Source organism: Salvelinus alpinus, chromosome 16 (assembly GCF_045679555.1).
Source record: "Salvelinus alpinus chromosome 16, SLU_Salpinus.1, whole genome shotgun sequence".
NCBI lineage: Eukaryota > Metazoa > Chordata > Actinopteri > Salmoniformes > Salmonidae > Salvelinus > Salvelinus alpinus.
Window position 1 is genome coordinate 37,159,788 of NC_092101.1, and position 123,445 is coordinate 37,283,232.

General features: G+C 47.0%; 2 protein-coding genes across 2 annotated transcripts; one reads left to right on the forward strand and one right to left on the reverse strand.

The window, feature by feature from the left end:
* Positions 1 to 18,815: 18,815 nt before the first annotated feature.
* On the forward strand, positions 18,816 to 22,243 carry igfbp1a (insulin-like growth factor binding protein 1a). Its single transcript, XM_071346101.1, is given in 5 exon segments — positions 18,816 to 18,994; positions 18,997 to 19,315; positions 19,589 to 19,761; positions 20,333 to 20,461; positions 20,929 to 22,243. Coding segments are annotated over 5 exon segments (801 nt in total). The 5' UTR covers positions 18,816 to 18,940; the 3' UTR covers positions 21,055 to 22,243.
* Positions 22,244 to 28,029: 5,786 nt separating this feature from the next.
* igfbp3 (insulin-like growth factor binding protein 3) lies at positions 28,030 to 113,803 on the reverse strand. Its single transcript, XM_071346102.1, has 4 exons — positions 113,324 to 113,803; positions 101,455 to 101,735; positions 99,393 to 99,512; positions 28,030 to 28,339 (listed from the first exon to the last, which is right to left on the reverse strand). Exons 1-4 carry the CDS (start codon positions 113,685 to 113,687, stop codon positions 28,214 to 28,216), a joined length of 891 nt encoding a protein of 296 aa, XP_071202203.1. The 5' UTR covers positions 113,688 to 113,803; the 3' UTR covers positions 28,030 to 28,213.
* Between the last annotated feature and the right edge of the window lie 9,642 nt (positions 113,804 to 123,445).

Below are 123,445 nucleotides of genomic sequence, written 5' to 3' on the forward strand. Positions count from 1 at the left end.
TTGAATTTTGGATTAGAGATGCTTAGTGTGAGTCTGGAAGGAGAGGTTACAGTCTAACCAGACACCTAGGTATTTGTAGTTGTCCACATATTCTAAGTCAGAACCATCCAGAGTAGTGATTCTGGACGGGCGGGCAGGTGTGGGCAGCGATCGGTTGAAGAGCATGCATTTATTTTTACTTGGATTTAAGAGCAGTTGGAGGCCACGGAAGGAGAGTTGTATGGCATTGAAGCTCGTCTGGAGGTTAGTTAACACAGTGTCCAAAGAGGGCCAGAAGTATACAGAATGGTGTCGTCAGCAAAATGTGTGACCTGTTGCCACAAGAAAAGGGCAACCAGTAAAGAACATTGTAAATATAACATTGTAAATATAACCCATATTTATGTTTATTTATTTTCCCTTTTGTAACTATTTGCACATCGTTACCACACTGTAAATAGACATAATATGACATCTGAAATGTCTTTATTATTTTGGAACTTCTGTGAGGGTAATGTTTACTGTTTGTTTTTATTGTTTATTTCACTTTTGTTTATTATCTACTTGCACTTGCAATGGCAATGTTAACATATGTTTCCCATGTCAATAAATCCCTTAAATTGAATTGAATTAAATTCTCAGCGAGAGACAGAGACAGAGCGAGAGACACACAGAGAGAGAGAGCGAGCGACAGAGACAGAGAGAGTGCGGCAGAGAGAGAGAGAAAGAAAGATACATTAAAAAAAAGAGAGCGAGAGAGACTAACACACACACCGACAAAGTCCAGCTAAACAAACTGGTTTGTGTTGTACCTGAATATTAATTGCACCCATCTGGTGTCTCAGGTCTTAATCAGTCCCTGATTATGGGGTCAGAATGAAAATAAAGCAGTGGAGCTGTCATTGAGGTCCAGATTTGAATTTGAGGGGAAATCTTTCATGTCGCCAACCCAACCTTGAGAATTGCATGTGCAATTTGCGCAACTTGACAACCAATAAGTATTTTTTGAGAAACGTATGGCCCTGAGTGCCAAATCCAACAGTGTCAATTTCTCCAAGTCCAAGTATTCCTTTAATAGTGGACTACTTTTGACAGGATCCCTAAAGGCCCTGCACTATATAGGGAATAGGGTACCATTTGGAACAGAAACTCTCCTATTGATCCTCTTTATTGCATTGTTTATACCTGAATCATTGGTCCTGATCTTGTCCACATTCTGATCTTGTCCACATTCTGATTGTGCCCACATTTTCAGACGTGTCTTATGATACTATATGTGTCGCTTATCCGTCCACTTTGTCTTCATTGTGACAGGATTTCTTGGTCAATACCTGTATGTAAATTATTTTAAGGATATTCTTTCAATATCGTATACATTTCTTTATTTTAAACAATGAGAGTCTAAGCCCTGTCTAAGCAGGAAGAGGGGTTCTACTAAGCTATATGAGATTGTTTTAAGAAGCTCATGCCCTGAAGCTAGGATATGCATATTCTTGGTACCATTTGAAAGGAAACACTTTGAAGTTTATGGAAATGTGAAAGGAATGTAGTAGAATATAACACAATAGATCTGGCAAAAGATAATACAAAGAAAAAAAACAACGTTATTTTGTATTTTTTTTACCATCTTTGAAATGCAAGAGAAAGGCCATAATGTATTATTCCAGCCCAGGTGCAATTTAGATTGTTGGCCACTAGATGGCATCAGTGTATGTGCAAAGTGTTAGACTGATCCAATGAACCATTGCATTTCTGTTAAAGATGTTTGTATAAAGACTGCCCAAATGTGCCTAATTTGTTTATTAATAACTTTTCATGTTCAAAATTGTGCACTCTCCTCAAACAATAGCATGGTATTCTTTCACTGTAATAGCTACTGTAAATTGGACAGTGCAGTTAGATTAACAAGAAATTAAGCTTTCTGCCAATATCAGATATGTCTATGTCCTGGGAAATGTTCTTGTTACTTACAACCTCATGCTAATCACATTAGCCAATGTTAGCTCAACCGTCCCGTGGAAGGGACACCGATCCCGAAGAAGGTGTACCGACTTCAGACGAGTCCCAAGACATTTGTGGGGGTCGTAGAGCAAAACGGAGAACACCATGTTCTTTCTAATTGAGTTTGTAGACCAAACTGTTCAGATGCTAATCATTTTTGTATTCTGCTCATTTGATTTCCGTGGGGGCGCAGACATTGACCTTAGGGGGTTCAAGACACATATTGATGTCATAAGTCAATGGTGACACAAATGAAGGATTTTGATAGGCAGGATAATAATGATTTAAATTGTTTTACTTTTCAGATCCATCTATGTTTTTGAGCTATCCAGACGCAATGTGTTCCTGACTATATCCTGATGTGGTCAGGAAGATCTGATCACAATCAGATCACAATGTCTTCTGATCGTCTTCATCTGTCAACAAATGTCAGCACAATCAGGATGTGTACACAATAAAAAAAGTTAGCACCAGGTATAAACAAGCTTGAGTTGATGTCATGATGAGGAGTCCTGTTCTGTTTGCTCATTGGTGGAATCCCTGCCTGATGAAACAGGATGGAATGTTATGTACCTCACTTATAGAACAGGTTTCTGTTGTTGTTGTTGTTGTAGTAGGCTATTTCCATGACAACAGCCCAGACCCACAGCATAGTGACCTGAGCAAAGTGGCCTGGTAGACCCATGTCAAAGAGTGAACAGTTGCATGATACAGACTGAGTAGATTTACCAGTATAGAAATATACTACATAGAACAGACTGTTAATGAAATTCAGTAATTTCGCTAGCTTTTGACATTCAAGAAAGAAAAAGGTGGACAGTATGATGCAGATTAAAAGCTCTAACTTTTCCATCTTGCAGAACCATAGAATTAGAGCATTCTATTTCTAGAGGGTATGTCCCCATCCTCATCGACCAGCCTGGTTTCATAGAGTAGACTTAACATACTCAAATGAGTATGACATGTTACGTTTGGTATGGTTAGATAAGGGAGATTGTTACTTAAGGCAAAAATGAAAGTTAGGTGGTTGGTTGGGGTGGATGGGCGTATGACACAAAAGTGGACAACTTTAGCATTTTAGCTGATTAGCAGCTATTTACTACTTTTTAGCTACTTTGCAACTGCTTAGCATGTTAGATAGCACCTCCCCTAACCCTAACCTTAACCCTTTTAGCTAACCTTCCCCTAACCCTAACCTAACTCCTAAATTGAACCCTAACCTCTAACCCCTAGCCTAGCTAAAGTTAGACAGCTAGCAAATATTAGCCACCTACCCACCTAGCTAGAATTCGTAACATACTAAATGTTTTTCAAATTTGTAAGAAAGTACATTTTGCAAATTCGTAACATATTGTACATTAAGCAAATTCATAAAATATTATACGAATTGTAATTCGTAACATATCAGATGAAAAGGGTGGACTTCCACAAATTGATACATGCTGTACCATACGAAACGTACCATATCATACCGAATGGAGTGTCTCAGATTTACATTGAATAATACGAAATACTCTGAGACCATATTGCATTGACGGGGTCGCAGTGGATAGGGTCAAAAGCTTCAAGTTCCTCTATGTGCACATCACTGAGGACCTAAAATGGTCTCGCCACACCGACAATGTGGTGAAGAAGATGGTACAGTGCCTCTACAATCTCAAGCGGCTGAAGAAATTCGGAACGGCTCCTAAGACACTCACAAACTTCTTCAGATGCACCATTGAGAGCATTCTGTCGGGCTGCATCATCGCCTGGTATGGCAACTGCTTCCCCCTCAACTGCATGGCTCTCCAGAGGGGTGTGCGGGCATCCCATCCCATCACCAGGGGCATGCTGCCTGCCCTCCAGGACATCTTCATCACCCGGTGTCAATGGAAGGCCAAGTGTAGTTTTTAACACATTTTCGGGAGGAGAGCTTTAAGCTTCAGATGACACACCTAATCCACAACAGGAACTTCCATATATGGTCTTGTTCTTCTGTATTGGAACGCAGCCTTAGAGCAAGAACTCCATATATGTGCACTTACATTCATATTGGAACACGGCCCTTGACACCCATAATTGTAATGCGGACGCTCGGCAAGAAAGTCCATTTATGTATATATATATATGGAATTCCTCTGACCATGCCAATTAGCTCACCAACATCCAATCTTCTTTAGCCACTAGCTCGCCTCACTCACCTGAATCCAATTGCTTCTTCAACCACCCTCCTAAAAGTTAAACAGCATCCTTCTTCACACTTTGGTGTAACAAACAGTCGTACTGCAGTTTATGCTGAGCCAGTTATCCGCCCGCCAGCAGCCTCAGGACAACATCAGTGCACAACTGTGGCTGATCCTGCAGGGAGACCAGCTACCAAACTCGGTCCACAACCGGGAGCTGGCTTCACCATCAACTCATTCTCAGGCTTTCTGCACCATTGCGGGCCAAACAACCCCGGTCCATCTCAGCTTACAGCCAGCGGTTGGCCCAGCCAGCAGGCTCAGTGTAACCTCGGTTCACAACTGGAGTTCCATCCTGCCGGGAGGCCAGCTACCAACCTTGGTCAACTACCAGGGGCTGGCCTCACCATCGACTCACCCATCAAGCTTCTTGGACAATGGGGAGGGCCAGCACAACCTCGGCCTATGGCCGGGGGTTGGCCCTGCCAGCAGGCTCAGCACAACCACAGTTCACGACTGGGGGCTGACCCTAAAATTTTATCAAAATGTATTCGTCACATGCTTGGTAAACAACAGGTGTAGACTAACAGTGACATGCTTACTTACCCAACAATGCAGAGAGGAAGAAAATAGAGAAATTATGGAAAAGTAATAACACAAAATAATAAATACAGAGTAAAGATAATGTGGCAATATATATGGGGTACCAGTACCTAGTCGATGTGCAGGCGTATGAAGTAATTGAGGTAGATATGTAGATATAACTAGGACTAAAGTGACTAAGTATCGGGATAGATAATAAATAGTAGCAGCAGTGTATGTGATGAGTCAAAGTTAGTGTAAAAAGGGACAATGCAGATAGTCTGGGTAGCTATTTGGTTACTATTTAACTAACTACTATACTGAACAAAAATATAAACACAACACGCAACAATTTCAAAGATTTTACTAAGTTACAGTTCATATAAGGAAATCAGTCAATTGAAATTAATTCATTAGGCCCTAATCTATGGATTTCACATGACTGGGATTACAGAAATGGATCTGTTGGTCACAGATACCATTAAAAAAAGGTAGGGGCGTGGATCAAAAAACCAGTCAGTATCTGGTGAGACCACTATTTGCCTCATGCAGCGTGACACATCTCCTTTGCATTGAGTTGATAAGGCTTTTGGTAGTGGCCTGTGGAATGTTGTCCTACTCCTCTTCAATGGCTGTGCAAAGTTGCTGGATATTGGCGGGAACGGGAACACGCTGTCATACAAGTCGATCCAGAGCATCCCAAACTTGCTCAATGGGTGACATGTCTGGCAAGTATACTGGCCATGGAAGAACTGGGGCATTTTCAGCTTCCAGGAATTGTGTACAGATCCTTGCGACATGGGGCTGTGCATTATCATGCTGAAACATGAGGTGATGGTGGCAGATGAATGGCACGACAATTGGCTTCAGGATCTCCTCACGGTATCTCTGTGCATTCAAATTGACGTAGATAAAATGTAATTGTGTTCGTTGTCCGTAGTTTATGCGTTCCCATACCATAACCCCACCACCACCATGGGGCACTCTGCCATCTGCCCGGATTCATCTGTGAAGAGCACACTTCTCCAGCTTGCCAGTGGTCATCAAAGGTGAGCATTTGCCCATGGAAGCCGGTTACGACGCCAAACTGCAGTCAGGTCAAGACCCTGGTGAGGACAAACAAGCAGATGAAAAAACAAGCAGATGAGCTTTCCTGAAATGGTTTCTGACAATTTCTGCAGAAATTCTTTGGTTGTGCAAACCACCAGTTTCATCTGCTGTCCGGGTGGCTGGTCCTGGGCTGGGATGGTTACTCATGGTCTGTGGTTGTGAGGCTGCTTGGACGTACTACCAAATTCTTTAAAATGATGTTGGAGACGGCTTATGGAAGAGAAATGAACATCAAATTATCTAGCAACAGCTCTGGGGGACATTCCTGCAGTCAGCATGCCAATTGCACGCTACCTCAAAACTTCAGATATCTGTTGCATTGTGTTGTGTGACAAAACTGTACATTTTAGAGTGGTATTGTATTGTCCCCAGCTCACTAACAGGATGTAAACAAATTTGCACACAAAATTTGAGAGAAATAAGCTTTTTGTGCATATGGAACTTTTCTGGGGTCTTATGAAACATGGGACCAACACTTTACATGTTGCATTTATTTTTTTGTTCAGTTTATTTAGCGGTTTTATGGCTTGGGGGTAGAAGCTGTTCAGGGTCCTGTTGGTTTCCGACTTTGTTCATTGGTACCTGCCTCCCCTGATCCACGACATGGGCTGGCCTCCCCGACTGCCATCCATGTTAAAACCCTCATACGAAACTCTACCAACTACTACCCCTTCCGACATGTTAGTCAGATCTAAGTAACGTAATAAAAATCCCCATCAAAATCCATCAGTTTAAGCTAGAGATATCTGTTTTTCTGCATGGGCTGCATCTCAATTCACCACATCGCTTAGAAAGATGGCAGGAATATGAGCATTTGTGATTTCAGACTTTTCTGTTATGATACTTAATTTGCACACAAAAAACTAAAATATAAAAATTATACCTACGGAGGTCCTAAAATTCCAAATCAAATAGCTAAAAGATCCATGGTATGACCATTTTATAACAATCACATAATATGGAAATATTGGCAATTTGATTAATTGTTCAGCAGTCTTATGGCTTGTGGGTAGAAGCTATTTTAACTTAAGAAGCCTTTTGGAACTAGACTTGGTCCTCCTGTACCTCTTGCCGTGCGGTAGCAGAGAGAACAGTCTATGACTTGGGTGACTGGATTCTTTGACAATTTTTGGGGCCTTCCTCTGACACGCCTAGTATATAGGTCCTGGATGGCAGGGAGCTTGGCCCCAGTGATGTACTGGGCCGTACGCACTACTTTGTTTATTCTAGTCTCTGTGAAGTGTGTCATAGTTGCGTAAGGAAAATCTGGAAATCAAATCTACCAAGCCAGTTAACTTCCCCCCTGTGTTTTATGTATGTACTAATGAACTTTGGCAAATCTAACATAGTTCCCCTGATTCATTCATGGGATTGTGTCTAATCAAGTTGGCCAAGATGAGCCTCTAGTCTGGCTTCCTCCTCCTTCCTCTCTTCCTCTCTCTCTTATTAAAGCTGCTGCAGCGAAAGGGGGAGCGAGGGAGAGAGAGTGAGAGAGAGAGAGAGAGAGAGAGAAGGGGGGGGAGAGCACAGCAGCTACACACAGAAAGAGGAGGAAATCAAACACAATGGATGCTGGTGCATGGGAGCCTGGATTTCCTTAGTTTCCCACACACAAGTGTACAATCACACACACAAACACAGTTTTGTACAGCTAACCTTGTGGGGGGACACAATTCAGTCCTATTCAAAATCCTATTTTCCCTAACCCCTAACCCTAAACCTAAACCTAACCCGTACTCTTACCCTAACCCTAACCTTAACCCTAACCCTGACCTTAACCAAAAAACCGAACCTTAATCCTAACCATAAACCTTACCCTACCTAGCTCCTAACCCCAACCCTAAAACTAACCCTTGCTCCTAACATAATTTTAACCCTAACACTCATTCTAACCTTAACCCTAAACCCCCTACAAATAGCATTTGACATTGTGGGGACTAACAAAATGTCTCCAGTTGGTCAAATTTGAGTTGGTTTACTATTCTTATGGGGACTTCTGGTACGCACGCACGCACGCACACACACACACACACACACACTCACATCCATGTTATATTTACACATTCAAGTGCGTTATCCAACATACAACAAGACAGAGGAGATTAGAGATTAACAAATGTTACAGTAGAGATTAACAAACGCTACAGTAGATATTAACATGATTTACAGTAGAGATTAACAAGAGTTACATTTCTGACTAACAAGAGTTACAGTAGAGATTAACAAGAGTTACAGTAGAGATTAACAATATTTACAGTAGAGATTAACAATAGTTACAGTTCTGACTAACAAGAGTTACAGTAGAGATTATCTAAATGAAATGAAACACAACAGATCTTGAAAGTGTTCTTAAAGCGATTGTTCACCAAAATTATAAAATTACACATTGGTTTCCTTACCCTGTAAGCAGTCTATACACAAGGTATGACAGCAATCCATGCTTTGGGTTAGTTTCCCTGGCATTGGCTGGCACTGTTTCCAAATGCTAAACGTTATCATCTGGAAACAGTGCCAGGGAAACTAAACCAAAACCTGGATTGCTGTCAAACCTTAGACTGCTTAGAGGGTAAGGAAACCAATTTGTCATTTTATCATTTGTCTGAACTATCCCTTTAAGAAAAACACTTCCAATAATACTCTGGGCCACGTTTCCCGATAGCGATGGAATTTAGGCTTACAAACATTTTAATGATGCGTCTTTTCTACAAAGGCCAAAGATGTCATGTGTTTCCCAAAACAACACGCAGACAGAACAGTCACAAAGTGCTTATTTGAGGCATGTCGATACTGATAGGATCGAAAGAAAGACAGTTTTCTATTCAAATCTAACTTTAATGTTATAATTATTCCACAATACTGATTATGGATCAGCTCCTGGAGAGATATTATCACGTCTTTTAATGAAATCATCTCGTTTTTCATTTGCTTGTTGGTAACAATTGCAAAGCCATTGGCAACTTTGTATTTCTGGTCAACTTCATTGTGAAGTTATCAGAGATGATTCTATATTTAGTGGAGGTCTTCTGTGTATAAAGTGATGCGGTAGGGAAAATAACTGTTCTACGAGTGGTCTGAGGCATTCTGAAAAGAACAAGCGTTTTTAGGTGCAACATTAGTAAGGATGGTTTTGGGAAACAGCTCAGAGATTTAACGATGCTCCTACAAAGGTTATAACAAGGAATTCAGCCTTAACCTGCTTTTGGGAAACCAGGTCGTTTTGGACCCAAAACAAAACACACTCTACCAGCAGTAACCTCCTTCACCGGCCCAACCGCGTGTGACTCTATATCTGTTTCAATGTTTCTCTCCCACAGCTCAACGTGCTGTGACCTGTGTGTGTGTGTGTGTGTGTGTGTGTGTGTGTGTGTGTGTGTGTGTGTGTGTGTGTGTGTGTGTGTGTGTGTGTGTGTGTGTGTGTGTGTGTGTGTGTGTGTGTGTGTGTGTGTGTGTGTGTGTGTGTGTGTGTGTGTGTGTGTGTGTGTGTGCGTGTGTGACCTGTGCAGCCAGGCTGGTTAATAGGATGGGGATTAACTGATAAAAGGAATCTTGAGAGGGGTGGAGGAGAGAGAAATAACAACTCTAGGGGCTTAGTGTCATTGAGACCACTCACATCACATTCATCCTTATGAGCTGATTCTCATAGGAGGAGGGTGATGGTTCCATCCCAAATGGCAGCCTATTCCCTATGTGGTGCACCACTGTTGACCAGGGCTAATAGGTCTTTACTCTAGTATTTGGGATGCAGATTCGGATCATAGCCTGATCCCAGATCTGTTTGTACAGTCTTGTGTCTATGTGTTAGATCACCTCTGTTTTCTCTTTCTGGTTGTCCTCAGTTACCCTTGCTACTATGTCACACACAAGGCAAAGTTTAGCTTACCATAAATGGACATGTCCTTTACTTACAGTTGTGTATTTGTGTGTGTGGCTGTGTATGTGTGTGACATCAGGCCTCTTCTCTGTAGTAAACACAATCCAGTTGGATAATGTTCAATGCCAGCTTCACCTTTGATTGTGATTATGTGACTACAGAGAGAAAGACCCTCAAATACCCTCTTTACAGGGGAGCTACACTAGAGCTTTAGCAAAACAGTAGGATTTCTGTAGACTTTTTTTAGGTGTGACTTCTTGCCAGCGTGAGCAGAGCATGAGCCATTTCATCAAGAGTTCAGTCACGCGACAGCCACGTGGCAGCCACACATAAAATTATTGAAAAAATAACCAGAGCGTCATTTTATGCCCAGGTTTCATACAAATGAGTGGGTGCGTCTCACGCTCTGCAAAAGCTACGTAGCAGGCTTGTTACCCCAAAACACAAACTGAAGAGGTGAGGGGGGACTGTGACTAGTCATGCTTGTATTTTAAATGTCTTGTTGTTTTTGAGGGAACTGGGTCTGTCTGTCCCTGACCTGGGATGACTTGGTTTTGTTTGGTTGTTCGCCTCTTCTGATCTGACAGCAGAGGTAAGATCTTTCCACAGCTTGTGCTCCAAATGGCACCATATTCCCTATACAGTGCACTACCTTTCTTAGGGAATATGGTGCCATTTGGGACGCAGTTAAGGCCTGTCATGGAGGGGCAGTGGAGTGTGTTGTTCACATGCTGTGCTTACTGTATATTAATCCCATAGTTTTGTCTCCTTCTCTCTCCATCATCCGGACCTTTCCCTCTGCTGATTTCAGGCTTCATCCCAAATAGCACCCTAATCCCTTTATAGTGGACTACTTTTGACTAGTCCTATGAATACTGGTCAAAAGTGGTGCACTTTATAAGGAATAGGGTGTCATTTGGTACAAGTCCACACAAGTCAGCGAGGATGTTCTGAGGGGGCAACACGCGGTTCGAAGGGTGCTAGTTGTAATTTGGCGGTGACAGGGGTTTCAGGACCTTAGCCGGAGTATTACACTACGGAGCTATGGTGTGTGTCCCAATTGGAACACTATTCTCTTTATGTTGCCGTCCCAGGGCTCTGGTCAAAAGTAGTGCACTATGTGTTGTACTGTGCTTTCAGAAAGTATTCACACCCCTTGACTTTTTCCGCATTTTATTGTGTTATAGCCCAAATTTAAAATTGACTAAATATTTTTTTTCTCCCACTGGCCTATATCCTATAATGTCAAAGTGGAATTATGTTTTTGGAATTTCTTACAAACTAATGAAATATAAAAAGTTTAAATGTCTTGAGTCAATAAATATTCAACCCCTTTGTTATAGCAAGCCTAAATAAGTTCAGGAGTAAAAATCTGCATAACAAGTCACATAATAAGTTGCATGGACTCACTCTGTGTGCAATAATAGTGTTTAACATTATTTTTGAATGATTACCTCATCTCTGTACACCACACATACAATTACCTGTAAGGTCCCTCAGTCCAGCAGTGAATTTCAAACAGATTCAACCACAAAGACAAGATAGGTTTTCCAATGCCTTGCAAAGAAGGGCACCTATTGGTAGATGGATTTAAAAAAAGCAGACGTAGAAAATCCTTTCGCTCATGATGAACTTATTAATTACACTTTGGATGGTGTATCAATACACCCAGTCACTACAAAGATACAGGCGTCCTTCCTAACTCAGCTGAAGTTAAACGCTCAGGGATTTCACCATGAGGCCAATGGTGACTTTAAAACAGTTACCGAGTTTAATGGCTGTGATAGGAGAAAACTGAGGATGGATCAACAACATTGTAGTTACTCCACAATAGTAACCTAATTGACAAAGTGAAAAGACGGAAGCCTGTACAGAATATAAATATTCCAAAACATGTATCCTGTTTGCAACAAGGCACTAAAGTAAAACTGCAAAAAAAAGGGGCCAATCTAATACAACACATTACTGAGTACCACTTTCCATATTTTCAAGCTCAAGTAAAGTGGTGGCTGCATCATGTTATGGGTATGCTTGCAATCGTTAAGGACTGGGGAATGGAGCTAAGCACAGGCAAAATCCATGTTTTCATTATATCCTTATGGGTTTTTGTGTTTAGATGGATGAGAATTACATTTTCCATCAATTTTGAATTCAGGCTGTAACACAACAAAATGTTGATTAAGTCAAGGAGTATGAATACTTTCTGATGGCACTGTAGGGAATAAGGTACCATTTGGGCCACAGATGGTCTCTGGTGACAGATGATGACATATTGGCCAGGACGGTGCCAAGACGGAACTAATGGACGTATAGTTTATATGTGAAAATTCCAATAGCTCCTAATTTCAATCTCTTGAAAAACTAAAATCAACTACAAATTGTAGAAAATCATATACACATATAGAAAGCATTTAATTAGAAAATGAAAAGTTGTCCAACATGAAAATATTGTCTCATTTACATTGTGCAGTTTATTGACGGTCCCTAACTAGCCGCGGAGATAGGCTATCTAAAGTCAAACCAACTTTGCCACGGTCGCACACTAGCTGGCTGAAGCTAATTGGTAAAATAATTTTGCGTAACTCTTCCCAACTGTAAACACACACAAGGGTGTCACATCAAACCACAACCCGAAACCAACTCACGTCTGAATTCAGTCATGGCCACGAGCATTTCTTAATTAACCAAATCTAAAACTAGGCCCAATCAGGAAGTGCAGTCACCCATTAAACCAAGTTTGATGCAATTCTAAACATTTTGTCATAGGGCGGAGAGAAGATTTTGCATTTTCATAACTCATTTCATGCAATTCTACTTATTTTGCAATGCGGCGGAGAGAAAATATTTCAGTTTTACAGTTAATTTCCTACAATTGTACACATTTTGCCAAAGGGTCCAGAGAAATATTTGCCGTTTTTAAGCTAATTTTATTCAGTTCTACACATTTTGCCCCGAGTGGCGCAAGGTCTGAGGCACTGCATCTCAGTGCTAGAGGCGTCACTACAGACACCCTGGTTCGAATCCAGGCTGTATCACAACCAAATCAAATCAAATCAAATGTATTTATATAGCCCTTCTTACATCAGCTGATATCTCAAAGTGCTGTACAGAAACCCAGCCTAAAACCCCAACCGTCCGTGATTGGGAGTCCCATAGGGCAGCGCACAATTGGTCCAACGTCGTCCGGGTTTGGCCGGTGTAGGCCGTCATTGTAAATAAGAATTTGATCTTAACTGACTTGCCTAGTTAAATGAACCTTTCTGCGCACAGATCCCGATTACGGGATCATTTCCCTAAACAACCGTTGAATTGCAGGGCGCCAAATTCAAAAATATTACTAAAAATATTTATAATCATGCAATCACAAGTGAAATATACCAAAACACAGCTTAGCTTGTTGTTAATCCACCTATCGTGTCAGATTTTGAAAATATGCTTTACAGAGAAAGAAATCCAAGCTTTTGTGAGTGTATCAATCAATGCTACAACAGCTAGCCCCAAATTAGCATGGTCACGAAAGTCAGAAAAGCAATAAAATTAATCGCTTACCTTTGATAATCTTTGGATGTTTGCACTCACGAGACTCCCAGTTACACAATAAATGTTCTTTTTGTTCGATAAATATTACTTTTATAACAAAAAAACGCCATTTGGGTTGCGCGTTATGTTGAGAAAACTACAGCCTCGTTCCGGTGCTGAAAGGCAGAAGAAAATTCCCAAACGTATCAGATACAAAAATATTACAAAAAATATTTATAATCATGCAATCACAAGTGAAATATACCAAAACACAGCTTAACTTGTTGTTAATCCACCTATCGTGTCAGATTTTGAAAAGATGCTTTGCAACGAAAGCAATCTAAGCTTTTGTGAGTGTATCAATCAATGCTAGAACAGTTAGCCTTATATTAGCTTGGTTAGCTTGGTCACGAAAGTCAGAAAAGCAATAAAATTAATCGCTTACCTTTGATAATCTGCGGATGTTTGCATTCACGAGACTCCCAGTTACACAACAAATGTTATTTTTGTTCGATAAATATTACTTTTATAACAAAAAAACGCCATTTGGGTTGCGCGTTATGTTAAGAAAACTACAGCCTCGTTCCGTTCGACGAAAATTCCAAAAAGTATCCGTAATGGTCGTAGAAACATGTCAAATGTTTTTTATAATCAATCCTCAGGTTGTTTTTAACAAACATAATCGATAATATTTCAACCGGACCGTAACCTATTCAATAAGAGAGAAAAGGAAAATGGAGAGCTCCCCTCTCGCGTGCAGGAACTATTCAGAGGACACCTGACTACTTTTGAAAGATCTTGTTCATTTTTCAAAATAAAAGCCTGAAACTATGTCTAAAGCCTGGTCACAGCCTGAGGAAGCCATTGGAAAAGGAATCTGGTTGATAGCCCTTTAAATGGAAGAAAGACTGGCCAGGAAACACAGATTAAAAAATATATATATCACTTCCGGGTTATATTTTCTCAGGTTATCGCCTGCAGAATCAGTTTTGTTATACTCACAGACAATATTTTGACAGTTTTGGAAACTTTGGAGTGTTTTCTATCCTAATCTGTAAATTATATGCATATTCTACGATCTGGACCTGAGAAATAGTCCGTTTACCTTGGGAACGTTATTTTAAAAAATAAAAAATAATCTGACCCCTAGTGTCAAGAAGTTTTTAACAGTACAAACTAATACAAATGTTAATATGATATCTGAGTGAGAGTGACGTACAAAATCAAAGGGGGCCTCTACGTCCGTAATCCAACCATTACTGCAACAAATTTGATACTGTAGCTGGCTAGACTAACTTACAAATCTAAAAAATGTTAGCTGACATGGGCCAATTGATTGATTGCCAGTGACTGACATAACAAGAGGAAAACTGCTGATGCACAAACAAATTTTGAATTTGCAACTTGTGTATTTTACTATTCTAACTCTCAACAGTAAGTAGAGAACCCGACTGAGTTCCTAAAAATTGTTATTGCTATTTAAAATGTTTTCATTTTTGGAAATTGATCCGTGGGGCTACAAAAGGGGGCTGCCAGTTGCCCATCCCGCTGTATCCCCAATGGCCCCCTATTCCCTATACAATGCACTACTTTTGAGCAGAGCACATAGGCAGTAGTGTGCCATTTGGGACGATAGGCTCCAATGACCATTCCTTTGGCCATTCCACATCAGTGTCAGCACTTAAGCACACCTAATCTGAGGTTCGGAACCCAGAACCAAATGTCACGTGCTGTCACGAGAGACTATAGCAGCACAAGCAACGCTGATTTAAACGGATCATAAAGCCCTCAACTACAATAGTTGAATAAGGTGGGATAGACGTTAGAGCATGACTGGTGGAATAGAACACGTGTTTTAAATGGTTCAGGGAACACTAGGTCACTATGGCTGTGTTGACACGGGCAGCACCAAACTGATATTTTTTCACTAAGTGGTCTTTTGACCAATCAGATCAGCTCTGAAAAAGAGCTGATGTGAAAAAATCTAATGTGATTAGTCAAAAGTAAAAATATCAGAATTGGGATGCCTGTATAAACACAGCCTTTGGTCCAGATTCTCCAGTGCATTACAGGGCAGTTTACCTACTGACTGCCAGCCAGCCCATACCATAAGGGGGCAATCTGGGATTCAAACAATAACAAAGCGGTCACACCGCCACTGTTTTTTTGGTACTAAGCTAATGACCAGAGATCAATGAACAGAGGTGTAAAGTAACTAATTACAGCAACTCTTTACTGTATTTTTCAAAGTTAGTAATTTTACATCTAAAATTTCATTAAAGTAATAGTACTTCTACTTGAGTAGGATATATCAGTACTCTTTCTACCCTTTGGTCAGTGAACGAAAGAGGGAGTTTGTGAGTGAGTGAGTGAGTGAGTGAGTGAGTGAGTGAGTGAGTGAGTGATTGAGTGATTGAGTGAGTGAGTAAGAGCTGGAAAGGGGAGTGAGTGAGTGAGAGAGTAAGTGAGTGAGTGAGTGAGTGAGTGAGTGAGTGAGTGAGTGAGTAAGAGCTGGAAAGGGGAGTGAGTGAGTGAGAGAGTAAGTGAGTGAGTGAGTAAGAGCTGGAAAGGGGAGTGGGTGAGTGAGAGAGTAAGTGAGTGAGGGAGTAAGTGCTGGAAAGAGGGAGTGAGTGAGTGAGTAAGAGCTGGAAAGGGGAGTGAGTGAATGAGTGAGTGAGAGAGTAAGTGAGTGAGGGAGTAAGTGCTGGAAAGAGGGAGTGAGTGAGTGAGTAAGAGCTGGAAAGGGGAGTGAGTGAGTGAGAGAGAGAGAGAGTAAGTGAGTGAGGGAGTAAGTGCTGGAAAGAGGGAGTGAGTGAGTGAGTAAGAGCTGGAAAGGGGAGTGAGTGAGTGAGTGAGTGAGAGAGTAAGTGAGTGAGTGAGTGAGTGAGTGAGTGAGTGAGTGAGTGAGTGAGTGAGTGAGTAAGAGCTGGAAAGGGGAGTGAGTGAGTGAGAGAGTGAGAGAGTACGTGAGTAAGAGCTGGAAACGGGAGTGAGTGAGTGAGGGAGTGAGTGAGTGAGTGAGTGAGAGAGAGTTTTTTACATCAGTAATTTTACTTCATCTTGAGTCAAATGTCATTACATTAGCACTGCTTCTACATGAGTAGGATATTTCAGTACTCTTTCCACCCCTGTCAATGGCTATATATAATTAATTTTAAAGTAAAATAATGTATGTACCAATCCCAGATTGCCCCTTTAATTAATGGAGTAAAAGGAAATATAATGGGGAGATAGAATGTCAATGTTTAGACACAAAGAGGCTCTTCAATTTTGAATTGCAACATGAACTAGTCAACTCACTGCATAGTTTGACATATAAACCCATGAAATAAAATTATTGGCTGGAATTCAATCAGACCCTAAATACATTTTCATTATCACATTTTTTTTTACCAACATAAAAAGGAATGCAAAGTCTATTTCTTTTTCACCCTCTGCATTTACATGAATGGGCTTCTAGATGTGCCGTAGCTATAGATCAATGGTTCCCAAACTGTGGGTCTGCACGTGGGGCGGAACTCAGTCCGGCTTTAAACTTACTCTTGAATGTTGTAATAATACAATGCACAATGTGTAATTTCAGAATTGGGTAGTGTCATGAACAGTTCTTGTGCCCATATAAATAGACGTGGTGTGTGTGTGTGTGTGCGGGGGGACACGGGATGTTCCCCAATGCTGGAAAGTGGGGCCCTGAGTGAAAAAGAATGTGGAACCCCTGCTGTAGAGCATGCTTTCCTTCAATAAGACTTGAGTAGCACCCCACTGGGCATACACTGGTTGAATCAATGTTGTTCCCACGTCATTTCAATGAAATTACGTTGAACTAATGTGGAATAAACGTTGAAAAGACGTCTGTGCCCAGTGGGCTATTACTAGTATTGCATCATTCCAGAAGATCGTTGACTAGATCACCTTAGACTTCAACTGGTTTCAGATGTTAAAAGTCTCATTATATACAGTATTTATTCAGCTTGGGGCTATAGAAGGAGTACAAACAGTAAATCAGTCGTTACATGAGAAGTGGGTCTAAACTTAAAACCACTTGGTAGGCAGATGATGCAATCTTACAAGTCATTGCATGTAGCATGATGACATATTGCTTAGTGGTGACACAAGGAGACCCCTGGTCAAGAGTAGAGCTAGTGCACTGTAAGGCTAATATGAACTCATTTGGGATACAGGCCTTGTTTAAAAGTAGTGTGCTATAAAGGGAATAGGGTGCCATTTGGGACCCCCTTCATTCACCATTACAGTCATGGTTGATATACTCAGTTCACCCCTCTATGCATTGCTCACCATCTCTATCCCCTGGCGGTCACCCCTGAGAACATTCCCTAGCGTGACCAATTCCTAGCTGTAATATTGGCCTCTCCACTTTCAGCCTCCTAAATGAACAATACAGTCATCCACCAATGCCAGGTCTGTTGCCCTGTGACATAGGGTGTGAGTGTAACATGGTAATCTCTTTGTGACCCTACTTACTCTCCGCACTGTCCCCAGTACCCCTGTGGTGTGCCAAGAGCACTCACACACACACACACACACACACACACACACACACACACACACACGTGCGCGCGCGGGACTCGGGACGTGTCTCTGGCCATGTCAGTGCAGCCTCGTTCCGCACGGTCTATTATTAACACCGGAAAGGAAACGGGTAACTACAATGGTACTCCTCCGGTCAGCTCCGGCGCCGTGGAGACCAAAATGGTGCTTCCGTCAGTACCCGGGAGTGGAGGTCGCATTCCACGGTCGGCGACCCGCTGCCGTGTATCCCACTGGTTGAATCAACGAAATGACGTTGAATAACGTGGAATAGAGGTTGAATTGAAGTCTGTGCCTATTGGGGTGACTCAGAAAGTACTGTACACCGTGACCCCCATTTGCGCCGGATTATCTACGCGGTGCATGGATGCCTTCTCATGTTCAATTAGTGCTGGACATTTACAGTAGCCTACTAGGTGCAGCCCCGGCAGGCTAACCGGCGTAATCAGCAGTCATCATTCGTTTTTGCTGGAAGTTGTGTAAGAAGTTTGAAAGGATATTTAAAACAACAACTAATGAATAGCAGGCATTGTACCACACTGTGGCGGTGAAATAGGTCTTCACTTGTTTGCTGAACTAAACTGCTTCCGTTCAGCATCAGACTACTAAATACAACGATATAGCATGTCTTTTTTCTACTACAAAATCTATGTAGTTCTAATCCTGCTATAATGGTGAAACTTCAAATAGACGGTGATCAATTCTTGATGGGCTATATAGACTGACTGAAACTCGGTTATTCTGGCAGTAGTGTGAGAATACAGAATTCCTTTTCCTCACTTGCAACACCAAACGGTGATGTCGTCACACTGTCACTGGTTGATGTTGTGCCTACAGAGAGCGCGACGTGCGGGCACAGGCTGTTCCAAAATAAATACGCTATTGTGTTTTGCGTGTTGTATTCAAATAAGGTCTCTGACTGGACATATGAGGGCCAATCAGAAGCCGTCGGATCATTACACCTTCTTTTTAGAAGTCATTCATAATGCAGATGCGTCAAACGTTTTACAATGACCAGGGTATAAATAAGGCTGCGCGCAACGAGTAGTCATTTTTCCAAAATCAAAGGAAAGAAACTAAGGAACAGGAACGAATCGTGTTTTTTCTAACTCTCCTTACCATTGATAAACTACTATTCTTCCTTATTCCAGACTCTCCTTATACCATGAGTGGATTATTTCACAGAAATGTATTGGTGGCGCGGTATGCTGCTCTGTGCTGGTCCGGTCTGTCCTGGGGTCCCCGGTGTTAGCGCAAGAGCCGATCCGATGCGCCCCGTGCTCACCGGAGAAGCTGAGCGAGTGTCCAGCGGTGGCGCCCGGCTGTGCGGAGGTTCTGCGGGAGCCTGGTTGTGGATGCTGCCTCGCTTGCGCCCTGAAGACGGGGGATCTGTGCGGAATCTACACGGCGCCATGCGGGTCCGGACTGAGGTGCACCCCGAGGCCCGGCGACCTCCGGCCGCTGCATTCCCTCACTCGCGGCCAGGCTGTATGCACGGAGATCCCCGAGCCCGAGAGTAGCCCTGTGTCCCAAAACCCCGGTATGTAACACCTAATTGCATAATGTTTTGGCTATAGCTAGATTAGAAATAGCATATATGCAATATATATATAATGTCTATAGTTGACATAAGCTAATAATAACATATATTTTAAAAAGCCTATTAGCCTAATAATATGGATAATTATATCCCAATAGTAATTAGACTGCACATTATTCCTCATTTGCAAATGTACTTGTGCATAAGTACAATCAAGATTGTGATTTCTACTGGCTTTTCCCCTTCTTGACACTCATTCCCTCTTTTCTCCAGACCAAGGAGCGGCGGACAATGCCGAGACAGAGAACGCTGCCATGGTATCAGACCCCGGCTCCAGCCTCTATCTCCACGGCCACCGCAAGCCCTTCGATCCCCGAGCCGCCGCGGACGCGCTGGAGAGCATGAAAGCCAAAGTTAACGCAATCCGAAAGAAATTGGTGGAGCAGGTGAGCGCTCACGGAAAATGTACTAACAGTTTTGCAATTATAATTTAACGTTCTTAAAACTTTTGGAGAGTCAAAGAACGGTTGGGTTGTGGGTAATTAGCATCATACCGCAAGGGGGCCCTCGAGTGACTTTGAAGTGTGTGTGTGTGTGTGTGTGTGTGTGTGTGTGTGTGTGTGTGTGTGTGTGTGTGTGTGTGTGTGTGTGTGTGTGTGTGTGTGTGTGTGTGTGCACGTGCGTGTGTGGGTGTTTGTGTGCATTAGCCTACCTTATGACCTATCATGGAGCAATTTTACAAAATACCAGTGTTTTGCCACAACAGGCCTTGACTGTGTGGGTTGATTGGATAGAACAGCAACCTTTGATGACTAGTGAGAAGGCAGTGTTCTACTCTATCTAGCAGCACTACTTTGATAGCATGCCCTTAGACAGGTAGGGCCAGGTCTCCCATGTAGCCCCTTCAGAGACAGATTTAGAAGCAAGTGAAGATGAATAAAACACTTAAAATATGCCTACACAGTACACAGAAATACACTTAAAACTCCGTATCTCTCTCTTTCCCTCTCCTCCCAGGGTCCCTGTCATGTGGAGTTACAGAGAGCTCTGGAGAAGATCGCTAAGTCACAACAGAAGCTAGGAGACAAACTGATCAGGTTCTATCTGCCAAACTGTGACAAACACGGACTCTACAAAGCCAAACAGGTAGACACACTGTGTGTATGTGTGTGTGTGTGTGTGTGTGTGTGTGTGTGTGTGTGTGTGTGTGTGTGTGTGTGTGTGTGTGTGTGTGTGTGTGTGTGTGTGTGTGTGTGTGTGTGTGTGTGTGTGTGTGTCCAACCAAGATTGTGCCAACCACAGCTCCAGAAAGAATAATGTGTGTTCAGGCAGAGATTTGTACAGCACTGCTTACACCTTGGAGCACATTCAGCTCGTTTCACTCTAGTCCCCTTGGCGCGGCATGACTATACACGCGTGTGCCTTTCCGTGTGTGTGCCTGTACACACGCTTGTCTTGGAATGGGTGTATGTTTGCCCCATGAGGTGCGGCTGCACACAAATGAAGGTCATAGCATATCTGAACAGGTGTGTTAAGTGGAGGTGTGTTACGGTGTGTAAAACCCCCAGGCATTCTAATTTCTCTTTATCTCTCTCTCTCCTTCTCTCTCGCAGTGTGAGTCATCTCTTGATGGACAGAAAGGCAGGTGTTGGTGTGTGTCCTTCTGGAACGGAAAGAAGATTCTGGGATCCACTGATCTGGAGGGAAATGCTGAGTGCGCTTATGAGATCAACCACTGATGCAGAACACGCACGCATGCACGTGCACACACACACGCATGCACGTGCACACACACACACACACACTAAACCACTGATTTCCTTTCGATACCTGTTATTTATTCATTGTAAATGGTGGTGTTTGATATTCAGGTACACACTGTCATTGTTAATATTTTCATGCATTTACTTTAACTCTACAGCCTTATTTATTTCACACTATGTATCTCTTCATTTTGTTATGTTTATGTTAAGAATATTTATATAATTTTGCCTTATTGTTATTAGTATTGTTATCATTATTATTATTATATGTGTATTTTTATCAGTGTATGATGTGCACATATGTATCTATGCCCTAAGTTAGTCCATATTGCCGAGTTGATCTCGCTCTGGTCTTTAGGAGTTTGTCTGCTGGTTTACTTTTTAAAACAAACCAAACAAGAACAAAAGCACTGTGTGACCAAAATGTCTTTTAGAAGGATTTCTAATTGTTATTATGTTACTTGTCATTGTTTTTCATGTTCATTGCCATGGTTTATTTGTTGTGTTTTTTTTCTGATATGATTCATAGTTGATGACCCTCAACTACATCAGTGAATACAGAAAACGACTAATTTGGGCATACTTAACTTCTAAGAAACTCAATATCCTATGGTCCTGTGGGGTTTGCAGAATTGCATGATGGGTAATGCTCCTGTATTGCCCCTGTTCTGACGGGTATCTACCTTGACCTACCTCCTGGTGCTTGTTTGTCTCTGCTGACTGTCTGTCTTTATTATTTTGATACATCCTCCTGTCAAAGAGGACTTTCCCTTTACAAAGAGGACTTTTATTTTACTTTACTGACTGGCATCACTGTTCTTTATCTGACCATGAACGCATTATGACCACAAGAACAAATTGTTGTCGTTTGACTGTGTGGTTTGACCATGTTTCATTTGTGATGTGCGTGCTCTGTCTACATGCTGCTGTTGGAGAGAGAGAGAAGGAAAGAGAGAGAGAGAAAGAAAGAGCAAGAAGGAAAATGGAGAGAGAGAGAGAGAGAGAGAGAGAAAGAAAGAAAGAGAGAGAGAGAGAAAGATGGCATTTTTTTCCCAAAGTGACCGACTGCTCACTCATGTGTATGGACACTTTTGTAATTAAGTTGTATTGTAAAAAAAAGAAGGAAAAAAAAAGGGGGAATTTAATAAAAACATTTAACCTCAAATATGTTATCTTGTTCATCTGGGAAATAAGCCTTTGGGATTTATTGCATTTTTTAATCAAAAATCTCTTATGTACAGTTGAAGTCGGAAGGCTACATACACTTAGGTTGGAGTCGTTAAAAATCACTTTTCAACCACTCCACAAATGTTTTGTTTACAAACCATAGTTTTGGCAAGTCGGTTAGGACATGTACTTTGTGCATGACACAAGTAATTTTTCCAACCAATTGTTTACAGACAGATTATTTCACTTATAATTCACGGTATCACAATTCCAGTGGGTCAGAAGTTTACATACACTAAATTGACTGTGCCTTTAAACAGCTTGGAAAATTCCAGAAAACTATGTCATGGCTTTAGAAGCTTTACAAGTCTGGTTCATCCTTTGGAGCAATTTCCAAATGCCTGAAAGTACCACGTTCTTCTGTACAAACAATAATAGGCAAGTATAAACACCATGGGACCACGCAGCCGTCATACCGCTCAGGAAAGACGCGTTCGGTCTCCTAGAGATGAACGTACTTTGGTGCGAAAAGTGCAAATCATTCCCAAAACAACAGCAAGGGACCTTGTGAAGATGCTGGAGGAAACAGGTACAAAAGTATCTATATCCACCCTAAAACGAGTCCTATATCGACATAACCTGAAAGGCCTCTCAGCAAGCCAGAAGCAACTGCTCCAAAACCGCAATAAAAAAGCCAGACTACGGTTTGCAACTGCACATGGGGACAAAGATCATACTTTTTGGAGAAATGTCCTCTGGTCTGATGAAGCAAAAATAAAACTGTTTGGCCATAATGACCATTGTTATGTTTGGAGGAAAAAGGGGGAGGCTTGTAAGCCGAAGAACACCATCCCCACCGTGAAGCACGGGGGTGGCAGCATCATGTTGTGGGGGTGCTTTGCTGCAGGAGGGACTGGTGCACTTCACAAAATAGATGGCACCATGAGGAAGGAAAATTATGTGGATATATTGAAGCAACATCTCAAGACATCAGTCAGGAAGTTTAAAGCTTGGTCGCAAATGGGTCTTCCAAATGGACAATGACCCCCAAGCACACTTCCAAAGTTGTGGCAAAATGGCTTAAGGACAACAAAGTCAAGGTATTGGAGTGGCCATCACAAAGCCCTGACCTCAATCCCATAGAAAATTTGTGGGCAGAACTGAAAAGCGTGTGCAAGAAAGGAGGCCTACAAACCTGACTCAGTTACACCATCTCTGTCAAGAGGAATGGGCCAAAATTCACCCAATTTATTGTGGGAAGCTTGTGGAAGGCTACCCGAAACATTTGACCCAAGTTAAATAATTTAAAGGCAATGCTCCCAAATACTAATTGAGTGTATGTAAACTTCTGACCCACTGGGAATGTGATGAAAGAAATAAAAGCTGAAATAAATCATTCTCTCTACTATTATTCTGACATTTCACATTCTTAAAATAAAGTGGTGATCCTAACTGACCTAAGACAGGACATTTTTACTATGATTAAAAGTCAGGAATTGTGAAACACTGAGTTTAAATGTATTTGGCTACGGTGTATGTAAACTTCCGACTACAACTGTATGTAATCCGGCTGGAGCAGCCTACTATTTTAAATGATCAAATAATTATTGACGATAAAATAAATCTTGATGTCCTGGGCAGTGTGTGTGACTGTGTCATGTGGTGAATGCCTCAGTCATATAGGAGTATGTGCATAAACAGCCCTAGCATAAAGCTACAAACTTCGACTGCGTCTGAAATTGCACCCTATTCCCTATATAAAGCAGTACTTTGATCAAAGCCCTATTGGGATTAGGGTGCCATTTCAGACACAGCCATTATCTGTAACACAGAGGAATGCGTTGATAATAAAACTGTTTCCTCAATATATTGTGAAACTCCAACCAAACAACCAACCCAACCATATAAACACACATACACCTTGCTCAAACTTCATGATGTTCTGTCTTGTTACGCTGTAGCAGTGCCTGAGGCTCTAGGTTGTGTGTCTACAGTGTGCTGTGTTCTCTCTCTCTCTCTCTCTCTCTCTCTTTCTCTCTTGCCTTCTCTCTCTTTCTTTCTCTCTCTCTCGCCTTCTCTCTCTCTCTCTTTATGTGTGTGTGTGTATTTCCCTCAACCACCCCAACGTGCCCACTGCCAGCCTGCCTGGCACCACAGCTTTATTATTTTTGCCATATTCCAAGGCTGAAGAAGAGAGAGAAATAGAGAGAGCGAGAGAGAGAGAAAGAGAGAGGGAAGTAGAGAGAGAGGGAGGGATTTGGTAGGGAGGGAGAGAGGGAGCTGGGATAGAAAGGATTTGTGATGAGAAAAACAGTACCTCTGAACCTTTTCATCAACTATCAAAATAGATTCCTCTGGTCATCTTTTTGGTTGCCAACTGCCTCCCTGTCTGCTAGAACATTTGATGTAAACAGTTTATTGAATGTAGGCCTACTTACTATAACTCTGAAGTAGGACAGTATTGAGTACTGAATGTACTTCCCAGCTCTCTGAGGTAACACAGCCTAACTTGTAAAAACACCCTCGAGCCGTTCAACAGTAAATGAAAATAGTGTTTATTTTTTATTTTAAAAAGACATTAAATACAAATTATATTTTAACAAAATAATGTTCCTTTCTCAAAGAAAAGAATAGCTGTGTGATTTTCTAGTTTAGTAACATGAAAAGCTTTTTTTCTTTAAAGAATCAAAACTCTTTACAATAAAACTTGAAACAAAATGAAAAAATAAAGTACAATTACCCGTGAACAAAAGAGAGATTCTTACATGACCACCAGAAAAGTGACAAAATGTTACAGAGACAGAGGTGCCCCTGGATTTGCACAGTGGACCGAGACTGAGACGGGGTGGCATCGCGTGCACATTGCTGTGCACGTTTGTGTGAACGTTGGTGTGTACAGAGAGAAGTGCTGGAGCAGTGACCGATGGACTGACTGAGAGTTTCACTTGACTACAGACCCATTGGATTACACAACAGGATTGGGCTCCATTCCATTCAGTTCATTCAGAAAAGTCAGTTGAAATTCAAATTCAACATTTCCTCATGAAGAATTTCAGATTATTGTATTGACTGAATAGAAATAAAACTGACCCCAACTTTGTTATAAACCAATTAGATTACAGACCAGTGACCTGAGCGCCTGAGTGCCTGACGGACTGACAGTTACCGTGGGCAACAAACCAGAGATGTATAAAGTTTACAAAAATAATTATAGAAGAAAATGTTAATACATTTTTTTTAACATTCATTAGTGATTACATTCCCCAAAATACGCTGAATCAACTTGGAGTTTGCTGTAACATCAGTGAGTCACTGAATTGTTGGTAAGAAAAAACGTAGTTTGGATCAGTTTATAATTCTTTCTTAGATAAATAACTTCTTTATTTATTTAATTTGAAGTACCGTACATGTGTCAGCCACATAGCCACAAAAACATTTTGAATATAGAAAAAGACTAACAAAGAACTGGGAAGGGGCGGGGCAATAGCTTAAACATAATTGAATTATCCTCCCCCGAAATCAAGTCTTCAAATAGAATGGCTTGTAGCCTCAGCGGGTTGGTTGGTTTTAAGATGTTGTTGTTGTTGTTGCTGTTGTTGTTTGTTTTAAAGTGTGTGTGCATCCAATTCCATGCTACCGAGCTACTGGGCTAGCATTCCTTGTCGTGCACACTCCACTGTTCAAGTTTGCATCTGAAATGGCATCCTATTCCCTATATAGTGCATCACTTTTGACCAGGGCCCATAGGGCATTATATAGGAAATATGGTGCCATTTCAGACACAGGATATGTGAAAGCGTCATACAGGAAGCAGGGAGCACTTCTAGGAGGACCACGCACCCTCCCTCAGACCCCCTGTCTGCTTCTTCAATGCATATTTGGTGCTGCATCCACCTGGTGGAGTTATGTTGGCATAAGATCATACAAGCATCTCCAAGAACAAATCAACAAAAATAAAACACACTTTGCATAGAATGGAAATTCTGAGGGGCGTTTGTTCTCTAGGCTGAGTAAAGTCACTGTCAGAAGTGCTTGTGTAACATTGTTGTTTATTTTGTTGTTGTTGATGTTTTGTTCTACAGTGCTATAAACCTTGTTAAATGTTGCCACCAATGAAAAGGTATGACTACTACGCTGCAATGGGTACAAATTGTCTTTAACTGCGAGGAGCGCTGTAGGGAAGTTGGTTGGGTGCAGCTAAAGTGCTTTAAGTGGTTGTGCTTGGCCTCGAAGCTGGCACCTATGGCAGAGAGAGCAGCCCGGTCTCACCGAGCATGCCCAGTCTAAAGGACCCCACACCAGGTCATATGCACCACAGACAGGAAGAGTACTGCAGATAGAGGGACCATGTTGTCATGACAACACCACTGGCCCTATTTCCTGAATGAAGAAGTGGTGGTTTGGCTAACTATGCTAACCCAACCCGCCAGCTAGCTAACCAGACCAAGGCTGCAAGGTGGTAACGTTATGTGAGCACCTGTTTATTAATTTTTTTGAATCCCCATTAACTTTTGCAAAAGCAGCAGCTACTCTTCCTGGGGTCCTATGAGGACTGCAGAGGGCTAACCAAGGAATATGAGAAAGGGAGGGGTAGGGGTCAGGGATGGGGAAGAGGGGGAGAGGGGCAGTGTGGGTTTAAGGCACCGTCTCCATTCCATTCCTTCCCCCTAAACCTGTAAATGTGACGCAGCACATCGGGCGCGACAAGCTGGTTGCTATGGAGACAGTGGGGAAGGGCAGTGGTGTACAACATGGCAGGGAAGAGGTCAGAGGCCGGCCTACCCATAAGCCTTCACTTCATAATGATGGACCCTGAGAAAGGGGAGGAGTCTCTGCACGACAGGGTAGAAGGGGGCAGGGTTTGGATGTCAAGAGGTTTTCTTACACCTCTAAACTGAGCTTATTGAAAGACAGCATTTACACACACATACACACACACAAACACTCATACATGCTCGCACTCATGCTCACACGCAGGCATACACACATGCACGCACGCACACACACATGCATGCAAACACACAGACAAACATATGTAACAGTATAACTTTAGACCGTCCCCTCGCCCCGACACGGGCGCGAACCAGGGACCCTCTGCACACATCAACAACTGACACCCACGAAGCGTCGTTACCCATCGCTCCACAAAAGCCGCGGCCCTTGCAGAGCAAGGGGAAACCATACTTCAGGTCTCAGAGCAAGTGACGTAACTGATTGAAACGCTATTAGCGCGTACCCGCTAACTAGCTAGCCATTTCACATCCGTTACACTCACCCCCCTTTCAACCTCCTCCTTTTCCGCAGCAACCAGTGATCCGGGTCAACAGCATCAATGTAACAGTATAACTTTAAACCGTCCCCTCGCCCCGACACGGGCGCGAACCCGGGACCCTCTGCACACATCAACAACTGACACCCACGAAGCGTCGTTACCCATCGCTCCACAAAAGCCACGGCCCCCGCTAACTAGCTAGCCATTTCACATCCGTTACACATACACAAGCATGTTGCATTGGGTCACAGTCACAGACAAGTCCTCTTTAAAATGAGTGGAAAAGTCCCTCCTTCCTCTCTCTCTAAAATAATAGTGCAGATGTTTAGTTTCTCTCTCTCTCTTGTTTTCATACGAGGGGTAGCTAGAGGTTCCCATAGCATAGAGCAGATAGCTGCAGATGATGGACAGAAGGCTTGGCCTATTAGGCTGTGCTGTCCCAGTCTGCCCCTCCCTTCCCCTCCCTCCCCCCTCTTCCCCTCCCTCCTCCTCCCTCCCTCTCCCTCCCCCACCCGGCAGTCATGTGACCTGAGGTCAACGGTCCAGCACTCTTTCGACGGTTACGTGCAAGGCAGGAGTAAAAAACAAGTATCTCTCTCTCCCATTCCTCTCTCCTTGTCTCATTCCTCTCTCCTTGCCTCATTCCTCTCTCCTTGCCTCATTCCTCTCTCCATCACTCCATCCTCTCTCTGCCTCTCATTTGTTCTCCAGGTTGTAACACTGGGCTTCTCCTCTCTCCTTTCCATCATAGCCAGGGAGAGGCTGACCGTACTTATCCACACACCAGCAGTAACCCCTCTTCCTCCCTTTGGAAGGACGGCACTGCAGAGAGAGGGAGAGAGAGGGAGAGAGAGAGGGAGAGAGAGAGAGAGAGAGAGAGAGAAATTGATTGATTTAATGCAATATATTAACAACCTACAGTCTATCATATAAAACTCTTGTCAACTTTGACTAAACTAGGAAAGGAGCTTTTTCTGTCAGACATTTACAGCCTTCAGCAAGCTGTATCCAATAGATAGTTAACACCAACATGGGAAGGGCTAACGAACTAAGACCATTCAACTAGCCCTGGCCCATAGCCACAGCCTAGAAACATTCAGAGAGGGGAGAGAGGGACAGACAGAAAGACAGACAGGAGAGAGAATGAGAGACAGACAGACAGACAGACAAAGGAAGTAAGGACGAGGACTTATCGCTTTGAGACAGGTAGGGAGAGAAAGGGAGGAGAAAGAGAGGGCGATGAGAGACAGAGAGGGAGACAGACATTTGGATAGTCCAGATATTACATCTACAGATGGCCAGGCCAGGCAGAACCGGCCAGGCAGAGACTGCCCTTGCTGTCTCTGCCTGGCCGGTTCCCCTCTCTCCACTGGGATTCTCTGCCCCTAACCCTATTACAGGGGCTGAGTCACTGGCTTACTGGTGCTCTTTCATGCCGTCCCTAGGAGGGGTGCGTCACTTGAGTGGGTTGAGTTACTGACGTGATCTTCCTGTCTGGGTTGGCGCCCCCCCTTGGTTTGTGCTGTGGTGGAGATCTTTGTGGGCTATACTCGGCCTTGTCTCAGGATTGTAAGTTGGTGGTTGAAGATATCCCTCTAGTGGTGTGGGGGCTGTGCTTTGGCAGAGTGGGTGGGGTTATATCCTTCCTGTTTGGCCCTGTCCGGGGGTATCATCGGATGGGGCCACAGTGTCTCCTGACCCCTCCTGTCTCAGCCTCCAGTATTTATGCTGCAGTAGTTTATGTGTCGGGGGGCTAGGGTCAGTTGGTTATACCTGGAGTATATCTTATATCTATATCTATATCTTCTCCTATCTTATCCAGTGTCCTGTGTGAATTTAAGTATGCTCTCTCTAATTCTCTCGTTCTCTCTTTCTTTCTCTCTCTCGGAGAGCCTGAGCCCTAGGACCATACGTCACGGCAAACCGGGCATGATGACTCCTTGCTGTCCCCAGTCCACCTGGCCTTGCTGCTGTTCCAGTTTCAACTGTTCTGCCTGCTGTTATGGAACCCCTACCTGTTCAACTCTTAATGATCGGCTATGAAAAGCCAACTGACTTTTATTCCTGATTATTATTTGACCATGCTTGTCATTTATGAACATTTTGAAAATCTTGGCTCTCTCTAATTCTCTCCTTCTCTCTTTCTTTCTCTCTCTCGGAGGACCGGAGCCCTAGGACCATACGTCAGGACTACCGGGCATGATGACTCCTTGCTGTCCCCAGTCCGCCTGGCCCTGCTGCTATTCCAGTTTCAACTGTTCTGCCTGCGGTTATGGAACCCCTACCTGTCCCAGACCTGCTGTTTTCAATTCTTAATGATCGGCTATGAAAAGCCAACTGACATTTATTCCTGATTATTATTTGACCATGCTTGTCATTTATGAACATTTTGAAAATCTTGGCTTTCTCTAATTCTCTCCTTCTCTCTCTCTTTCTCTCTCTCGGAGGACCTGAGCCCTGGGACCGTGCGTCGGGGCTGCCGGGCGTGATGGCTCCTTGCTGTCCCCAGTCCACCTGGCCTTGCTGCTATTCCAGTTTCAGCTGTTCTGCCTGCGGTTATGGAACCGCCACCTGTCCCGGACCTGCTATTTTCAACTCTTGATGATCGGCTATGAAAAGCCAACTGAAAATTATTCATGATTATTATTTGACCATGCTTGTCACTTATGAACATTTTGAACATCTTGGCATAGTTCTGTTATAATCTCCACCCAGCACAGCCAGAAGAGGACTGGCCACACCTCATAGCCTGGTTCCTCTCTAGGTTTCTTTCTAGGTTTTGGCCTTTCTAGGGAGTTTTTCCTAGCCACCGTGCTTCTACACCTGCATTGCTTGCTGTTTGGGGTTTTAGGCTGGGTGTCTGTACAGCACTTCGAGATATTAGCTGATGTACGAAGGGCTATATAAAATCAACTTGATTTGATTTGATTTGATTCATACTACCAACATACTATATGTTGATAAGCAAGAGAGGGGAACGAAGACAGTAGGGGAAAGAGGACAGAGAGGGGAAAGAGGACAGAGAGGGGAAAGAGGACAGAGAGGGGAAAGAAGACAGAGAGGGGAAAGAAGACAGAGAGAGGAAAGAGGACAGGGAGGGGAATAGGACAGAGAGGGGAAAGAGGACAGGGAGGGGAATAGGACAGAGAGGGGAAAGAGGACAGAGAGGGGAAAGAGGACAGAGAGGGGAAAGAAGACAGAGAGGGGAAAGAAGACAGAGAGAGGAAAGAGGACAGGGAGGGGAAAGAGGACAGAGAGGGGAAAGAGGACAGAGAGGGGAAAGAGGTCAGAGAGGGGAATGAAGACAATAGGGGAAAGAGGACAGAGAGGGGAAAGAGGACAGAGAGGGGGGAAAAGACAGAGAGGGGAAAGAGGACAGAGAGGGGAAAGAGGACAGAGAGGGGAAAGAAGACAGAGAGGGGAAAGGGGGCAGAGAGGGGAATAGGACAGAGAGGGGAAAGAGGACAGAGAGGGGAAAGAGGTCAGAGAGGGGAACGAAGACAATAGGGGAAGGAGGACAGAGAGGGAAAAGAGGACAGAGAGGGGAAAGAGGACAGAGAGGGGAAAGAAGACAGAGAGGGGAAAGAGGACAGGGAGGGGAAAGAGGACAGAGAGGGAAATAGGACAGAAAGGGGAAAGAGGACAGAGAGGGGAAAGAAGACAGCGAGGGGAAAGAGGACAGAGAGGGGAATAGGACAGAGAGGGGAATAGGACAGAGAGGGGAAAGAGGACAGAGAGGGGAATAGGACAGAGAGGGGAAAGAGGACAGGGAGGGGAATAGGACAGAGAGGGGAAAGAAGACAGCAAGGGGAAAGAGGACAGGGAGGGGAATAGGACAGAGAGGGGAATAGGACAAAGAGGGGAAAGAGGACATAGAGGGGAATAGGACAGAGAGGGGAAAGAGGACAGAGAGGGGAAAGAAGACAGAGAGGGTAAATAGGACAGATAGGGGAAAGAAGACAGAGAGGGGAAAGAAGACAGAGAGAGGAAAGAGGACAGGGAGGGGAATAGGACAGAGAGGGGAAAGAGGACAGAGAGGGGAAAGAGGACAGAGAGGGGAAAGAGGACAGAGAGGGGAAAGAGGACAGAGGGGAGAAAGAGGACAGAGAGGGGAATGAAGACAATAGGGGAAAGAGGACAGAGAGGGGAAAGAGGACAGAGAGGGGGGAAAAGACAGAGAGGGGAAAGAGGACAGAGAGGGGAAAGAGGACAGAGAGGGGAAAGAAGACAGAGAGGGGAAAGGGGGCAGAGAGGGGAATAGGACAGAGAGGGGAAAGAGGACAGAGAGGGGAAAGAGGTCAGAGAGGGGAACGAAGACAATAGGGGAAGGAGGACAGAGAGGGAAAAGAGGACAGAGAGGGGAAAGAGGACAGAGAGGGGAAAGAAGACAGAGAGGGGAAAGAGGACAGGGAGGGGAAAGAGGACAGAGAGGGAAATAGGACAGAAAGGGGAAAGAGGACAGAGAGGGGAAAGAAAACAGCGAGGGGAAAGAGGACAGAGAGGGGAATAGGACAGAGAGGGGAATAGGACAGAGAGGGGAAAGAGGACAGAGAGGGGAATAGGACAGAGAGGGGAAAGAGGACAGGGAGGGGAATAGGACAGAGAGGGGAAAGAAGACAGCAAGGGGAAAGAGGACAGGGAGGGGAATAGGACAGAGAGGGGAATAGGACAAAGAGGGGAAAGAGGACATAGAGGGGAATAGGACAGAGAGGGGAAAGAGGACAGAGAGGGGAAAGAAGACAGAGAGGGTAAATAGGACAGATAGGGGAAAGAAGACAGAGAGGGGAAAGAAGACAGAGAGAGGAAAGAGGACAGGGAGGGGAATAGGACAGAGAGGGGAAAGAGGACAGAGAGGGGAAAGAGGACAGAGAGGGGAAAGAGGACAGAGAGGGGAAAGAGGACAGAGAGGGGAAAGAGGACAGAGGGGAGAAAGAGGACAGAGGGGAAAGAAGACAGGGAGGGGAAAGAAGACAGAGAGAGGAAAGAGGACAGGGAGGGGAAAGAGGACAGGGAGGGGAAAGAGGACAGAGAGGGGAATAGGACAGAAAGGGGAATAGGACAGAGAGGGGAAAGAAGACAGCGAGGGGAAAGAGGACAGAGAGGGGAATAGGACAGAGAGGGGAATAGGACAGAGAGGGGAAAGAGGACAGAGAGGGGAATAGGACAGAGAGGGGAATAGGACAGAGAGGGGAAAGAAGACAGCGAGGGGAAAGAGGACAGGGAGGGGAATAGGACAGAGAGGGGAAAGAGGACGGCAAGGGGAAAGAGGACAGGGAGGGGAAAGAGGACAGAGAGGGGAATAGGACAGAGAGGGGAAAGAAGACAGAGAGGGGAAAGAAGACATAGAGGGGAATAGGACAGAGAGGGGAAAGAGGACAGAGAGGAAAGAGGACAGAGAGGGTAAATAGGACAGATAGGGGAAAGAAGACAGAGAGGGGAAAGAAGACATAGAGAGGAAAGAGGACAGGGAGGGGAATAGGACAGAGAGGGGAAAAGAGGACATAGAGGGGAATAGGACAGAGAGGGGAATAGGACAGAGAGGGGAAAGAAGACAGAGAGAGGAAAGAGGACAGAGTTGGGAAAAGGACAGAGAGGGGAAAGAAGACAGAGAGAGAAAAGAGGACAGAGTGGGGAATAGGACAGAGAGGGGAAAGAGGACAGAGAGGGGAATATGACAGAGAGGGGAAAGAAGACAGAGAGGGGAAAGAAGACAGAGAGAGGAAAGAGGACAGAGAGGGGAAAGAGGACAGAGAGGGTAAATAGGACAGATAGGGGAAAGAGGTCAGAGAGGGGAATGAAGACAATAGGGGAAAGCGGACAGAGAGGGGAAAGAGGACAGAGAGGGGGAAAAAGACAGAGAGGGGAAAGAGGACAGAGAGGGGAAAGAGGACAGAGAGGGGAAAGAAGACAGAGAGGGGAAAGGGGACAGAGAGGGGAATAGGACAGAGAGGGGAAAGAGGACAGAGAGGGGAAAGAGGTCAGAGAGGGGAACGAAGACAATAGGGGAATGAGGACAGAGAGGGAGAAAGAGGACAGAGAGGGGAAAGAGGACAGAGAGGGGAAAGAGGACAGAGAGGGGAAAGAGGACAGAGAGGGGAAAGAGGACAGAGAGGGGAAAGAGGACAGAGAGGAGAAAGAGGACAGAGGGGAAAGAAGACAGGGAGGGGAAAGAAGACAGAGAGAGGAAAGAGGACAGGGAGGGGAAAGAGAACAGGGAGGGGAAAGAGGACAGAGAGGGGAAGAGGACAGAGAGGGGAATAGGACAGAGAGGGGAAAGAAGACAGCGAGGGGAAAGAGGACAGAGAGGGGAAAGAGGACAGGGAGGGGAATAGGACAGAGAGGGGAATAGGACAGAGAGGGGAAAGAGGACATAGAGGGGAATAGGACAGAGAGGGGAAAGAGGACAGAGAGGGAAAAGAGGACAGAGAGGGTAAATAGGACAGAGAGGGGAAAGAAGACAGAGAGGGGAAAGAAGACATAGAGAGGAAAGAGGACAGGGAGGGGAAAGAGGACAGAGAGGGGAAAGAGGACAGGGGAAAGAGGTCAAAGAGGGGAACGAAGACAGTAGGTGGAAAGAGGACAGAGAGGGGAAGAGGACAGAGAGGGGAAAGACGACAGAGAGGGGAATAGAAGACAGAGAGGGGAATAGGACAGAGAGGGGAAAGAGGTCAGAGAGGGGAAAGAGGACAGAGATGGGAAAGAGGACAGAGGGGAGAAAGAGGACAGAGTTGGGAATAGGACAGAGAGGGGAAAGAGGACAGAGAGGGGAAAGAGGACAGAGAGGGGAATAGGACAGAGAGGGGAAAGAGGACAGAGAGGGGAATAGGACAGAGAGGGGAAAGAGGTCAGAGAGGGGAAAGAAGATCAGAGAGAGGAAAGAGGTCAGAGAGGGGAAAGAGGACAGAGAGGGTAAAGAAGACAGAGAGGGGAAAGAAGACAGAGAGAGGAAAGAGGACAGAGAGGGGAAAGAGGACAGAGAGGGGAAAGAGGACAGAGAGGGGAAGAGGACAGAGAGGTGGCAGAGGACAGAGAGGGGATTAGGACAGAGAAGGGAAAGACGACAGAGAGGGGAAAGAAGACAGAGAGGGGAATAGGACAGAGAGGGGAAAGAGGTCAGAGAGGGGAAAGAGGTCAGAGATGGGAAAGAGGACAGAGAGAGGAAAGAGGACAGAGAGGGGAAAGAGGACAGAGAGGGGAAAGAGGACAGAGAGGGGAATAGGACAGAGATGGGAAAGAGGACAGAGAGAGGAAAGAGGACAGAGAGGGGAAAGAGGACAGAGAGGGGAAAGAGGACAGAGAGGGGAATAGGACAGAGAGGGGAAAGAAGACAGAGAGGGATAGGACAGAGAGGGGAAAGAGGACAGAGAGGGGAAAGAGGACAGACAGGGGAAAGAAGACAGAGAGGGGAAAGAGGACAGAGAGGGGAAAGAGGATAGGGAGGGGATTAGGACAGAGAGGGTAAAGAGGACAGAGAGGGGAATAGGACAGAGAGAGGAAAGAGGACAGAGAGGGGAAAGATAACAGAGTGCGGGAAAGAAGACAGAGAGGGGAAAGAGGACAGAGAGGGGAAAGAGTACAGAGAGGGGATTAGGACAGAGAGGGGAAAGAGGACAGAGAGGGGAAAGAGGACAGAGAGGGGATTAGGGCAGAGAGGGGAAAGAGGTCAGAGAGGGGAAGAGGACAGAGAGGGGAATAGGACAGAGAGGGGAAAGACGTTAGAGAGGGGAAAGAGGACAGAGAGGGGAATAGGACAGAGAGGGGAAAGAAGACAGAGAGAGGAAAGAGGACAGAGTGGGGAATAGGACAGAGAGGGGAAAGAGGACAGAGAGGGGAATAGGACAGAGAGGGGAAAGAAGACAGAGGGGAAAGAGGACAGGGAGGGGAATAGGACAGCGAGGGGAAAGAGGACAGAGAGGGGAAAGAGGACAGAGAGGGGAATAGGACAGAGAGGGGAAAGAGGACAGAGAGGGGAATAGGACAGAGAGGGGAAAGAAGACAGAGAGGGGAATAGGACAGAGAGGGGAAAGAGGACAGAGAGGGGAAAGAGGACAGAGGGGAAAGAGGACAGGGAGGGGAATAGGACAGAGAGGGGAAAGAGGACAGAGAGGGGAAAGAGGACAGAGAGGGGAATAGGACAGAGAGGGGAAAGAAGAAAGAGAGGGGAAAGAAGACAGAGAGGGGAATAGGACAGAGAGGGGAAAGAGGTCAGAGAGGGGAAGAGGACAGAGAGGGGAATAGGACAGAGAGGGGAAAGACGTTAGAGAGGGGAAAGAGGACAGAGAGGGGAATAGGACAGAGAGGGGAAAGAAGACAGAGAGAGGAAAGAGGACAGAGTGGGGAATAGGACAGAGAGGGGAAAGAGGACAGAGAGGGGAATAGGACAGAGAGGGGAAAGAAGACAGAGGGGAAAGAGGACAGGGAGGGGAATAGGACAAGAGGGGAAAGAGGACAGGGAGGGGAAAGAGGACAGAGAGGGGAATAGGACAGAAAGGGGAATAGCACAGAGAGGGGAAAGAAGACAGCGAGGGGAAAGAGGACAGAGAGGGGAAAGAGGACAGAGAGGGGAAAGAGGACAGAGAGGGGAATAGGACAGAGAGGGGAAAGAGGACAGGGAGGGGAATAGGACAGAGAAGGGAAAGAAGACAGAGGGGAGAAAGAGGACAGAGGGGAAAGAAGACAGGGAGGGGAAAGAAGACAGAGAGAGGAAAGAGGACAGGGAGGGGAAAGAGGACAGGGAGGGGAAAGAGGACAGAGAGGGGAATAGGACAGAAAGGGGAATAGCACAGAGAGGGGAAAGAAGACAGCGAGGGGAAAGAGGACAGAGAGGGGAAAGAGGACAGAGAGGAAAGAGGACAGAGAGGGGAATAGGACAGAGAGGGGAAAGAGGACAGGGAGGGGAATAGGACAGAGAAGGGAAAGAAGACAGCAAGGGGAAAGAGGACAGGGAGGGGAATAGGACAGAGAGGGGAATAGGACAGAGAGAGGAAAGAGGACATAGAGGGGAATAGGACAGAGGGGGGAAAGAAGACAGAGAGAGGAAAGAGGACAGAGTGGGGAATAGGACAGAAAGGGGAAGGAGGACAGAGAGGGGAATATGACAGAGAGGGGAAAGAAGACAGAGGGGAAAGAGGACAGGGAGGGGAATAGGACAGAGAGGGGAAAGAGGACAGAGAGGGGAAATAGGACAGAGAGGGGAAAGAAGACAGAGAGGGGAAAGAAGACAGAGAGAGGAAAGAGGACAGAGAGGGGAAAGAGGACAGAGAGGGGAAAGAGGACAGGGGAAAGAGGTCAAAGAGGGGAACGAAGACAGTAGGGGAAAGAGGACAGAGAGGGGAAAGAGGACAGAGAGGGTAATAGGACAGAGAGGGGAATAGGACAGAGAGGGGAAAGAGGTTAGAGAGGGGAAAGAGGACAGAGAGGGGAATAGGACAGAGAGGGGAAAGAAGACAGAGAGAGGAAAGAGGACAGAGTTGGGAATAGGACAGAGAGGGGAAAGAAGACAGAGAGAGGAAAGAGGACAGAGTGGGGAATAGGACAGAGAGGGGAAGGAGGACAGGGAGGGGAATAGGACAGAGAAGGGAAAGAAGACAGAGGGGAGAAAGAGGACAGAGGGGAAAGAAGACAGGGAGGGGAAAGAAGACAGAGAGAGGAAAGAGGACAGGGAGGGGAAAGAGGACAGGGAGGGGAAAGAGGACAGAGAGGGGAATAGGACAGAAAGGGGAATAGCACAGAGAGGGGAAAGAAGACAGCGAGGGGAAAGAGGACAGAGAGGGGAAAGAGGACAGAGAGGGGAAAGAGGACAGAGAGGGGAATAGGACAGAGAGGTGGAAAGAGGACAGGGAGGGGAATAGGACAGAGAAGGGAAAGAAGACAGCAAGGGGAAAGAGGACAGGGAGGGGAATAGGACAGAGAGGGGAATAGGACAGAGAGAGGAAAGAGGACATAGAGGGGAATAGGACAGAGGGTGGGAAAGAAGACAGAGAGAGGAAAGAGGACAGAGTGGGGAATAGGACAGAGAGGGGAAAGGAGGACAGAGAGGGGAATATGACAGAGAGGGGAAAGAAGACAGAGGGGAAAGAGGACAGGGAGGGGAATAGGACAGAGAGGGGAAAGAGGACAGAGAGGGGAAATGACAGGACAGAGAGGGGAAAGAGGACAGAGAGGGGAAAGAGGACAGAGAAGGGAAAGAGGACAGAGAGGGGAAAGAGGACAGAGAGGAGGAAAGAGGACGAGACAGAGGGGAAAGAGGACAGAGAAGGGCGAAAGTAAAGGACAGAGAGGGGAATAGGACAGAGAGGGGAAAGAGGATAGAGAGGGGAAAGAGGACAGAGAGGGGAATAGGACAGAGAGGGGAAAGAGGACAGAGAGAGGAAAGAGGACAGAGATGGGAATAGGACAGAGAGGGGAAAGAAGACAGAGAGAGGAAAGAAGACAGAGTGGGGAATAGGACAGAGAGGGGAAGGAGGACAGAGAGGGGAATATGACAGAGAGGGGAAAGAAGACAGAGGGGAAAGAGGACAGGGAGGGGAATAGGACAAGAGGGGAAAGAGGACAGGGAGGGGAAAATGACAGAGAGGGGAAAGAAGACAGAGGGGAAAGAGGACAGGGAGGGGAATAGGACAGAGAGGGGAAAGAGGACAGAGAGGGGAAATAGGACAGAGAGGGGAAAGAAGACAGAGAGGGGAAAGAAGACAGAGAGAGGAAAGAGGACAGAGAGGGGAAAGAGGACAGAGAGGGGAAAGAGGACAGGGGAAAGAGGTCAAAGAGGGGAACGAAGACAGTAGGGGAAAGAGGACAGAGAGGGGAAAGAGGACAGAGAGGGGAAAGAGGACAGAGAGGGGAAAGAAGACAGAGAGGGGAATAGGACAGAGAGGGGAAAGAGGACAGAGAGAGGAAAGAGGACAGAGAGGGGAAAGAGGACAGAGAGGGGAAAGAAGACAGAGAGGGGAATAGGACAGAGAGGGAAAAGAGGACAGAGAGAGGAAAGAGGACAGAGAGGGGAAAGAGGACAGAGAGGGGAAAGAAGACAGAGAGGGGAATAGGACAGAGAGGGGAAAGAGGACAGAGAGGGGAAAGTAGGACAGAGAGGGGAAATAGGACAGAGAGGGGAAAGAGGACAGAGAGGGGAAATAGGACAGAGAGGGGAAAGAAGACAGAGAGGGGAAAGAAGACAGAGAGGGGAAAGAGGACAAGAGAAAGAGGAAAGAGGACAGAGCAGGGGAAGAATAGAGAGACAAGACAGTAGGGGAAAGAAGACAGAGAGGGGAATAGGATATAGACGGGGAAATAGGACAGAGAGGGGAAAGAGGACAGAGAGGGGAAAGTAGGACAGAGAGAATAGGGAAATGGGAGAGACAGAGAGGGGAATACCAATGGTACAGAGAGGGAAAGAATAAGAGAAGACAGATGATAGGGAGAAAGAGGACAAGAGAGGGGAAAGAGGACAGAGAGGGGAAAGAGGACAGAGAGGGGAAAGAGGACAGAGAGGGGAATAGGACAGAGAGGGGAAAGAGGACAGGGAGGGGAATAGGACAGAGAAGGGAAAGAAGACAGAGGGGAGAAAGAGGACAGAGGGGAAAGAAGACAGGGAGGGGAAAGAAGACAGAGAGAGGAAAGAGGACAGGGAGGGGAAAGAGGACAGGGAGGGGAAAGAGGACAGAGAGGGGAATAGGACAGAAAGGGGAATAGCACAGAGAGGGGAAAGAAGACAGCGAGGGGAAAGAGGACAGAGAGGGGAAAGAGGACAGAGAGGGGAAAGAGGACAGAGAGGGGAATAGGACAGAGAGGGGAAGAGGACAGAGAGGGGAATAGGACAGAGAAGGGAAAGACGACAGAGAGGGGAAAGAAGACAGAGAGGGGAATAGGACAGAGAGGGGAAAGAGGACAGAGAGGGGAAATAGGACAGAGAGGGGAAAGAAGACAGAGAGGGGAAAGAAGACAGAGAGAGGAAAGAGGACAGAGAGGGGAAAGAGGACAGAGAGGGGAAAGAGGACAGGGATGGGAAAGAGGACAGAGAGGGGAATAGGACAGAGAGGGGAAAGAGGACAGAGAGAGGAAAGAGGACAGAGAGGGGAAAGAGGACAGAGATGGGAAAGAGGACAGAGAGGGGAATAGGACAGAGGGGGGAAAGAAGACAGAGAGAGGAAAGAGGACAGAGAGGGGAATAGGACAGAGAGGGGAAAGAGGACAGAGAGGGGAATAGGACAGAGAGGGGAAAGAAGACAGAGGGGGAAGAGGACAGGGAGGGGAAAGGACAGAGGGGGAAAGAGGACAGAGAGGGGAAAGAGGACAGAGAGGGGAAAGAGGACAGAGAGGGGAATAGAAGACAGAGAGGGGAAAGAGGACAGAGAGGGGAAATAGGACAGAGAGGGGAAAGAGGACAGAGAGGGGAAAGATAACAGAGAGCGGGAAAGAAGACAAAGTAGGGGAAAGAGGACAGAGAGGGGAAAGAGGTCAGAGAGGGGAAGAGGACAGAGAGGGGAATAGGACAGAGAGGGGAAAGACGTTAGAGAGGGGAAAGAGGACAGAGAGGGGAATATGACAGAGAGGGGAAAGAAGACAGAGAGAGGAAAGAGGACAGAGTGGGGATTAGGACAGAGAGGGGAAAGAGGACAGAGAGGGGAATAGGACAGAGAGGGGAAAGAGGACAGAGAGGGGAAAGACGTTAGAGAGGGGAAAGAGGACAGAGAGGGGAATAGGACAGAGAGGGGAAAGAAGACAGAGAGAGGAAAGAGGACAGAGTGGGGATTAGGACAGAGAGGGGAAAGAGGACAGAGAGGGGAATAGGACAGAGAGGGGAAAGAAGACAGAGGGGAAAGAGGACAGGGAGGGGAATAGGACAGCGAGGGGAAAGAGGACAGAGAGGGGAAAGAGGACAGAGAGGGGAATAGGACAGAGAGGGGAAAGAGGACAGAGAGGGGAATAGGACAGAGAGGGGAAAGAAGACAGAGAGGGGAATAGGACAGAGAGGGGAAAGAGGACAGAGAGGGGAAAGAAGACAGAGGGGAAAGAGGACAGGGAGGGGAATAGGACAGAGAGGGGAAAGAGGACAGAGAGGGGAAAGAGGACAGAGAGGGGAATAGGACAGAGAGGGGAAAGAAGACAGAGGGGAAAGAGGACAGGGAGGGGAATAGGACAGAGAGGGGAAAGAGGACAGAGAGGGGAAAGAGGACAGAGAGGGGAATAGGACAGAGAGGGGAAAGAAGACAGAGAGGGGAATAGGACAGAGAGGGGGAAAGAGGACAGAGAGGGGAAATAGGACAGAGAGGGGAAAGAAGACAGAGAGGGGAATAGAACAGAAGCACAGAGAGGGGAAAGAAGACAGAGAGGGGAATAGAGGACAGAGAGTGGGAAAGAGGACAGAGAGGGGAAAGAGGACAGAGAGGGGAATAGGACAGAGAGGGGAAAGAGGACAGGGAGGGGAATAGGACAGAGAAGGGAAAGAAGACAGCAAGGGGAAAGAGGACAGGGAGGGGAATAGGACAGAGAGGGGAATAGGACAGAGAGAGGAAAGAGGACATAGAGGGGAATAGGACAGAGGGGGGAAAGAAGACAGAGAGAGGAAAGAGGACAGAGTGGGGAATAGGACAGAGAGGGGAAGGAGGACAGAGAGGGGAATATGACAGAGAGGGGAAAGAAGACAGAGGGGAAAGAGGACAGAGAGGGGAATAGGACAGAGAGGGGAAAGAGGACAGAGAGGGGAAATAGGACAGAGAGGGGAAAGAAGACAGAGAGGGGAAAGAAGACAGAGAGGGGAAAGAGGACAGAGAGGGGAAAGAGGACAGAGAGGGGAAAGAGGACAGGGAAAGAGGTCAAAGAGGGGAACGAAGACAGTAGGGGAAAGAGGACAGAGAGGGGAAAGAGGACAGAGAGGGTAATAGGACAGAGAGGGGAATAGGACAGAGAGGGGAAAGAGGTTAGAGAGGGGAAATAGGACAGAGAGGGGAATAGGACAGAGAGGGGAAAGAAGACAGAGAGAGGAAAGAGGACAGAGTTGGGAATAGGACAGAGAGGGGAAAGAAGACAGAGAGAGGAAAGAGGACAGAGTGGGGAATAGGACAGAGAGGGGAAGGAGGACAGGGAGGGGAATAGGACAGAGAAGGGAAAGAAGACAGAGGGGAGAAAGAGGACAGAGGGGAAAGAAGACAGGGAGGGGAAAGAAGACAGAGAGAGGAAAGAGGACAGGGAGGGGAAAGAGGACAGGGAGGGGAAAGAGGACAGAGAGGGGAATAGGACAGAAAGGGGAATAGCACAGAGAGGGGAAAGAAGACAGCGAGGGGAAAGAGGACAGAGAGGGGAAAGAGGACAGAGAGGGGAAAGAGGACAGAGAGGGGAATAGGACAGAGAGGGGAAAGAGGACAGGGAGGGGAATAGGACAGAGAAGGGAAAGAAGACAGCAAGGGGAAAGAGGACAGGGAGGGGAATAGGACAGAGAGGGGAATAGGACAGAGAGAGGAAAGAGGACATAGAGGGGAATAGGACAGAGGGGGGAAAGAAGACAGAGAGAGGAAAGAGGACAGAGTGGGGAATAGGACAGAGAGGGGAAGGAGGACAGAGAGGGGAATATGACAGAGAGGGGAAAGAAGACAGAGGGGAAAGAGGACAGGGAGGGGAATAGGACAGAGAGGGGAAAGAGGACAGAGAGGGGAAATAGGACAGAGAGGGGAAAGAAGACAGAGAGGGGAAAGAAGACAGAGAGAGGAAAGAGGACAGAGAGGGGAAAGAGGACAGAGAGGGGAAAGAGGACAGGGGAAAGAGGTCAAAGAGGGGAACGAAGACAGTAGGGGAAAGAGGACAGAGAGGGGAAAGAGGACAGAGAGGGTAATAGGACAGAGAGGGGAATAGGACAGAGAGGGGAAAGAGGTTAGAGAGGGGAAAGAGGACAGAGAGGGGAATAGGACAGAGAGGGGAAAGAAGACAGAGAGAGGAAAGAGGACAGAGTTGGGAATAGGACAGAGAGGGGAAAGAAGACAGAGAGAGGAAAGAGGACAGAGTGGGGAATAGGACAGAGAGGGGAAGGAGGACAGAGAGGGGAATATGACAGAGAGGGGAAAGAAGACAGAGGGGAAAGAGGACAGGGAGGGGAATAGGACAGAGAGGGGAAAGAGGACAGAGAGGGGAAAGAGGTCAGAGAGGGGAACAAAGACAATAGGGGAAGGAGGACAGAGAGGGAAAAGAGGACAGAGAGGGGAAAGAGGACAGAGAGGGGAAAGAAGACAGAGAGGGGAAAGAGGACAGAGAGGGGAAAGAGGACAGAGAGGGGAAAGAAGACAGAGGGGAGAAAGAGGACAGAGGGGAAAGAAGACAGGGAGGGGAAAGAAGACAGAGAGAGGAAAGAGGACAGGGAGGGGAAAGAGGACAGGGAGGGGAAAGAGGACAGAGAGGGGAATAGGACAGAAAGGGGAATAGCACAGAGAGGAGAAAGAAGACAGAGAGGGGAATAGGACAGAGAGGGGAAAGAAGACAGCAAGGGGAAAGAGGACAGGGAGGGGAATAGGACAGAGAGGGGAATAGGACAGAGAGAGGAAAGAGGACAGAGAGGGGAATAGGACAGAGAGGGGAAAGAGGACAGAGAGGAGAAAGAGGACAGAGAGGGTAAATAGGACAGAGAGGGGAAAGAAGACAGAGAGGGGAAAGAAGACAGAGAGAGGAAAGAGGACAGAGAGGGGAAAGAGGACAGAGAGGGGAAAGAGGACAGGGGAAAGAGGTCAAAGAGGGGAACGAAGACAGTAGGGGAAAGAGGACAGAGAGGGGAAAGAGGACAGAGAGGGGAATAGGACAGAGAGGGGAATAGGACAGAGAGGGGAAAGAGGTTAGAGAGGGGAAAGAGGACAGAGAGGGGAATAGGACAGAGAGGGGAAAGAAGACAGAGAGAGGAAAGAGGACAGAGTGGGGAATAGGACAGAGAGGGGAAAGAGGACAGAGAGGGGAATAGGACAGAGAGGGGAATAGGACAGAGAGGGGAAAGAGGTTAGAGAGGGGAAAGAGGACAGAGAGGGGAATAGGACAGAGAGGGGAAAGAAGACAGAGAGAGGAAAGAGGACAGAGTGGGGAATAGGACAGAGAGGGGAAAGAGGACAGAGAGGGGAATAGGACAGAGAGGAGAACGAAGACAGAGGGGAAAGAGGACAGGGAGGGGAATAGGACAGAGAGGGGAAAGAGGACAGAGAGGGGAAAGAGGACAGAGAGGGGAATAGGACAGAGAGGGGAAAGAAGACAGAGAGGGGAAAGAGGACAGAGAGGGGAATAGGACAGAGAGGGGAAAGAAGACAGAGAGGGGAATAGGACAGAGAAGGAAGAAGGACAGAGAGGGGAAAGAGGACAGAGAGGGGAAAGAGGACAGAGAGGGGAAAGAGGACAGAGTGGGGAATAGGACAGAGAGGGGAAAGAGGACAGAGAGGGGAATAGGACAGAGAGGAGAACGAAGACAGAGGGGAAAGAGGACAGGGAGGGGAATAGGACAGCGAGGGGAAAGAGGACAGAGAGGGGAAAGAGGACAGAGAGGGGAATAGGACAGAGAGGGGAAAGAGGACAGAGAGGGGAAAGAGGACAGAGAGGGGAATAGGACAAAGAGGGGAAAGAGGACAGAGAGGGGAATATGACAGAGAGGGGAAAGAAGACAGAGAGGGGAAAGAAGACAGAGAGAGGAAAGAGGACAGAGAGGGGAAAGAGGACAGGGAGGGGAATAGGACAGAGAGGGGAAAGAAGACAGCAAGGGGAAAGAGGACAGGGAGGGGAATAGGACAGAGAGGGGAATAGGACAGAGAGGGGAAAGAGGACATAGAGGGGAATAGGACAGAGAGGGGAAAGAGGACAGAGAGGGTAAATAGGACAGATAGGGGAAAGAAGACAGAGAGGGGAAAGAAGACAGAGAGAGGAAAGAGGACAGGGAGGGGAAAGAGGACAGGTATAAGAGGTCAAAGAGGGGAACGAAGATAGTAGGGGAAAGAGGACTGAGAGGGGAAAGAGGACAGAGAGGGGAATAGGACAGAGAGGGGAATAGGACAGAGAGGGGAAAGAGGTTAGAGAGGGGAAAGAGGTCAAAGAGGGGAACGAAGACAGTAGGGGGAATAGGACAGAGAGGGGAAAGAAGACAGAGAGAGGAAAGAGGACAGAGTTGGGAAAAAGGACAGAGAGGGGAAAGAAGACAGAGAGAGGAAAGAGGACAGAGTGGGGAATAGGACAGAGAGGGGAAAGAGGACAGAGAGGATAATATGACAGAGAGGGGAAAGAAGACAGAGAGGGGAAAGAAGACAGAGAGAGGAAAGAGGACAGAGAGGGGAAAGAGGACAGAGAGGGTAAATAGGACAGATAGGGGAAAGAGGTCAGAGAGGGGAATGAAGACAATAGGGGAAAGCGGACAGAGAGGGGAAAGAGGACAGAGAGGGGGAAAAAGACAGAGAGGGGAAAGATGACAGAGAGGGGAAAGAGGACAGAGAGGGGAAAGAGGACAGAGAGGGGAAAGAGGACAGAGGGGAGAAAGAGGACAGAGGGGAAAGAAGACAGGGAGGGGAAAGAAGACAGAGAGAGGAAAGAGGACAGGGAGGGGAAAGAGGACAGGGAGGGGAAAGAGGACAGAGAGGGGAATAGGACAGAAAGGGGAATAGGACAGAGAGGGGAAAGAAGACAGCGAGGGGAAAGAGGACAGAGAGGGGAATAGGACAGAGAGGGGAAAAGGACAGAGAGGGGAAAGAGGACAGAGAGGGGAATAGGACAGAGAGGGGAAAGAGGACAGGGAGGGGAAAGAAGACGGCAAGGGGAAAGAGGACAGGGAGGGGAATAGGACAGAGAGGGGAATAGGACAGAGAGGGGAAAGAGGACATAGAGGGGAATAGGACAGAGAGGGGAAAGAGGACAGAGAGGGGAAAGAGGACAGAGAGGGTAAATAGGACAGATAGGGGAAAGAAGACAGAGAGGGGAAAGAAGACATAGAGAGGAAAGAGGACAGGGAGAGGAATAGGACAGAGAGGGGAAAGAGGACAGGGGAAAGAGGTCAAAGAGGGGAACGAAGACAGTAGGGGAAAGAGGACAGAGAGGGGAAAGAGGACAGAGAGGGGAATAGGACAGAGAGGGGTATAGGACAGAGAGGGGAAAGAGGTTAGAGAGGGGAAAGAGGACAGAGAGGGGAATAGGACAGAGAGGGGAAAGAAGACAGAGGGGAGAAAGAGGACAGAGTTGGGAATAGGACAGAGAGGGGAAAGAAGACAGAGAGAGGAAAGAGGACAGAGTGGGGAATAGGACAGAGAGGGGAAAGAGGACAGAGAGGGGAATATGACAGAGAGGGGAGGGAAGACAGAGAGGGGAAAGAAGACAGAGAGAGGAAAGAGGACAGAGAGGGGAAAGAGGACAGAGAGGGTAAATAGGACAGATAGGGGAAAGAAGACAGAGAGGGGAAAGAAGACATAGAGAGGAAAGAGGACAGGGAGGGGAAAAGGACAGAGAGGGGAAAGAGGACAGGGGAAAGAGGTCAAAGAGGGGAACGAAGACAGTAGGGGAAAGAGGACAGAGAGGGGAATAGGACAGAGAGGGGAATAGGACAGAGAGGGGAAAGAGGTTAGAGAAGGGAAAGAGGACAGAGAGGGGAATAGGACAGAGAGGGGAAAGAAGACAGAGAGAGGAAAGAGGACAGAGTTGGGAATAGGACAGAGAGGGGAAAGAAGACAGAGAGAGGAAAGAGGACAGAGTGGGAAATAGGACAGAGAGGGGAAAGAGGTTAGAGAAGGGAAAGAGGACAGAGAGGGTAAATAGGACAGATAGGGGAAAGAAGACAGAGAGGGGAAAGAAGACATAGAGAGGAAAGAGGACAGGGAGGGGAATAGGACAGAGAGGGGAAAGAGGACAGGGGAAAGAGGTCAAAGAGGGGAAAGAGGACAGAGAGGGGAAAGAGGACAGAGAGGGGAAAGAGGACAGAGAGGGGAATGGGACAGAGAGGGGAATAGGACAGAGAGGGGAAAGAGGTTAGAGAGGGGAAAGAGGACAGAGAGGGGAATAGGACAGAGAGGGGAAAGAAGACAGAGGGGAGAAAGAGGACAGAGTTGGGAATAGGACAGAGAGGGGAAAGAAGACAGAGAGAGGAAAGAGGACAGAGTGGGGAATAGGACAGAGAGGGGAAAGAGGACAGAGAGGGGAATATGACAGAGAGGGGAAAGAAGACAGAGAGGGGAAAGAAGACAGAGAGAGGAAAGAGGACAGAGAGGGGAAAGAGGACAGAGAGGGTAAATAGGACAGATAGGGGAAAGAAGACAGAGAGGGGAAAGAAGACATAGAGTGGAAAGAGGACAGGGAGGGGAAAAGGACAGAGAGGGGAAAGAGGACAGGGGAAAGAGGTCAAAGAGGGGAACGAAGACAGTAGGGGAAAGAGGACAGAGAGGGGAAAGAGGACAGAGAGGGGAATAGGACAGAGAGGGGAATAGGACAGAGAGGGGAAAGAGGTTAGAGAAGGGAAAGAGGACAGAGGGGGGAATAGGACAGAGAGGGGAAAGAAGACAGAGAGAGGAAAGAGGACAGAGTTGGGAATAAGACAGAGAGGGGAAAGAGGACAGAGAGGGGAATAGGACAGAGAGGGGAAAGAGAACAGAGAGGGGAAAGAGGACAGAGAGGGGAATAGGACAGAGAGGGGAAAGAGGACAGAGAGGGGAATAGGACAGAGAGGGGAAAGAGGACAGAGAGGGGAAAGAGGACAGAGAGGGGAAAGAGGACAGAGTGGGGAATAAGACAGAGAGGGGAAAGAGGACAGAGAGGGGAATATGACAGAGAGGGGAAAGAAGACAGAGGGGAAAGAGGACAGGGAGGGGAATAGGACAGAGAGGGGAAAGAGGACAGAGAGGGGAAAGAGGACAGAGAGGGGAATAGGACAGAGAGGGGAAAGAGGACAGAGAGGGGAATAGGACAGAGAGGGGAAAGAGGACAGAGAGGGGAAAGAGGACAGAGAGGGGAATAGGACAGAGAGGGGAAAGAGGACAGAGAGGGGAAAGAGGTGAGAGAGGGGAACGAAGACAATAGGGGAAGGAGGACAGAGAGGGAAAAGAGGACAGAGAGGGGAAAGAGGACAGAGAGGGGAAAGAAGACAGAGGGGGGAAAGAGGACAGAGAGGGGAAAGAGGACAGAGAGGGGAAAGAAGACAGAGGGGAGAAAGAGGACAGAGGGGAAAGAAGACAGGGAGGGGAAAGAAGACAGAGAGAGGAAAGAGGACAGGGAGGGGAAAGAGGACAGGGAGGGGAAAGAGGACAGAGAGGGGAATAGGACAGAAAGGGGAATAGCACAGAGAGGGGAAAGAAGACAGCGAGGGGAAAGAGGACAGAGAGGGGAATAGGACAGAGAGGGGAAAGAGGACAGAGAGGGGAATAGGACAGAGAGGGGAAAGAGGACAGGGAGGGGAATAGGACAGAGAGGGGAAAGAAGACAGCAAGGGGAAAGAGGACAGGGAGGGGAATAGGACAGAGAGGGGAATAGGACAGAGAGAGGAAAGAGGACATAGAGGGGAAAGAGGACAGAGAGGGTAAATAGGACAGAGAGGGGAAAGAAGACAGAGAGGGGAAAGAAGACAGAGAGAGGAAAGAGGACAGAGAGGGGAAAGAGGACAGAGAGGGGAAATAGGACAGGGGAAAGAGGTCAAAGAGGGGAACGAAGACAGTAGGGGAAAGAGGACAGAGAGGGGAAAGAGGACAGAGAGGGGAATAGGACAGAGAGGGGAATAGGACATAGGACAGAGAGGGGAAAGAGGTTAGAGAGGGGAAAGAGGACAGAGAGGGGAATAGGACAGAGAGGGGAAAGAAGACAGAGAGAGGAAAGAGGACAGAGTGGGGAATAGGACAGAGAGGGGAAAGAGGACAGAGAGGGGAATAGGACAGAGAGGGGAATAGGACAGAGAGGGGAAAGAGGTTAGAGAGGGGAAAGAGGACAGAGAGGGGAATAGGACAGAGAGGGGAAAGAAGACAGAGAGAGGAAAGAGGACAGAGTGGGGAATAGGACAGAGAGGGGAAAGAGGACAGAGAGGGGAAAGAGGACAGAGAGGGGAATAGGACAGAGAGGGGAAAGAGGACAGAGAGGGGAATAGGACAGAGAGGGGAAAGAAGACAGAGAGGGGAATAGGACAGAGAGGGGAAAGAAGACAGAGAGGGGAAAGAGGACAGAGAGAGGAATAGGACAGAGAGGGGAAAGAAGACAGAGAGGGGAATAGGACAGAGAGGGAAGAAGGACAGAGAGGAGAAAGAGGACAGAGAGGGGAAAGAGGACAGAGAGGGGAAAGAGGACAGAGAGGAAAGAAGACAGAGAGGGGAAAGAGTACAGAGAGGGGAAAGAGGACAGAGAGGGGAATAGGACAGAGAGGGGAAAGAAGACAGAGAGGGGAAAGAAGACAGAGAGGAGAATAGGACAGAGAGGGGAAAGAGGACAGAGAGGGGAAAGAGGACAGAGAGGGGATTAGGACAGAGAGGGGAAAGAGGACAGAGAGGGGATTAGGACAGAGAGGGGAAAGAAGACAGAGAGGGGAAAGAGGACAGAGAGGGGAAAGAGGACAGAGAGGGGTAAGAGGACAGAGAGGGGAAAGAAGACAGAGAGGGGAAAGAGGACAGAGAGGGGAAAGAGGACAGAGAGGGGATTAGGACAGAGAGGGGAAAGAGGACAGAGAGGGGAAAGAGGACAGAGAGGGGATTAGGACAGAGAGGGGAAAGAGGTCAGAGAGGGGAAGAGGACAGAGAGGGGAAAGAGGACAGAGGGGGGAATAGGACAGAGAGGGGAAAGAGGACAGAGAGGGGAAAGAGGTCAGAGAGGGGAACGAAGACAGAGAGGGGAAAGAGGACAGAGAGGGGAAAGGGGACAGAGAGGGGAAAGAAGACAGAGGGGAGAAAGAGGACAGAGGGGAAAGAAGACAGGGAGGGGAAAGAAGACAGAGAGAGGAAAGAAGACAGAGAGAGGAAAGAGGACAGAGACGGGAAAGAGGACAGAGAGGGGAATAGGACAGAGAGGGGAATAGGACAGAGAGGGGAAAGAGGTTAGAGAGGGGAAAGAGGACAGAGAGGGGAATAGGACAGAGAGGGGAAAGAAGACAGAGAGAGGAAAGAGGACAGAGTGGGGAATAGGACAGAGAGGGGAAAGAGGACAGAGAGGGGAATAGGACAGAGAGGGGAATAGGACAGAGAGGGGAAAGAGGTTAGAGAGGGGAAAGAGGACAGAGAGGGGAATAGGACAGAGAGGGGAAAGAAGACAGAGAGAGGAAAGAGGACAGAGTGGGGAATAGGACAGAGAGGGGTAAGAGGACAGAGAGGGGAATAGGACAGAGAGGGGAAAGAAGACAGAGGGGAAAGAGGACAGGGAGGGGAATAGGACAGAGAGGGGAAAGAGGACAGAGAGGGGAAAGAGGACAGAGAGGGGAATAGGACAGAGAGGGGAAAGAGGACAGAGAGGGGAATAGGACAGAGAGGGGAAAGAAGACAGAGAGGGGAATAGGACAGAGAGGGGAAAGAAGACAGAGAGGGGAAAGAGGACAGAGAGGGGAATAGGACAGAGAGGGGAAAGAAGACAGAGAGGGGAATAGGACAGAGAGGGAAGGAGGACAGAGAGGGGAAAGAGGACAGAGAGGGGAAAGAGGACAGAGAGGGGAATAGGACAGAGAGGGGAAAGAAGACAGAGGGGAAAGAGGACAGGGAGGGGAATAGGACAGAGAGGGGAAAGAGGACAGAGAGGGGAAAGAGGACAGAGAGGGGAATAGGACAGAGAGGGGAAAGAGGACAGAGAGGGGAATAGGACAGAGAGGGGAAAGAGGACAGAGAGGGGAAAGAGGACAGAGAGGGGAATAGGACAGAGAGGGGAAAGAGGACAGAGAGGGGAAAGTGGTGAGAGAGGGGAACGAAGACAATAGGGGAAGGAGGACAGAGAGGGAAAAGAGGACAGAGAGGGGAAAGAGGACAGAGAGGGGAAAGAAGACAGAGGGGGGAAAGAGGACAGAGAGGGGAAAGAGGACAGAGAGGGGAAAGAAGACAGAGGGGAGAAAGAGGACAGAGGGGAAAGAAGACAGGGAGGGGAAAGAAGACAGAGAGAGGAAAGAGGACAGGGAGGGGAAAGAGGACAGGGATGGGAAAGAGGACAGAGAGGGGAATAGGACAGAAAGGGGAATAGCACAGAGAGGGGAAAGAAGACAGCGAGGGGAAAGAGGACAGAGAGGGGAATAGGACAGAGAGGGGAAAGAGGACAGAGAGGGGAATAGGACAGAGAGGGGAAAGAGGACAGGGAGGGGAATAGGACAGAGAGGGGAAAGAAGACAGCAAGGGGAAAGAGGACAGGGAGGGGAATAGGACAGAGAGGGGAATAGGACAGAGAGAGGAAAGAGGACATAGAGGGGAATAGGACAGAGAGGGGAAAGAGGACAGAGAGGGGAAAGAGGACAGAGAGGGTAAATAGGACAGAGAGGGGAAAGAAGACAGAGAGGGGAAAGAAGACAGAGAGAGGAAAGAGGACAGAGAGGGGAAAGAGGACAGAGAGGGGAAATAGGACAGGGGAAAGAGGTCAAAGAGGGGAACGAAGACAGTAGGGGAAAGAGGACAGAGAGGGGAAAGAGGACAGAGAGGGGAATAGGACAGAGAGGGGAATAGGACATAGGACAGAGAGGGGAAAGAGGTTAGAGAGGGGAAAGAGGACAGAGAGGGGAATAGGACAGAGAGGGGAAAGAAGACAGAGAGAGGAAAGAGGACAGAGTGGGGAATAGGACAGAGAGGGGAAAGAGGACAGAGAGGGGAATAGGACAGAGAGGGGAATAGGACAGAGAGGGGAAAGAGGTTAGAGAGGGGAAAGAGGACAGAGAGGGGAATAGGACAGAGAGGGGAAAGAAGACAGAGAGAGGAAAGAGGACAGAGTGGGGAATAGGACAGAGAGGGGAAAGAGGACAGAGAGGGGAAAGAGGACAGAGAGGGGAATAGGACAGAGAGGGGAAAGAGGACAGAGAGGGGAATAGGACAGAGAGGGGAAAGAAGACAGAGAGGGGAATAGGACAGAGAGGGGAAAGAAGACAGAGAGGGGAAAGAGGACAGAGAGAGGAATAGGACAGAGAGGGGAAAGAAGACAGAGAGGGGAATAGGACAGAGAGGGAAGAAGGACAGAGAGGGGAAAGAGGACAGAGAGGGGAAAGAGGACAGAGAGGGGAAAGAGGACAGAGAGGAAAGAAGACAGAGAGGGGAAAGAGTACAGAGAGGGGAAAGAGGACAGAGAGGGGAATAGGACAGAGAGGGGAAAGAAGACAGAGAGGGGAAAGAAGACAGAGAGGAGAATAGGACAGAGAGGGGAAAGAGGACAGAGAGGGGAAAGAGGACAGAGAGGGGATTAGGACAGAGAGGGGAAAGAAGACAGAGAGGGGAAAGAGGACAGAGAGGGGAAAGAGGACAGAGAGGGGTAAGAGGACAGAGAGGGGAAAGAAGACAGAGAGGGGAAAGAGGACAGAGAGGGGAAAGAGGACAGAGAGGGGATTAGGACAGAGAGGGGAAAGAGGACAGAGAGGGGAAAGAGGACAGAGAGGGGATTAGGACAGAGAGGGGAAAGAGGTCAGAGAGGGGAAGAGGACAGAGAGGGGAAAGAGGACAGAGGGGGGAATAGGACAGAGAGGGGAAAGAGGACAGAGAGGGGAAAGAGGTCAGAGAGGGGAACGAAGACAGAGAGGGGAAAGAGGACAGAGAGGGGAAAGGGGACAGAGAGGGGAAAGAAGACAGAGGGGAGAAAGAGGACAGAGGGGAAAGAAGACAGGGAGGGGAAAGAAGACAGAGAGAGGAAAGAAGACAGAGAGAGGAAAGAGGACAGAGACGGGAAAGAGGACAGAGAGGGGAATAGGACAGAGAGGGGAATAGGACAGAGAGGGGAAAGAGGTTAGAGAGGGGAAAGAGGACAGAGAGGGGAATAGGACAGAGAGGGGAAAGAAGACAGAGAGAGGAAAGAGGACAGAGTGGGGAATAGGACAGAGAGGGGAAAGAGGACAGAGAGGGGAATAGGACAGAGAGGGGAATAGGACAGAGAGGGGAAAGAGGTTAGAGAGGGGAAAGAGGACAGAGAGGGGAATAGGACAGAGAGGGGAAAGAAGACAGAGAGAGGAAAGAGGACAGAGTGGGGAATAGGACAGAGAGGGGTAAGAGGACAGAGAGGGGAATAGGACAGAGAGGGGAAAGAAGACAGAGGGGAAAGAGGACAGGGAGGGGAATAGGACAGAGAGGGGAAAGAGGACAGAGAGGGGAAAGAGGACAGAGAGGGGAATAGGACAGAGAGGCGAAAGAGGACAGAGAGGGGAATAGGACAGAGAGGGGAAAGAAGACAGAGAGGGGAATAGGACAGAGAGGGGAAAGAAGACAGAGAGGGGAAAGAGGACAGAGAGGGGAATAGGACAGAGAGGGGAAAGAAGACAGAGAGGGGAATAGGACAGAGAGGGAAGGAGGACAGAGAGGGGAAAGAGGACAGAGAGGGGAAAGAGGACAGAGAGGGGAATAGGACAGAGAGGGGAAAGAAGACAGAGAGGGGAATAGGACAGAGAGGGGAAAGAGGACAGAGAGGGGAAAGAAGACAGAGAGAGGAAAGAGGACAGAGAGGGGAAAGAGGACAGAGAGGGGATTAGGACAGAGAGGGGAAAGAGGACAGAGAGGGGATTAGGACAGAGAGGGGAAAGAAGACAGAGAGGGGAAAGAGGACAGAGAGGGGAAAGAGGACAGAGAGTGGAAAGAGGACAGAGAGGGGAAAGAAGACAGAGAGGGGAAAGAGGACAGAGAGGGGAAAGAGGACAGAGAGGGGATTAGGACAGAGAGGGGAAAGAGGACAGAGAGGGGAAAGAGGACAGCGAGGGGATTAGCACAGAGAGGGGAAAGAGGTCAGAGAGGGGAAGAGGACAGAGAGGGGAAAGAGGACAGAGAGGGGAATAGGACAGAGAGGGGAAAGAAGACAGAGAGAGGAAAGAGGACAGTGAGGGGAATAGGACAGAGAGGGGAAAGAAGACAGAGGGGAAAGAGGACAGGGAGGGGAATAGGACAGAGAGGGCAAAGAGAACAGAGAGGGGAATAGGACAGAGAGGGGAAAGAGGACAGAGAGGGGAATAGGACAGAGAGGGGATTAGGACAGAGAGGGGAAAGAGGACAGAGAGGGGAATAGGACAGAGAGGGGAAAGAGGACAGAGAGGGGAATAGGACAGAGCGGGGAAAGAGGACAGAGAGGGGAATAGGACAGAGAGGGGAAAGAGGACAGACAGGGGAATAGGACAGAGAGGGGAAAGAGGACAGAGAGAGGAAAGAGGACAGAGAGGGTAATAGGACAGAGAGTGGAATAGGACAGAGAGGGGAAAGAGGACAGTGAGGGGAAAGAGGTCAGAGAGGGGAAAGAGGACAGAGAGGGGAATAGGACAGAGAGGGGAAAGAGGACAGAGAGGGGAAAGAGGACAGAGAGTGGAATAGGACAGAGAGGGGAAAGAGGACAGTGAGGGGAAAGAGGTCAGAGAGGGGAAAGAGGACAGAGAGGGGAATAGGACAGAGAGGGGAATAGGTCAGAGAGGGGAAAGAGGACAGAGAGGGGAATAAGACAGAGAGGGGAATAGGACAGAGAGGGGAAAGAGGACAGAGAGGGGAAAGAAGACAGAGAGGGGAAAGAAGACAGAGAGGGGAATAGGACAGAGAGGGGAATAAGACAGAGAGGGGAATAGGACAGAGAGGGGAAAGAGGACAGAGAGGGGAATAGGACAGAGAGGGGAAAGAAGACAGAGAGGGGAAAGAAGACAGAGAGGGGAATAGGACAGAGAGGGGAAAGAGGACAGAGAGGGGAAAGAAGACAGAGAGGGTAAATAGGACAGAGAGGGGAATAAGACTTGTAACTTTCAGATGGTGGCAGTGTCCTAATACCAATACTAGCATATTACATACTTAAACTGCATACTATGTACTAAACGTTGCATACTATTGAGCAAATACCGTTTAGTAAAAAAAGTATCCAGTATGCCAGTGCCCCAACGCAGTAGCGACTCCTGACTGGCTGAGTAGGTGGGGCGGGGCAGACATGCATCACATTAACCTGCCTGATAATAGTTCATTTCCAATTCAAATAACTTCTCTAAACTCTGAATAGAATAGGAATGGAGTTCTAGGCCTACTCAGGCTGGTTACAGGCAGACTATCACATCCAACCTATACTGTAGTCCATATAGCCCATCTGTCCTATCTAAAAAGGACTGAAGACAGAAATCCATCATTTGGTACCTTTTCAACATATTCATTAGTGAAAACAAGGTGCTGTAACATACAGTGTAGAAATTAAATTAAATAGCCTAGTAAACACAACAAAACTTTTCAAATGTTCAAATCAAAAGGCTATTGCACAAAAAACCATGGCCAGTCGGGTGCATGGCAGATTTAGAATCGCTGGACAGCAACATAATAAACTAAAGCACTAATCATAGGGAACGAGATGAGAAGGACTGCTAAGGCTTGATCCATACATTCAATAATGCAATAAGTAGCCTCGCCTACAAAATGAAAACAATTCATATGTTGAAATTAAAAGGCGTGATTATCATGACATCATTTAGGCAGCCACACCCCCAGTCCCGTACTATGACACATTCGATTTTCACATACTGAGAATGTGTCATGTGTGATTGCGTTGTTTCCTGCTATTGGTTGATTCCGGTAGTGCATCCCCATATCTAACTGATCAGCTGCTGTCAAAGCCCAATGAGTGTGACATCCGGGCATTTAAAGTATACTAGATTTGAGAAATGTTGCATACTATTAAACTTAATTTTTTCACATATTTAAAAGGCCTACTTTTTAGGACGCAAATATGTGTATTTGGACACGACCACAGAATGTAAACAGATTAGTGTTTCCACGGAAACTGACTGATTTACTTTTCTAATGTAATAATAACACCTGTCCTCCACAGCCACCTGCTAGACTGTGTGTGCCCTATTAACCTCTCTCTCTCTCTCTCTCTCTCTCTCTCTCTCTCTCTCTCTCTCTCTCTCTCTCTCTCTCTCTCTCTCTCTCTCTCTCTCTCTCTCTGTCTCTCTCTCTCTCGCTCTCCTTTCTTAACTTGGATGATTATCAAAATCGTGTGCAGGTCATGCCTCAGCAGAACTCAAACATCACACCCCCGGGCAAGAATGTGTGTGTGGTTTGGTTTTACTATCCCTGTGGGGACCAGAAGTGCTCACAAGGATAGTAAAACAAGGAACATTCGGACAAGCGGGAACATTTCGCTGGTCCCCACATGGAAAATTGCTTTTTTAGGCTTAGTGGTTAGGTTTAGGGTTAGGTTAGGGTTAGGGGTTAGGTTTAGGTTAGGGTTAGGGGTTAGGGTTAGGGTTAGGGTTAGGGTTAGGGTTAGGGTTAGGTTTAGGGTTAGGTTAGGGTTAGGGGTTAGGTTTAGGGTTAGGTTAGGGTTAGGGGTTAGGTTTAGGGATAGGGGTTAGGGTTAGGGTTAGGAGGTTAGGGGTTAGGGGTTAGGTTTAGGGTTAGGTTAGGGTTAGGGGTTAGGTTTAGGGTTAGGGTTAGGGGTTAGGGGTTAGGTGGTTAGGTTAGGGTTAGGTTAGGGTTAGGGGTTAGGTTTAGGGTTAGGTTAGGGTTAGGAGGGTTAGGTTTAGGGTTAGGGGGTTAGGGGTGTTAGGGTTAGGTTAGGGTTAGGGGTTAGGTTTAGGGTTAGTGTTAGGGTTAGGGTTAGGGTTAGGGTTAGGGTTAGGGTTAGGGTTAGGGTTAGGGTTAGGGTTAGGGTTAGGGTTAGGGTTAGGGTTAGGGGTTAGGGAAAATAGGATTTTGAATGGAAAACAATTGTTTGGTCATCACAAGGATAGTAAAACAAACATTTGTGTGTGTGAGTGGGTGTGGGTGTGAGTACATGCATGCATGTATGTATGTATGTATGTATGTATGTATGTATGTATGTATGTATGTATGTATGTATGTATGTATGTATGTATGTATGTATGTATGTATGTATGTATGTATGTATGTATGTATGTATGTATGTATGTATGTATGTATGTATGTATGTATGTATGTATGTATGTATGTGAAGGGTTCTGTGTATCAGGCTTGCGGGATGCTACAGTAAGTATTTAAGTCTGTGGGGTCATGCTGAGAAAAAAGCACCTTGTTGTTGATAGAGAGCAAGAGACAGAGAGAGAGAGAGAGAAAGAGAAAGGGAGGGAGGGAGAAAGAGAAAGGGAGGGAGGGAGGGAGAGATAGAGAGAGAGAGAAAGGGAGGGAGGGAGGGAGGGAGGGAGGGAGGGAGGGAGGGAGGGAGGGAGGGAGGGAGGGATCTAAAGAGAGAGAAAGCTTGAGAAGGTGAACATAGAGTTGCTATAGTATTTACCAAGGCCAGTTGGAGGGCCGCAGGGTGTTTTGTATGGTGTTTGTTCTATACAAGAGCAAGGTAATGTTGATTAGAAAGTCTTTACGTCAGCATCACTCTGTAGCATGCATACAGCGCCATTCAGTGCATAGTAAGTAATGCCTAACTTGGCTCACTAGCACTATATAATATCACACTCAGATGCACATAACAGCAGCACCATCTATTGGCTTGGCGACATCTCGTAACATCTTCCTTTACCGAACAAATGAAGATAACTCCTCCTGACTCATAGACAGAAGACTTGGGGTTAGACCCTTGCCAGTGAAAACAAAAACAACTAACTGTGTTCTTATTCAAATACCTTCAATAAGCATCAACTTTAAAGTCAATAAGCAGGCTATCCTCTTCCCTCTTACAAAAAAATACCAAAAATGTATAACCTTTAAGATGAAACAACATAGTCTCTGGAGTATCTCACAGGCGACCTGATATTTGTCCTGGTTCTGGTGTGTGTTATATTTTCAGGCAGTGGGGCTGCTTCCATATCAACAGCCTGTTTTTCACCACCTGCGGGGATGGCGGGTTTGTTCCATGGTGGTCCTCAGTCATCCTCATCTGTGTTTGTTTGGCGATTGTTCGGGGGAATCCTGAGTTGTTCAGTCACTGGACGAATGTCTTTTCTGTTTCTGCAGTATTTTTTTACCATTCACTAGTGCTTCATACAACCGTTCACTGAGTTGATCAGTGCATATTATGCCCAGTGTCCAAGTGCTTGCTGAGTTGTTGGGGTGGAGAAGAACCCTTACTGTTTGTCCTTGGACGATGTTGGGCATGTCACAGGCATGTTTGTCATAGTGATGTTTTGCTGTCAGCCCTTTGGCTTGTTTTCTTGGAATGACATTTTGTACCACTTGTGGTTTGAGCAGTTTTTTCATGGTTGGTAGGATCGTGCGTCTGGACATGAGTCGCTGTACCGGAGAACTGTTAAGTCCCTCTGTTGGAGTATTCCGCCAAGCCAACATGGCCTTCCATGGGTCCATGGCACATTTGCTGATAAAGATCTTGACGTCCTCCGTAATCCTTGGCCAGAAAACAGCATCACCTTTTTGAGACTGGCCTCTATGCCTGAGTGGCCAGACTGTATTTTGTGTAGAAAGTCAGTGCCTAACATGTCAGGGATGAAGACCCTGTGTCCTTTGATTATCAGTACATTTTCTGTGGTGAGCTCCTCTTTGTACATCCAGAAATCTTTCAGTGTGTGACTCACAGCCTGTTTGGTTCCAGGCCAGCTGTTGGTGATTTGTGCGTTCAGAGCCTGAAACAGCAAGTCTTGGGAACAGTTTTGATTGACTCCATTGTCTTAGTTGAGATGTTGACATCACTGGTGTGATCCACCTGTTCCAGGTCAGTTGTGGCCAGTCCCATAGCGTAGACCGTGGCTGGTGTTTGAATTTGTCTGTGCTCTGTGGTTGATTGAGCTGTTCTGGACAGAAAGTCAGCTACATGTTTGTATTTGCCTTGTTTGTATTGCACATGGAGTTGGTATCTTTGTAGCCTTAGCAACATTCTCTGCAGTCACTTGCGTACTGTGTGTAGGGATTTCTTGAAGATCGTCTCAAGCGGTTTGTGGTCGCTGTGTATTGTAATGATCTCTCTGCCATGCAAATGCCGTTCAAACATGTTACATGCAAAAACAATGGAGAGACATTCTTTCTCAATCTGTGCATATCTTTGTTCTGTCTGAGTCAATGTTCTGGAGGCAAATGCAACAGGTTGTCTTTTCTGTAGAACGGCTGCACCCAAACCTGTCTCACTGACATCACACTGCAGTGTGACTTCATCATTCAGGTCGTAGTATTTGAGCACTGGGTGTTGTGTGACTAACTGTTGGATAGTCTCAACTGCTGCGTCATGCTGTGGTTGCCATGTCCATTCAATGTCCTTGTTAGTCAGTCTTCTGAGCGGGTCACACACATCAGATAGGCGGGGCATGAATTTAGCAAGATAGTTCACAAACCTCAACAGCCGCTGTAGTGACTTGACATTGGTCGGTGTACCCATGTTCTAAATGGCTGTTATTTTCTCTGGGTCAGGGCGAAGGCCCTCTGTGGTGAGAATATGACCCATGTATGTCACACTAGGCAGCTTTTACCTGAATTTATTTTTGTTCAGCTTCAGGTTGACATCTCTTGCTCTCTGCAGGAGAGCTGTGAGGTTTCTGTCATGATCTGCCATCGCCTCTTTGTGTGTCACCACATCCATAGAGTAGTGATCTGCAATCACACACACTCCTTTTAGTCCCTGTAGTGCTTCTCACTGTCTGCGTTGGTATTCTTCAGCTGCTGGCTTGATTCCCAATGGCATACTCAGCCATCTATACCTGCCTACAGGTGTCCAGAAAGTTGTTAGATAGCTGCTCACTTCATCAAGTTCGACTTTCCAGTATCCATCTTTGGTATTGAGAACTGAGAATACCTTTGCGTTGGATATCTCTGGTATAATCTCTTCTATTGAGGGCATCTGGAAGTGTGATCTCAGTAAGGTTTTTCAATGACAACCATGTTGCTGATCCACAGTGTTGGCTCTGTGACTTTCGTGATGATGTCTGCATTGTCCATTGAATGTATGGCCTTTGTGACCCTTTCCTTCAGTGGAATAGGTATCCGTCTTGGTAGCTGCTGCAAAGGCAGAGCTGCATTGTCTACTTCCAGGTGTAGCTCTCCAGGAAGGCAGCCAAGCCCATCCAACACGTCCTTGTACTTGGCGATGATCTCCTCAGTTGTCATGATGACCTCAGTGGATGTGGTGCTTGGGGTGTCGACGTGATGTAACACATGGCTAGGCTGAGTCTTTCACACGTGTCAGCTGACAGCAGAGGGAGTTGGGATGTCTCCATGACCTGAAATTTGATATAAAACATTTTTCCATCATGATCTACTTTGAGATTGAATTCTCCTGTTGGTTTTATCAGTGTGTCGTCATATAGTGTAGCTTTGCTGGGTAGGACAACTGGATTGCCATCTTGCATGACTCGCTGTAAGTCCCCATAGCTTATGACATTCATTGTTGATCCTGTGTCTAGTTGACATTTAATTGTATGGCTGGGGTCATATGTCAATGGCTCATCACTGAGTCTAGCTAGCTTAAAGTTAATTAACACTTTTTTTGCCTTGTCTTCCACAGAATTAACCTGTGAGATGTACCACATTGCATCTGATGTTTGGTCATCTGACTCATTAACTTCGTCTAATAGATTGAGGTTTATGTTGTGCTTGTTTACAAACTCTGGCAAAGTGGTTTGGTTTGCCACATGCTTTAGAGGTGACACCGTGTGCTGGGCATTTAGCTTTGGCATGCACTCAAACACAGTAATGACAGGGTACGTCGTTTGGCATTCTATGTTTGTTATTATCCCCTGTAAACTCTGTCTGTTTACGACAATATGTTTGACGTTTTGATTCTGAACATCGCTCACGGGAGGTATAATTTACTGTCTCTGGTTCACCTCTACCAATTTTCCTGATTTGCATTTGTGTTGTTCACTTGAACCACACGTCAATGGCTTTATTCAGAGTGAGGTTCGGTTCTCTATATCTTTAGTGCCTATGACAAGCCTGTCACGGACTAGTCCTCTAGTAATGCACCAAATTCACGTGTCTGCTAGCTTCCTCAGATTTGAAATGTACTGCTCTGATGTTTCACATTGACTTTGTTGACAAGCATTAAACATTTACCTCTCATAGATCACATTCCTGAATGGCTCAAAGTGTTTCACTAGCGCTTCTATCATTTTTACCGGGTCAGTTCTCTCTGCTTCAGCCATATGAAGATGCCGCTGTAAGAGATGACATTCATTTCCAATCACGGTTAGCAGAGTTGCTATGCGGACTTTTGCATCCTTTTTGTCCACACCGGTAGCTATCTCATAGTTTTCCATTGTGCTGGATAAAATGTCCACTTGTTGTACGTATCGCCCTTCATGTCCAAAGGCTCTGGTACTGGAATTACTGGGTAAGCCATTGTTGTCGTTGTCGTTATTATAATGTTTTGTAGCTGGTTAGCAAGTTGATACGTCCCTTCCTACTGTGCATTTATCCGTGTGTCATTTTGATATTTTGATTCGTCAAGGATATACCTATTTGGTTCTGACTTCTGACACCATGTTTTGTATGGTGTTTGTTCTATACAAGAGCAAAGTAATGTTGATTAGAAAGTTGTCACGGCTCCTCTGCAGTGCAGGGGGCGGTTCCTCCTGCAGGCAGAGGAGGGTCGTTAGTGATTGGAGCCACCTGGGCTCAGGGTATAAAACTGTCACTAATCACTTCTCTCTCTCTCTCTGCTCCTCCAGGTATGCTCATGATTTGTTTGTTCCTTTGTAGTTTTGCATAGTTTTCACTCAGTCATGTTCACACACACATATTCACGCATCCATGCACTTTACATACACCTTACATCATGATACTTCCACACCATCTCTTAGTTTAAGTTAATAGTTTGTTTATAATAAAGAACACTTTTAAATTGGCCTATACCTGTTGTTCGTGTCCCCTCATTTTTGTCACAGGCTATGAGCCGGCTTGTGAGAGGTCCCGGGTTCAAATCCCGGATGAGCCCCCACTTGTCACAAGCCGGCTCATAGCCTGTGACAAAAATGAGGGGACACGAACAACAGGTATAGGCCAATTTAAAAGTGTTCTTTATTATAAACTGCAGAGGAGCCGTGACAAAGTCTTTACGTCAGCATCACTCTGTAGCATGCATAAAACGCCATTCAGTGCATAGCAAGTAATGCCTAACTTGGCTCACGAGTACTATATAATATCACACTCAGATACACATAACAGCAGCGCCATCTATTGGCTTGGCACATCTCGTAACACTGGGAAACCAGCACTGCTATTCTAGTCTGCTGACATTTTTTTTGTTGTGCATTAAAATAAGATCACATTGATCAGAAATACAGTGTAGACATTGTTAATGTTGTAAATGACTATTGTAGCTGGAATTTTTATGGAATATCTACAAGGCGTACAGAGGCCCATTATCAGCAACCATCACTCCTGTGTTCCAATGGCACGTTGTGTTAGCTAATCCAAGTTTATCATTTTAAAAGGCTAATTTATCATTAGAAAACCCTTTTGCAATTATGTTAGCACAGTTGAAAACTGGCCTTCTTTAGACTAGTTGAGTATCTGGAGAATCAGCATTTGTGGGTTTGATTACAGGCTAAAAATAGCCAGAAAGAAAGACCTCTCTTCTGAAACTCGTCAGTCTATTCTTGTTCTGAGAAATGAAGGCTATTCCATGTGAGAAATGGCCAAGAAACTGAAGATCTCGTACAACGCTGTGTACTACTCCCTTCACAGAACACTGCAAACTGTCTCTAACCAGAATAGAAAGAGGAGTGGGAGGCCCCGGTGCACAACTGAGCAAGAGGACAAGTACATTAGAGTGTCTAGTTTGAGAAACAGACGCCTCACAAGTCCTCAACTGGCAGCTTAATTAAATAGTACCCTCAAAACACCCGTGTCAACGTCAACAGTGAAGAGGCGACTCCGGGATGCTGGCATTCTAGGCAGCCTATTGCGGACAGTCTGAGCACTGGTGGAGGGATTGTGCGTTCCTGGTGTAACTCGGGCAGTTGTTGTTGCCATCCTGTCCCGCAGGTGTGATGGGGAAAAAAATATAATTTGCAGTCACAACTTGCAGACTTGTTTACGTGTTGCTGTGCGTTTTGTTGCCAACCTTACTTTGCTACCTGACAACTTTACGGTTTTTACTTTTTAATTACAGTTTATATTTGTAGTTTTTCCCTCACAACTTTTTTTTCATTCAACTTTTTCACTCTGGACGCTTTATCTGGACATGGTTCGTCAGCACCTTCAACAGCCGAAGCTAAGTAGTAACATTAACATGATGCCTTCTATTTGCAGTCGCTGTACTCATAATATACAGGAGAACGATCGCCTTATGGCGAGGATAGCTGTGCTGCAAGCCCAGCTTCAGACGCAATCGTTAGGCAAGGGTAATTTCAGTGTATGAAAGGACGAAACAGCGTCTGTGCCACCAGTAAGTACAGATAGTAGTATAAATCCCCTCGCACAGTCCCCGCAGCCGGACAACTTTCTCAAGGCTTCTGGAGGGAAATGCTGTAGGAATGCTCAACCGGTGTCGCTCATTCAGCCGACAGAAACTTTCAACCGGTTCTCCCCATTAAGCAACGAGTCGGAGTCTGAGGCCGAGCCTTCTCTTGTCTCTACTCCTCCCGTTACGGGGTCTGAGACGCCGAAGCCTCCCACCATTAGCTCTGACAAATTGAAAACCCTAGTCATTGGCGACTCCATTACCCGCAGTATTAGATTTAAAACGAATCATCCAGCGATCATACACTGTTTACCAGGGGGCAGGGCTACCGACGTTAAGGCTAATCTGAAGATGGTGCTGGCTAAAGCTAAAACTGGCGAGTGTAGAGAGTATTGAGATATTGTTATTCACGTCGGCACCAACGATGTTTGGATGAAACAGTCAGAGGTCACCAAGCGCAACATAGCTTCAGCGTGTAAATCAGCTAGAAAGATGTGTCGGCATCGAGTAATTGTCTCTGGCCCCCTCCCAGTTAGGGGGAGTGATGAGCTCTACAGCAGAGTCTCACAACTCAATCGCTGGTTGAAAAATGTTTTCTGCCCCTCCCAAAATATAGAATTTGTAGATAATGTCTCTCTTTCTGGGACTCACCCACAAACAGGACCAAGCCTGGCCTGCTGAGGAGTGACGGACTCCATCCTAGCTGGAGGGGTGCTCTCATCTTATCTACCAACATAGATAGGGCTCTAACTCCTCTAGCTCCACAATGAAATAGGGTGCAGGCCAGGCAGCAGGCTGTTAGCCAGCCTGCCAGCTTAGTGGAGTCTGCCACTAGCACAGTCAGTGTAGTCAGCTCAGCTATCCCCATTGAGACCGTGTCTGTGCCTCGACCTAGGTTGGCAAAACTAAACATGGCGGTGTTCGCCTTAGCAATCTCACTAGGATAAAGACCTCCTCCATTCCTGACATTATTGAAAGAGATCGTGATACCTCACATCTCAAAATAGGGCTACTTAATGTTAGATCCCTCATTTCAAAGGCAGTTATAGTCAATGAACTAATCACTGATCATAACAGCTAACATTTACGATAGCAAATTTCAATTTACAAAAAAAAAGAAGTTTTCGTCTTTTGAGCTTCTAGTCATGAAATCTATGCTCAATCACTTTTTATAGATACTGTTTACAGACCTCCTGGGCCATATACAGCGTCCCTCACTGAGTTCCCTGAATTCCTATCGGACCTTGTAGTCATAGCAGATAATATTCAAATTTTTGGTGATTTTAATATTCACATGGAAAAGTCCACAGACCTACTCCAAAAGGCTTTCGGAGCCTTCATCGACTCAGTGGGTTTTGTCCAACATGTCTCTGGACCTACTCACTGCCACAGTCATACTCTGGATCTAGTTTTGTCCCATGGAATAAATGTTGTAGATCTTAATGTTTTCACTCATAATCCTGGACTATCGGACCACCATTTTATTATGTTTGCAATCGCAACAAATAATCTGCTCAGACCCCAAACAAGGAGCATCAAAAGTCGTGCTATAAATTCTCAGACAACACAAAGATTCCGAACATATCAACGAACATATCAAGACTGTTTCAATGACAGCTTTTTCCATTTACGTAACATTGCAAAAATCTGAAACTTTCTGTCCAAACATGATGCAGAAAAATTAATCCATGCCTTTGTTACTTCTAGGTTAGACTACTGCAATGCTCTACTTTCCGGATACCCGGATAAAGCACTAAATAAAGTTCAATTAGTGCTAAATACGGCTGCTAGAATCTTGACTAGAACCCCAAAATTTGATCATTTTACTCCAGTGCTAGGCTCCCTACACTGGCTTCCTGTTAAGGCTCAAGGGCTGATTTCAAGGTTTTAATGCTAACCTACAAAGCATTACATGGGCTTGCTCCTACCTATCTTTCCGATTTGGTCCTGCCGTACATACCTACACGTACGCTACGGTCACAAGACGCAGGCCTCCTAATTGTCCCTAGAATTTCTAAGCAAACATCTGGAGGCAGGGCTTTCTCCTATAGAGCTCCATTTTTATGGAATGGTCTGCCTACCCATGTGAGAGACGCAGACTCGGTCTCAACTTTTAAGTCTTTACTGAAGACTCATCTCTTCAGTGGGTCATATGATTGAGTGTAGTCTGGCCCAGGAGTGTGAAGGTGAACAGAAAGGCTCTGGAGCAACGAACTGCCCTTGCTGTCTCTGCCTGGCCGGTTCCCCTCTCTCCACTGGGATTCTCTGCCTCTAACCCTATTACAGGGGCTGAGTCACTGGCTTACTGGTGCTCTTTCATGCCGTCCCTAGGAGGGGTAGGTCACTTGAGTGGATTGAGTCACTGACGTGATCTTCCTGTCTGGGTTGGCACCCCCCCTTGGGTTGTGCCGTGGCGGAGATCTTTGTGGGCTATACTCGGCCTTGTCTAAGGATGGTAAGTTGGTGGTTGAAGATATCCCTCTAGTGGTGTGGGGGCTGTCCTTTGGCAAAGTGGGTGGGGTTATATCCTTCCTGTTTGGCCCTGTCCGGGGTTATCATCGGATGGGGCCACAATATCTCCTGACCCCTCCTGTCTCAGCCTCCAGTATTTATGCTGCAGTAGTTTATGTGTCGGGGTGCTAGGGTCAGTTTGTTATATCTGGAGTACTTCTCCTGTCTTATCCGGTGTCCTGTGTGAATTTAAGTATGCTCTCTCTAATTCTCTCTTTCTCTCTTTCTTTCTCTCTCTCGGAGGACCTGAGCCCTAGGACCATGCCTCAGGACTACCTGGCATGATGACTCCTTGCTGTCCCCAGTCCACCTGGCCGTGCTGCTGCTCCAGTTTCAACTGTTCTGCCTGCGGCTATGGAACCCTGACCTGTTCACCGGACGTGCTACCTGTCCCAGACCTGCTGTTTTCAACTCTCTAGAGACAGCAGGAGCGGTAGAGATACTCTTAATGATCGGCTATGAAAAGCCAACTGACATTTACTCCTGAGGTGCTGACTTGCTGCACCCTCGACAACTACTGTGATTATTATTATTTGACCATGCTGGTCATTTATGAACATTTGAACATCTTGGCCATGTTCTGTTATAATCTCCACCCGGCACAGCCAGAAGAGGACTGGCCACCCCTCATAGCCTGGTCCCTCCATAGGTTTCTTCCTAGGTTTTGGCCTTTCTAGGGAGTTTTTCCTAGCCACCGTGCTTCTACACCTGCATTGCTTGCTGTTTGGGGTTTTAGGCTGGGTTTCTGTACAGCACTTTGAGATATCAGCTGATGTAAGAAGGGCTATATAAATACATTTGATTTGATTTGATGTTCGTATGTACCGATTCTGTGCAGCTCTTGTTACACGTGGTCTGCCACTGAGAGGATGATCAGCTGTACGTCCTGTCTCCCTGTAGCGCTGTCTTAGGCATGTCACAGTATGGATGTTGCAATTTATTGCACTGGCCACATCTGCAGTCCTCATGCCTCCTTGCAGCATGCCTAAGGCACGTTCACGCAGATGAGCAGGGACCTGGGCATCTTTCTTTTGGTGTTTTTCAGAGTCAGTAGAAAGGCCTCTTTAGTGTCCTAAGTTTTTATAACTGTGACCTTAATTACCTACCGGAGGAAAGCTGTTAGTGTATTTAACGACTGTTCCACAGGTGGATGTTCATTAATTGTTTATGGTTCATTGAACAAGCATGGGAAACAGTGTTTAAACTGTTTCTTTGGATTTTTACGAATTATCTTTGAAAGACAAGGTCCTGAAAAATTTACGTTTCTTTTTTTGCTGAGTTTAAACAATAAGAAATTAGAAATGAACAGTAACTCATTAGACTCACAAAGGTTTCAAAAAGGCATTACAAATGTTATGTTATCAACTGTGTACGGTGTTGTAACAGTATTTGAAGTACAAATGGTAGGGGAAGATAAATACAGTAAAAATACAAATATTGGTTATATTTACAATGTTGTCTGGCTGGTTGCCCTTTTCTTATGATAACGAGCGAGTTTATTAGCAAGTGAATAGGTGATGTTGTACCTACGGTGACTATTAAAACCTTCCCCAACCAGAAACCGTGGATTGATGGCAGCATTCGCGCAAAACTGAAAGTGCGAACCACTGCTTTTAATCATGGCAAGGCGACCAGAAACATTACCGAATACAAACAGTGTAGCTATTCCCTCCGCAAGGCAATCAAACAAGCTAAGCGTCAGTATAGAGACAAAGTAGAGTCGCAATTCAACGGCTCAGACACGAGACGTATGTGGCAGGGTCTACAGTGAATCACAGATTCCAAAAAGACAACCAGCCCCATCGTGGACACCGATGTCTTGCTCCCAGACAAACTAAACAACTTCTTTGCTCGCTTTGAGGACAATACAGAACCACTGACACAGCCCGCTACCAAAACCTGCAGGCCCTCCTTCACCGCAGCCAATGTGAGTAAAACGTTTAAACGCGTTAACCCTCGCATCCCCAGCCGCGTCCTCAGAGCATGCGCAGACCAGCTGTTTGGTGTGTTTACGGAATATTCAGTCAATCCCTAGCCCAGTCTGCTGTTCCCACATGCTTCAAGAGGGCCACCATTGTTCCTGTTCCCAAGAAAGCTCAGGTAACTGAGCTAAATGACTATCGCCCCGTAGCACTCACTTCCGTCATCATGAAGTGCTTTGAGAGACTAGTCAAGGATCATATCACCTCCACCCTACCTGACACCCTAGACCCACTCCAATTTGCTTACTGCCTCAATAGGTCTACAGACGACGCAATCACAATCACAATGCCCTAACCCATCTGGACAAGAGGAATACCTACGTAAGAATGCTGTTCATCGATTACAGCTCAGCATTTAACACCATAGTACCCTCCAAACTCGTCATTAAGCTCGAGACCCTGGGTCTCGACCATGCCCTGTACAACTGGGTCCTGGACTTTCTGACGGGCCGCCCCCAGGTGGTGAGGGTAGGAAACAACACCTCCACCCCGCTGATCCTCAACACTGGGGCCCCACAAGGGTGCGTTCACAGCCCTCTCCTGTAATCCCTGTTCACCCATGACTGCGTGGCCATGCACGCCTCCAACTCAATAATCAAGTTTGCAGACGACACTACAGTGCTAGGCTTGATTACCAACAACGACGAGACGGCCTACAGGGAGGAGGTCAGGGCCCTCGGAGTGTGGTGTCAGGAAAATAACCTCACACTCAACGTCAACGAAACAAAGGAGATGATTGTGGACTTCAGGAAACAGCAGAGGGAGCACCCACCTATCCACATCGACGGGACAGTAGTGGAGAAGGTGGAAAGTTTTAAGTTCCTCGGCGTACACATCACGGACAAACTGAAATGGTCCACCCACACAGACAGCATGGTGAAGAAGGCGCAACAGCACCTCTTCAACCTCAAGAGGCTGAAGAAATTTGGCTTGTCACCGAACACTCACAAACTTTTACAGATGCACAATCGAGAGCATCCTGTCGGGCTGTTTCACCGCCTGGTACAGCAATTGCTCCGCCCACAACCGTAAGGCTCTCCAGAGGGTAGTGAGGTCTGCACAACGCATCACCGGGGGCAAACTACCTGCCCTCCAGGATTCCTACACCACCCAATATCACAGGAAGGTCAAAAAGATCATCAAGGACAACAACCACTGCCTGTTCACCCCACTATCATCCAGAAGGCGAGGTCAGTACAGGTGCATCAAAGCTGGGATCGAGAGACTGAAAATCAAGGCCATCAGACTGTTAAACAGCCATCACTAACAACATACTGACTCAAATCTCTAGCCACTTTAATAATAAAAAATTGGATGTAATAAATGTATCACTAGTCACTTAAACAATGCCACTTTATATAATGTTTACATTCCTTACATTACTCATCTCATATGTATATACTGTACTCTATATCATCTACTGCATCTTGCCTATGCCATTCGGCCATCGCTCATCCATATATTTTTATGTACATATTCTTATTAATTCCTTTACACTTGTGTGTATTAGGTAGTTGTTGTGAAAGTTGTTAGATTTACTTGTTAGATATTACTGCACGGTCGGAACTAGAAGCACAAACATTTCGCTACACTCGCATTAACATCTGCTAACCATGTGTATGTGACCAATAAAATGTGATTTGATTTGATTTGAACGGGTCAAAAATCTTGCTGCTGTGATTGCACACTGAGACATTTCACCTAACAGTTATCGGAGTTTATCTATGTTTCATTTGTTTTCAAATTCTTTGTGGGTCTGTGTGATCTGTGGGAAATATGTGTCTCTAATATGGACATACATTTGGTAGGAGGTTAGGAAGTGCAGCTCAGTTTCCACCTCATTTTGTGGGCAGTGGACACATAGCCGGTCAGTATCATTGGTCAGGTACTCTGCCACTGTGTACTTTCTGTTCAGGGCCAGATTCAGATTCCAGTTTGCTCTGTTTTTGGTTAATTCTTTCCAGTGTGTCAAATAGTTATCTTGTTGTTTTCTAATGATTTGGTTGGGTTTAATCGTGATGTTGTCCTGGGGCCCTTTGGTGTCGGGTTTGTGTGTGTGAAGAGAGCCAGAACCAGCTGGCAGAGAGGACTCTTCTTTTGGTTCAACTCTATGAAGGTTATGGCTTTGTGATGGAATGTTTGCGCATCAGTCCCTTTTAGGTGGTTGTAGAATTTAACAACTCTTTTCTGAGTTTTGTTAATTAGCAGATATAGTCCTAATTCTGCTCTGCATGCATTATTTGAAGTTTTACATTGTATGCGAAGGATATTGTTTGTCCCATTTGTGAATTCTTAGTTGTTGAGTGGACCACAGACGTGAATCATAGAGGGCAATGGGTTCTCCAACCGATTTAAGTATTTTTAGCCGGATCCTATTTGGGACATTGAGTTTTATGTTTCTCTTGCATTGTCTTCAGATCGTTCACAGACTTACCTGTGGTGCTGATGTTAAGGCCGAGGTAGGTATAATTATTTGTGTGCTCTAGGGCAATGGTGTCTAGATAGAATTTGTATTTGTGGTCCTGACATCTGGACCTTTTTTGGAACACCATTATTCCTGTCTTTCTGAGATTCACTGTCAAGGCCTAAGTCTGAAATAACCTGTGTCCCTCCTTGGTTGGGGACAGAAGGACCATCTGCTAACAGTAAACATTTGATTTCTGAGTCCAGTAGTGTGAGGCCGGGTGCTTCAGACTGATCTAGAGCCCTTGCCAATTCATTGATACAGTGCCTTCATAAAGTATTCATAGCCCTTGACCTATTCCACATTCTGTTACAGCCTGAATTCAAAATGAATAAAATGTTGGTCACTCATCTACACACCATACCCCATAACGACAAAGTGAAAACATGCTTTTAGATTTTTTTATTTAAAAAAAAAGTAAATACAGAAATATCTCATTTACATAAGTATTCACACACGTGAGTAACTACATGTTAGAATCACCTTAGGCAGCAATTACAGTGTTGAGTCTTTCTGGGTAAGTCTCTAAGAGCTTTGCACATGTGGTTTGTACAATATTTGCACATTATTATTTTTAAAATACTTCAAGCTCTGTGAAGTTGGTTGTTGGTCATTGCTAGACAGTCTTGCCATAGATTTTCAAGACAATTTCAGCCCAAATTGTAAGTAGGCCGCTCAGGAACTTTCAATGTCATCTTGGTAAGCAACTCCAGTGTAGATTTCCCCTTGTGTTTTAGGTTATTGTCCTGCTGAAAAGGGAATTTGTCTCCCAGTGTCTGTTAGAAAGCAGACTGAACCAGGTTTTCCTCTAAGAATTTCCCTGTGCTTAGCTCTACTTCATTTATTTTTGTCCAAAAAACTCCCTAATCCTTGCCGATGACAAGCATACCCATAACATGATGCAGCCACCATGATGCTTGAAAATATGGAGGGTGGTACTCAGTGATGTGTTGTGTTGGATTTACCCCAAACATAATGCTTTGTATTCAGGACATAAAGACCATTTATTAGCCATTTTTTTTGGCAGTTTTACTTCCTTCCTCTCCTGCAACTGAGTTAGGAAGGACGCCTGTATCTTTGTAGTTACTGGGTGTATTGATACACCATCCAAAGTGTAATTAATAACTTCACCATAATCAAAGGGATATTTAATGTCTGCTTTTTTTTACCCATCTACCAATACTGTAGGTGCTCTTCTTTGCGAGGCATAGGAAAACCTCCCTGGTCTCTGTGGTTGAATCTGTGTTTGAAATTCACTGCTCGACTGAGGGACCTTACATATAATTGTATGTGTGGGGTACACCCTGTCGATGAGGTAGTCATTAAAAAAATCATGTTACACAAAATCTAAATTCACATTTTAATTTGAATAATGCATATTAAAGTCAGGCTGTAGCACAACTTAATGTGGAAAAAGTCAAGAGATGTGAATACTTTCTGAAGACACATGTTGAAGAAGGTGGGGCTCAAGCTACATCCCTGTCTCAACCCACAGACCTGAGGAAAGAAATCTGTGTGCATATTGTCATTTAATGCGCATTTGTTGTTTGTGTACGTTGATTTTATAATATCATATGTTACGCGACCAACACCGCTTTTCCTCAATTTTTAGATCAGACCCTCATGCCAAATTGAGTCAAAAGCTGTTTGGAAATCAACAAAGCATGAGAAGACTTTGCTTTTGTTTTTGTTTCTTTGTCAATAAGGGTTTGCAGGGTGCCTATGTGGTCTATCATACATCTTCTTGGTAAGAAGCCAATTTGACATTTGCTCTGTACATTGTTTCCACTGAGGAAATTTGGAGTCTGCTGTTGATGATACTGCAGAGGTTTTTTCAAGAGGTTGCTGTTAACACAGACTCTAAGGCAATTATTGGGGTCAAATTGGTCTCCTTTTGTGTAATGGGGAGATCAGACTTTGATTCCAAATATTGGGGAAGAGGCCAGAGCTAAGGATAATGTTAAGTCGTTTAAGTATAGCCAATTTGGATTTGTGGTCTGTGTTAAGGAAACATCAACACCACAGGCCATTTTGGGTTGGAGGGTTTGTATTTTGTGCAGTAGTTCATCCAATGTAATTGGAGAATTCAATGGGTTCTAAAAGTCTTTAATAGCTAATTCAAAATGTACTCTGATTGTACAAAACATTAGGAGCATCTGCTCTTTCCATGACATAGACTGACTAGGTGAATCCAGGTGAAAGCTATGATCCCTTATTGATGTCAATTATTAAATCCACTTCAATCAGTGTAGATGAAGGGAAGGAGACGGGTTAAAGATGTTTTTTGAGACATGGATTGTGTATGTGTGCCATTCAGATGGTGAACAGGCAAGACAAAAGATTGAAGTGCCTTTGAAAGGGGTATGGTTGTGTACGTATTTGAGAGTGTGTGCACTTATATATACACTGCTCAAAAAAATAAAGGGAACACTTAAACAACACAATGTAACTCCAAGTCAATCACACTTCTGTGAAATCAAACTGTCCACTTAGGAAGCAACACTGATTGACAATAAATGTCACATGCTGTTGTGCAAATGGAATAGACAACAGGTGGAAATTATAAGCAATTAGCAAGACACCCCCAATAAAGGAGTGGTTCTGCAGGTGATGACCACAGACCACTTCTCAGTTCCTATGCTTCCTGGCTGATGTTTTGGTCACTTTTGAATGCTGGCGGTGCTTTCACTCTAGTGGTAGCATGAGACGGAGTCTACAACCTACACAAGTGGCTCAGGTAGTGCAGCTCATCCAGGATGGCACATCAATGCGAGCTGTGGCAAGAAGGTTTGCTGTGTCTGTCAGCTTAGTGTCCAGAGCATGGAGGCGCTACCAGGAGACAGGCCAGTACATCAGGAGATGTGGAGGAGGCCGTAGGAGGGCAACAACCCAGCAGCAGGACCGCTACCTCCACCTTTGTGCAAGGAAGAGCAGGAGGAGCACTGCCAGAGCCCTGCAAAATGACCTCCAGCAGGCCAAAAATTTGCATGTGTCTGCTCAAACGGTCAGAAACAGACTCCATGAGGGTGGTATGAGGGCCCGACGTCCACAGGTGGGGGTTGTGCTTACAGCCCAACACCGTGCAGGACGTTTGGCATTTGCCAGAGAACACCAAGATTGGCAAATTTGCCACTGGCGCCCTGTGCTCTTCACAGATGAAAGCAGGTTCACACTGAGCACATGTGACAGACGTGACAGAGTCTGGAGACGCCGTGGAGAACGTTCTGCTGCCTGCAACATCCTCCAGCATGACCGGTTTGGCGGTGGGTCAGTAGTGGTGTGGGGTGGCATTTCTTTGGGGGGCCGCACAGCCCTCCATGTGCTCGCCAGAGGTAGCCTGACTGCCATTAGGTACCGAGATGAGATCCTCAGACCCCTTGTGAGACCGTATGCTGGTGCGGTTGGCCCTGGGTTCCTCCTAATGCAAGACAATGCTAGACCTCATGTGGCTGGAGTGTGTCAGCAGTTCCTGCAAGAGGAAGGCATTGATGCTATGGACTGGCCCGCCCGTTCCCCAGACCTGAATCCAATTGAGCACATCTGGGACATCATGTCTCGCTCCATCCACCAACGCCACGTTGCACCACAGACTGTCCAGGAGTTGGCGGATGCTTTAGTCCAGGTCTGGGAGGAGATCCCTCAGGAGACCATCCGCCACCTCATCAGGAGCATGCCCAGGCGTTGTAGGGAGGTCATACAGGCACGTGGAGGCCACACACACTACTGAGCCTCATTTTGACTTGTTTTAAGGACATTACATCAAAGTTGGATCAGCCTGTAGTCTGGTTTTCCACTTTAATTTTGAGTGTGACTCCAAATCCAGACCTCCATGGGCTGATAAATTTGATTTCCATTGATCATTTTTGTGTGATTTTGTTGTCAGCACATTCAACTATGTAAAGAAAAAAGTATTTAATAAGAATATTTCATTCATTCAGATCTAGGATGTGTTATTTTAGTGTTCCCTTTATTTTTTTGAGCAGTGTATATATAAATTTTCTGCAGAGCTACAAGACAGGATTGTGTTGAGGCACCGATCAAGGGAAGGTACCAAAACATGTCTGCAGCATTGAAGGTCCCCAAGAACACAGTGGCCTCCATCATTCTTAAATGGAAGAAGTTTGGAACCTCTTCCTAGAGCTGGCTGCCCGGCGAAACTGAACAGTCGGGGGAGAAGGGCCTTGGTCAGAGAGGTGACCAAGAACCCGATGGTCACTCTGACAGAGCTCCAAAGTCCCTCTGTGGAGATGAAAAAACCTTCCAGAGGAACAACCATCTCTGCAGCACTCCACCAATCAGGCCTTTATGGTAGCGTGGCCAGACGGATGCCACTCCTCAGTAAAAGGCACATGACAGCCTGCTTGGAGTTTGCCAAAAGGCACCTAAAGACTCTCACACCATGAGAAACACGATTCTCTGGTCTGATGAAAACAAGATTGAACTCTTTGGCCTGAAAGCAAAGCATCACGTCTTGAGGAAACCTGGCAACCTCCCTACGGTGAAGCATGGTGGGGGCGGCATCATGCTGTGGGGATGTTTTTAAGCGGCAGGGACTGGGAGACTCTTCAGGATCGAGGGAAAGATGAACGGAGCAAAGTACAGAGAGATACTTGATGAAAACCTGCTCCAGAGCGCTCAGAACCTCAGACTGGGGCAAAGGTTCACCTTCCAACAGGACAACGACCCTAAGCACACAGCCAAGAAAACACAGGAGTGGCTTTGGGACAAGTCTCTGAATGTCCTTGAGTGGCCCAGCCAGAGCCCAGACTTGAACCTAATTGAACATCTCTGGAGAGACCTGAAAATAGCTGTGCAGCAACGCTCCCCATCCAACCTGACAGAGCTTGAGAGGATCTGCAGAGAAGAATGGGAGAAACTCCCCAAATGCAGGTCTGCCAAGCTTGTAGCGTCATACCCAACAAAACTCGAGGCTGAAATCGCTGCCAAAGGTGCTTCAACAAAGTGCTGAGTAAGGGGTTTGAATACTTATGTAAATGTTATATTTCAGTATTTAAAAAAATTCTTCAAACCTATTTTTGCTTTGTCATAATGGGTAATTGTGTGTAGATTGATGAGGGTTAGGGTTAAAACTATTTAATACATTTCAGAATAAGTTTGTAACGTAACAAAATGTGGAAAAAGTCATGGGGTCTGAATACTCTCCGAATGTAAAGTATTCACACCGCTTTACTTTTTCCACAAATTTACAGCTTAAATTTAAAATGGATTTGGGCTAGGCCCCTTTTTTCTCCACTTCCTGCCTGAATGACAGTGAAAGTAAACTGCCTGTAGCTCAGGCCCTGAAGCCAGGATATGCATATAATTGGTACCATTGGAAAGAAAATACTTTGAAGTTTGTAGAAGTGTTAAAAAATAATGTAGGAGAATATAACACAATAGATATGGTAGGAGAAAATCCAAAGAAAAACCAACCAGAATAAACATAAATTGAGACCATCCTCTTAGTAATGTAAGAGAAACGTCATATTGAAAATTAGCTCCCTGGATGCAATTCCTATGGCTTCCACAGGGTGTCAGCAGTCTATGTTCAAGGTTTCAGACTTGTAACTTCAAAAACGAATAAGAAATAACAGTTTTAGTTGAAGGACCCAGTCTTGGAAATTCGTGTTTGCTCGCGCCATGAAGACATTACGCACCTGCTAAAATCGGTTTCCTATTGAACATAATTCTTTCCAAAAAAAATATTATAGTTTGATAGAATTTTAGGGTATCTGAGGAGTAAGTAGAAATGTATTTTGACTTGTTGAAACAAAATTTAGGGGTAGATTTTTGGATTCCTTTCTCTGCAAGTTGAACGAGTGGATTTCTCAAAACGATGGCGCCAACTAAACTGAATTTTTGGGATTTAAAGAAGGATTTTATCTAACAAAATGACACTTCATGTTATAGCTGGGACCCTTTGGATGACAAATCAGAGGAAGATTTTCAAAAAGTAAGTGAATATTTAATTGTTATATTGTATGTAAATGTTTGAAACCTGTGCCGGTGGAAAAATATTTTGATGTGGGGCGCCGTCTTCAAACAATCGCATGGCATGTTTTCGCTGGAATAGCTACTTTAAATCGGACAGTGCAGTTATATTAACAAGAATTTCAGCTTTCAGCTGATATAAGACACTTATATGTACCTAAATGTTTAAAATCCATAATATTTTTGATTATTTATTTGAATTGCGCACACTCCAGTTCCACCGGAAGTTGTCCCGCTAGCGGGACACCGATCCTTAGATGATCTTTGAATGACTACCCCATCTCTTTACCCCACACATACGATTATCTGTAAGGTCCCTCAATCAGATTTCCTCCGATTTTTGCATTTCAAGCACAGATTCAAGCACAAAGACAAAGGAAGTTTTTCAATGCCTCGCAAAGTCGGGCACCGATTGGTAGAAGAGAAACAATGTTTTTAAACTAGAAGCTGAATATCCCTTTGAGCATGGTGAAGTTATTAATTAGGCTTTGAATGGTGTATCAATACATCCAGTCACTACAAAGATACAGGCGTCCTTCCTTACTCAGTTGCCAGAGAGAAAGGAAACTGCTCAGCGATTTCACAATGAGCCAATGGTGATTTTAAAAACAGTTACAGAGTTTAATGGTTGTGGTATGAGGGAACTGAGGATGGATCAACAACATTGTAGTTACTCCACCTTGCTAACCTAAATGACACAGGGAAAAGAAGGAAACACTAATATTCCAACACATGCATCCTGTTTGAAACAAGGCACTTAAGTAAACATTTGTCAAATTTACTTTTTGTCCTGAATAAAAAGCATTATGATTTGGGAAAATCCAACACAACACATCACTGTATTTGTATTTTCAAGCATGGTGGTGGCTGCATCATGTTATGGATATGCTTGTCATCGGAGTTTTTTAGGATAAAAATTAACTGAATGGAGCTAAGCACAGGCAACATCCTAGAGGAAAGCCTGATTCAGTCTGCTTTCAACAGACACTGGGAGACAAATTCAACTTTCAGCAGGACAATAATCTTAAACACAAGGGCAAATCTACACTGGAGTTGCTTACCAAGACGACAATGAATGTTTCTGAATGGCCTAGTTACAGTTCTGACTTATATTTGTTTGAAAATCTACAGCAAGACTTGAAAATGGCTGTCTAGCAATCATCAACAACCAACTTGGACAGAGTTTGAAGAATTTAAAAAGGAATAATGGGCAAATATTGTACAATTCAGGTGTGGAAAGGGCTTCGCTGCCAAAGGTGCTTCTATAAAGTATTGACTCAAGGGTGTGAATACTTATGTAAATTAGATATTTATGTATTTAATTTTCAATACATTTGCAAAAATGTCTAACAACATGTTTTCACTTTGTGTGTAGATGGGTAAGCAATAATATAATTGTTATCCATTTAGAATTCAGGCTGTAACACAACAAAATGTGGATTAAGTCAAGGGGTATGAGGGGGGGGGTCGGGGCTCCCTGGCCTGCACATGGCTGCATGATATTGCTTTTCTACATAAAGCAGGGCTAATGAGAGCCTCAGTGCAGCCACTCTGAAACGAGCACAGGCATACATTCAACAGTGATAGAGACTGCTCTGCTGCCCTGTAGATGGACTGTAGCACTGTGGTCATGCATCCTGCTGTACAGGGAATCATTCAACAGGTAGTGTAAAAAGATAGGAACATAAGAGAAAAGCAACTGTAGTGGTGGTAGAGCGAGAGATGCATAGCAACATTATATATTGAGAGATAGCAGGATGTGAGAGAAATAAAAAGGATGGATTTGAGGAGAAGAAAAGAGAGAGAGATAGTCGGCCCAAATAGACTGTAATTCATTACCCCGCAAAAAAAACTGAGGAAGAGAGAAATGGAGGGAGAAAGAGAAATGGAGGCAGAGAGAAGGAGGGAGAAACAGGGACAAGGAGAGACAGAATTAAAATATCTGTTTCTGTCCCTGAGGGGGTAGTCAGTTATTATAAAGCCATTGTGGCCAGCGTCAGAGTACGCTTCCAGAACGCATTCTGAGCCATGCTCAATGAGTCAGACCTTATAGCCTGGTTCTGCTGGGGTGGAAGGGAGGCAGGGATTGCAGGAGGGAGGGAGGGGCACAGGGGGAGATAGATGGATGCAGGGGAAGAGAAAGAAAGGGAGGGAGGGAGCGAGGCGGAGTGGGGAGGATAGGGGGTGTGTCCAAACACACATACCCACTGAAGCCTGTCCCTACCCTCCGTGACAAGGAGATTGCTTCTCCACCCAACAAAGCCCGACCAGGTGGGAGGATGGATGGACTGAAAGGGCAAGAGAGAAGGGAGGAGGGGAGAAGGGAGGAGATAACTGAGGAAGATGGTGGGAAAGACCAGGTGAATGAATAGTCGGGAGTGTAAGAAAAAAGGAGGTGTAGAGAAAGGGAGGTGTAGAGAGAGGGAGGTGTAGAGAGAGGGAGGTGTAGAGAAAGGGTGGTGTACAGAAAGGGAGGTGTAGAGAAAGGGAGGTGTAGAGAGAGGGAGGTGTAGAGAAAGTGAGGTGTAGAGAAAGGGAGGTGTAGAGAAAGGGAGGTGTAAGGAGAGGGAGGTGTAGAGAAAGGGAGGTGTAGAGAGAGGGAGGTGTAGAGAGAGGGAGGTGTAGAGAAAGGGTGGTGTACAGAAAGGGAGGTGTAGAGAAAGGGAGGTGTAGAGAGAGGGAGAGGTAGAGAAAGTGAGGTGTAGAGAAAGGGAGGTGTAGAGAAAGGGAGGTGTAAGGAGAGGGAGGTGTAGAGAGAGGGAGGTGTAGAGAAAGGGATGGTGTAGAGAAAGGGAGGTGTAGAGAAAGGGAGGTGTAGAAAGAGGGAGGTGTAGAGAGAGGGAGGTGTAGAGAAAGGGATGGTGTAGAGAAAGGGAGGTGTAGAGAGATGGAGGTGTAGAGAGAGGGAGGTGTAGAGAGAGGAGGTGTAGAGAAAGGGAGATGTAGAGAGATGGTGTAGAGAGAGGGAGGTGTAGAGAAAGGGAGGTGTAGAGAGAGGGAGGTGTAGAGAAAGGGAGATGTAAGGAGAGGGAGGTGTAGAGAAAGGGATGGTGTAGAGAAAGGGAGGTGTAGAGAGATGGAGGTGTAGAGAAAGGGAGGTGTAGAGAAAGGGAGATGTAGAGAGATGGTGTAGAGAGAGGGAGGTGTAGAGAAAGGGAGGTGTAGAGAGAGGGAGGTGTAGAGAAAGGGAGATGTAGAGAAAGGGAGATGTAGAGAGATGGTGTAGAGAGAGGGAGGTGTAGAGAAAGGGAGGTGTAGAGAGAGGGAGGTGTAGAGAAAGGGAGATGTAAGAAGAGGGAGGTGTAGAGAAAGGGAGGTGTAGAGAAAGGGAGATGTAGAGAGATGGTGTAGAGAGAGGGAGGTGTAGAGAAAGGGAGATGTAGCGAGATGGTGTAGAGAGAGGGAGGTGTAGAGAAAGGGAGGTGTAGAGAGAGGGAGGTGTAGAGAAAGGGAGATGTAAGGAGAGGGAGGTGTAGAGAAAGGGATGGTGTAGCGAAAGGGAGGTGTAGAGAGATGGAGGTGTAGAGAGAGGGAGGTGTAGAGAAAGGGTGGTGTACAGAAAGGGAGGTGTAGAGAAAGGGAGGTGTAGAGAGAGGGAGGTGTAGAGAAAGGGAGGTGTAGAGAAAGGGAGGTGTAGAGAAAGGGAGGTGTAAGGAGAGGGAGGTGTAGAGAGAGGGAGGTGTAGAGAAAGGGATGGTGTAGACAAAGGGAGGTGTAGAGAAAGGGAGGTGTAGAAAGAGGGAGGTGTAGAGAGAGGGAGGTGTAGAGAAAGGGATGGTGTAGAGAAAGGGAGGTGTAGAGAGATGGAGGTGTAGAGAGAGGGAGGTGTAGAGAGAGGGAGGTGTAGAGAAAGGGTGGTGTACAGAAAGGGAGGTGTAGAGAAAGGGAGGTGTAGAGAGAGGGAGGTGTAGAGAAAGTGAGGTGTAGAGAAAGGGAGGTGTAGAGAAAGGGAGGTGTAAGGAGAGGGAGGTGTAGAGAGAGGGAGGTGTAGAGAAAGGGATGGTGTAGAGAAAGGGAGGTGTAGAGAAAGGGAGGTGTAGAAAGAGGGAGGTGTAGAGAGAGGGAGGTGTAGAGAAAGGGGTGGTGTAGAGAAAGGGAGGTGTAGAGAGATGGAGGTGTAGAGAGAGGGAGGTGTAGAGAGAGGAGGTGTAGAGAAAGGGAGATGTAGAGAGATGGTGTAGAGAGAGGGAGGTGTAGAGAAAGGGAGGTGTAGAGAGAGGGAGGTGTAGAGAAAGGGAGATGTAAGGAGAGGGAGGTGTAGAGAAAGGGATGGTGTAGAGAAAGGGAGGTGTAGAGAGATGGAGGTGTAGAGAAAGGGAGGTGTAGAGAAAGGGAGATGTAGAGAGATGGTGTAGAGAGAGGGAGGTGTAGAGAAAGGGAGGTGTAGAGAGAGGGAGGTGTAGAGAAAGGGAGATGTAGAGAAAGGGAGATGTAGAGAGATGGTGTAGAGAGAGGGAGGTGTAGAGAAAGGGAGGTGTAGAGAGAGGGAGGTGTAGAGAAAGGGAGATGTAAGAAGAGGGAGGTGTAGAGAAAGGGAGGTGTAGAGAAAGGGAGATGTAGAGAGATGGTGTAGAGAGAGGGAGGTGTAGAGAAAGGGAGATGTAGCGAGATGGTGTAGAGAGAGGGAGGTGTAGAGAAAGGGAGGTGTAGAGAGAGGGAGGTGTAGAGAAAGGGAGATGTAAGGAGAGGGAGGTGTAGAGAAAGGGATGGTGTAGCGAAAGGGAGGTGTAGAGAGATGGAGGTGTAGAGAGAGGGAGGTGTAGAGAAAGGGTAGTGTACAGAAAGGGAGGTGTAGAGAAAGGGAGGTGTAGAGAGAGGGAGGTGTAGAGAAAGTGAGGTGTAGAGAAAGGGAGATGTAGAGAAAGGGAGGTGTAAGGAGAGGGAGGTGTAGAGAGAGGGAGGTGTAGAGAAAGGGATGGTGTAGAGAAAGGGAGGTGTAGAGAAAGGGAGGTGTAGAAAGAGGGAGGTGTAGAGAGAGGGAGGTGTAGAGAAAGGGATGGTGTAGAGAAAGGGAGGTGTAGAGAGATGGAGGTGTAGAGAGAGGGAGGTGTAGAGAGAGGGAGGTGTAGAGAAAGGGAGATGTAGAGAGATGGTGTAGAGAGAGGGAGGTGTAGAGAAAGGGAGGTGTAGAGAGAGGGAGGTGTAGAGAAAGGGAGATGTAAGGAGAGGGAGGTGTAGAGAAAGGGATGGTGTAGAGAAAGGGAGGTGTAGAGAGATGGAGGTGTAGAGAAAGGGAGGTGTAGAGAAAGGGAGATGTAGAGAGATGGTGTAGAGAGAGGGAGGTGTAGAGAAAGGGAGGTGTAGAGAGAGGGAGGTGTAGAGAAAGGGAGATGTAGAGAAAGGGAGATGTAGAGAGATGGTGTAGAGAGAGGGAGGTGTAGAGAAAGGGAGGTGTAGAGAGAGGGAGGTGTAGAGAAAGGGAGATGTAAGAAGAGGGAGGTGTAGAGAAAGGGAGGTGTAGAGAAAGGGAGATGTAGAGAGATGGTGTAGAGAGAGGGAGGTGTAGAGAAAGGGAGATGTAGCGAGGTGGTGTAGAGAGAGGGAGGTGTAGAGAAAGGGAGGTGTAGAGAGAGGGAGGTGTAGAGAAAGGGAGTGGTAAGGAGAGGGAGGTGTAGAGAAAGGGATGGTGTAGCGAAAGGGAGGTGTAGAGAGATGGAGGTGTAGAGAGAGGGAGGTGTAGAGAAAGGGAGGTGTAGAGAAAGGGAGATGTAGAGAGATGGTGTAGAGAGAGGGAGGTGTAGAGAAAGGGAGGTGTAGAGAGATGGTGTAGATAGAGGGAGGTGTAGAGAAAGGGAAATGTAGAGAGATGGTGTAGAGAGAGGGAGGTGTAGAGAAAGGGAGGTGTAGAGAGAGGGAGGTGTAGAGAAAGGGAGATGTAAGGAGAGGGAGGTGTAGAGAAAGGGATGGTGTAGCGAAAGGGAGATGTAAGAAGAGGGAGGTGTAGAGAAAGGGAGGTGTAGAGAAAGAGAGATGTAGAGAGATGGTGTAGATAGAGGGAGGTGTAGAGAAAGGGAAATGTAGAGAGATGGTGTAGAGAGAGGGAGGTGTAGAGAAAGGGAGGTGTAGAGAGAGGGAGGTGTAGAGAAAGGGAGAGTGTAAGGAGAGGGAGGTGTAGAGAAAGGGATGGTGTAGCGAAAGGGAGGTGTAGAGAGATGGAGGTGTAGAGAGAGGGAGGTGTAGAGAAAGGGTGGTGTACAGAAAGGGAGGTGTAGAGAAAGGGAGGTGTAGAGAGAGGGAGGTGTAGAGAAAGGGAGGTGTAAGGAGAGGGAGGTGTAGAGAGAGGGAGGTGTAGAGAAAGGGATGGTGTAGAGAAAGGGAGGTGTAGAGAAAGGGAGGTGTAGAAAGAGGGAGGTGTAGAGAGAGGGATGTGTAGAGAAAGGGATGGTGTAGAGAAAGGGAGGTGTAGAGAGATGGAGGTGTAGAGAGAGGGAGGTGTAGAGAGAGGGAGGTGTAGAGAAAGGGTGGTGTACAGAAAGGGAGGTGTAGAGAAAGGGAGGTGTAGAGAGAGGGAGGTGTAGAGAAAGTGAGGTGTAGAGAAAGGGAGGTGTAGAGAAAGGGAGGTGTAAGGAGAGGGAGGTGTAGAGAGAGGGAGGTGTAGAGAAAGGGATGGTGTAGAGAAAGGGAGGTGTAGAGAAAGGGAGGTGTAGAAAGAGGGAGGTGTAGAGAGAGGGAGGTGTAGAGAAAGGGGTGGTGTAGAGAAAGGGAGGTGTAGAGAGATGGAGGTGTAGAGAGAGGGAGGTGTAGAGAGAGGAGGTGTAGAGAAAGGGAGATGTAGAGAGATGGTGTAGAGAGAGGGAGGTGTAGAGAAAGGGAGGTGTAGAGAGAGGGAGGTGTAGAGAAAGGGAGATGTAAGGAGAGGGAGGTGTAGAGAAAGGGATGGTGTAGAGAAAGGGAGGTGTAGAGAGATGGAGGTGTAGAGAAAGGGAGGTGTAGAGAAAGGGAGATGTAGAGAGATGGTGTAGAGAGAGGGAGGTGTAGAGAAAGGGAGGTGTAGAGAGAGGGAGGTGTAGAGAAAGGGAGATGTAGAGAAAGGGAGATGTAGAGAGATGGTGTAGAGAGAGGGAGGTGTAGAGAAAGGGAGGTGTAGAGAGAGGGAGGTGTAGAGAAAGGGAGATGTAAGAAGAGGGAGGTGTAGAGAAAGGGAGGTGTAGAGAAAGGGAGATGTAGAGAGATGGTGTAGAGAGAGGGAGGTGTAGAGAAAGGGAGATGTAGCGAGATGGTGTAGAGAGAGGGAGGTGTAGAGAAAGGGAGGTGTAGAGAGAGGGAGGTGTAGAGAAAGGGAGATGTAAGGAGAGGGAGGTGTAGAGAAAGGGATGGTGTAGCGAAAGGGAGGTGTAGAGAGATGGAGGTGTAGAGAGAGGGAGGTGTAGAGAAAGGGTAGTGTACAGAAAGGGAGGTGTAGAGAAAGGGAGGTGTAGAGAGAGGGAGGTGTAGAGAAAGTGAGGTGTAGAGAAAGGGAGATGTAGAGAAAGGGAGGTGTAAGGAGAGGGAGGTGTAGAGAGAGGGAGGTGTAGAGAAAGGGATGGTGTAGAGAAAGGGAGGTGTAGAGAAAGGGAGGTGTAGAAAGAGGGAGGTGTAGAGAGAGGGAGGTGTAGAGAAAGGGATGGTGTAGAGAAAGGGAGGTGTAGAGAGATGGAGGTGTAGAGAGAGGGAGGTGTAGAGAGAGGGAGGTGTAGAGAAAGGGAGATGTAGAGAGATGGTGTAGAGAGAGGGAGGTGTAGAGAAAGGGAGGTGTAGAGAGAGGGAGGTGTAGAGAAAGGGAGATGTAAGGAGAGGGAGGTGTAGAGAAAGGGATGGTGTAGAGAAAGGGAGGTGTAGAGAGATGGAGGTGTAGAGAAAGGGAGGTGTAGAGAAAGGGAGATGTAGAGAGATGGTGTAGAGAGAGGGAGGTGTAGAGAAAGGGAGGTGTAGAGAGAGGGAGGTGTAGAGAAAGGGAGATGTAGAGAAAGGGAGATGTAGAGAGATGGTGTAGAGAGAGGGAGGTGTAGAGAAAGGGAGGTGTAGAGAGAGGGAGGTGTAGAGAAAGGGAGATGTAAGAAGAGGGAGGTGTAGAGAAAGGGAGGTGTAGAGAAAGGGAGATGTAGAGAGATGGTGTAGAGAGAGGGAGGTGTAGAGAAAGGGAGATGTAGCGAGGTGGTGTAGAGAGAGGGAGGTGTAGAGAAAGGGAGGTGTAGAGAGAGGGAGGTGTAGAGAAAGGGAGATGGTAAGGAGAGGGAGGTGTAGAGAAAGGGATGGTGTAGCGAAAGGGAGGTGTAGAGAGATGGAGGTGTAGAGAGAGGGAGGTGTAGAGAAAGGGAGGTGTAGAGAAAGGGAGATGTAGAGAGATGGTGTAGAGAGAGGGAGGTGTAGAGAAAGGGAGGTGTAGAGAGATGGTGTAGATAGAGGGAGGTGTAGAGAAAGGGAAATGTAGAGAGATGGTGTAGAGAGAGGGAGGTGTAGAGAAAGGGAGGTGTAGAGAGAGGGAGGTGTAGAGAAAGGGAGATGTAAGGAGAGGGAGGTGTAGAGAAAGGGATGGTGTAGCGAAAGGGAGATGTAAGAAGAGGGAGGTGTAGAGAAAGGGAGGTGTAGAGAAAGAGAGATGTAGAGAGATGGTGTAGATAGAGGGAGGTGTAGAGAAAGGGAAATGTAGAGAGATGGTGTAGAGAGAGGGAGGTGTAGAGAAAGGGAGGTGTAGAGAGAGGGAGGTGTAGAGAAAGGGAGAGTGTAAGGAGAGGGAGGTGTAGAGAAAGGGATGGTGTAGCGAAAGGGAGGTGTAGAGAGATGGAGGTGTAGAGAGAGGGAGGTGTAGAGAAAGGGTGGTGTACAGAAAGGGAGGTGTAGAGAAAGGGAGGTGTAGAGAGAGGGAGGTGTAGAGAAAGTGAGGTGTAGAGAAAGGGAGGTGTAGAGAAAGGGAGGTGTAAGGAGAGGGAGGTGTAGAGAGAGGGAGGTGTAGAGAAAGGGATGGTGTAGAGAAAGGGAGGTGTAGAGAAAGGGAGGTGTAGAAAGAGGGAGGTGTAGAGAGAGGGAGGTGTAGAGAAAGGGATGGTGTAGAGAAAGGGAGGTGTAGAGAGATGGAGGTGTAGAGAGAGGGAGGTGTAGAGAGAGGGAGGTGTAGAGAAAGGGAGATGTAGAGAGATGGTGTAGAGAGAGGGAGGTGTAGAGACATGGTGTAGAGAGAGGGAGGTGTAGAGAAAGGGAGGTGTAGAGAGAGGGAGGTGTAGAGAAAGGGAGATGTAGAGAAAGGGAGATGTAGAGAGATGGTGTAGAGAGAGGGAGGTGTAGAGAAAGGGAGGTGTAGAGAAAGGGAGATGTAAGAAGAGGGAGGTGTAGAGAAAGGGAGGTGTAGAGAAAGGGAGATGTAGAGAGATGGTGTAGAGAGAGGGAGGTGTAGAGAAAGGGAGATGTAGCGAGATGGTGTAGAGAGAGGGAGGTGTAGAGAAAGGGAGGTGTAGAGAGAGGGAGGTGTAGAGAAAGGGAGATGTAAGGAGAGGGAGGTGTAGAGAAAGGGATGGTGTAGCGAAAGGGAGGTGTAGAGAGATGGAGGTGTAGAGAGAGGGAGGTGTAGAGAAAGGGAGGTGTAGAGAAAGGGAGATGTAGAGAGATGGTGTAGAGAGAGGGAGGTGTAGAGAAAGGGAGGTGTAGAGAGAGGGAGGTGTAGAGAAAGGGAGATGTAAGAAGAGGGAGGTGTAGAGAAAGGGAGGTGTAGAGAAAGGGAGATGTAGAGAGATGGTGTAGAGAGAGGGAGGTGTAGAGAAAGGGAGATGTAGAGAGATGGTGTAGAGAGAGGGAGGTGTAGAGAAAGGGAGGTGTAGAGAGAGGGAGGTGTAGAGAAAGGGAGATGTAAGGAGAGGGAGGTGTAAAGAAAGGGATGGTGTAGCGAAAGGGAGGGGTAGAGAGATGGAGGTGTAGAGAGAGGGAGGTGTAGAGAAAGGGAGGTGTAGAGAAAGGGATATGTAGAGAGATGGTGTAGAGAGAGGGAGGTGTAGAGAAAGGGAGGTGTAGAGAGAGGGAGGTGTAGAGAAAGGGAGGTGTAGAGAAAGGGAGGTGTAGAGAGAAGGAGGTGTAGAGAAAGGGAGGTGTAGAGAAAGGGGGGTGTAGAGAGAGGGATGTGTAGAGAAATGGAGGTGTAGAGAAAGGGAGGTGTAGAGAGAGGGAGGTGTAGAGAGAGGGAGGTGTAGAGAGAGGGAGGTGTAGAGAAATGGAGGTGTAGAGAAAGGGAGGTGTAGAGAAAGGGAGGTGTAGAGAGAGGGAGGTGTAGAGAGAGGGAGGTGTAGAGAAAGGGTGGTGTACAGAAAGGGAGGTGTAGAGAAAGGGAGGTGTAGAGAGAGGGAGGTGTAGAGAAAGTGAGGTGTAGAGAAAGGGAGGTGTAGAGAAAGGGATGTGTAAGGAGAGGGAGGTGTAGAGAGAGGGAGGTGTAGAGATAGGGATGGTGTAGAGAAAGGGAGGTGTAGAGAAAGGGAGGTGTAGAAAGAGGGAGGTGTAGAGAGAGGGAGGTGTAGAGAAAGGGATGGTGTAGAGAAAGGGAGGTGTAGAGAGATGGAGGTGTAGAGAGAGGGAGGTGTAGAGAGAGGGAGGTGTAGAGAAAGGGAGATGTAGAGAGATGGTGTAGAGAGAGGGAGGTGTAGAGAAAGGGAGGTGTAGAGAGAGGGAGGTGTAGAGAAAGGGAGATGTAAGGAGAGGGAGGTGTAGAGAAAGGGATGGTGTAGAGAAAGGGAGGTGTAGAGAGATGGAGGTGTAGAGAAAGGGAGGTGTAGAGAAAGGGAGATGTAGAGAGATGGTGTAGAGAGAGGGAGGTGTAGAGAAAGGGAGGTGTAGAGAGAGGGAGGTGTAGAGAAAGGGAGATGTAGAGAAAGGGAGATGTAGAGAGATGGTGTAGAGAGAGGGAGGTGTAGAGAAAGGGAGGTGTAGAGAGAGGGAGGTGTAGAGAAAGGGAGATGTAAGAAGAGGGAGGTGTAGAGAAAGGGAGGTGTAGAGAAAGGGAGATGTAGAGAGATGGTGTAGAGAGAGGGAGGTGTAGAGAAAGGGAGATGTAGCGAGGTGGTGTAGAGAGAGGGAGGTGTAGAGAAAGGGAGGTGTAGAGAGAGGGAGGTGTAGAGAAAGGGAGATGTAAGGAGAGGGAGGTGTAGAGAAAGGGATGGTGTAGCGAAAGGGAGGTGTAGAGAGATGGAGGTGTAGAGAGAGGGAGGTGTAGAGAAAGGGAGGTGTAGAGAAAGGGAGATGTAGAGAGATGGTGTAGAGAGAGGGAGGTGTAGAGAAAGGGAGGTGTAGAGAGATGGTGTAGATAGAGGGAGGTGTAGAGAAAGGGAAATGTAGAGAGATGGTGTAGAGAGAGGGAGGTGTAGAGAAAGGGAGGTGTAGAGAGAGGGAGGTGTAGAGAAAGGGAGATGTAAGGAGAGGGAGGTGTAGAGAAAGGGATGGTGTAGCGAAAGGGAGATGTAAGAAGAGGGAGGTGTAGAGAAAGGGAGGTGTAGAGAAAGGGAGATGTAGAGAGATGGTGTAGATAGAGGGAGGTGTAGAGAAAGGGAAATGTAGAGAGATGGTGTAGAGAGAGGGAGGTGTAGAGAAAGGGAGGTGTAGAGAGAGGGAGGTGTAGAGAAAGGGAGATGTAAGGAGAGGGAGGTGTAGAGAAAGGGATGGTGTAGCGAAAGGGAGGTGTAGAGAGATGGAGGTGTAGAGAGAGGGAGGTGTAGAGAAAGGGTGTAGAGAGAGGGAGGTGTAGAGAAAGGGAGGTGTAGAGAGAGGGAGGTGTAGAGAAAGGGAGATGTAGAGAAAGGGAGATGTAGAGAGATGGTGTAGAGAGAGGGAGGTGTAGAGAAAGGGAGGTGTAGAGAGAGGGAGGTGTAGAGAAAGGGAGATGTAAGAAGAGGGAGGTGTAGAGAAAGGGAGGTGTGGAGAAAGGGAGATGTAGAGAGATGGTGTAGAGAGAGGGAGGTGTAGAGAAAGGGAGATGTAGCGAGATGGTGTAGAGAGAGGGAGGTGTAGAGAAAGGGAGGTGTAGAGAGAGGGAGGTGTAGAGAAAGGGAGATGTAAGGAGAGGGAGGTGTAGAGAAAGGGATGGTGTAGCGAAAGGGAGGTGTAGAGAGATGGAGGTGTAGAGAGAGGGAGGTGTAGAGAAAGGGAGGTGTAGAGAAAGGGAGATGTAGAGAGATGGTGTAGAGAGAGGGAGGTGTAGAGAAAGGGAGGTGTAGAGAGAGGGAGGTGTAGAGAAAGGGAGATGTAAGAAGAGGGAGGTGTAGAGAAAGGGAGGTGTAGAGAAAGGGAGATGTAGAGAGATGGTGTAGAGAGAGGGAGGTGTAGAGAAAGGGAGATGTAGAGAGATGGTGTAGAGAGAGGGAGGTGTAGAGAAAGGGAGGTGTAGAGAGAGGGAGGTGTAGAGAAAGGGAGATGTAAGGAGAGGGAGGTGTAGAGAAAGGGATGGTGTAGCGAAAGGGAGGGGTAGAGAGATGGAGGTGTAGAGAGAGGGAGGTGTAGAGAAAGGGAGGTGTAGAGAAAGGGAGATGTAGAGAGATGGTGTAGAGAGAGGGAGGTGTAGAGAAAGGGAGGTGTAGAGAGAGGGAGGTGTAGAGAAAGGGAGGTGTAGAGAAAGGGAGGTGTAGAGAGAAGGAGGTGTAGAGAAAGGGAGGTGTAGAGAAAGGGGGGTGTAGAGAGAGGGATGTGTAGAGAAATGGAGGTGTAGAGAAAGGGAGGTGTAGAGAGAGGGAGGTGTAGAGAGAGGGAGGTGTAGAGAGAGGGAGGTGTAGAGAAATGGAGGTGTAGAGAAAGGGAGGTGTAGAGAAAGGGAGGTGTAGAGAGAGGGAGGTGTAGAGAGAGGGAGGTGTAGAGAAAGGGTGGTGTACAGAAAGGGAGGTGTAGAGAAAGGGAGGTGTAGAGAGAGGGAGGTGTAGAGAAAGTGAGGTGTAGAGAAAGGGAGGTGTAGAGAAAGGGATGTGTAAGGAGAGGGAGGTGTAGAGAGAGGGAGGTGTAGAGATAGGGATGGTGTAGAGAAAGGGAGGTGTAGAGAAAGGGAGGTGTAGAAAGAGGGAGGTGTAGAGAGAGGGAGGTGTAGAGAAAGGGATGGTGTAGAGAAAGGGAGGTGTAGAGAGATGGAGGTGTAGAGAGAGGGAGGTGTAGAGAGAGGGAGGTGTAGAGAAAGGGAGATGTAGAGAGATGGTGTAGAGAGAGGGAGGTGTAGAGAAAGGGAGGTGTAGAGAGAGGGAGGTGTAGAGAAAGGGAGATGTAAGGAGAGGGAGGTGTAGAGAAAGGGATGGTGTAGCGAAAGGGAGGTGTAGAGAGATGGAGGTGTAGAGAGAGGGAGGTGTAGAGAGAGGGAGGTGTAGAGAAAGGGAGATGTAAGGAGAGGGAGGTGTAGAGAAAGGGATGGTGTAGCGAAAGGGAGGTGTAGAGAGATGGAGGTGTAGAGAGAGGGAGGTGTAGAGAAAGGGAGGTGTAGAGAGAGGGAGGTGTAGAGAAAGGGAGATGTAGAGAAAGGGAGATGTAGAGAGATGGTGTAGAGAGAGGGAGGTGTAGAGAAAGGGAGGTGTAGAGAGAGGGAGGTGTAGAGAAAGGGAGATGTAAGAAGAGGGAGGTGTAGAGAAAGGGAGGTGTAGAGAAAGGGAGATGTAGAGAGATGGTGTAGAGAGAGGGAGGTGTAGAGAAAGGGAGATGTAGCGAGATGGTGTAGAGAGAGGGAGGTGTAGAGAAAGGGAGGTGTAGAGAGAGGGAGGTGTAGAGAAAGGGAGATGTAAGGAGAGGGAGGTGTAGAGAAAGGGATGGTGTAGCGAAAGGGAGGTGTAGAGAGATGGAGGTGTAGAGAGAGGGAGGTGTAGAGAAAGGGAGGTGTAGAGAAAGGGAGATGTAGAGAGATGGTGTAGAGAGAGGGAGGTGTAGAGAAAGGGAGGTGTAGAGAGAGGGAGGTGTAGAGAAAGGGAGATGTAAGAAGAGGGAGGTGTAGAGAAAGGGAGGTGTAGAGAAAGGGAGATGTAGAGAGATGGTGTAGAGAGAGGGAGGTGTAGAGAAAGGGAGATGTAGAGAGATGGTGTAGAGAGAGGGAGGTGTAGAGAAAGGGAGGTGTAGAGAGAGGGAGGTGTAGAGAAAGGGAGATGTAAGGAGAGGGAGGTGTAGAGAAAGGGATGGTGTAGCGAAAGGGAGGGGTAGAGAGATGGAGGTGTAGAGAGAGGGAGGTGTAGAGAAAGGGAGGTGTAGAGAAAGGGAGATGTATAGAGATGGTGTAGAGAGAGGGAGGTGTAGAGAAAGGGAGGTGTAGAGAGAGGGAGGTGTAGAGAAAGGGAGGTGTAGAGAAAGGGAGGTGTAGAGAGAAGGAGGTGTAGAGAAAGGGAGGTGTAGAGAAAGGGGGGTGTAGAGAGAGGGATGTGTAGAGAAATGGAGGTGTAGAGAAAGGGAGGTGTAGAGAGAGGGAGGTGTAGAGAGAGGGAGGTGTAGAGAGAGGGAGGTGTAGAGAAATGGAGGTGTAGAGAGAGGGAGGTGTAGAGAAAGGGAGGTGTAGAGAGAGGGAGGTGTAGAGAGAGGGAGGTGTAGAGAAAGGGTGGTGTACAGAAAGGGAGGTGTAGAGAAAGGGAGGTGTAGAGAGAGGGAGGTGTAGAGAAAGGGAGGTGTAGAGAAAGGGAGGTGTAGAGAAAGGGATGTGTAAGGAGAGGGAGGTGTAGAGAGAGGGAGGTGTAGAGATAGGGATGGTGTAGAGAAAGGGAGGTGTAGAGAAAGGGAGGTGTAGAAAGAGGGAGGTGTAGAGAGAGGGAGGTGTAGAGAAAGGGATGGTGTAGAGAAAGGGAGGTGTAGAGAGATGGAGGTGTAGAGAGAGGGAGGTGTAGAGAGAGGGAGGTGTAGAGAAAGGGAGATGTAGAGAGATGGTGTAGAGAGAGGGAGGTGTAGAGAAAGGGAGGTGTAGAGAGAGGGAGGTGTAGAGAAAGGGAGATGTAAGGAGAGGGAGGTGTAGAGAAAGGGATGGTGTAGAGAAAGGGAGGTGTAGAGAGATGGAGGTGTAGAGAAAGGGAGGTGTAGAGAAAGAGAGATGTAGAGAGATGGTGTAGAGGGAGGTGTAGAGAAAGGGAGGTGTAGAGAGAGGGAGGTGTAGAGAAAGGGAGGTGTAGAGAAAGGGAGATGTAGAGAAAGGGAGATGTAGAGAGATGGTGTAGAGAGAGGGAGGTGTAGAGAAAGGGAGGTGTAGAGAGAGGGAGGTGTAGAGAAAGGGAGATGTAAGAAGAGGGAGGTGTAGAGAAAGGGAGGTGTAGAGAAAGGGAGGTGTAGAGAGAGGGAGGTGTAGAGAGAGGGAGGTGTAGAGAAAGGGAGGTGTAGAGAGATAGAGGTGTAGAGAGAGGGAGGTGTAGAGAGAGGCAGGTGTAGAGAGAGGGAGATGTAGAGAGATAGAGGTGTAGAGAGAGGGAGGTGTAGAGAGATAGAGGTGTAGAGAGAGGGAGGTGTAGAGAGAGGGAGGTGTAGGGAGAGGGAGGTGTAGAGAGAGGGAGGTGTAGAGAGAGTAGGGGAGTTGACTTGTAGAGAGAAAGAGAAAAAGAGAGGGGGGTGAGTCAGTGAGTGGGACAGGGTAAGGCATGCTTGGCTTTCATTGGTACACTGAGCCAATTCATATAACTGCAACTAAATTTAGCCTTCTCAGGTATGGCTCCCCCAGCTCAGGATTCGTCTATCTTCTGGTCCACTCACATTACACACAAACACACACACACACACACACACACACACACACACACACACACACACACACACACACACACACACACACCCACACACACACACACACACACACACACACACACACACACACACACACACACACACACACACACACACACACACACACACACACACACACACACACACACGAAGCCTCTGCAGACAGGATTAATATTTTAGTCTAGGGTACCCTTGACTTGAACAGCTTGCTTTCATGACTGTGTTCGTTTAATTCCGCTCTTCCCCCTCAGTCAAACCCCTCTCTTCCTCTCCATACCCTCCTTTCTGCTTAGTATTGTCACCCTAGATGGTTCACACGGTCTCCTATTCACTGTGATTCCCGGTCATAAATCTTCTGTGACTGCAAAATTCAACCTCAAAGGGTTTACCTCAACACCCCTGGCAGCCTGCCTGCACCCCTACCTCTATCTCCCTGCCACCTGCACCCCTCTAACTCTATCTCCCCTGCACCCCTCTAACTCTATCTCCCACTGGACCCCTCTAACTCTATCTCCCACTGGACCCCTCTAACTCTATCTCTCCCCGCACCCCTCTAACTCTATCTCCCACTGGACCCCTCTAACTCTATCTCCCCTGCACCCCTCTAACTCTATCTCCCACTGGACCCCTCTAACTCTATCTCCCACTGCACCCCTCTAACTCTATCTCTCCCCGCACCCCTCTAACTCTATCTCCCACTGGACCCCTCTAACTCTATCTCCCCTGCACCCCTCTAACTCTATCTCCCCCTGCACCCCTCTAACTCTATCTCCCCTGCACCCCTCTAACTCTATCTCCCCTGCACCCCTCTAACTCTATCTCCCACTGGACCCCTCTAACTCTATCTCCCCTGCACCCCTCTAACTCTATCTCCCCTGCACCCCTCTAACTCTATCTCTCCCTGCACCCCTCTAACTCTATCTCCCACTGGACCCCTCTAACTCTATCTCTCCCTGCACCCCTCTAACTCTATCTCCCCTGCACCCCTCTAACTCTATCTCCCACTGGACCCCTCTAACTCTATCTCTCCCTGCACCCCTCTAACTCTATCTCCCCTGCACCCCTCTAACTCTATCTCTCCCTGCACCCCTCTAACTCTATCTCCCCCTGCACCCCTCTAACTCTATCTCCCCTGCACCCCTCTAACTCTATCTCTCCCTGCACCCCTCTAACTCTATCTCCCCCTGCACCCCTCTAACTCTATCTCTCCTGCACCCCTCTAACTCTATCTCTCCCTGCACCCCTCTAACTCTATCTCCCCCTGCACCCCTCCAACTCTATCTCCCACTGGACCCCTCTAACTCTATCTCCCCTGCACCCCTCTAACTCTATCTCGCCCTGCACCCCTCTAACTCTATCTCCCCCTGCACCCCTCTAACTCTATCTCTCCCTGCACCCCTCTAACTCTATCTCCCCTGCACCCCTCTAACTCTATCTCCCACTGGACCCCTCTAACTCTATCTCCCCTGCACCCCTCTAACTCTATCTCTCCCTGCACCCCTCTAACTCTATCTCTCCCTGCACCCCTCTAACTCTATCTCCCCTGCACCCCTCTAACTCTATCTCCCACTGGACCCCTCTAACTCTATCTCCCCTGCACCCCTCTAACTCTATCTCTCCCTGCACCCCTCTAACTCTATCTCCCCTGCACCCCTCTAACTCTATCTCTCCCTGCACCCCTCTAACTCTATCTCCCCTGCACCCCTCTAACTTTATCTCTCCCTGCACCCCTCTAACTCTATCTCCCACTGGACCCCTCTAACTCTATCTCCCCTGCACCCCTCTAACTCTATCTCTCCCTGCACCCCTCTAACTCTATCTCCCCTGATCCCCTCTAACTATATCTCCCCCTGCACCCCTCTAACTCTATCTCCCCCTGCACCCCTCTAACTCTATCTCTCCCTGCACCCCTCTAACTCTATCTCCCACTGGACCCCTCTAACTATATCTCCCCCTGCACCCCTCTAACTCTATCTCCCCTGCACCCCTCTAACTCTATCTCCCACTGGACCCCTCTAACTCTAACTCGCCCTGCACCCCTCTAACTCTATCTCTCCCTGCACCCCTCTAACTCTATCTCCCACTGGACCCCTCTAACTCTAACTCGCCCTGCACCCCTCTAACTCTATCTCCCCCTGCACCCCTCTAACTCTATCTCCCACTTGACCCCTCTAACTCTATCTCCCACTGGACCCCTCTAACTCTATCTCCCCCTGCACCCCTCTAACTCTATCTCCCACTGGACCCCTCTAACTCTAACTCGCCCTGCACCCCTCTAACTGTATCTCCCCTGCACCCCTCTAACTCTATCTCCCACTGGACCCCTCTAACTCTATCTCCCACTGGACCCCTCTAACTCTATCTCCCCCTGCACCCCTCTAACTCTATCTCCCCTGCACCCCTCTAACTCTATCTCCCCCTGCACCCCTCTAACTCTATCTCCCACTGGACCCCTCTAACTATCTCTCCCTGCACCCCTCTAACTCTATCTCCCACTGGACCCCTCTAACTCTATCTCTCCCTGCACCCCTCTAACTCTATCTCCCCTGCACCCCTCTAACTCTATCTCTCCCTGCACCCCTCTAACTCTATCTCCCCCTGCACCCCTCTAACTCTATCTCCCCTGCACCCCTCTAACTCTATCTCCCACTGGACCCCTCTAACTCTATCTCTCCCTGCACCCCTCTAACTCTATCTCCCCTGCACCCCTCTAACTCTATCTCTCCCTGCACCCCTCTAACTCTATCTCCCCTGCACCCCTCTAACTCTATCTCCCCTGCACCCCTCTAACTCTATCTCCCACTGGACCCCTCTAACTCCAACTCGCCCTGCACCCCTCTAACTCTATCTCCCCTGCACCCCTCTAACTCTATCTCCCACTGGACCCCTCTAACTCTATCTCCCCTGCACCCCTCTAACTCTATCTCTCCCTGCACACCTCTAACTCTATCTCTCCCTGCACCCCTCTAACTCTATCTCCCCTGCACCCCTCTAACTCTATCTCCCACTGGACCCCTCTAACTCTATCTCCCCTGCACCCCTCTAACTCTATCTCTCCCTGCACCCCTCTAACTCTATCTCCCCTGCACCCCTCTAACTTTATCTCTCCCTGCACCCCTCTAACTCTATCTCCCCTGCACCCCTCTAACTATATCTCCCCTGCACCCCTCTAACTCTATCTCTCCCTGCACTCCTCTAACTCTATCTCCCCCTGATCCCCTCTAACACTATCTCTCCCTGCACCCCTCTAACTATCTCCCCTGCACCCCCTCTAACTCTATCTCTCCCTGCACCCCTCTAACTCTATCTCTCCCTGCACCCCTCTAACTCTATCTCCCCTGATCCCCTCTAACTCTATCTCCCCTGCACCCCTCTAACTTTATCTCTCCCTGCACCCCTCTAACTCTATCTCCCCTGCACCCCTCTAACTATATCTCCCCTGCACCCCTCTAACTCTATCTCTCCCTGCACTCCTCTAACTCTATCTCCCCCTGATCCCCTCTAACACTATCTCTCCCTGCACCCCTCTAACTATCTCCCCTGCACCCCCTCTAACTCTATCTCTCCCTGCACCCCTCTAACTCTATCTCTCCCTGCACCCCTCTAACTCTATCTCCCCTGCACCCCTCTAACTCTATCTCTCCCTGCACCCCTCTAACTCTATCTCTCCCTGCACCCCTCTAACTCTATCTCCCCTGCACCCCTCTAACTCTATCTCCCACTGGACCCCTCTAACTCTATCTCCCCTGCACCCCTCTAACTCTATCTCCCCTGCACCCCTCTAACTCTATCTCCCCTGCACCCCTCTAACTCTATCTCCCCTGCACCCCTCTAACTCTATCTCCCCTGCACCCCTCTAACTCTATCTCCCCTGCACCCCTCTAACTCTATCTCCCCTGCACCCCTCTAACTCTATCTCTCCCTGCACCCCTCTAACTCTATCTCCCACTGGACCCCTCTAACTATATCTCCCCCTGCACCCCTCTAACTCTATCTCCCACTGGACCCCTCTAACTCTATCTCCCCTGCACACCTCTAACTCTATCTCCCCTGCACCCCTCTAACTCTATCTCTCCCTGCACCCCTCCAACTCTATCTCCCCTGCACACCTCTAACTCTATCTCCCCTGCACCCCTCTAACTCTATGTCTCCCTGCACCCCTCTAACTCTATCTCTCCCTGCACCCCTCTAACTCTATCTCCCCCTGCACCCCTCTAACTATATCTCCCACTGGACCCCTCTAACTCTATCTCCCACTGGACCCCTCTAACTATATCTCTCCCTACACCCCTCTAACTCTATCTCCCCTGATCCCCTCTAACTCTATCTCCCCTGCACCCCTCTAACTCTATCTCCCCCTGCACCCCTCTAACTCTATCTCCCCTGCACCCCTCTATCTCTATCTCCCCTGCACCCCTCTAACTCTATCTCCCCCTACACCCCTCTAACTCTATTTCCCTGCCACCTGCACCCCGCTAACTCTATCTCCCCTGCACCCCTCTAACTCTATCTCTCCCTGCACCCCTCTAACTCTATCTCCCCTGCACCCCTCTAACTCTATCTCCCCTGCACCCCTCTAACTCTATCTCCCCCTGCACCCCTCTAACTCCCCTGCACCCCTCTAACTCTATCTCTCCCTACACCCCTCTAACTCTATCTCCCCTGCACCCCTCTAACTCTATCTCCCCCTGCACCCCTCTAACTCTATCTCCCCTGCACCCCTCTAACTCTATCTCTCCCTGCACCCCTCTAACTCTATCTCCCCTGCACCCCTCTAACACTATCTCCCCTGCACCCCTCTAACTCTATCTCCCCCTGCACCCCTCTAACTCTATCTCCCCTGCACCCCTGCACCCCTCTAACTCTATCTCTCCCTGCACCCCTCTAACTATATCTCCCCCTGCACCCCTTTAACTCCCCTGCACCCCTCTAACTCTATCTCTCTCTGCACCCCTCTAACTCTATCTCCCCTGCACCCCTCTAACTCTATCTCCCCTGCACCCCTCTAACTCTATCTCCCCTGCACCCCTCTAACTCTATCTCCCCTGCACCCCTCTAACTCTATCTCCCCTGCACCCCTCTAACTCTATCTCTCCCTGCACCCCTCTAACTCTATCTCCCACTGGACCCCTCTAACTATATCTCCCCCTGCACCCCTCTAACTCTATCTCCCACTGGACCCCTCTAACTCTATCTCCCCTGCACACCTCTAACTCTATCTCCCCTGCACCCCTCTAACTCTATCTCTCCCTGCACCCCTCTAACTCTATCTCCCCTGCACACCTCTAACTCTCTCTCCCCTGCACCCCTCTAACTCTATGTCTCCCTGCACCCCTCTAACTCTATCTCTCCCTGCACCCCTCTAACTCTATCTCCCCCTGCACCCCTCTAACTATATCTCCCACTGGGCCCCTCTAACTCTATCTCCCACTGGACCCCTCTAACTATATCTCTCCCTACACCCCTCTAACTCTATCTCCCCTGATCCCCTCTAACTCTATCTCCCCTGCACCCCTCTAACTCTATCTCCCCCTGCACCCCTCTAACTCTATCTCCCCTGCACCCCTCTATCTCTATCTCCCCTGCACCCCTCTAACTCTATCTCCCCCTACACCCCTCTAACTCTATTTCCCTGCCACCTGCACCCCGCTAACTCTATCTCCCCTGCACCCCTCTAACTCTATCTCTCCCTGCACCCCTCTAACTCTATCTCCCCTGCACCCCTCTAACTCTATCTCCCCTGCACCCCTCTAACTCTATCTCCCCCTGCACCCCTCTAACTCCCCTGCACCCCTCTAACTCTATCTCTCCCTACACCCCTCTAACTCTATCTCCCCTGCACCCCTCTAACTCTATCTCCCCCTGCACCCCTCTAACACTATCTCCCCTGCACCCCTCTAACTCTATCTCCCCCTGCACCCCTCTAACTCTATCTCCCCTGCACCCCTCTAACACTATCTCCCCTGCACCCCTCTAACTCTATCTCCCCCTGCACCCCTCTAACTCTATCTCCCCTGCACCCCTCTAACTCTATCTCTCCCTGCACCCCTCTAACTATATCTCCCCCTGCACCCCTTTAACTCCCCTGCACCCCTCTAACTCTATCTCTCTCTGCACCCCTCTAACTCTATCTCCCCTGCACCCCTCTAACTCTATCTCCCCTGCACCTCTCTAACTCTATCTCCCTACACTGTGTGGGGCAGGAGCTGGCACAGCACATACAGGTTTATATAAATTTGCATCCAGTCATCTGAGGGACACATGTTTCTAAGAGAACATCTTAGTAGGCCAAAGGTTACCAAATAGAAACCATGCCATAGTACTAGTAGGCTACAGCACCAACATAACTACACTCTCTCCAAACAACACTCACTACCGGGTTCCAAACTGCCTCTGGAAGCAACGTCGGCACAAGAACTGTTCGTTGGGTGCTTCATGAAATGGGTTTCCATGGCCGAGCAGCCGCACACAAGCCTAAGATCACCATGTGCGGTGCCAAGAGTTGACTGGAGTGGTGTAAAGCTTGCCACTATTAGATTCTGGAGCAGTGGAACTTTCTCTGGAGTGATGAATCATGCTTCACCACCTGGCAGTTCGACGGACAAATCTGTGTTTGGTGGATGCCAGGAGAACACTACCTGCCCCAGTGTATAGTGCCTACTGTAAAGTTTGATGGTGGAGGAATAATGGTCTGGATATGTTTTTCATGGTTCAGGCCCCTTAGTGCCAGTGAAGGAAAATCTTAACACTACAGCGTACAATGACATTCTAAACGATTCTGTGCTTCCAACTTTGTGGCAACAGATTGGGGAAGGTTGTTTTCTGTTTCAGCATGACAATGCCCCCTGCACAAAGCCAGGTCCATACAGAAATGGTTTGTTGAGATTGGTGTGGAAGAACTTGACTGGCCTGCACAAAGCCCTGACCTCAACCCCATAGAATACCTTTGGACTGAATTGTAACGCCGACTGTGAGCCAGGCCTAATCTCCCAACATCAGTGCCCAACCTCACTAATGCTTTTGTGGCTGAATGGAAACAAGTCCCCACAGCAATGTTCCAACATCTAGTGGAAAGCCTTCCCAGACGAGTGGAGGCGGTTATAGCAGCAAAGGGGGGACCAACTTCATATTAATGCCAATGATTTTGGAAAGGGATGTTCGACAAGGAGGTGTCCACATACTTTTGGTCATGTAGTGTATATTCACAGATACAATTCTGAGAAATAAAAATGTTATTACACACACACACACCACACGTGCACACACACGCACACATGCGTGCTCACACACACACAGAATATATTTTACTATCCTTGTGGGGACCTATAATTGATTTCCATGCCAAATCTAATTTTCCCTAACCCCTAATCCTACACCTAACCCTTACCCTAACTCTAACCCAAAATGTAACCATAACCCAAACCTTAACCCCTAACGCTAACTCCTAACCGTACACTTACCACCTAACCCTAATTCTACCTCTAACCCTAATTGCAACCCTAACCCTTAATCTAACACCCAAGACTAAAATAGCCTTTGTCCTCGTGGGGACCTGGGAAATGTCCCCACAATGGAGAATTTGACTTGTTTTACTATCCTTGTGGGGACTTTTGAGGATTTACGGTACCCACGAGGACAGTAATACAACCCCCCAACACACACTCACTCCCTCACTCACTCACTAAATAGGCTTCGGAAAGAAACCTTGCCCAGGCCCCCCACGGCCTTCTTTGACGTTGCCTTGACAACAGCAACATCAACAACATTATAAACATCAATAATAACCTGGTAGCTAACGTTACAGATAAATGCACCCTGCTGACTCACTAGGAACAAGAAATGGGGTTTGTTAGGTGTGCGCAAGTGCGCGTGTTCTCACTTGTTTTTTCTTGTAGAAGCCCTTTTTGTCACAGTTGGGGATGCGGAAGCCTCTGGGGTTGAGCACATTGGAGATTTTAAGACTGTTCAGGATGCTTTCCATCTCTCTCCTGCATGGGCCCTGCACACACAGCACACAACACCTCAATAAAACATTATTAACCACTGTACTAACCCTGTACTAACCCTGTAATAACCCTGTAATAACACTGTACTAACCCTGTACTAATCCTGTATTAACACTGTACTAACCCTGTACTAATCCTGTACTAACCCTGTAAATAACACTGTACTAACCCTGTACTAACCCTGTAATAACCCTGTAATAACACTGTACTAACCCTGTACTAATCCTGTACTAACCCTGTAATAACACTGTACTAACCATGTACTAACCCTGTAATAACCCTGTAATAACACTGTACTAACCCTGTACTAATCCTGTACTAACCCTGTAAATAACACTGTACTAACCCTGTACTAACCCTGTAATAACCCTGTAATAACACTGTACTAACCCTGTACTAATCCTGTACTAACCCTGTAATAACACTGTACTAACCATGTACTAACCCTGTAATAACCCTGTAATAACACTGTACTAACCCTGTACTAATCCTGTATTAACACTGTACTAACCCTGTACTAACCCTGTACTAATCCTGTAATAACACTGTACTAACCATGTACTAACCCTGTACTAACCCTGTACTAATCCTGTACTAACCCTGTAATAACACTGTACTAACCATGTACTAACCCTGTAATAACACTGTACTAACCATGTACTAACCCTGTATTAACACTGTACTAACCCTGTACTAATCCTGTACTAATCCTGTACTAACCCTGTAATAACACTGTACTAACCCTGTACTAACCATGTAATAACACTGTACTAACCATGTACTAACCCTGTACTAACCCTGTAATAACACTGTATTAACCCTGTACTAATCCTGTACTAACCCTGTAATAACACTGTACTAACCCTGTAATAACACTGTAATAACACTGTACTAACCCTGTACTAATCCTGTACTAACCCTGTAATAACACTGTACTAACCCTGTAATAACACTGTACTAACCCTGTAATAACACTGTAATAACACTGTACTAACCCTGTACTAACCCTGTATTAACCCTGTAATAACACTGTATTAACCCTGTACTAACACTGTAATAACACTGTACTAACACTGTACTAACCCTGTAATAACACTGTACTAACCCTGTAATAACACTGTAATAACACTGTACTAACCCTGTACTAACCCTGTATTAACCCTGTAATAACACTGTACTAACACTGTAATAACACTGTACTAACCCTGTAATAACACTGTAATAACACTGTACTAACCCTGTACTAATCCTGTACTAACCCTGTAATAACACTGTATTAACCCTGTAATAACACTGTAATAACCCTGTACTAATCCTGTACTAACCCTGTAATAACACTGTACTAACCCTGTAATAACACTGTAATAACACTGTACTAACCCTGTACTAACCCTGTATTAACCCTGTAATAACACTGTATTTACCCTGTACTAACACTGTAATAACACTGTACTAACACTGTACTAACCCTGTAATAACACTCTACTAACCCTGTAATAACACTGTACTAACACTGTACTAACACTGTACTAACCCTGTAATAACACTGTACTAACCCTGTACTAACCATGTAATAACACTGTACTAACCCTGTAATAACACTGTACTAACACTGTACTAACACTGTACTAACCCTGTAATAACCCTGTACTAACCCTGTACTAACCATGTAATAACACTGTACTAACCCTGTATTAACCCTGTACTAACACTGTACTAACCCTGTACTAACACTGTAATAACACAGTAATAACACTAATAAAGCTGTAATGACACTGTACCAACCCTTTAATAACACTGTAATAACACTGTGTGAGGGTGTGTGTGCACGTGTATCTGTGTTTGGTAAGGTCATTTGTACAGTATGTGAGAGATAGGTGGTGGTAGGTATTAGTTAAGTGTCTATCCATGGTGCTAGAAATAGTCATTACTTACATACTCGGTCTCCCTCTTGTTATCCAGGGAGAAGTTGTGCATGTCGGAGTTTACTCCCCCAGACACTGACTCCACCTTGTAGCTCTGGCTCTTCTTATTCTGCTCCTTCTTGATCACGTCTAGCTTGGTGTGCAGCGGCGGTTTGGCCTCTATCGCCCCCCGATGTCCACCACCTCCGCCTTCCACACCTACCGCGCCCACCGCCACCGTTGTGGTCGTCGTCACGGTGCCGTTGGCACGCCCTTCATCCCCCGCCCCGGCCTGCTCCCCGCTTGTGTTCTCTGTCAAAACAACAGGAATTGATGTCATGGTTTAGAAACGTTTTCAAATGAAGTCCAAAAAGCTTGAGGATGAGTGTGTGTTGTTAGATTGTCATAGAGGATGGTCTATGCATTGGCTAGGAGATGGAACACCATTAAGTTAGCTTCAGGAACATCTTTACCAAGATTATGGTGTGTTTGGATACTGTCAGAGTTCCAGAGTTCGCGAATCTGAAATAGTCTAAATACTATAACGACCTGAGAATGAGACTGAGACCAGTGCCTCGCAAGCTGTTCTAGGTCCCGAGACTGAGACCAGTGCCTCGCAAGCTGTTCTAGGTCCCGAGACTGAGACAGAGAGAGAGATTGAGACAGAGAGAGACAGAGAGAGAGAGAGAGAGAGAGAGAGAGAAAAGAGCTGTTAAATTCTACAACCACCTAAAAGGAAGCGATTCCCAAACCTTCCATAAGAAAGCCATCACCTACAGCGAGATGAACCTGGAGAAGAGCCCCCTAAGCAAGCTGGTCCTGGGGCTTTGTTCACAAACCAAACAGACTCCAGGACAGCAACACAATTAGACCCAACCAAATCATGAGAAAACAAAAAGATAATTACTTGACATATTGGAAAGAAATAACAAAAAAAATTAGCAACCTAGAATGCTATTTGTCCCTAAACAGAGAGTACATAGTGGCAGAATACCTGACCACTGTGACTGACCCAAAATGAAGGAAAGCTTTGACTATGTACAGACTCAGTGAGCATAGCTTTGCTATTGAGAGAGGCTGCCGTAGGCAGACCTGGCTCGCAAGAGAAGACAGGCTATATGCACACTGCCCACAAAATGAGGTGGAAACTGAGCTGCACTTCCTAACCTCCTGCCAAATATATGACCATATTAGAGACACATATTTCCCTCAGATTGCACAGACCCACAAAGAAACCGAAAACAAAAATCCAAATTTGATAAACTCCCATATCTATTGGGTGAAATAACACAATGTGCAATCACAGCAGCAAGATTTGTGACCTGTTGCCACAAGAAAAGGGTGACCAGTGAAGAACTAACACAATTGTAAATACAACCCATATGTATTTTCCATTTTGTACTTTAACTATCTGCACATCGTTACAACACTGTATATAGACATAATATGACATTTGAAATGTCTCTATTATTTTGAAACTTGTGTGAGTGTCATATTTACTGTTCACTTTTTATTGTTTATTTCACTTTTGTTTATCCATTTCACATTCTTTGGCAATGTAAACATATATTTCCCATGCCAATAAAGCCCCTTGAATTTAATTTAATTGAAACAGAGAGAATGGGGGAGCAGAGAGAGAAACAGAGAGAGAGGGGGAGCAGAGAGAGAGACAGACAGAGACAGACAGACAGACAGACAGACAGACAGACAGACAGACAGACAGACAGACAGACAGACAGACAGACAGACAGACAGACAGACAGTCAGACAGACAGACAGACAGACAGACAGACAGACAGACAGACAGACAGACAGACAGACAGACAGACAGACAGAGAGAGGGGGAAGCTGAGAGAGAGAGGGGGGAGCAGAGAGATTGACAGAGAGAGAGAGAGAGAGAGAGAGAGAGACAGACACAGACAGACAGACAGACAGACAGACAGACAGACAGACAGACAGACAGACAGACAGACAGACAGACAGACAGACAGACAGACAGACAGACAGACAGACAGACAGACAGACAGACAGACAGATAGAGAGAGGGGGAGCAGAGAAAGAGAGAGAGAGTGAGACAGAGAGAGAGTGAGACAGAGAGAGAGTGAGACAGAGCGAGAGAGAGACAGACAGACAGGGAGAGGGGGGAGCAGAAAGAGAGAGAGAGAGGGGGGAGCAGAGAGAGAGAGAGAGAGAGAGAGAGAGAGACAGACAGACAGACAGACAGACAGACAGACAGACAGACAGACAGACAGACAGACAGACAGACAGACAGACAGACAGACAGACAGACAGACAGACAGACAGACAGACAGACAGACAGACAGACAGACGAGGGGGGAGCAGAGAAAGAGAGAGCGAGAGGAAGTCAGTCGCTCGCTCCTGATATTTATAGACCACGTAGCTGGCAAAGATTCCTGACAAATCGTTAAAGACAGAGCAGAGCCCAGACCACCTGACCGGGTCAGAAGGGGAGATAGGCGAGGGGAGAAGAGGTGGAGGGGGATTTAAACATCGCTCCCTAATATAGGAAAGGGACGCACTATCCACCATATGATCAGGGTCAGCCAGAACTACTATTGCCTACTGCACTATTATTGACCCAAGCCACATGAGGCCGTGTGCTATGCTGGACAGTATGGTTGCATCCCGAATGGCACCCTATTCCCTATACTACTTTTGACCAGGGCCCATAAGGAATAGGCTGCCATTAGCACACAGGCCCTGTGCAGATAACCATCTGAAGGCACTCAGGGAAAGAATGTCAACACTGGGTTTGAACCTGGAATCGTGAGGCCAGCAGTGGGCTGAACACATTCAACTGGTCTTGGCAAAGACACACACACACACACACACACACACACACACACACACACACACACACACACACACACACACACACACACACACACACACACACACACACACACACACACACACACACACACACACACGCACAAAAAAAAAACACAGACATACACTTATATGAACACACACGCAGTTACACACACACACATTGTAAGGATTAAGTAGAACCAGATATTGTCTTGCGGAGTGGTGGGCAGGGAGGGGTACATTATGCACACAACCACATAAACATCAATAATGTCATCATTGGCGTAAACAAGAACATAAAAAACAACAACAAAATGGCTGCAGAATAGATACAGCTTCTCCATCGTCACCCTTCACCTTGAAACCAGACAAATCCCTTCGACCAACTCCTAAAACCCAGAAATAAGTAGAAAGGATCCAAGGGGAGAGAGAGCCCAGTCTACACTGCATTCGGAAAGTATTCAGACCCCTTGACTTTTTCTAGATTTTGTTACTTTAGAGCCTTATTCTAAAATGGATTAAATTGTATTTTTTTCCCTCATTACAGTTTTTTCCAACTAAAAAGACATGCACAGCACAATTATTTAAACTGACACACAGAGAGCAAAACCTCTTCTCAAGTCTCCAAAAGTCTAAACACATTTTCTGCTTTACACACAGTTTGCAATTCAAAATGGCACTTTTTAAATGCACACACGGTTCTCTGCATAAGACACAACAATCTGACATAAAGTCACATGTTTGCCATTTCAAAACACTGCCATTCAAAATGACACTACATGAGCTAATTGGCCAATACATGTGCCACCTGGCCAAACACCTCAATGGTTAATTGTTACCACTTCAATCAGGAAGTAAGCACTATGAAAAGACCACAGGTGAGCACCTTTTGTTTTACAACAACAATGGAAGCCGTTGCAGAGAGAGGAAGAGGAAGAGGGAGGGTGAGAATGAGAGGGGGAGGAAGAGTGAGAGGTAGGGGTAGAGCTGGTAGAGGAGTTCATGGCCAAAGAAGACAACAACTTTCAAATGAAATCAGAGCAACCTTAGTTGATCATGTCATCAACCATGGGCTGACAATGTGAGAGGCTGGACAGAGCAACCTTAGTTGATCATGTCATCAACCATGGGCTGACAATGCGAGAAGCTGGACAGAGAGTGCAGCCCAACTTGAGCCGTTTTACTGTCGCCTGTGTCATCCGGACATTTAGACTGGAGTACAGGTATGTAACCAAAATTTCTTTCACACTATGTAGTACACCCCATGTCATAGTGTATCAGTTGGGTGACACCTGTTTACTTCATGAATGACTGATGTCATACACTAACTGAACAAATGTCCTGTAGAATTTACTCTACTGTGGGGGAAATATCTTTAGGCTGCATTGTCCAAGCCCTACATTTTTGTTTTTTTGTTTTTCTAAAGGACTGAGAGATGCAACCATGGTGGAGGAAGGGGCAAAATGTTCACAGGGGTACAGGAAGCTGCCATTGTAAACTTGGTTTTGGAAAATAATGAAATCAGATTACGAGAAATTCAAAGTCACATCATCCAAGACAACACCATATTCAACAACATTCAACGAGTCAGTCTGTCCACATTGGCTCGCATTCTCAAGCGAAACCAAATCAGAATGAAAAAACTTTATAAGGTGCCGTTTGAGAGAAACTCTCAAAGAAACAACGAGCATATGTGGATGTAAGTACAATATTGACTGCAGTACGCTACACACAACATTGTTTCCCAGTGTACTGGATAACACCATACTGACTGCTTTTGTTCTTTGTTTTCAGGGAGTACTGGAAATGGATGCTCATGCAATCCCACATGAGTTCATCTTTATAGATGAGGCTGGGTTCAACCTGGCAAAGACCAGAAGAAGGGGGAGAAATGTCATTGGCCACAGAGCCATTATAGATGTTCCTGGCCAACGTGGTGGGAACATCACAATGTGCGCTGCCATCTCCAATACGCATGGTGTCCTCCATCGTCATGCCAACCTTGGACCATACAACACAGCCCATATTCTCACATTTCTGGACAGACTCCACAACATTCTCATACCACCAGAGCGTATGAATGATGCAGACCATCAAAGAACCCGGTACGTTGTAGTATGGGACAACGTGAGCTTCCATCATGCAGCCAAAACTGGTTTGCTGACCACCCACCATTTCTCGTGCAATACCTCCCACCATACTCACCATTTCTGAACCCCATAGAAGAGTTATTTTCGGCATGGCGGTGGAAGGTATACGACCGGCAGCCCTTTGTGCGCATGCCTCTTGTGCAAGCTATGGAAGAGGCATGTGATGAGATTGATGTGGGTGCGATTCAGGGATGGTTAAGGCACTCAAGGCGCTTCTTCCCTCGATGTCTGGCAAGGGAAGATATTGCCTGTGATGTGGACGAGGCGTTGTGGCCAGACCCAGCTGTGAGACGAGGCGTTGTGGCCAGACCCAGCTGTGCGGCGAGGCGTTGTGGCCAGACCCAGCTGTGAGGCGAGGCGTTGTGGCCAGACCCAGCTGTGAGGCGAGGCGTTGTGGCCAGACCCAGCTGTGAGACGAGGCGTTGTGGCCAGACCCAGCTGTGAGGCGAGGCGTTGTGGCCAGACCCAGCTGTGAGACGAGGCGTTGTGGCCAGACCCAGCTGTGAGGCGTTGTGACCAGACCCAGCTGTGAGACGAGGTGTTGTGGCCAGACCCAGCTGTGAGACGAGGTGTTGTGGCCAGACCCAGCTGTGAGGCAAGATGCTGCCTAATTATTTTTCTTTACTCTTTTTTTCTATATATTTTTTCTGCACATTTTTTCTGCAATTTTCTTTTTCAGTTTACTGTTTTTTTGTGAGCATATTTTTGTTCAGTCCAATGTAAATATATCTGCTGTGCATATGTTGCACTGACTTGTTTGGTGAAAAATAAAAAATAAAATGTTTCAACAGAATGTGTGTGTATCTGCAAATATTTCTGTGCATCTGAAGAATTTTCTACAATTTTAACTATTTTAGTATTATGGCAAAGCATACTAAAGATGAGAGTGCTTTTCATTATGCCCAACAGTGTGTAGTTGGTTAGACAAAAATCTGGTAATATGAATGAAGTGTGTGCCATTTCGTGCAAGCGTTTGATTTTAATAATGCTATATGTAGTTTGGTTGCAGTGCTTCATTTTGCAGGATATATGAGGTATTTTGCAGTTTGGGTGTGTGGTTTTGTGAATTGTGTTAGGTAACCAGCCTAGTTTGCAAAATTGTGTTTTAGCAATTGGGAAAAACTGTCATCTACAAACAATACCCCATAATGACAAAGTTAAAACACTTTTTTTACATTTTGAAAACGTATAAAAAAAACTGAAATATCACATTTACATAAGTATTCTGACCCTTTACTGAGTACTTTGTTGAAGCATCTTTGGCAGTGATTTTCAGCCTAAAGTCTTCTTGGGTATGAAACTACAATCTTGGCACACCTGTATTTGGAGAGCTTCTCCCATTCTTCTCTGCAGATCCTCTCAAGCTCTGTCAGGTTTGATGAGGAGCGTCACTGCACAGCTATTTTCAGGTCTCTCCTGAGATGTTTGATCGGGATCAAATTTGGGCTCTGGCTAGGCCACTCTCAAGGACATTCAGAGACTTGTCCCGAAGCCACTCCTGCGTTGTCTTGGCTGTGTGCTTAGTGTTGTTGTCCAGTTGAAAGGTGAACCTTCGCCTCAGTCTGAGGTCCTGAGTGCTCTGTAGCAGGTTTTCATCAATGAACTCTCTGTACTTTGCTCCATTCATCTTACCCTTGATCCTGACTAGTCTCCCAATCCATGCCACTGAAAAACATCCCCACAGCATGATGCTGCCACCACCATGCTTCACCGCAGGGAGGTTGCCAGGTTTCCTCCAGACGTGATGCTTGGGATTCAGGCCAAAGAGTTCAATCTTGGTTTCATCAGACCAGAGAATCTTGTTTCTCATGGTCTGAGAGTCTTTATGTGCCTTTTGGCAAACTCCAAGCGGGCTGTCATGTGCCTTTAACTGAGGAGTGGCTTCCGTCTGGCCACTCTATCATAAAGGCCTGATTCGTGGATGCCGCAGAGATGGTTGTCCTTCTGGAAGGTTCTCCCATCTCCACAGAAGCACTCTCGAGCTCTGTCAGAGTGACCATCGAGTTCTTGGTCACCTCTCTGACCAAGGCCCTTCTCCCCCGACTGCTCAGTTTGGCCGGGCAGCCAGCTCTAGGAAGAGTCTTGGTGGTTCCAAACTTCTTTCATTTAAGAATGAAAGAAGTTTCAGGCCACTGTGTTCTTGGGGACCTTCAATGCTGAAGACATTTTTTGGTACCCTTCCCAGATCTGTGCTTCGACACAATCCTGTCTCGGAGCTCTACGGACAATTCCTTCGACCTCATGGCTTAGTTTTTGCACTGTCAACTGTCGGACCTTATATAGACAGGTGTGTGCCTTTCCAAATCATGTCCAATCAATTGAATTTACCACAGGTGGACTCCAATCAAGTTGTAGAAACATCTCAAGGATGATCAATGGAAAAAGGATGCACCTGAGCTCAATTCTGAAATGAATAGCACAGGGTCTGAATACTTATGTGAATAAGGTATAAATGTTTTTTATTTTTAATACAGTTGCAAATATTTCTAAAAACTGTTTTCGCTTTGTCATTTTGGGGAATTGTGTGTAGATTGATGAGGATTTGTTTTATTTAATCCATTTTAGATTAAGGCTGTAACGTAACAAAATGTGGAAAAAGTGAAGTGGTCTGAATACTTTCCGAAAGGCACTGCATAAGGATGCCTGAAAAACATCAATGTTTATATACAAAAACCTCTCCCATTACTTTTTTCTGATAAACATCTTACGAAATCTGTTTGTCTAATGGCAGCGGGGTAAACAACTTAGTGGCGAGAGTGCGAGAGTGCGAGAGTGCGAGAGAGAGAGAGAGAGAGAGAGAGAGAGAGAGAGAGAGAGAGAGAGAGAGAGAGAGAGAGAGAGAGAGAGAGAGAGAGAGAGAGAGAGAGAGAGAGAGAGAGAGAGAGAGAGAGAGAGAGAGAGAGAGAGAGAGAGAGAGAGAGAGAGAGAGAGAGAGAGAGAGAGAGAGAGAGAGAGACCCCACAGAGCCCCAGGACAGAAACACAATTAGACCCAATCAACTCATGAGACAACAAAAAGATAATTACTTGACACATTGGAAAGAATCAACAAAGAAACAGAGCAAACTAGAATGCTATTTGTCCCTAACCAGATAGTACACAGTAGCAGAACAACTGACCACTCTGACTGACCCAAATTTAAGGAAAGCTTTGACTATGTACAGACTCAGTGAGCATAGCCTTGCTATTGAGAAAGGCTGATCTGGCTCTCAAGAGAAGACAGGCTATGTGCACACTGCCCACAAAATTAGGTGTAAACTGAGCTGCACCTCCTAACCTCCTGCCAAATGTATGACCATATTAGAGACACATTTTTCCCTCAGATTACACAGACCCAGAAAATAATTTTAAAACAAATCAAACATAGATAAACTCCCATAACTGTTAGGCAAAATGTCCCAGTGTGCAATCACAGCAGCAAAATGTGTGACCTGTTTCCAAAAGAAAAGCGCAACCAGTGAAGAACAATCACCATTGTAAATACAACCCATATTTATGTTCATTTATTTTCCCTTTTGTACATAATATGACATTTGAAATGTAAACGTATGTTTCCCATGCCAATAAAGCCCTTAAATTGAAATGTAATTGAATTGAAAGAAAGAGAGAGAGAAAGACAGACAGAAAGACAAACAGAGAGAGAGAGAGAAAGAGAGAGGAGAGGCCTTGTTAAATTCTTGGAATGCCTCCCAAATGGCAACCTTTTGCCTATATAGTTCACTACTTTTGAGCAGGGCCCGAAGGGCATCTCAGTAACTCTAAACACAGTGCACAATAATGTGATAGAGACCGGTACGGTTGCCTAGAGGCTGTTTTGGGGTCAGTTTGGTCTGGAATTGTTAAGGACAATGGCCTATAGCTAGCAGTCAACACTGGACAGCATTGTGGGATTGGCAACTAGCAACGTTTTCAAATACTTCTGACTAATTGGATTGAGAGACATCAAGGTCTAAACTGAAACAACCAAACAAGGTGTGTACAATATTTATATGATTTACAAAATTAATGGTAAAGTATATTACATTGTAATAGGAAAACTGTGATTTATACCGTAAATGTGTACATTTATCAACAATAAAATACTGTAATGCATTATACTGCAGCATGCTGTAAATTATGATGCATTGTGGGAAAATGTTGTGGGCAGGGAAATAATGTATGTATTTCGAATGGTACTGTAATTGCACCCCACAGAATAGAGTGCCGTATTTTTCGGGCACCACAAACCTTTTGACCACTAGTGGGTGCACAGTATTCTTGTTTCTGATTCATTAACATATTTTGAGTCACGACTTGTATGTGAGTATGTGATGTAGTAGTGCCACATCAATTAAATGTGTACAGAGAACGGATTGGAGTGGCAGCTAGTCACAAACCTTTAATGGTTGAGCATCTGCCATATCCTTGGTCTGTTTTACCCTGTAGTCGCTGCCAGTTTGGAAGCCTTTGTCAAGGCCAAGTGATATAAAATACCAAAATGTGGAATTTTATATCACTTGTACTTCTAGAGGTCTTGACAAAGGTGTCACGCCCTGACCTGAGTATTCTTTGTTTTCTTTAAATATTTTGGTTAGGTCAGGGTGTGACGAGGGTGGTTTGTGTGTTTTTGTCTCGTCTAGGGTGTTTGTACTGTCTAGGTTTTTTTTGTAGATTTATGGGGTTGTGTTCATTCTAGGTGTTTATGTAAGTCTATGGTTGCCTAGATTGGTTCTCAATTAGAGGCAGGTGTTTATCGTTGTCTCTGATTGGGAACCATATTTAGGCAGCCATGGTCTTTGGGTATTTTGTAGGTGATTGTTTCCTGTGTCAGTGTTTGTGCCACACGGGACTGTTTCGGTGTGTTCACGTTTATTGTTTTTGTATTTGTGTTCATGTTCAGTTTTCCCTAATAAAACATGGACACCTACCAGGCTGCGTATTGGTCCGATCCTTGCTACACCTCTTCAGAGGAAGAAGAGGACGACAGCCGTTACACAAAGGCTTCCAAACTGGCATTCATTGATATGATGTCATATGTAAACACATTAGCAGCCAACCTGCTTGCACCAATCCCATGCAATATACTGTAAAATACTGTAAAATACAATCCCCATCTCCCTCAATGAATTTCATTCCTTCATTCATCCATTCATTCATACATTACAATTACCGTAAAAGGATTACAGTAACTCACTGTACTGTTATTTTACGGCAACTTACAGACAAACAGTTTCCTGTGAGTTACCATAAAAACAATAGTAAAATTATTACAGGAACAGTTTGGATACCGTAAAATACGTTACGGTAACATATTGTACCTTTTGATAACTTACAGGAGACTGGCTGCCTCTAAGTTACCTTAGAAAAGCACAGGAAATGTTTTACAGTGTACATAGTGCACTATTTTTGGTAGGCCAGACTTCTGTTTAAAAGTGACAGACCTTGCTAACAATAGCCTTTGTGTGTGACAATGTGACAGTGGACTGCTTCACCACACACCACTGTGGCAAAGACAAATTACTAGGAGAAAACACACACCAACGCCTGGTGGGCTGACACAGCCTCCACTAAACACACAACAACACCACAGGGGGCAGAGTGAAACAGTGCCTTCCCCTCTTTCCTCGTGATAATGCAAGGTGGAGGAAGTATGGCTTCACATGGATGTGATATGTGTGCCAGGTCCATATTAGTGTGTGCGTGTATGCGTGTGCGTGTGTGTGTGTGTGTGTGTGTGTGTGTGTGTGTGTGTGTGTGTGTGTGTGTGTGTGTGTGTGTGTGTGTGTGTGTGTGTGTGTGTGTGTGTGTGTGTGTCAGGCGTATTTGCATGTCGCGTTTGGGAAAGGAGAGTAGGCCTATGGACATAACAAAGTCGTCATTCACAAAACGCTAATCTTTGCTCATCTACTTCAGCTAAAGATATGTGACATTCACTAACGATTGGGTTGGGGCAGCCAGATGTGTGTGTGTGTGTGTGTGTGTGTGTGTGTGTGTGTGTGTGTGTGTGTGTGTGTGTGTGTGTGTGTGTGTGTGTGTGTGTGTGTGTGTGTGTGTGTGTGTGTGTGTGTGTGTGTGTGTGTGTGTGTGTGTGTGCGTGTGTGTGGTTTGTGTGTGGTTTATGTGTGTGTGCGTGCGTGTGCAGAGCGCGAGAGAGCACACAGTATATGGTATTGAGAGTCAGCATGTCGTCCTCAAAAGAACAACGACTACAGTGTGTATCTGACATATGGTGGCACGCGCCTTAGCGAGCGGAGTGGCCGAATGGAGGGAATGCCACGGGCTAAAATAGTTGCGCAGGTTCCATTCAAACCCAATGGTGCATTTCACACCCAATGACAGAGTATATAAATTGTTCAACTAAAGAAAGCTCACAACATTATGAATTTCAATGCGTTTTTCTATTGTTTATATACTGTGCGCCATGGATATGTTGGCAATAGGTTACGATGCGCAAAACGCATTGACATATTGGCTATATACTTAAACCTCACACTGCAAATAAAAAAAACACTGATTCGATACTAATAGCATTAATATACAATAACCAACCTTTTATTAACCCCTTATGTGCACTGTAATGCACATAATCTTATTAAGCGTGAATCCTCTCTGAAGCGCCACAGGGCCATTGTTGCTATTTGTAGCGGGCACCGGACACTTAGAGGAAGGCATACCGTCCGGCACTCATGGAGAGCCAGCCACAAGGCAGCCACAGTCCGCCGAGTGTCTAATTATTGCCGATTGCCACAAATTAACTCACATCGATATTTAATGAGTAAGCCTAAGTAACCCATGACGTGCGCAAATGTTGGTATGAGTCACACCAACATCGACCCGCAGCCAATAGCCCTAGGACTACAGTGGTTCTCTAACAGAAACAGACCAACCCAGCTCAGAACCTTCATAGAAAGAGCGACATTTAGAACGGTGAGGCGCTTACCTTGTTTCTGCGCGGGGAGCAGAAAGGTGTTGAGTTTTTTGGACGCGGCGCTGGAGCACGCTCCCCGTCCCTCTAGCAAGGCTTGCAGTGGTCGGGTTTCCCCGGGTTGGAACTGACAAATCAGCCCGGAGCCACAGCGCCCGGTGTACACTCCACACGCCTGACCCTCAGCAAGGGCGCACGACAGACAGCACCCGCAGCCGGGCTCCCGCACCCTCTCTGCGCAGTCTTTTGACAGCGGCTTGCACTCCATAAGAGCCCCGGCGTCACACGGCTCGCATCGGACCACCGGTCCCACCGTCTCCGCGAACCGGGTGAATGCAGCGAGCACCGCAGTGAGACAAAGCACGCATAGACCGGGCATTCTGCCGATAAGCTGAAGACAAAGGGACAGTATGCGAGTTGTCACGTAAGCTTAAGGGGACTCTCTGTGTCACAGCGAACCGGCTAGACTTCTCCATCTGTATTTTCTTTTAAGCGAACTTGTCGTTTTATACAGGCGGGAAAAAGAGCCAACAAGTCACACCCTCGTATGAATAATGTAAATGGTGAGCCCCGATCCAGAGGAACCGCAGACGTTGACGACACTGGCTCGAGAATTACATTAATAACGGTTTAGAACCGATTCACAGGTGAATTAGGCTTATTCGATGAATGTACAGTATTTATTGTGTAACTATCACTTTGTACACAATGTTTAGTATATAGGCCTACTATTTTGTTGTATTTTAATTGATTAAAGCAGGTAATAAGCTTATTTAATTTAGAGTTAGGAGCCAAGTAAAATGTGAAACATATAGGACTAGTTTCCCTGACACCCGGACCAAAATGTATGCTACATTCTCAATTGAAAGTGTTTTTAGTCCAGGACTAAAGTTAATATAGGTTGGGACACCGGCCCCATAGGGTTAGAGTTTTTCACATGAACAGAACACTAGATATGGTCTGTATCAGTTTCCCTTGGCTATACCTGTAGTTTTCCTGCTGGCTATACCTGTGGTTTTCCTGCTGGCTATACCAGTGGTTTTCCTGCTGGCTATACCAGTGGGTTTCCTGCTGGCTATACTAGTGGTTTTCCTGCTGGCTATACTAGTGGTTTTCCTGCTGGCTATACCAGTGGTTTTCCTGCTGGCTATACCAGTGGTTTTCCTGCTGGCTTATACCAGTGGTTTTCCTGCTGGCTATACCAGTGGTTTTCCTGCTGGCTATACCAGTGGTTTTCCTGCTGGCTTATACCAGTGGTTTTCCTGCTGGCTATACCAGTGGTTTTCCTGCTGGCTATACCAGTGGTTTTCCTGCTGGCTTATACCAGTGGTTTTCCTGCTGGCTTATACCAGCGGTTTTCTTACTGGTTTATACCAGTGGTTTTCCTGCTGGCTATACTAGTGGTTTTCCTGCTGGCTATACCAGTGGTTTCCTGCTGGTTTATACTAGTGGTTTTCCTGCAGGCTATACCAGTGGTTTTCCTGCTGGCTATACCAGTGGTTTTCCTGCTGGCCTATACCAGTGGTTTTCCTGCTGGCTTATATCAGTGGTTTTCCTGCTGGCTATACCAGAGGGTTTCCTGCTGGCTATACCAGTGGTTTTCCTGCTGGCTTATACCAGCGGTTTTCCTACTGGTTTATACCTGTGGTTTTCCTGCTGGCTATACTAGTGGTTTTCCTGCTGGCTATACCAGTGGTTTTCCTGCTGGCTATACCAGTGGTTTTCCTGCAGGCTATACCAGTGGTTTTCCTGCTGGCTATACTAGTGGTTTTCCTGCTGGCTATACCAGTGGTTTTCCTGCTGGCTATACCAGTGGTTTTCCTGCTGGCTATACCAGTGGTTTTCCTGCTGGCTATACCAGTGGTTTTCCTGCTGGCTTATACCAGTGGTTTTCCTGCTGGCTTATATCAGTGGTTTTCCTGCTGGCTATACCAGTGGGTTTCCTGCTGGCTATACCAGTGGTTTTCCTGCTGGCTTATACCAGTGGTTTTCCTGCTGGCTTATATCAGTGGTTTTCCTGCTGGCTATACCAGTGGGTTTCCTGCTGGCTATACCAGTGGTTTTCCTGCTGGCTTATACAGGTGGTTTTCCTGCTGGCTATACCAGTGGTTTTCCTGCTGGCTATACCAGTGGTTTTCCTGCTGGCTTATACAGGTGGTTTTCCTGTTGGCTTATATCAGTGGTTTTCCTGCTGGCTATACCAGTGGGTTTCCTGCTGGCTATACCAGTGGTTTTCCTGCTGGCTTATACCAGCGGTTTTCCTACTGGTTTATACCAGTGGTTTTCCTGCTGGCTATACCAGTGGTTTTCCTGCTGGCTATACCAGTGGTTTTCCTGCTGGCTCATATCAGTGGTTTTCCTGCTGGCTATACCAGTGGTTTTCCTGCTGGTTTATACCAGTGGTTTTCCTGCTGGCTATACCAGTGGTTTTCCTGCTGGCTATACCTGTAACGGCTTTCGTCGGTAGAAGGAGAGGAGGACCAAAGCGCAGCGTGGTATGTATCCATATTTATTAGAATACTTCTTCAAGACGAACAAAACAATAAACAGATGAAAACCAACGAAGCTACAGTCCTGAACTAGAGAACATGGAAAACATGAACGCACGAACAGGAACAATCACCCACAAACCAACAGTGAAAACAGGCTACCTTAATATGGTTCCCAATCAGAGACAATGACAAACACCTGCCTCTGATTGAGAACCATATTAGGCCAAACAACAAACCGCAACATAGAAACACAAAACATAGAATGCCCACCCAGCTCACGTCCTGACCAACTAAACAAAGACTAAACAAAGGAAAATAGGATCAGGAAGGTGACAATACCAGTGGTTTTCCTGCTGGTTTATACCAGTGGTTTTCCTGCTGGCTATTCCAGTGGGTTTCCTGCTGGCTTATACCAGTGGTTTTCCTGCTGGCTATACCAGTGGTTTTCCTGCTGGCTATACTAGTGGTTTTCCTGCTGGCTATACTAGTGGTTTTCCTGCTGGCTATACCAGTGGTTTTCCTGGTGGCTATACCAGTGGTTTTCCTGCTGGTTTATACCAGTGGTTTTCCTGCTGGCTATACTAGTGGTTTTCCTGCTGGCTATACCAGTGGTTTTCCTGCTGGCTTATACCAGTGGTTTTCCTGCTGGCTATACCAGTGGTTTTCCTGCTGGCTATACCAGTGGTTTTCCTGCTGGCTTATACCAGTGGTTTTCCTGCTGGCTATACCAGTGGTTTTCCTGCTGGCTTATACCAGCGGTTTTCCTACTGGTTTATACCAGTGGTTTTCCTGCTGGCTATACTAGTGGTTTTCCTGCTGGCTATACCAGTGGTTTTCCTGCTGGCTATACCAGTGGTTTTCCTGCAGGCTATACCAGTGGTTTTCCTGCTGGCTATACTAGTGGTTTTCCTGCTGGCTATACCAGTGGTTTTCCTGCTGGCTATACCAGTGGTTTTCCTGCTGGCTATACCAGTGGTTTTCCTGCTGGCTATACCAGTGGTTTTCCTGCTGGCTTATACCAGTGGTTTTCCTGCTGGCTTATATCAGTGGTTTTCCTGCTGGCTATACCAGTGGGTTTCCTGCTGGTTATACCAGTGGTTTTCCTGCTGGCTTATACCAGTGGTTTTCCTGCTGGCTTATATCAGTGGTTTTCCTGCTGGCTATACCAGTGGGTTTCCTGCTGGCTATACCAGTGGTTTTCCTGCTGGCTTATACCAGTGGTTTTCCTGCTGGCTATACCAGTGGTTTTCCTGCTGGCTATACCAGTGGTTTTCCTGCTGGCTTATACAGGTGGTTTTCCTGTTGGCTTATATCAGTGGTTTTCCTGCTGGCTATACCAGTGGGTTTCCTGCTGGCTATACCAGTGGTTTCCCTGCTGGCTTATACCAGCGGTTTTCCTACTGGTTTATACCAGTGGTTTTCCTGCTGGCTATACCAGTGGTTTTCCTGGTGGCTATACCAGTGGTTTTCCTGGTGGCTATACCAGTGGTTTTCCTGCTGGCTTATACCAGTGGTTTTCCTGCTGGCTTATATCAGTGGTTTTCCTGCTGGCTATACCAGTGGGTTTCCTGCTGGCTATACCAGTGGTTTTCCTGCTGGCTTATACCAGTGGTTTTCCTGCTGGCTTATATCAGTGGTTTTCCTGCTGGCTATACCAGTGGGTTTCCTGCTGGCTCATATCAGTGGTTTTCCTGCTGGCTATACCAGTGGTTTTCCTGCTGGTTTATACCAGTGGTTTTCCTGCTGGCTATACCAGTGGTTTTCCTGCTGGCTATACCTGTAACGGCTTTCGTCGGTAGAAGGAGAGGAGGACCAAAGCGCAGCGTGGTATGTATCCATATTTATTAGAATACTTCTTCAAGACGAACAAAACAATAAACAGACGAAAACCAACGAAGCTACAGTCCTGAACTAGAGAACATGGAAAACATGAACGCACGAACAGGAACAATCACCCACAAACCAACAGTGAAAACAGGCTACCTTAATATGGTTCCCAATCAGAGACAATGACAAACACCTGCCTCTGATTGAGAACCATATTAGGCCAAACAACAAACCGCAACATAGAAACACAAAACATAGAATGCCCACCCAGCTCACGTCCTGACCAACTAAACAAAGACTAAACAAAGGAAAATAGGATCAGGAAGGTGACAATACCAGTGGTTTTCCTGCTGGTTTATACCAGTGGTTTTCCTGCTGGCTATTCCAGTGGTTTTCCTGCTGGCTTATACCAGTGGTTTTCCTGCTGGCTATACCAGTGGTTTTCCTGCTGGCTATACTAGTGGTTTTCCTGCTGGCTATACTAGTGGTTTTCCTGCTGACTATACCAGTGGTTTTCCTGGTGGCTATACCAGTGGTTTTCCTGCTGGTTTATACCAGTGGTTTTCCTGCTGGCTATACTAGTGGTTTTCCTGCTGGCTATACCAGTGGTTTTCCTGCTGGCTTATACCAGTGGTTTTCCTGCTGGCTATACCAGTGGTTTTCCTGCTGGCTATACCTGTCACGTTCCTGACCTATTTTTATGTTATTTTGATTATGTTTAGTTGGTCAGGGCGTGAGTTGGGGTGGGCATTGTATGTTGTATGTTTGGTTAGTCTATGGGTGTTGTATGTGTATGGGATAGTGTTTGTTAGGTTGTCTAGTTATGTCTATGGCTGCCTAGATTGGGTCTCAATCAGAGACAGCTGTCATTCATTTGTCTCTGATTGGGAGCCATATTTAAGGTAGCCATAGGCAGTAGGCTTTTGTGGGTGTTTGTTTCCTGTCTCTGTGTTTGTTCTGCACCAGATAGGACTGTCTCGGTTTTCACGGTTTGTTATTTTGTTATTTGTTAAGTGTTCACGGTTATTGTTTAATTAAACATGTTGAGCACTGGCTACGCTGCATTTTGGTCCTCTCCTTCACCCCAGGAAGAAAACCGTTACAGAAACACCCACCAAACCCGGACCAAGCAGCGTAGCAACGGGGAGCAGCAGCGGCCCAGTACACAGGACTACTGGACACAGGAGGAATGGTCTTGGGAGATCATGGACGGAAAAGGACCCTGGGGAAGGGTTGGAGAGAATCGCCGCTCTCGGGAGAAGAAGGAGGCAGCCACAGCCCAGGAGCGGTGGATTGAGGAGGCAGCACGTAAGAGAGGCTGGAAGCCCGAGAGGCTCACCCAAAAATTTCTTGGGGGGGGGCTAAAGGGGAGTGTGGCGAAGCCGGGTTGGATACCTGAGCCAACTCCCCGGGCTTGCCGTGGAGTGAGAGGGCGTCGTACTGGTCAGACACCGTGTTATGCGGTAAAGCGCACGGTGTCCCCAGTACGCGTGCTTAGCCCAGTGCGGGCTATTCCACCTTGCCGCACTGGGAGGGCTAGGTTGGGCATCGAGCCGGATGCCATGAAGCCGGCCCAACGTATCTGGCCTCCAGTACGTCTCCTCGGGCCGGCGTACATGGCACCAGCCTTACAGGTGGTGTCCCCGGTTCGCCTGCATAGCCCAGTGCGGGCTATTCCACCTCGCCGCACTGGCAGGGCTACGGGGACCATTCAACCTGGTAAGGTTGGGGAGGCTCGGTGCTCAAGAGCACGTGTCCTCCTTCACGGTCCGGTATATCCGGCGCCACCTTCCCACCCCAGCTCAGTACCATCAGTGCCTACACCACGCACCAGGCTTCCAGTGCATCTCCAGAGCCCTGTTCCTCCTCCACGCACTCTCCCTATGGTGCGTGTCTCCAGCCCAGTGCCTCCAGTTCCGGCACCACGCACCAAGCCTCCTGTGCGTCTCCAGAGCCCTGTACGCACTGTTCCTTCTCCCCGCACTCGCCCTAAGGTGCGTGCCCTCAGCCCGGTACCTCCAGTTCCGGTACCACGCACCAGGCCTAGAGTGCGCCACGAGAGTCCAGTGTGCCCTGTTGTTGTTCCCCGCACTAGCCTGAAGGTGCGTGTCCTTAGCCCGGTACCTCCAGTTCCGGTACCACGCACCAGGCCTACAGTGCGTCTCAGCCGGCCAGAGTCTGCCGTCTGCCCAGCGGCGCCTGAACTGCCCGTCTGCCCAGCGGCGCCTGAACTGCCCGTCTGCCCAGCGGCGCCTGAACTGCCCGTCTGCCCAGCGGCGCCTGAACTGCCCGTCTGCCCAGCGGCGCCTGAACTGCCCGTCTGCCCAACGCCGTCTGAACTGTCCGTCTGCCATGAGCCTGCAAAGCCGCCCGTCTGCCATGAGCCTGCAAAGCCGCCCGTCTGCCATGAGCCTACAGAGCCGTCCGCCAGACAGGAGCCGCTAGAGCCGTCCGCCAGACAGGAGCCGCTAGAGCCTTCCGCCAGACCGGATCAGCCAGAGCCTTCCGCCAGACCGGATCAGCCAGAGCCTTCCGCCAGACCGGATCAGCCAGAGCCTTCCGCCAGACCGGATCAGCCAGAGCCTTCCGCCAGACCGGATCAGCCAGAGCCTTCCGCCAGACCGGATCAGCCAGAGCCTTCCGCCAGACCGGATCAGCCAGAGCCTTCCGCCAGATCTGACCAGCCAGAGCCGTCAGCCAGCCATGACCAGCCAGAGCCGTCAGCCAGCCATGACCAGCCAGAGCCGTCAGCCAGCCATGACCAGCCAGAGCCGTCAGCCAGCCAGGATCCGCCAGCCAGCCAGGATCCGCCAGCCAGTCCGGAGCTGCCGTCCCTCAGCCCGGAGCTGCCGTCCCTCAGCCCGGAGCTGCCGTCCCTCAGCCCGGAGCTGCCGTCCCTCATCCCGGTGCTGCCCCTTATCCCGGTGCTGCCCCTTATCCCGGTGCTGCCCCTTATCCCGATGCTGCCCCTTCAGTTAGGTGGGTTTAGTTGGAGGGTGGTCATTGGGTGGGGGATACGGAAGCGGGGAGTGACTATGGTGGTGTGGGGACAGCGTCCAGAGCCGGAGCCACCACCGTGGACAGATGCCCACCCAGACCCTCCCCTAGACTTTTGGTGGTGCGTTCGGAGTACGCACCTTGAGGGGGGGGTTATGTCACGTTCCTGACCTATTTTTATGTTATTTTGATTATGTTTAGTTGGTCAGGGCGTGAGTTGGGGTGGGCATTGTATGTTGTATGTTTGGTTAGTCTATGGGTGTTGTATGTGTATGGGATAGTGTTTGTTAGGTTGTCTAGTTATGTCTATGGCTGCCTAGATTGGGTCTCAATCAGAGACAGCTGTCATTCATTTGTCTCTGATTGGGAGCCATATTTAAGGTAGCCATAGGCAGTAGGCTTTTGTGGGTGTTTGTTTCCTGTCTCTGTGTTTGTTCTGCACCAGATAGGACTGTCTCGGTTTTCACGGTTTGTTATTTTGTTATTTGTTAAGTGTTCACGGTTATTGTTTAATTAAACATGTTGAGCACTGGCTACGCTGCATTTTGGTCCTCTCCTTCACCCCAGGAAGAAAACCGTTACAATACCAGTGGTTTTCCTGCTGGCTTATACCAGTGGTTTTCCTGCTGGCTATACCAGTGGTTTTCCTGCTGGCTTATACCAGCGGTTTTCCTACTGGTTTATACCAGTGGTTTTCCTGCTGGCTATACTAGTGGTTTTCCTGCTGGCTATACCAGTGGTTTTCCTGCTGGCTATACCAGTGGTTTTCCTGCAGGCTATACCAGTGGTTTTCCTGCTGGCTATACTAGTGGTTTTCCTGCTGGCTATACCAGTGGTTTTCCTGCTGGCTATACCAGTGGTTTTCCTGCTGGCTATACCAGTGGTTTTCCTGCTGGCTATACCAGTGGTTTTCCTGCTGGCTTATACCAGTGGTTTTCCTGCTGGCTTATATCAGTGGTTTTCCTGCTGGCTATACCAGTGGGTTTCCTGCTGGCTATACCAGTGGTTTTCCTGCTGGCTTATACCAGTGGTTTTCCTGCTGGCTTATATCAGTGGTTTTCCTGCTGGCTATACCAGTGGGTTTCCTGCTGGCTATACCAGTGGTTTTCCTGCTGGCTTATACCAGTGGTTTTCCTGCTGGCTATACCAGTGGTTTTCCTGCTGGCTATACCAGTGGTTTTCCTGCTGGCTTATACAGGTGGTTTTCCTGTTGGCTTATATCAGTGGTTTTCCTGCTGGCTATACCAGTGGGTTTCCTGCTGGCTATACCAGTGGTTTTCCTGCTGGCTTATACCAGTGGTTTTCCTGCTGGCTTATATCAGTGGTTTTCCTGCTGGCTATACCAGTGGGTTTCCTGCTGGCTCATATCAGTGGTTTTCCTGCTGGCTATACCAGTGGGTTTCCTGCTGGCTATACCAGTGGTTTCCCTGCTGGCTTATACCAGCGGTTTTCCTACTGGTTTATACCAGTGGTTTTCCTGCTGGCTATACCAGTGGTTTTCCTGGTGGCTATACCAGTGGTTTTCCTGGTGGCTATACCAGTGGTTTTCCTGCTGGCTTATACCAGTGGTTTTCCTGCTGGCTTATATCAGTGGTTTTCCTGCTGGCTATACCAGTGGGTTTCCTGCTGGCTATACCAGTGGTTTTCCTGCTGGCTTATACCAGTGGTTTTCCTGCTGGCTTATATCAGTGGTTTTCCTGCTGGCTATACCAGTGGGTTTCCTGCTGGCTCATATCAGTGGTTTTCCTGCTGGCTATACCAGTGGTTTTCCTGCTGGTTTATACCAGTGGTTTTCCTGCTGGCTATACCAGTGGTTTTCCTGCTGGCTATACCTGTAACGGCTTTCGTCGGTAGAAGGAGAGGAGGACCAAAGCGCAGCGTGGTATGTATCCATATTTATTAGAATACTTCTTCAAGACGAACAAAACAATAAACAGACGAAAACCAACGAAGCTACAGTCCTGAACTAGAGAACATGGAAAACATGAACGCACGAACAGGAACAATCACCCACAAACCAACAGTGAAAACAGGCTACCTTAATATGGTTCCCAATCAGAGACAATGACAAACACCTGCCTCTGATTGAGAACCATATTAGGCCAAACAACAAACCGCAACATAGAAACACAAAACATAGAATGCCCACCCAGCTCACGTCCTGACCAACTAAACAAAGACTAAACAAAGGAAAATAGGATCAGGAAGGTGACAATACCAGTGGTTTTCCTGCTGGTTTATACCAGTGGTTTTCCTGCTGGCTATTCCAGTGGTTTTCCTGCTGGCTTATACCAGTGGTTTTCCTGCTGGCTATACCAGTGGTTTTCCTGCTGGCTATACTAGTGGTTTTCCTGCTGGCTATACTAGTGGTTTTCCTGCTGGCTATACCAGTGGTTTTCCTGCTGGCTTATATCAGTGGTTTTCCTGCTGGCTATACCAGTGGTTTTCCTGCTGGCTATACCAGTGGTTTTCCTGCTGATTATACCAGTGGATTTCCTGCTGGCCATTTTAAACAGTTTCCTAAATGTGTACCAAATGGCACGCTATGTTCTGTATTGTGCACTACTTTTGACCTGTGCCCATAAGGCTCTGGGCCTCATTTACCAATTGCGATGTAACTCAAGCATTACGATGATCATTCCAGATGCATTGTTATTTATGAGCCAACTTGTTAAGGGTGTTTCCCAAACAAGCACGTAGAGTGCGACAGCTAACAGCGTCATTTGGGAGTGTTCGTTTTTTCACATGATCCCGTTGTGGGAGCGGTCCAGTTCCCTGATGCTGAAATCGATGCCGCTAATAGCCCACATTCATGACCTAT

Coding starts and splice junctions, on each gene's coding strand:
- igfbp3 (XM_071346102.1), bottom strand. CDS start 113,687: ATGCCCGGTCTATGCGTGCTTTGTCTCACTGCGGTGCTCGCTGCATTC. Junction 101,736..113,323: donor GCTCCCCGCGCAGAAACAAG/GTAAGCGCCTCA, acceptor TTGTTTTGACAG/AGAACACAAGCGGGGAGCAG. Junction 99,513..101,454: donor ACAAGAGGGAGACCGAGTAT/GTAAGTAATGAC, acceptor CTGTGTGTGCAG/GGCCCATGCAGGAGAGAGAT.